This window comes from Mytilus edulis, chromosome 3 (genome assembly GCF_963676685.1).
Source record: "Mytilus edulis chromosome 3, xbMytEdul2.2, whole genome shotgun sequence".
Taxonomy (NCBI): domain Eukaryota; kingdom Metazoa; phylum Mollusca; class Bivalvia; order Mytilida; family Mytilidae; genus Mytilus; species Mytilus edulis.
In genome coordinates, this window is record NC_092346.1 from 32,335,609 (window position 1) to 32,479,787 (window position 144,179).

At 31.9% G+C, this 144,179-nt stretch overlaps 6 protein-coding genes across 6 annotated transcripts; 4 read left to right on the forward strand and 2 right to left on the reverse strand.

The window, feature by feature from the left end:
* The first annotated feature begins 9,012 nt into the window (after positions 1-9,012).
* LOC139515191 (eIF-2-alpha kinase GCN2-like) lies at positions 9,013-49,617 on the forward strand. Its single transcript, XM_071304754.1, has 14 exons — positions 9,013-9,259; positions 10,025-10,149; positions 10,679-10,781; positions 12,864-13,037; positions 16,250-16,330; positions 16,710-16,894; positions 21,373-21,500; positions 22,621-22,781; positions 24,471-24,581; positions 35,543-35,695; positions 39,447-39,511; positions 47,351-47,462; positions 48,778-48,878; positions 49,437-49,617. The coding sequence occupies exons 1-14, from the start codon at positions 9,155-9,157 to the stop codon at positions 49,615-49,617; spliced, it is 1,785 nt and encodes a 594-aa protein (XP_071160855.1). The 5' UTR covers positions 9,013-9,154.
* Positions 27,095-29,051, reverse strand: LOC139516259 (uncharacterized). Its single transcript, XM_071306257.1, has one exon. It carries the CDS (start codon positions 29,012-29,014, stop codon positions 27,326-27,328), a length of 1,689 nt encoding a protein of 562 aa, XP_071162358.1. The 5' UTR covers positions 29,015-29,051; the 3' UTR covers positions 27,095-27,325.
* LOC139516269 (homeobox protein Meis2-like) lies at positions 49,439-67,459 on the forward strand. The gene is made up of 7 exons (XM_071306267.1): positions 49,439-49,570; positions 52,043-52,124; positions 53,119-53,252; positions 53,823-54,099; positions 55,913-55,971; positions 57,538-57,612; positions 65,451-67,459. Coding segments are annotated over exons 4-7 (477 nt in total). The 5' UTR covers positions 49,439-49,570; positions 52,043-52,124; positions 53,119-53,252; positions 53,823-54,097; the 3' UTR covers positions 65,792-67,459.
* A 25,552-nt stretch (positions 67,460-93,011) lies between these two features.
* On the forward strand, positions 93,012-130,842 carry LOC139516257 (eIF-2-alpha kinase GCN2-like). Its single transcript, XM_071306254.1, has 15 exons — positions 93,012-93,248; positions 94,212-94,336; positions 95,385-95,487; positions 96,628-96,801; positions 99,542-99,622; positions 99,995-100,179; positions 104,928-105,055; positions 106,302-106,462; positions 113,293-113,403; positions 119,070-119,222; positions 121,728-121,792; positions 127,779-127,890; positions 128,478-128,578; positions 129,121-129,254; positions 130,683-130,842. Exons 1-15 carry the CDS (start codon positions 93,144-93,146, stop codon positions 130,781-130,783), a joined length of 1,839 nt encoding a protein of 612 aa, XP_071162355.1. The 5' UTR covers positions 93,012-93,143; the 3' UTR covers positions 130,784-130,842.
* Positions 116,168-118,111, reverse strand: LOC139516235 (transcription intermediary factor 1-beta-like). Its single transcript, XM_071306225.1, has one exon. It carries the CDS (start codon positions 118,086-118,088, stop codon positions 116,400-116,402), a length of 1,689 nt encoding a protein of 562 aa, XP_071162326.1. The 5' UTR covers positions 118,089-118,111; the 3' UTR covers positions 116,168-116,399.
* A 6,396-nt stretch (positions 130,843-137,238) lies between the features above and the next one.
* Positions 137,239-138,511, forward strand: LOC139516271 (uncharacterized). Its single transcript, XM_071306271.1, has 2 exons — positions 137,239-137,341; positions 137,790-138,511. Exons 1-2 carry the CDS (start codon positions 137,299-137,301, stop codon positions 138,128-138,130), a joined length of 384 nt encoding a protein of 127 aa, XP_071162372.1. The 5' UTR covers positions 137,239-137,298; the 3' UTR covers positions 138,131-138,511.
* The last annotated feature ends 5,668 nt before the right edge of the window (positions 138,512-144,179 follow it).

Sequence of the window (144,179 nt, forward strand, 5' to 3'; positions counted from 1 at the left end):
AATTTTCTTGCTTTTTAACTAATTGTTTATATAATTATTCATTTAGTTATTTTTATTAATTTATTTCACTTTCTTTAACTAATTCTTTATATATCTATTTAGAAATTTATATATTTATTTATTTATTTTCATTTTGATGTTCAGTGGTTTGGTCCTAGACATTCTTGTATCATAAATTTTTGGACGTTAGCGTTAAACAATAAATTATCTTTGTTCAATATGTTGTAACCTCCGTTTAATTTAGACATCAAAGTGTCGTCTGTTCAATGGTGTTCAATTCTTAAACGTCAACAAATCTTTTTTTCAAATCTAAACCTTTTTTAATTTGATGACGTGTATCATAAGTATTTAATTTAATCAGATAACTTGGAGTGATAAAAGAAACAAGAAAAGGACCGATTCAAATCGGAGGTTTATAAATACTACTTTGAATTTTGATATTTGGTCGGTTATAGTGTACAGTGGGTGCAGACGGGCTATAAAAATACCTAGGCGTTTATAATTAGTTATGCTGCATGGCGATGACTGAATGTGCTTAGCACCATTTTTAATTTTCAATGCAAATGACCACTTTCATAAAGAGATGTTTATCATATAACGATATGCGATAAGGTGTATCATTTTCAAAGCTTCGATTTAAAACGTTATTAACGAAAGGTTTTAATTTTCACTGCTTCGGGTCCTTTTTTTTTTAATTATTTGATCAAATCTATAATGAGTTTTTGGGAAATAAAGTTTGTATATGATTTTGATAAGGGAGATCAATCATCGACGCTTGTTTTGGTTCTTTGAGATGGGTACCGAAAGTAAAGTAAATAAACATTTGGGACTGATCTACTCAGTAATCTAAGGCCAAACGTGTGGTTTTCTTGGTTTTGCATCAGGTTTTTAATGATCTCCAAAAAGGAAAAAAAAGGAAATTGAGTAAAAGTAAAATGCAGGGTTTTTTAAGAACATATTTGAAATTTAGTGATATGTTTATGTCCTGGACTGATTTTAAAGTGCACGAAAAAGGAAAAATAACAAAAATACCGAACCTCAAGGAAATCCAAATCTGAAAGTCCCTTATCAAATGGTAAAATCCATAGCTCAAACAGTCAAACGAAATATGGAAAAAACCTCATATTCCTGACTTGATATGTAGAAACTTTTAGATTAAAACTGGTTTTATAGCTAGCTAAACCTCTCACTTCTATGACATTCGCTTAAGGTAGATCATAAGTATATACTTTTGGAGACCGATTTTTCGTATAATTATCAAAAATGAAGATTTTAATAAAGGCTTTTTTTCTCAAAAATATGATAAAAAAGAATGAGTCGCCGCGCTATTTTTCAAGCTTATGAGTCGTTGAAAATTGCCTAAATTTGGTTAGATTGTTCATGTAAAAACCCATTTATGTGCATAAAAAATTGAATGATGTCGTCAGAACTGTTCGCTATTGACGACAAAATATTACGGAATCGTCTGCAAAGTCCAGCAATGTCGGACATATATAAATAAGTTCTGTAAAACCCGTTTCTCGATCACGTCCAATTTTATTCAAATTGATTTAACATAACTCGTAAACAAAACTAAACAAAAAACTGAAGTATTTCATATAGGTAAACACGTAGACCTGGTGTCTATATCACTTTCATCCGTTTTAGTAAAGTTACTTACTAAAGAGTATATAATTTACTTATGTTAATACTCGCTGATCATTTATAGGGCTGGAAATGTACTATTAATAAAAGCAACAGTAGTATACCGCGGTTCGAAAGTCATAAATCGATTGAAAGAAAAAACAAATCCGGGTTACAAACGGCTTAAACCGAGAGAAACACATCAAATATAAGATGAAAATAACGAAACAACAGAAACACTGAAGTGCACAAAAAACAAACGATAATGCAACATACACAGAAACGAACTATAAGATAACAACTGCTCTTTTCCTTGATATAGGACATTTTAAGAAAAAAATGTTGGGTTGAACCTAGTTTTGTGGCTAGCTCGAACTTTTATGAAAACTGATCAATTTATTTAATGTTATTGATAGACATCATCAGTATAGGTCCATAGAAACAGAACAATATAGAAACAATTTCCAGTTTAACACAGATAGTTCACTGATAGAGCTGCGATGAGGTGGAAGATATACATCATGTTTTTCTTCATTGTCATTTCAATGAACAATCAGCAGAACGAAAAGATATTTTTAGAGAACTTATAAATAGAATGATAATAATAAATAATTTTGACGCAAGTTGTCCCGATACACAAAATCTAAAACTCTTAACCCGAAATAAAACCCTTCTTATAGGCTAGCTGTCTCTGATTTTATAAATCAATTATTCACGTCATTCGGACTTTGGTAGATATTTGTGTCATTGCAATTACTGTAAAATCAACCTTTTTTCGCGATTAGAAATATAACGCGCATATAAATCGTCGCGAAAATGTCAAATTGCTGCTGTAGAAAGGTCTTAACGCAAAATAAAATAAACGCGAAATAAGTTGATTTACATGTATACCACATCTCCTTATTTTTATTTATGTTCACATCTGTGTACCAAAAGTTTATTTTTTCTCATATATATCTTATAGTTTTGTTTGTTTTTTGTTTGTTTGTGTGTTTTCTTGTTTATGTTTCTATTTCGTTGTCTTCGTGTCTTTGTAGCCTTGGCCAATGTAGGGGTGAATGTAGGAGAATAAATAAATAGAATTGTTTTTCTTTTTTCTATATGTGTACATAATTATGAAGTGTAATGTATTGAATAAATAAAGAAATCTTATGTTTTAATACACAAAAAAATAGTTCTACACAATGTTGAACGGTTTGCTCTACTGTCAGTAAGTTGGGCTTAGACTATACATAGAAAAATATGAAAAAAACACTTTATAAATTTCATGCGTCCGAAGTGCCTTTTTTACATTTACCTTCAAAGCTGAATAGTTGAAAGCTCAGCTAAATAAATAAACATATATATACATGTTATAGAAATATATTATATGTATATAGAATGAATTTTAGGTTTATATTGATAATAAAGAAAAATACAATTAAATATAATATATATTTTTCATCGCGTATGTTTCATAAAAATGTTTTATTTTATAATAAAAATTGTAAGCACGTTTCTGTCATGAACTTTAAATATATTAACTGATTTTAATTCAATAGAAGACAAAGTTACCTCAGGAACAAAGGAAAGAATTTACAATTTACATTTTTGGTATTTTATATTAAAATAAATATTTTATTGGGAACATTTGTATGCTTTAATCCTCCCAACAATATCCTGTTTGTTCGGTATTATTCTGTTACAAGAAAATTTACTTTGCGAATTGTCACTCATAATTATCTTGTAACCCTTCTCTTATTTTCATTCCTATGTGCGTGTGTGTTGCATCCTATTAGATTTTTTCCTTCAGAAATTCACTTTGTATTTTGTTTCCGATCTTGTTTCATTTTAAGGAACAAAAGTGATTACAGGTCCGTGGTTGGTGTTTAAAGTAATAAGAATACATTTGTCATGGAAAAAATATGTTGACCAAAAACGGATCATCGCTATATTGATTCTTTCGAATTTTTAGGAAACGAATTACTGAGATATTTCTTCTGAATATCGTATTTTCTTGCCTTTTTTTTTTTAGCAACAACAAAAAGTAACATATGCCATGAATTTTATTCCCTAAATTTGCTAATTAAATCTTCTAGGCTATATTTATTTTCAGTAATCTGTCAAATAGGCTCAAATCACTTAGAACAATTCGCAGACGCCTTTTTGCAGTTGGATTTGAAGGAACCAAATTTTTCGGTTTGATGAAGTTTAATTATCTCTCTATATTAGAAGCTATAATTTCCCAGCTTCAGCTTGTTACCGATACAATTAAATTATATCTTTGAATGTAAAACACATCAAAACTTGACAACATACATGTGAACATTTTTACAGTCGAGTGAGCTCGCTCGGAGATGGAATATTAACTTGACATGTCCTTGTCCACGAGAACAAGACATACTTCTGCAAAATACTAGGTCCATTTTCTTCGTCTTGATTTGCAATTTTACAAATTGCTACGAAGAATAGATAAAAAATTAGCGCCCATGGTCAATATGTTAATTTTAAGCAAAAATTAAAAGACTTGTCTGATGAAATTAACGACATTCTGAGGTACATGACAGCTGTATCGTATTTTAATGCATTAAAATGTTGCGCTTTTTTTTGTTTTTTTCAGATTTTATTTATTTTTGAACATTTTATAAATTATTACTCCGTTATCGAAAATTAAATTAAATTTTTTTAAGTGTTGTCATTACCATCCCATTAAATAATTTAACTTATTGCAAACCTGTTACGAAAGTTCAAATTTGAGAATTAAAAAATGCCTGATATTCAACATAAAAGATAATTTAATTATAAAATGAGATAAAATATTTGGTCGTGGTCGCTTTTGACATGGGAGTCACCGATAATGTCCTTGTTAGAGGGATCTTTGCAGGAAATTACAGATACATCTCTGATAAGAACACGACAAAGTGTTGATAACAATTTGAAGCAAGAAATTAAAGGGTCACAAAATGTCATCCTGCCTCAGAAAATTGCCTCCGTGTAATATTTATGTTGCACTGGCTGATAGCCATGGACATTATTTCTGTTGCATTACATATTGGTCATGGACAATAGACAAAGGGAGATAACACACTTGTAATATCGTGGACGTTACTGTTGATAGATACGCTGGAGTTGTCTTTGATAGGTTTTAAAAATATCATTTCTTCTATTAAAATGATAAAAGATACTATAGCTGAAGTAGTAAGTACTTCGGCACTGACATGATTTTAACAAACCTTTCTAAAATTGTCCATTAATGCAAAATTTTGAATTTATAAGAAACTAAGGTAGATAAGTTTTGATATATTTTATAGGTCCCTCTTTGGTCATATAGCTCTTCAAATGTTTATGTTATTATATATTCATGGCTTTCAAATATTCGGCTTTCAGCATTCCTGATGAAAGTAAATCAACAAAAGCGCATGGATGTATTAGAAGCTTATATATGAATATACCATTATATGGAACATTTCAGTTTGATATTAGACAAGTGATGGTTTCCTTTAAAATAGTGTAAGATAATCTAAGGAAATAGAAGTTTCTCAGATACGGGGCTCAGATACTTCACAAAAATGAATTTAATGCATTTAGGTCCTATTTGGTTATATAATAGCTTCAACTGTTTATGCTTTATACATTCATGGCTTTCAAGTATTCGATTTTGAGCGTTCCTTGATGAAGGTAAATTCAGAAAAGCACTTTGGACGCATGCACTGTCTAACGTATTATTTAAAAAAAATAAAATGAAAAAATGTTTATAAGATCTGAGAAAACTTGCTGTAACTAAGCATGTTTTATATTTGTACATTCTATATGTGTATTTCCAAAGTTACTCTTTAAATCAGTGGTTGTATTTGTTTCTGTCTCTTTTATCTGTTTTTCGTTAACTGTTTCCATGGTTTCGGTTTCATACACGGGGCCGACGTATTTTGTTGTTGTTTGAACTATTTCGCATTCAACATATCGGTGTCTTTTATAGCTGACTTCTCAGTTTTTGCTTTTGTTGAAGGCTTGATGGTGACCTATAATTAATTAAATTCACGTCAGTTTGGACTGTTGCCGGTTATTTGTCTCAAAGGCAACCATACCGCATCTCCTTATTTTACATCAAACCCTTAGAAATTTTAAACATATAAATAAGAACAAGTGGTAGTATTGCAAATGCGACAAATTTTCGCCAGAAACCAAACTGATTGCATCGAAGTTAACAACTATATGCAACAATGAGCAAAACCCATATCGCATAGTCGACTATGAAAGGACCCGAAATGACAAATGTAAAACAATTCAAACGAAAAAATGAACGAACTGATTTATGCACTAAATAATGCACGATGCACAAATATGATAGACATCGACTGACGACAATCATTAACTCCAAACTCCTGACTTGAAACAAGCACATACAAATGTGGCGCCTATATCCCCTGACCTTGGACAGTGATGTAACTGTTCAACATATGAACAAACTATTAAAATCAGTTAAAAAGGGTTTATCTTATAAGATCGAAACAAAGCAGACATACATCTATATATTACTATGCGGAATGGGCTTTGCTCATTGTTGAAGGCCGTACTGTGACCTATAGTTGTTAATTACTCTGCCATTTGGTCTCTTGTGGAGAGTTGTCTCATTGGCAATAATAACGCATCTTCTCTTTTTTTATATATCAAAACATTTAATCCCGCTGCAAATGTTTGAACCTGTCCTAAGTCAGGAATCTGATGTACAGTAGTTGTCGTTTGTTTATGTAATTTACACGTGTTTCTCGTTTCTCGTTTTTTATATAGATTAGACCGTTGTTTTTCTCGTTTGGATGGTTTTACACTAGTAATTTTGGGGCCCTTTATAGCTTATTGTTCCGAATGTGAGCCAATGTTCCGTGTTGAAGGCAGTACATTGACCTATAATGGTTTACTGTTATAAATTGTTATTTTGGATGGAGAGTTGTCTTATTGGCACTCACACCACATCTTCCTATATCTAGTTACGCATACTGTTCCTACAATTCCTATGATTTAAAACTAAATCTTCGAAATTTCCTCCGCAAAACAAAACAAAAAAATGTTATCAAACACTAATTACTTTATAAACAAATTCAGTATATGTTTCATTTATGTTTCTATAGCCCTTGGTCGTATGCTTAGTAATATCTAATATATTTGAAGATTAAAACAACAAAGCTATGTGAAAAATACGGCTATCCAACGTTACATAATTTTTGAAAAACTGTTTTCACTCTTATGTATAGTGATCCTATTTCTTATTCTCTGATCTTCCTAACACTTGGCGGTAACAACAACGTGTGTCGGTTCTTTGTGACATTAAAGCCGTTATTTTGTCAAATTTCATTTAACTCGGTGGCTGCATGTTATTAAAAAGAAGATGTGGTATGATTGCCAATGAGACAACTATCCACAAAAGACCAAAAACATTAACAACTATAGGTCACCGTACGGCCTTCAACAATGAGCAAAGCCCATACCACATAGTCAGCTATAAAAGGCCTCGATAAGACAATATAAAACAATTCAAACGAGAAAACTAACGGCCTTATTTATGTAAAAAAAATGAACGAAAAACAAATATGTAACACATAAACAAACGACAACCACTGAATTACAGGCTCCTGACTTGGGACAGGCACATACATAAATAATGTGGCGGGGTTAAACATGGAATAACTAGTGGAATGTTAAGTTGGAATAAGAAAAATGTTCAATTACGTTTTCCGTTGACTCAACGACTAAAAGTGAACTTTTATAAGTAGATATCGTAGAAAATGTCGAACAAAAAACACAGACCGGGCGAGCAGGGACATTGGTCATCCCTCCTCCCCCCCCCCAAAAAAAAGAAACACACTAAGCACAGATCAATCTGAGTGTACCCGCAGTTACTGACCACTAGTTCAAAGCCAAACACAACTCTGACTGTTTATGACGTCTTATACTAAATCCACTGGATGTTGGATGTGTACTGATTGATAATTTTGTCTTATAATATATATATATAGATGCATGATTATTTTATAAGTTGTTAGTGGCTCTGAATTAGCTGTCAGTAACTGCGACTAAGTACTCTCAGATCTGTATTTAGTGTCTTTTTGTTGTTTGGATGTACAAGTATTCGCGGCCACGTCCACTTATATTTGTAGTATTTGTATTTTTGTCTATCTGATGAGTAAAGCCCTTTTGAACTGATTTTTATAGTTCCGTCCTTGTGTTGTACTGTTACACCACTATCCCAGGTTTAGGGAGAAAAGGGGCTAGTGTGTCCACTATAACATGTTAAACCAACGCCACATTCTGTTTGTATGTGCCTGTCCAAAATCAGGAGCCTGTAATTCAGTAGTTGTCGTCTGTTTATGTTTTACATATTTGTTTTTCGTTCATTTTTTGTACATAAATTAGGCCGCTAGTTTTCTCGTTTGAACTGTTTTATACTGTCATTCCGATGCCTTTTATAGCTAATTATACGGTATGGGCTTTGTTCATTGTTGAAGGCCGTACGGTGACCTATAGTTGTTTTAAAAATTTCTGTGTCATTTGGTCTCTTGTGGATAGAGTTGTCTCATTGGCAATCATACCACATCTTATTTTTTAAATAAAAAGTAATGCACCTAAGAATAATATGTAGATGTATGTTTTTGTATCTTTAAATGAATACATGGTTTTGTCTTCATTATGTTTATACAGTACTTAAATAAAGAAAAGTCAACGGATATTCTATGATAATATTTTTTTTTAAACTCTTTTGAACCTTGGAAAAATCGTTTTTTGAATTTTTTTTAACAATATGAATGTTGTTGTTTGAACAATATGAATGTTGTTGTTTGAACAATATGAATGTTGTTGTTTGAACAATATGAATGTTGTTGTTTGAACAATATGAATGTTGTTGTCTACTTAAAAAAGTTGGACCTTTAATGAAAAAGATGACAAAAAGTAAATGCTAATAAAATTTATTTAATTTTATACTTAAATTTCTGGATGAAGAAAAAAAGGAAACCAGATATGCACGTGAGAAATTGTCCTATGAAATCAGTTCAATATAACAGATTTTCATTTCAAAAAGATGGGTTTTTTTCATAAATAAATCTGACACCTTAGTTTTTGATAGTTTAACCTCTAAACTTTAAGTTTTGAATGTTTCTGTTGTACTTATGTACATAAATGGTGCTTGGAAATATTTTAAACCAAACTGAAAAGGTTATTTATTTGGAACAATCCAAAACGAGATGCTCAGAAAGGCACTCAGTCATAGATCATTCAGTGCAATAAGCACTTTTTGCTTGCTTAACGAGTTGATAATCATAAAGGGATAAACTAGCGTAATAAGACGCGACTTCGCAGTCTTTTTTTTTAAATGAGGTACGAGGTCGGGATTGGTTAGTAGTTTTTAGCTTCTCTCGTGGGTTTCCGGTTCCGATGGACTGATGATGAAACGTTAAAAATGTAAACAACTCATATTTTCTGTGCTATCGTATCCTGTAAGATAAAATGCCATTGAAAGCAGTAGTATGCGAGTATAATAGGAGTCCGTGCTAGTTATGAAATGGCAGACGACTCTCTTCTTCAGCGACAAGAAGAGGAATGGCAAGTTTTGCAAGCGGTTTACATGGACGATGTTGTCGATCTTAGAAAGAAGGTCGCATGGAAGGTATATAATTTGTACACGACATGGGCTATGCATTATAATTCATAAAAGTACTTACTTATTGCAATTTGAAGTAGTTTTACTTAAACACAAGCCTCTCTTGTGTCTGCCTAGGTAATATATATATATATATCTATGCCGTAAAAGTATTAAAAAACTCCAATAGAAAAATGCATATTAGTTCAAAAAATTATTATTGTAATATCTCTATGACATGATTGATAAGTATGTAACTGTGACCTGTTGGTTATTATACAAGGCAATATGTGTCCTCAAGGTATACTCTAAGGTTTATCTTAACGCACAGGCTGCTGTGAATGAAATGGCTGACCAGGGTCTGCCAGGCAAATCGTGTTGTCTTCTTTTTCCCGAAACATATACTGGGGAAGAACCATCTATAAATAGCTTACGGAATCCCCAGATAAGTGTCCAATTTCACCACATTATGCATGATTCAGGATGACCACCAAACTGATTGAGTGAATACAATGTGAAGGATGGTTCATACATGTATTTAAAAAATTCAGCCAAAATTAGCTATATAAATACCTGAAGGTTGTCATAGATCATGTAACTGCTGGTTGGGTATATGTACATTGTATGATACATGTATCTGTATGTATGACGTAAGGAATATACGAAGGGGTATTTCAGAGTGAATCATCACAAAAAGAGTAAATTTTAACCAAATCAATGTACTGTAACAGCAAGTTCACTTTTGTTGTCCAGTTTTGAATAAATATATTTATATGTTGTTCTGTATTTTAGGTTGAGAGACCTTTGCATATATGTTTGATACTGAAACAGCAGCAGTCAGAAAGTGTAGCTGGGACTACTGACAGTGATAGCATGATCCATATGGTTATAAAATGTCCAAATAAATATCCTGATTTGTAAGTTTAAAAAACAAAATGATACAGATAAATATATACATGTACATGTATGTATTAGGACTATTAATTAAAACATGCATTTATATGATACAAATGTACCAAGGGGAAGACTTTTTCAAAATAGAATGACCACACATACATGAAAACAGCTACAGATGTGACCATACCATCCTTTATACAGCAATGCAAAAAAACAAGCTAACCAATTTGTCCAGGAAGTGTTCAGTATTCAAAATCACAAAAATTAAAACAAGCGTACATTTATGATTTGATTCTGTGGGAATGCAACCCAACAAAGAAATTAAACAATACAAATTGATTTCTTAAATACGAATTAAATGACAAAAGTTAGCACAGCAGTTAAGAAAAGTCTTTAGCTCTACAGTTTTTACATTTGTAAAGGTTTGTTAATGATGTTTTTTTTTGTGTTAGAGATTTTTTCATTTCATTTGTATACAAGGGAGATAATTGTTTGATTAATAAAATATCTTCAAAGATGTAATACTGTATAAGTCTTTTCTTTTTAAAGGGTACCAGAAATAAGTCTAGAAAATTCCAAAGGACTGTCTAATGAACAAATTGCTGTGTTGAATAAAGAACTTATAGAACGTGCCAAATCAATGGTTGGAGAGGTAACTTATGTGTAATGTAGAATAACTTACATTTTGTACAATTATTAAAGCCTGGTCATGTGACTGTGGTATTATTGAAATTTTATTAACTGAAGAGATAGAATATTTTTTAGTTTATACTATACTTATATAATTAAACATACATTACAAGAAATCTACATTTAACATGATATACATTCTTTAAAAAATTGAAAACAAATATACAAATGTAGAGGAGGAGCAAATCAGTACAAAGAGGGATAACTCTGTTTCTTCTCTTTAACTTTTACTTCTTTTACTCTTGTCTTGTCTTGATTGATTTTTTATATTTAAATGCAGACTTAATACTGTACTAAAGCCTAAACTTCATTTATTATGATCCAGATATGTAGCTTTCATAAATTCATGTTTAGAATTATAATCTCAGTGAATTATAAAGACTGCACTCTTGGAAAAAATGCAGCACTTTTTTTATTAAGTCATGTAAATAGTTGTGACAAAGCCTTTCACATCTGCGTAGGAGATCAAATTTTTCTCTTGTTCTTGTCCCTTTTTTTTAAATGTCAAATTTACTCAAGGGGATATTTACATGATTTTATCTTATAGCGAAAATAAATCCCATATTAAAATATACCACTTTTTAACATAATACATGATTCTTTATTTATTTGTTTTTTATGCCCCACCTACGATAGTAGAGGGGCATTATGTTTTCTGGTCTGTGTGTCCGTCGTCCCTCCGTTCATTCGTCCGTCTGTCCCGCTTCAGGTTAAAGTTTTTGGTCGAGGTAGTTTTTGATGAAGTTGAAGTCCAATCGACTTCAAACTTGGTACACATGTTCCCTATGATATGATCTTTCTAATTTTAATGCCAAATTAGAGATTTTACCCCAATTTCACGGTCCACTGAACATAGAAAATGATAGTGCGAGTGGGGCATTCGTGTACTGAGGACACATTCTTGTTTCAAATTAGTATTGTATGACATAGAATTAATGTTAATGTCATGGTAGCTCTTTTGTATACATACATTTATTGTAGATAAACCACAGGGAAATGTTGTTAATTTTCTTATATACTGTAGCTGTTAACCATCAGTTTAAAAAGATTATATGACCAACTGCAACAAATTCAAAACATCTCTTTACAATACTTCATATACATATACAAATGTTTAAAATGTTGCAGAATTTGTTTTTTATACCTTTTTCAGGTTATGGTTCTAGAACTAGCTCAACATGTACAGACATTTCTTATTTTATACCTTTTTCAGGTTATGGTTCTAGAACTAGCTCAACATGTACAGACATTTCTTATTTTATACCTTTTTCAGGTTATGGTTTTAGAACTAGCTCAACATGTACAGACATTTGTTTTTTATACCTTTTTCAGGTTATGGTTCTAGAACTAGCTCAACATGTACAGACATTTCTTATTTTATACCTTTTTCAGGTTATGGTTCTAGAACTAGCTCAACATGTACAGACATTTCTTTTTTATACCTTTTTCAGGTTATGGTTTTAGAACTAGCTCAACATGTACAGACATTTCTTTTTTATACCTTTTTCAGGTTATGGTTCTAGAACTAGCTCAACATGTACAGACATTTGTTTTTTATACCTTTTTCAGGTTATGGTTTTAGAACTAGCTCAACATGTACAGACATTTCTTATTTTATACCTTTTTCAGGTTATGGTTCTAGAACTAGCTCAACATGTACAGACATTTCTTTTTTATACCTTTTTCAGGTTATGGTTTTAGAACTAGCTCAACATGTACAGACATTTGTTTTTTATACCTTTTTCAGCTTATGGTTCTAGAACTAGCTCAACATGTACAGACATTTCTTATTTTATACCTTTTTCAGGTTATGGTTCTAGAACTAGCTCAACATGTACAGACATTTCTTTTTTATACCTTTTTCAGGTTATGGTTTTAGAACTAGCTCAACATGTACAGACATTTGTTTTTTATACCTTTTTCAGCTTATGGTTCTAGAACTAGCTCAACATGTACAGACATTTCTTATTTTATACCTTTTTCAGGTTATGGTTCTAGAACTAGCTCAACATGTACAGACATTTCTTTTTTATACCTTTTTCAGGTTATGGTTCTAGAACTAGCTCAACATGTACAGACATTTCTTCGTGATAATTACAAAGGTCCACAGAAATCTTTTTATGAAGAAATGTTAAGTAACCAATTGAAACAACAAGAAAAACTAAAATTAGAACAACAGAAAAGACTTGATTTCCTAAAAAGAAAGGAAGAAAAAGAGGTATTCAGTGTTTTTGTTTGATTATTTCAGTGATTTGCCTTTGACCTTAAACCATATTATTTAAAACCATGAAGTTATTCTCAAATGAATTAGCACTAGGATCGTCAGTTTTCCTATCGTAGCTCAGTGGTTTTTACTGGGCACTCAGGCTTCCTTCACAAATAAAAACTGGCCGCCCTGAAATAGCCCAAAAGCAGTGCTTCAAAGTAGCGTTAAAACCCATAAAATCAAAACAAATCAAATGAATTAGCAATTGAAAAAAAGATAAAGTGACCAATTGCAACAAATTAAAACATCTATTTACTTTGTATTAAATTGTTTAAAATGATGTTACAAAATTGAGAACAACAGAAAAGACTTGATTTTCTGAAAAGAAAAAAAGAAAAAGATGTATTTGATGTTTTTGTTTGATTATAACATTGATTTACCCTTGGCCTTTGACCTTACATCATGTATTTCAAACCATGGAGTTATCCTCTTTTCAAAAGAATCAGAAATTAATAATATACCGGTATTCTGGAAAGACAGTGTTATCAAATATCACAATGGGATCATGGAAATAGTGATCTCGGGGGGGGGGGCCACTTCAAACTTTTTTTGGTAGGGGTGAGCAGCTGAGACATCAAGTACCCCACCCTTTTCATATATTTTGTTTATCAAAAATATATACCTTGTCATATATCAATTAACAAAAAACAGACCTATAGATATATTTAAATATTTTTCATCTTCTGGTACATTGTTATAGATTTTTTTCCCGCTCATCATCACGTTCTTGTTAAGAAGCAAAGTAGTCGCAATAATATCACCTTTTTTTCCAATAGATTCGTCACATCTTAAAAACCTTCTTCTTATTGCCCCTTTTATATCTTTCATTATGAAGATATTTCAATTCCAAAATACAATACATATAAAAGACGTTTGGTCTGATCATACAAACACCTTCACTGATTTAAATATTAATTAAAAACTGATAAAAAGTTTCATTGCCTTTAAAGGACGCTGTCACAATGGAATTTCTTTAAATAGTTGTTATCATGTTTTATGTATACAAACCCTTGAATGTTAATTAGGTGCAAATGTCAATTTGGTCGGATTTATTGCATCTGTCACTGGCATCAGTGGAAATACCACATCAGAATAAATAGAGTTTAATTGGTTTGACAAATAACTGATGCATTTACGACTTTGGTTTAACAGCATCAAAAATAAATACGGACATCTGATTAGTTTCAGATACTTATGATATAATCAAGCAAGTGATAATATCAACCTATTGATATATTTAATCTGAATTTCTCACCCTTTTCATATATCATAGAGCATGAAAAAGTGACCTATTCCAGCGGCTCATCCCCAGCACTAATTATATAGTAAGTGCCCCCCCCCCCCGAGATAGTGATATCACAATGGGATCATGGAAATAGTGATATTTCCCTTAAATCATAGTTGATTTTATTATTAATTTTGCTTTTAAATCTATACAGAAAACTGCATGGTACATGTATATGTACCATTTGAGTGATCTTTTAATTTCAACTATTATTATTACTTTATTTAGATAAATAAAGTATATAAAATTCAAGGGAAATAACTCTAGCACAAAACTACACTATTTGCATTGGTGAGATCTTTTCCCCACTGACAGCCTAGATAAGAGTTCCAAATGAACTAATTAATAAGTATTATCAAAACTGTAAATAATACTTACCGCTACAGCTTTAACTGTAAGGTACCCTGAAATTGTTAGTATCTATAAGAACAGGGTTTCATATAGATAAGTATTATTTTTTTTTATTTCATGTTAGAATAGTATAATTAAATACAATGTTCAATAATAATATAATACACTGATCTGAAATTAATTATACACTTTTTTTACAATTAAATTCATGTTCAATAATACTTATTAACATAGACTTAAAATCCCTTTTAGCATTTTATATTCTGCAATTTCTGCTAGACAACTGAGAATTTCATTGTGACATTCTAAGAATTTTTTCAATAACAACATTGTGCAACTCCTATAAATTTTGGATTGATTTAGTTAAATGTAGGACTTTTACATTTGTTACAACTTCTAGATCAATAAAATAGATTTTAGATATAGTTGTGAAAGATATTTGAGATTAGGGAGGGGATGGTAGTAAGTATCAATTTGCTAAAAAATAGATTTTCATGTTCTTTTATTTTGAGTTAATGTGAACATAGAAGTTGTTTACATGATGTTCAAGTATCTTCTGTTTATTGTGAGAACAAAACTTTCCAGCAGTGTTGATTAAAGCAAGTAACATTTTGTGTACCTCATAAGATAAATAACTAACAAGACTTAGAAACAAAGATAAATTAATATATTATATGGGGATTCAATTGTTAAACTATTTGATCATTTAAGGAATGACTGTAATATTTTTTCTGTCTATGAAGAAATAACATGAAAAATTTGGTGCACACTGAATAACGCGCGTAGCGAGTTATATAACAGTTTGCATCACATTTTTATGTTATTTCGAATAGACAGAAAAAAATATTACAGTCATTTCTTATAATTTAATTCTAAATTCCATTTTAAACCGTAGAAAACCATGAAAAAACGTTGATGACGTCACGGTCACATGACTAAATTATGTCTGGGCTGATAACAAAATAACGTCAGCCAATCAAAAAATGCGTTACATCCAAAATTAAATTATTGCAAAATAATTGTAAAATAATGTGTAAAATACTGAAAGTTCTATATTTAGAATAAATCAAATATCTCAATGATATGTCATATATTTATTGAAAGTAAAAGAATGGTACTGTATAAAAATAAGAAGATGTGGTATGATTGCCAATGAGATGAATATCAAACAAAGTTCAAGTGAAGTGGATGTAAGCCATTATAGGCAACTGTAAGACCTTCAACAATTAGAAAATCACTGTACAGCTGGCTATAAAAAGCTTAGAGATGAAAAAATTCAATGGAGAAAGTTAACAGCCTAATTTATTTATAAGAAAACAGTTTTATACAAAAACAAATATTATAGACATGAACTAACAACAACCAATAAAATACAAGCTCCTGGCATGGGACAGGTGCATAAAGCATGTGACAGGGTTAAAAAGGTTTGATGCACCAAATTCCATGTTCATTTTTTCTTTGAATTTAACTTCAGACACACACATAATTTTATTCATTAACTTATAATCTTGTGCTTTGCCTGTTTCAGAGACAACTTCTAGAGGATGAAATACAGAAGAGGCAACATGCTCTGAAAGAAGAAACAAAGAAAATAAAGGAGACCAAACAGGTACAATTCAAATGTTTATACTTTTCTAATATGTCTATCATAGAAGTTCAGGGGCCGTTTTATGTTTTCTAATTTATGAATCTATCTGTTTTTCCCAATATGTTATCAAAGTACAAATAATATTCACCTGACAAAATTTTCATGTTAAATATTATTGAAATGTTTGCTGTTGGACATTCAGTATAACAGCCATTTAACCATCAATGTGTTTTACACTTTATATGATTGACTGCAGAAAATGAATATCTTGTGAAATAAATAAATATAGCTACCCAATTTTATTTGCATTAATTTAAAATTATGGTACTGAAATAAATCGTTTAGTAGCACAATCTTCTTGATATGATCTATATATTTATCTATTTATTTCTATAATTAGATATCTGATGAGAAACCAACAGAGCCAGAGAAAGCTGTACCAGCTACTCCTATTACAGAAGTACCAACATGTTCCCCAATTGGTACCCCAAGTACTCCTAGAAGACCAAGAATGTCTCATTCACCCTCCCCATTAATTGTACTGCCAAGTAATGAGAATAAATATAACCAGGATAAGAGAAGAAGGTATGTGGTTGTTATGTTTTTATTTTATGTCCTTTTAAAAAAGCAGTCATGGGAGTTAATCAATAAAATTTGCACCATTTTTCTTCCTGTGTACCAGCTTTAGTATAAACCATGTAACCTCAAGTTTCCAAAATATTCTATAGAAACACCAATTAAAAAAAATTATGGTGCTTTGAAACACAGCAATTTTTTACTGAAATGTAAAATTAAAGGTAATATTTTTTTCAACCCTTTTTCGTATGCAACCTTATGTAACATACTTTGATTTGGTGGTATTACACCTACATACACATACTTGATCCTATATTATCATATTTCATTTCTTAAATTTTCATTTGTAGCTATAGACCAAACACACTTAATGGATGCAGATTCAAATATATTTGTTAAAAATATTCATATTTTTTCTATTTATGACAACTAGACTAGGAAAATATAGCTGCTTCACATACATGACGATGATGTAAGTCATGAACCTGGTGTTCAGAGGTTGTAGTTTGTTGATGTGGTTCATAAGTTTTTCTTGTTTCTCATTTTTATACGCCTGTCAAAATTTTGACGGGACGTATTATGGTATACAAATGTCCGGTGTCCGTCCGTCTGTCTGTCCGGCATAAACATGTCGCACTGTAACTTGAGAACAACTTATCCAAATTTCATGAAACTTAACATAGTTGTTTCTTATGATGGTCAAATGATCTGTATACTTTTTGGTGAAAATAAGATTTAAACTTTTTGAGTTACGGCACTTTGTAACTAAAACAGGGGTGTGTTTTTTTCACATGTTGCACCGTATCTCAAAAATGATTCTTGATTATGGCTTAAAACTTTAAACACTTCTTAGTTATATTAATCTTAATATCTGTATACTTTTTGGTGATGATTCAAAATTTTATTTTTGAGTTATTGAGTATTTTGTAAAAAAGGGGGAGGGTTTTTTTACATGTCGCACCATATCTCAAAAACGATTTATGATTATTGCTTAAAACTTTACACACTTCTTTGTTATATTAATCTAAAGATCTGTATACTTTTTGGTGATGATTCAAAACTTTATTTTGGAGTTATTGAGTATTTTGTTAAACAGGGGAGGGTTTTTATACGACCGCAAAAATTTTAATTTTTTGGTCGTATATTGCTTTCACGTTGGCGTCGTAGTCTGCGTCGTCGTCTGCGTCGTCGTCCGAATACTTTTCGTTTTCGCTCTCTAACTTTAGTAAAAATGAATAGAAATCAATGAAATTTTAACACAAGGTTTATGACCACAAAAGGAAGGTTGGGATTGATTTTGGGAGTTTTGGTCCCAACATTTTAGGAATTAGGGGCCAAAAAGGGCCCAAATAAGCATTTTCTTGGTTTTCGCACTATAACTTTAGTTTAAGTGAATAGAAATCTATGAAATTTTGACACAAGGTTTATGACCACAAAAGGAAGGTTGGGATTGATTTTGGGAGTTTTGGTTCCAACAGTTTAGGAAATAAGGGCCAAAAAAGGGCCAAAATAAGCATTATTCTTGGTTTTTGCACAATAACTTTAGTATAAGTAAATAGAAATCTATGAAATTTAAACACAAGGTTTATGACCATAAAAGGAAGGTTGGGTTTGATTTTCGGAGTTTTGGTCCTAACAGTTTAGGGATAAGGAGCCCAAAGGGTCCAAAATTGAACTTTGTGTGATTTCATCAAAAATTGATTAATTGGGGTTCTTTGATATGCCGAATCTAACTATGTATGTAGATTCTTAATTTTTGGTCCTGTTTTCAAATTGGTCTACATTAAGGTCCAAAGGGTTCAAAATTAAACTTAGTTTGATTTTAACAAAAATTGAATCCTTGGGGTTCTTTGATATGCTGAATTTAAAAATGTACTTAGATTTTTAATTATTGGCCTAGTTTTCAAGTTGGTCCAAATGGGGGTCCAAAATTAAACTTTGTTTGATTTCATCAAAAATTGAATAAATGGGTTCTTTGATATGCCAAATCTAACTGTGTATGTAGATTCTTAATTTTTGGTCCAGTTTTCAAATTGGTCTACATTAAGGTCCAAAGGGTCCAAAATTAAACTAAGTTTGATTTTAACAAAAATTAAATTCTTGGGCTTATTTGATATGCTTTATCTAAATATGTACTTTGATTTTTGATTATGGGCCCAGTTTTCAAGTTGGTCCAAATCAGGATTCCATATCAAGTATTGTGCAATAGCAAGAAATTTTCAACTGCACAGTATTGCACAAAAGCAAGAAATATCTAATTGCACAATATTGTGCAATAGCAGTTAATTTTCAATTGGAGTTATCTTTCTTTGTATAGAATAGTAGTTGATAATATATGTTGGAAATTTGCCAGACATGACTATAATGTCATTTTCTATTTTTATTTGCCAATAACTTTAAGTAAATAACTTCATTGGAAATTTGCCAATATAAAATGTTGCTGATGAAGCTTTTTTTCCTTATCTTATCTAAAATGTTTTTAGATAATGTATGTTGGACATTTGCCAGACATGACTATGATGTCATTTTCTATTTTTATTTGCCAATAACTTTGTGTAAATAACTTCATTGGAAATTTACCAATATAAAATGTTGCTGATGAAGTTTTTTTTATTGTTTTATACAATAAACAATGTATATTCACTTTTACTACCAACCAATCTTTACCATTCAGTGATAACAAGCACTTTATTTTACATTTTAATATTTTATGATGTATTTAAAAGAGTAGTTATTGTTGCAAACTCCATTAGAAATTTGAATTGATATCAGTTTTGGAAAAAGGGAAACGGGGATGTGAAAAAAAGGGGGGGGGTTTAAATTTTTCTCATTTCAGATTTCATAAATAAAAAGAAAATTTCTTCAAACATTTTTTTGAGAGGATTAATATTCAACAGCATAGTGAATTGCTCAAAGGCAAAAAAAAAACTTTTAAGTTCATTAGACCACATTCGTTCTGTGTCAGAAACCTATGCTGTGTCATGATCAACTATTTAATTTTAGATTTAAAAAGTTTGAAGAAGAAATCTTTAATTGATTTGTAAAATCTTGACATTTGTTTTGTGTAAAAAAAAACCATGTAATGTCAAAAATTTGATCACAATCCAAATTCAGAGCTGTATCACGCTTGAATGTTTTGTCCATACTTGCCCAACTGTTCAGGGTTCGACCTCTGCGGTCGTATAAAGCTGCGCCGTATCTCAAAAATAATTTATGATTATTGCTTAAAACTTTACACACTTCTTTGTTATATTAATCTGAAGATCTGTATACTTTTTGGTTTTGATTCAAAATTTTATTTTAGTGATATTTAGTTTTTTTGTAAAAAAAAAACAGGGTTGGGGGTTTCACATGTCCCGCCGTGTCTCAAAAACAATATATGGTTATTGCTTAAAACTTTCTCAGAAACTATTTATGATTATTGCATAAAACTTCCACACAAGACGTCGGGCGTATCATGCGCTCATGGCGAAGCTGTTTATTGATATAGTTTAGACTGTTGGTTTCCATTTCAATGATTTACACTAGTCATTTTTAGGGCCCTTTTTAGCCTGCTGTTCATTGTAAGCCAAGGCTCTGTGTTGAAGACTGTACTTTGACCTATAATGGTTTACTTTTACAAATTATGACTTAGATGGAGAGTTGTGTCATTGGCACTCATACCACATCTTCTTATATCTATAAAAATCAATTTTATTAAATGCTCATTGTTTCCATTTAATAAGTATTAACAATGGAAGGTACACATATTTTTGTAAGGACATTATCTGAAACTATTTGCACAAGATTTGCATTTACACATTTAATTTGCTTCATATACATGTAAATAAAAAATACCAATCTTATTTACACATATATACAATGGGAGATAACTGCTATATTTTAGAAAAGTTTTCTGTTGTACTATTTTATAAGATTATATACAGATTGCTTTTAAACTTTTTAAAAATGGTAATAAATATATGAAAAAAACCTTAAAAACAGATGGACTGATGCATGTATCACATGATAAGGTATGAAACTATTTTTAAACTTTGAGGAAGTGAAATCTTTTGGAATCACCGATATTGAACATGAAAAAAAAAATAAATGAGTCCTCAAAACCATTAGGGCTATTCCATTAAAATGTAGATGGGAGGTTAGTAAGGGACTTTTAAAATATCCCTACAACCAAGAACCATTTTGTAGATAATTTTGAATAATAGTAATAGAAGCATACTGAAAAAAGACCCATGACCCACATTCAATAATTAAACTTCCCTTCCTACCGTCCCACTAACATTTTAATGGATTAGCCCTTAATGGATATTTTATATGATATGGCCTCTAGAAATCCAAGATTTTCAACAGTTTATCATTGATCCATATGAGGAATACATGAAGTATATCCTGCTTGCACTATTTCAGTAACCATGCTTCTATCCAAGTGAGTAATTTTGGAGCCTCAAGTTTATTTTATTTTACATTTTCTATTTTGATATATTCAGGAGGACCAGTACCCCATTGAGAGATACCGATGATTCTGATCACCAATGTAAAGACCATACTGGAGGGATAGTGGTAATAGCCTTCAATACTAAATCAGAGAGAACAATACATAGAGGCACATGTTTAGGTAATGTTTTCACTTTATCCATCCCATTGTTTAGAAGTGTAAAGTGGGTAAATGCACAATTTTTCATAAACAAATGTACAGAATTTAACGAGTGTACAGAATTTGTCATCGAAATTTTTATGAGAAAATATGTTTGGATATTTATGCAGGAAATGGTCTGTATATCAGTTGGCAGAACTTGATACCTAACAGTTTGGTTTGGTTTCACTGCTTCACTAGGTTAAACATATTTATTTATAGTGGATTGGGAAACAAGTTTTGCAACTTATATTAATCCCTTTTCACTTTGCAGGTGCGAGTGCTGCCTTGTAGCGGCATTAGCTTGCTCTTTTTCGAAATCTACAAGGGTGTCTTTAAGGTGCATGAGATATGGCTCTCTCTTAACACTGGTCAGCCATTTATCATCCCCTTCCGACAGACTATCATCGTTTCCTCAAGACCATACTCGCAAATGGTGTTAAGGGAGAGCCGAAATTCAAATTTTCATCTTGGAAAGGGAATGAAACCAGAGACCTTTGTGTTAGAAGTCCGCTGCACTAACCACTACTACACAGCTTCACTGTTTTTCTGCAAAGCACAGGACAGGAAGGAGTGTTTGAAACTTCAACACTATTATTGTCTTTTGATGTTGAATGTTCATTCATCCATATTTATTTATTTTGTGTTAATGATTGGATTGTCAGTTTTCCTATCGAAGGTCAGTGGTTTTCTCTGGGCACTAGGCTTCCTCCATCAATAAGAACTGGCCACCATGAAATAGCCTAAATGCGGTGCTTAAAAGTGGCGTTAAAACACCAAAAATCAAATAAAAATCCATATTTATTTATTTTGTGTTAATGATTGGATTGATAATTGGCTCCTTGACAGTTAATATGCAAATTAATTTTAAGAGAACATATGTTTTTGTAGGTCATAGTGTCTTTGGTAGTACAGTGTATGCTGGGATAGATACAGCCAATGGAGAATTAGTAGCTTTATGCAAATGAATTTTAACAGAATATTTGTTTTTGTAGGTCATAGCGTCCATGGTAGTACAGTGTATGCTGGGATAGATACATCCAGCAGAGAATTAGTAGCTTTATGCAAATTAATTTTAACAGAATATATTTTTTTTTTTTAGGTCATAGCCTCCATGGAAGTACGGTGTATGCTGGGATAGATACAGCCAATGGAGAATTAGTAGCTATATCAGAATGGGTTTTAAAGTGGCGCCATATAAAACAGAAGAGAACTCAAAGAGTTGATTATGAAGATAAGGAGGGTGCTACTTACTTAAAACAGGTAAATGAAAAAATGCTTTCAAAACCTAATTGGTTAACGTCAAAAAATGAAATAAATAAGAATTTAAACATTCTATCAGTGTCTAAGTAGTTTGATTCATTCTAGTTTTTTCCAAGCAGCTATTTTCATGATCTTTCAAATAAAAAAACTACATTAATCTTACAATTTAGATAATCAAACCAGTGGTGTATCCAGAACTTTTTGTAAGGGGGGGGGTGCTCGCTCCAGTCACGCTTCAGTGATTCCCTATATAATCAACCAAATTTTTCCCACAGGGCCCACCTGGATCCACCTATGCAAACACTGATTATTATGAGGAAAGGTTTTGTCAATTTCTCTTTCTCAATTACTCACTGACTATACATATAGTGAAAGATCGTCATAAAAATGTGAAAATTCAAAAATTTTGCATGCAAAAATTTTTTAAGATTTACCAAAAATGTCATCGTAATTTCCAACCTCAAAATCATCTGTCCACACACTGACAGTTTTAATTAAAGTTATGTAAAGAGAAATCTTATATATAAATATACAGTATAACCTGTGTTATCCAACATAGAGGAGGGATAGGAGGGGTCATGATCCCAAAATCCCAGGCTTAAAAACACGAAATCCCGAGGTCCCGAATTTAAATAAATAAAAATCCCGGATCCCGAAATTCGAAAAAAAGAATTCCCAGGTCCCGAAGGGGTATGTCCTGAAATCCCGAGCTTAAAAACACCCGATCCTGGAGTCCCGATAAAGGTCCTATCCCCCTCAACATACTGGGGAACCAAAAAAAAGTCTGATTAAGCATGGTGTCGCAATACTGTGGTTTTTTTCTGCAAAGATAGCCCTATTTTGGGACCCGAAAAATGTTTTGGTTAAAGCAGGATGTTGGAATACTCAGGTGTCGGATTAGGCAGGTTACTCTGTATTTGAAAACAAAGAAAGTGACAATTCAGCTATAATTAACTGAGGTTGTAGTCTTCTATCAGGTACCATACTATGCACCATAGGGTGTAGTCAGTTTAATAAGCATACACATTATACATGTCTCCCTTGTGGCTAATATACATTTAAAAGCTAGAGTTATTTCCCTTTGAATATAAAATTTTCGGTTTGCAATATCTTCTTGTGTAGTTGCCATTTACTTTGTATGGATGAGATTTATACATGTGAAAAATAGAAATGTGGGTATGTGTGAATGAGACAGCAACCCAATGACATAAATAACCAAAAAACCATCTAGAGGGCAGTTTACAATCTCCCAATTAGGCAGGTGTCTTAACAACAAATAAAGCTCTTAATTGTGCTGAGGGTAAAACAGCTGTCACTTGCATCTTATTAGATAATCTTGCGTTCTTTCCCCAATGGTGGTACAAAATCTTAATAATGTTAAAGAACTATTGATTTTTAACCTACTGTGTATTTATTTAATTTCGTGGGTTCCTATTTTTGTAGATTAAGAAAAACCTACATACTGGTGGATAGTTGATTCGTGAATTTGCGAAAGTCTGCATACAAGTCTATAGAAAATTTATCATTCCTTGAACATTTAATTTTGTGGTTCATATTTACCAAAGAAGTCCACAAAAATTGGTATTCAACAATTAATAATAAATCCACAGTATAAAGAGTGTATATTTGTAATATAAAAAAAGTTCTAGGCTTATTTACATATTGAATTTCTTGCTTTTTTTATTCTAGATTACAAGCATTGAACAAGAAATACACAGCTTGATTCGATTACGACATAAAAATCTAATTCACTACTTAGCTATAAAGTATATACAGGAAGCAGGGAAATGTACAGTTTATGTAAGTTAAAATTTTTATGGACATGATTTACATATTATCAAGAGATGAGAGAAATAAAGAATTTAGCAATTTTTTGAGAAATTCATACATGTCAAAATTTGGGTTGAAAATAAATTGGGTCTACGGTAAGCATGACACGGGATTAGCTGCTTTTTGTTTACAGCGTTGCACATGAAATTCGAATGATTAAGCGTGAAAATGGGAAAATAAGTCAGGTGGGACATGGGTAATAATTACATGCGCTATTATGGCAATGAGAAGCGGGATACAGGATTCTCACTAAACAATAAACGAGATCTGGGATCAGACCGCCCAAGGAGACCTCCTTAGAGATCATCATTACTAATGTAGATAAGAAGCAGATTCAGTATTTTTATATGCGCCACAAATGCCAAACACAACACTTTTTATGCCCCATTTATGGGCATTATGTTTTCTGGTCATTACGTCTGTTCATCTGCTTGTTTGTCTGTCTGGTCGTTCGTCCATCCGTCTGTCTTGCTTCAGGTTAAAGTTTTTGGTCAAGGTAGTTTTTGATGAAGTTAAAGTCCAATCAACTTGAAACTTAGTACACATGTTCCCTATGATATGATCTTTCTAATGTTGATTCCAAATTAGAGTTTTCACGCCATTTTCATGTTCCACTGAACATAGAAAATGATAGTGCGGATGGGGCATCCGTGTACTTGGGACACATTCTTGTTTCTTTATCTGTGAAACCATTAGTACCTTAATATGTAAAATGAGTGATCATTGTTTTTTTGGAGCCTAAAGTCTGTGTGTCAGCTCATTTTTTTATGGATTTTTTTTGCCTGGAGTCCGGTCCACTGTTTCTTTATCATGTTCATATTCGTTTTTTGGAGCCTTGAGTATGGGCGTCTGTTCATTTTTCATGAATCATATTCAAAGCAAAGATTTTAAATCTCAATCTGATCACTAATGCCTACATTTTACAGTTACCTCACTTGCTCAACATGCCTATTGAAGAATACTTGTGGTAATGAATGTCTTTCTAATCAATTCATGTTTCAATGACACAATTTTTTTGTGATAGTCAATTTTAAGTTATTTTAAAGAAGATATCTACTATATGTTGTCTATATATTTATTATTGTGTATCCTGACAACAAAACTGTAGCAACCTATAGAAATAAACTGACATTTTCTCTTATTCATATTAGTATGTTTGTCTGAAATCAATCATTAGTTAACGCATCAATGTAAATATAACAGAATTTGATGAGACTGTCATCAAAGTGAGAGGGTTAGCGCTATAAAACCAGGTTTAATCCACCATTTTCTACATTTGAAAATGCCTGTACCAAGTCAGGAATATGACAGTTCTTATCCATTCGTTTTTGATGCGTTTTGCTATTCGATTTTTCCATGTGATTATGGACTTTCCGAATTGATTTTCCTCTAAGTTCAGTATTTTTGCGATTTTACTTTTGAATATTATCTGAAGACTTTAAGCATGTTGTGATTTATTATGAAAAGATGATATGTTGGTAAGACACTTTCATGCTTCCACAGTTGTTGATTTCTCTATTATACAGTAAATATTGAATGTAATATGTACATTTATGAATATAAATCTTTGATCGTTAAGGTTTTTTCTCCATCAATTTTTTCATAGCTAATTTTCATTCTGGGTGGATGAGTTGTCTAAGTTGTTCATCTGCACTAGCCTGTCTACATTAAGGTGGTGAATTTCAACTCAATAAGGCATGGTGCTTTTGACTCTGATTCTAATTAACCAGAATCTGTATGGTGAGTCTATGTTGGTACTCCTACTTACACCACCAGTACAACTGATCACTAGATAGAGCCAAACGTGAAAGTGATGTTAAACACTAATAATCAATCAATCAAACAATCAGTAATTTGACGGATCTTTGATGCCTCTGCTTCCTCCTGCTTCCTCCACCAATAAAACTGATCACTATGAAATAGACAAGAGTAAATGTGGTGTTTAATACCAACAATCAATCAATCAAACAACCATTATTTCTGTTGATACTCCTGCTTCCTCAAAAAATATGAAGATTAATCTATTGATCAATATGAACTTTCATTTCTACCTGTGATAAATGCTCAACAATTAGTCAACTTATCAATCAACAAATCAATAAATCAATTATTCACACAACATACATATCCACTGTCCAAAACCAACCAACCAATATTTAGAAAATATCCTTATATCTTGATGGATGATGGAACATCCAACAAAATGCAATCACCAACCGATCAACCAACCAAACATTTATATTAGTAAAGACAGAGACGTCCATTGACAATTATTTCGACAATTGATTTTTATTTTTTGATAGATTTAATTATAATAATTCTGGTATATTCACTTATCATTGAAGACTGTTTGTTTGTTGATGCATATATTTCTCTTGTTATATCTCTTTTTTTTGTTTTTAAGTTGCTGTCTTATTGTCAATACACTATGTCCCCCTTTTTATACATATTTGTCAGATATCAAACTAAAAATAATTTCACTATTAATTAAGGTAATTTTTATTATGATCTTTGGCTTTAGTTGGGATCCATGGTATGCTTGAAAAGTAATATTTTGAATAAAAAGGAAAATAACTGTTATACAAGATATTGGTCTAATCAGTTCTGGTAAGTTCACTAGTAAGCTGTAAGTCCAGTTGTCATATGCATATGACATGAATATTGTTTGCCTTATACTATTTCACATATTTCTTTTTCATTAAAGTTTGAATGTTTTAGAATCCTTCAATGTTTATTTCATATAGTTTTGCTTCTTGAGCTTGACTACCAGCAGGCCTAGTGCATCCTATATATAGTTGTCCAGTTGTGTTGAAGGCAAGAGAATATGGAAACTTTATTCCTATGTCATTTGTATTGAAATATGAAACTAAATAACCATTGTCATTGAGAATGTGTAAGATGTCAGTATCAAAACCCATCACAACAACATTGTCACTTGGTGTTGTCACAATGTCTACTGGTTTGAATGGTTTACTCTTATTGATGGTTGGATGACCTGTATACTGGTTTATTATATGTCCTCCTTCTCCTAAGATCACTACTTTACCTCTAGCATCATCTGAAATCCAATCCACTACATGTATATTTCCGTTACATGTAGTGGTTATATACCTTGCGTTATTAAATAAAGGTTGATTATGTTCATCATGTTCATACACAGTTTCCTTGTCTCCTTTCTTGTTCATAATGATCACAGTATCTCTTTTTAGTTTACCATTATAAGCTCCAACTATAAGTTTATTGTCACTGATAACATGGATAGCAATGGGAAGTAAAGGTGATACATCATAAACAGAATCAGTCAGTTCACCACTACTGCTGATTTGTTGTAATCTTGTTTTCCCATAAACACACAGAAGGAGTTGATTAGATGGAGTAACTGCCATTCCACACACATCAATGTTGAATTCCGACATCACCTTTAGGTTGGTTCCTTCAGGTTTTACTCTCTGTAATACTCCAAAAGAACCAGAACTTATCCAAATTGACTGGTCAAGGCATAGACTTACAAATGCTATTGACTCAAGTTCAGTCTGGTACTCATTATTGATGACTAGGGAGATGTTTATTTCTGCTGACAAGTTTCCATCATCTTGTAGCGATCCAATGTGAGATTGGTTCAAATTTCCTGGTACAAATTTTGGTGAAGAAGTATAGCTAGGCCTGGTTCGTGGTTCTTGGGTTTCAGTGAATTTCTCCATCTTCTTGACCACTTTGAAAAATTCAGAGGCATTGGAAAGGTCAATACAGTCTTGGAATTCATTGATTTTGCCCACCTTCTGTTTTGTGAATAATGATATAGCGTTCAAATCAGATTTGACTGTTGATAAAACAGTTTCATGATTATGTTCCAATTTAATTTTGAGTTCTTTAAAATATTGTTCTACTTGCTCTTTTACGGTTTCCTCATGACTTTGAATATTTCTTTTTTCCTTGTTATACTTTATATTTTCAGCTGACACTAGTTTATTAAGCTGGTCTTTCTTTGCGTTGATTTTATAATTACTCTTCTGCATTTTACTTTGTCCTTTTTTTAATATTTCTACTTTGATGTTGTATGCATCACTAATTTCGATTAAATCGTGCTTCTTATGAATTTTAGCAACACAGGTTGGACACACTAGGATTTCACATGTATTACAGTAAAGACATGAAAATTGTCCAGTGTGTTCATTACACTTAATATTGGTAAAATCCAGTTCTTCCTTATGCAGTTCAATCTCATCTCTTTTGATGATCTTATGATCAAGTGCATTTTTGAATTGAGAATGTACATTTTCCTTGCAATGGGCACACATCATAATACTGCAGTCCATGCATTTCCACTGAATTGGTCTATCTGTTTTACATAATTTACAATTAACAGGAACTTGACCTCCTCCAAACGGCTGAGAGGAAGCCATATTTGTCAGGTGTGTCCCAGGTATTTCACTTCCTTGTTTGATCTATTTTTAAGTTGTTATGATCAATAAGTTAAATACCCTTGTACTTAGTGAATATACTGAAACATGATAACAGTGAACAAATAATTTATCGTTTGTGTAAATATTGAGAAGACCATAAATATTATATTTCACATGCTTACAATAATTTACAACACATTAGGTTACCTTAACTGACTGTCCCTAAGATAATCTACTTATTTTTTAGTCTGTTTGACTGTTAGGCTTTCTGTTTATCAATGCATCCATCCATTCCAAATCAAGTTCAAAAATGATGTGAACTTTAAAACAAATTATGCTAAATAATGGTTTTCACCCATATATTTCAGATCACTGATCAGGTTAAAGTTTTGTTTAGGGTAGTTTCCAATAAAGTTGTTGTCCTGTCAACTTGAAACTTAAAAAATCAACACAAAATAAATTAGGGTTTTGAACCAGATTTCACGGTTTACTGAATATGGAAATGTGATAGTATGAGAAGGGCAATGAGACAGTCTGAACACATATTCTTGTTTAGACTACTTTCTTTTCTGTCCATTTTGGTTTGATCTGCCCTTCAGTGTTTGAATTAGGTTTTAGACTTTAAAATTGTTTGGCTTACAACAGTACTGAAGAGACTCTTTTACGAGATGCAGTCAAAATTTGAACCATTAATGCTACTATGGTTGAAGATGCTAACAGAGCATTATAATTTTAGTGATATCAACACTGTGTATCATCGCCACCGGAAATTGGGTACTAACGAAGCGGAGAGAAAAAGAGAAAAAAAGTAAACAAGTTAGGAATTCGTTCAATTTAAAGCATTTCCACTCATCTGACGAGGGTGCCGCTTAAGAAATGATTTTCTGATATACAATTCTTTAAATTATTAGACCAATAAGTACAAAATAAATACAAGATTTTGTGTAATACTCCAAAACTTGCCACTTAGTACCGGAAAATTTCGAGGTCTATCGTCCTCTGTGGCCCCATTCTCAAGATATTGAACTGTTTTTCATTATTTTTCCAGACACGATTTTAGATTATTATAGTGTGGCATCATATTTACTGAAGTTTGTTGTCAAAAAGATGCATTTTAAAGAATATAGACCATAAAAAATAAAGTCTAGGGTACGGCAACTTGCTCGTGTTGATAAATTTACTGTATGGCAACTTGTTTTCAACTGTATGGCAACTTGCTAATTTTAGAATAGTTATTTACCGCGTCCTTTCAAAGACAATAAAGTATTAAGTTCAAATATCTAAAGGGGGGGGGGGGGGGTCTTTTTATGTTAAACTGTTTTGTCCTTTTCAAGGTTTAAATTTGTTTAAAACTGTTATTTGACTGATAAATTTTAAAAACTGTTAACTGTTTTCGACCCACTGTCTGTAATTAGTTTTGTTAAAATTTGCAATGATGCTAACACAGGCACTTGTCTCAAAAACAAATTCCTGTATACCTTAATATAACACTTATATTAAGGTATACAGGAATTTGTTTTTGAGACAAGTGCCTGTGGATGCTAACTGTTCATTTGAAATTGAGATTCTTGTTATCTGTTACTTTATGCTTAAAGTGTTCACTGTTTTTGACATTATTTTCTCTGTTAACTGATCTTAACTATTATTAACAAGAATCACATTAAAATTTGTTGTCCATCTCTTACTTAACGTTGCTTCCGCAAAGTAGTAACATAAACAGCATAATTATATGTAACTGTATATGTCTTTAAAAAAATCTTCAGTTAGTATAGTAAATCCTTAATTAAATTGAGAATGCAAATGAAGAAAATGTCAAAGAAACAGAAGCCCGACCAAATAGAAGAAACAACCCAACGCAGCGAGAAAATTATGCACTAGGGTGGGTGTCAAGTCACAGATAGGAAAAAAACTAAGAATTGACACTCATAGTTTTTAAACACTCTTTTTCCTCTTTCCCTTCCTTCCTAAAAAATAAGGCTTAATATTTGAGTTATGCATGTGTATATTTATGGAAAGAGAATTGTCCATAGATGCGATTTCCAACAGTTATTATGGTGAAATATAATCTCTTTTGTTGTTGTAACTATGGCAACAATGAGCAATTATTTGATACCAAATATTGCAAAATAGGGGGTTGAACATGTCACAAAGATCTGAAAATTTGGTCCAAAGGAAAATTTCAATCAATAAGAGTGATACCTTTCCTGAAACCATAGACATATATCTATCAAGAGGTAAAAAAATCATATGCATTTCTGCTGTTTTTTTCCCATGAAATTGAATTGAAAAGATCGAGCGTCGAATCTTGGTTAAAAAAAACCATACAAAATTTTCAAAATAAATGGCGGTACGGTCAGGAACGCTTGGACGGTCAAACTGAACAATGGCTTATAAAACATGCTAAAAATAATCTAAATGTTCATATAAACCCACTAGGAAGGCTATATTATTATTCAACTATCTAAAAATCAATTCAATTGTACAAAAACGTTCATATTTAGAAAATTCACCATGGCTATAATGCGAAGCTAAACTTGTATGGTATACCTGAAGCTGTCTCCTAAGTGAGCAATATATTAACTACAAAAGGGGGTCGCAGTTCAATGTTTGTTTCTTGAAACATATAAATGAATCAAAATTTTAAAAATGAAATAAATACAAGACTTTATAGCAAAGGTTACAGACTCAAGTTGAATCATGCAGGTGCAACAAATGCGGCAGTGTTAAACATGTTTAGGGATATCTCATGCCCCTCTTTATACGTCTAACCCATGTAGTTATTTATGGCTTCTATTTGTAATGTATCCAAAACGTTAAAAGGCAAGGCCACTTCTTATCCAGCTAAAACCCTGGTCAGTCCTATGACGAAAATAATTCACGTGTATATGGAATGGTGATAAGTGATATCGACCCAGAGTACCTGGACGGAATTGTGAAAAATAAAGTACCTTTTCAATTTGCAATCCGTAAAATAACTGAACAGTGTGGCCTGGTAGAAGAGGCCGAAAAACAATAGGAATTGGTTCTCAAATTGAAATCAAATTTGCTAGTCTAAGAAATTCAGAATGAATCTAAAGATAGACCAATGCTTCTTTATATCAACTCAGATGGAGATTACACAGTGCTTCAACTTGTGACACCTTACATGTTACTTTCTGATTTATACACTGGTTTTGAGGATTTAGAATAAAAATCAGTAAACCTTCGTAATTCCTTTTAATAAAATCATGTAAGCAATGAGTCGTATGAATACCCTGACTGAGATGTAACTATAATTTATAAGAGCCCCCGCCATTAAAAAAATGTTCGCGCCCATAGTATTCACTCATTCTATCTGTTTGTTACACTTTCCTACGTCATGACGATAACCCAAGTTTTCTACGATTGATTGACACAAAACATTTTCTCAACAATATACATAACCTAAAGAAGCCTCCCTTTTGGTGTTTGAAGCATTTTCGATTATTCATGACAGTCTTTTTTCTTGGAGTCAATCACTCCGTCTGTTTTTCCATCCGTTCAATTGTCTGTCCATGTGTAATTAAAGTTGCTGTTTACTCTTATCAGCATTTAACATTTGTTGTTAACTGTTTTTGCCAAAATCGAGGTGTTGTTAACATGTTAACAGACCCCCTACCCTCCCTCATATAATTATGCATTAGATAAAATGCATTACATAGAAACAGACAAAACAATTAATTCGAAATGCAATTCACGATTTGTTTCACCTTACTTTCGATGAAAACAAAGTATTTTCTTAATTCAAAGTTTATTTTTACAAATGAGTCATTTCAGAAATTAAATAATTAAACAATTTTATGTGTCTGTCCGAATTCTCGATCCTGTGGTTCGGTGGTTGTCGTTGCTTCATCTCTATCTTATTTGTTGTTTTCATAAATTGTTTTGTTTTGAGTTAGGCCGTTCGCTTTCTTGTTGAGTCCTTTTACATTTTTCGGTCGGTGCTTTGTCAGGTAGCCGACTATAAGGGACGAGTTTTCGTTGTTGAAGGCCGTACAATAGCATATAATTGCTTACATAGAGTTTATTTTATCCTGATGGATAGTTATCTTATTTGCTATCATACCACATCTGACTGTTTTTATCTATAAAAAAAACCAACAAAAAAACTAGCACCAACAAAAGATGAATGGACGGTTTATTTTAATGAACTTACAAAATTTCACCCTAATAACAAATAAGACAACATTTACAGTCGTTAGTAGTATAACGATATATATATTAATGTATTTAGGATAATATGGTTGAAAAAAAAACTTTTTTACAAAATCAAAAAGCGGAAGGCAACGAGGCCTCCTGAACTGAATTAAAGGCATATATTTAATAATATTTCATAAGTAAGACATGTTGTATGTTAGTAAGCCTGTAAAGCTTTGATATCAACAAAATATCGTCACTTGATATTATCTAAACAGTGATCAATATCCTCTTAAAATTAAAATATATTGCAAGACGCCGTACAGACAAAAGTTGATATTTTGCAATTCGCCGTACAACGTCCTGCAATTCGCCGTACAACAAACAAACAATGTTTTTGTCCATATTCTTAAAAAAACATGTTTTAGACAACAAATTGCATTAAATATGATGCCACACTATAATAATCTAAAATCGTGTCTGGAAAAATAATGAAAAACAGTTCAATATCTTGAGAATGGGGCCACAGAGGACGATAGACCTCGAAATTTTCCGGTACTAAGTGGCAAGTTTTGGAGTATTACACAAAATTTTGTATTTATTTTGTACTTATCGGTCTAATAATTCAAAGAATTGTATATCAGAAAATCATTTCTTAAGCGGCACCCTCATCAGATGAGTGGAAATGCTCTAAATTGAACGAATTCCTAACTTGTTTACTTTTTTTTCTATTTCTCTCCGCTTCGTTAGTACCCAATTTCCGGTGGCGATGATACACAGTGATCAATGTCAAGTCATTATAAAGGACATTTACCATTTGCAACAAATATTGATATGACATGAGTCATGTGACTTACAATGGGTCTCAGTCAATATTTTGAATAGAAATATATGTTGTTGTATATGTATCAGTCATTCAGAAAAGTCATATTTACAACTAATTATATTTAAACATTACTGTTATCAATTGTGTTAAACATGAGAAATTCTTTTTTACATTTTCAATTTGATTTCTTAGCATGAAATCAGTAGCATATACCGGTATAAGACCATTATATAATTTTGTTCTATATCTTATAATTGTTTTTATACGCCCGGGACGGGACGTATTATGGTATACCGTTGTCCGTCCGTCTGTCCGTCCGTCCGTCGTCCACACTTTGGACAATAACTCAAAAACACCTTCATCAATTTCCATGAAACTTAAGTGAATTGTTAATATCTATTGACGTAAGCTCCCTTTCGTTTTTTTTTAATATCAGATTTTAAGTTTTTGATTTATGGGGCTTTATTCATAAAAAAGGGGGAATTTTCAACACTTCGGACAATAACTCAAAAAGGCTTTCACCAATGTCCATGAAACTTTGGTGAATTGTTTATATCTATTGACGTAAGCTCCCTTTCGTTTTTTTTTTAATTGCAGATTTTAAGTTTTGGATTTATGGGGCTTTATTCATAAAAAAGGGGGGATTTTCAACACTTCGGACAATAACTCAAAAAGGCTTTCACCAATGTCCATGAAACTTTGGTGAATTGTTTATATCTATTGATGTCAGCTCCCTTTCGTTTTTTTTTAATTTCAGATTTTAAGTTTTGGATTTATGGGGCTTTATACATAAATAAAGGGGGATTTTTAACACTTTGGACAATTACTCAAAAAGGCTTTCACCAATGTCCATGAAACTTTAATGAATTGTTTATATCTATTGATGTAAGCTCCCTTTCAATTTTTATAAATTTCAGATTTTAAGTTTTGGATTTATGGGGCTTTATTCATAAAAAAAAGGGTGATTTTTAACACTTAGGACAATAACCCAAAAAGGCTTTCACCAATGTCCATGAAACTTTGGTGAATTGTTTATATCTATTGATGTAAGCTCCCTTTCAATTTTTATAAATTTCAGATTTAAAGTTTTGGATTTATGGGGCTTTATTCATAAAAAAAGGGTGATTTTTAACACTTCGGACAATAACTCAAAAAGGCTTTCACCAATGTCCATGAAACTTTAGTGAATTGTTTATATCTATTAATGTAAGCTCCCTTTCAATTTTTATAAATTTCAGATTTTACATTTCCGTGTTATGAATTTTTATGCTTAAAAAAGGGGGGATTTTTCCAATTTTGGGACTATAACTAACACTTTCACAAAATTTTATGTATGGATGAAAAATTAAGAAAACAAACTTAGTTGATGTAGCCTTAATAGTGCCAATTTTTTTGTGTATTTTTATTTATTATTTGTATTTGACAGGGCTCACACTATTTCTAGTTGATCATATAAATTCATTTAAAGCATAAAAGACAAGTTAAAAGAGCAACGGGCGTATCATGCGCCTAAGCGCAGCCCTTTATTATTTATATTTTCCAAACAGATTTTAATGGACTACTCTGGAGGTGCTAGTCTCAACATACATATAACAGAATCACGTCCACTATCTTTAGATATCATCAAGGCTTACACAGAGGAAATTTTGTATGGATTAGAATATTTACACAAAAAAGATGTGGTACATAAGTACCTAAAGGTAGGTAACTGATGTTCAAATTATATTCAAAGTGTATGCTTGTTCAATTAAATATGTATAATTAGGATGAGGATTAATTATTGTCTATGTGACAGCAATCCACCAACACAATAGACAACAAAAGCAACATCTTCAACATTTGACTTGTGATTTTTGTCGAGCCTTCGACTTTAGTCGAAAAAGCGAGACATAGCAATCCTACATTCTGTCGTTGTTGTCGGCTGTGGCGGCGATGTCGGCGTCCACAAATATTCACTCTGTGGTTAAAGTTTTTATACGCCCGTCAAAGTTTTGACGGGACGTATTATGGTATACAAATGTCCAGTGTCCATCCGTCTGTCCCTCCGTCTGTCCGTCTGTCCGGCATAAACATGTAGCACCGTAACTTGAGAACGACTTATCCAAATTTCATGAAACTTAATATAGTTGTTTCTTATGATGGTCAAATGATCTGTATACTTTTTGGTGAAAATAAGATTTAAACTTTTTGAGTTACGGCACTTTATAACTAGAACAGGTGTGTGTTTTTTTCACATGTCGCACTGTATCTCAAAAACGATTCTTGATTATGACTTAAAACTTTAAACACTTCTTAGTTATATTAATCTCAATATCTGTATACTTTTTGGAGTTGATTCAAAATTTCATTTTTGAGTTATTGAGTATTTTGTAAAAAAGGGGGAGGTTTTTTTTACATGTTGTGCCGTATCTCAAAAACGATTTATGATTATTGCTTAAAACTTTACACACTTCTTTGTTCTATTAATCTAAAGATCTGTATACTTTTTGGTGATTATTCAAAATTTTATTTTTGAGTTATTGAGTATTTTGTAAAACAGGGGAGTTTTTTTTTACATGTCGCGCCGTATCTCAAAAATAAGTTATGATTATTGCTTAAAACTTTACACACTTCTTTATTATATTAATCTAAAGATCTGTATACTTTTTGGTTTTGATTCAAAATTTTATTTTGGTAATATTTAGTTTTTTGTAAAAAAAAACCAGGGTGGGGGGTTTCACATGTCCCGCCGTGTCTCTAAAACAATATATGGTTATTGCTTAAAACTTTCTCAGAAACTATTTATGATTATTGCATAAGACTTCCACATAAGACGTCGGGCATATCATGCGCTCATGGCGCAGCTGTTTATTGAAATTTTAATATTTTTCTTAAACTATCCTGGATTTCTACCAAACTGGGACAGAAGCTTGTTTATGATCATAAGATAGTATCTAGAAGTAAATTTCATAAAAATAAAATTCCTGTTATTCCTTATTTTACTTGTAAATGGAGTTAGTTTTTCTGCTGGGAAACATAACATTCACACTGTGGTTAAAGTTTTTAAAATTTTAATACCTTTCTTAAACTATCCTGGATTTGTACCAAACTTGGACAGAAGCTTGTTTATGATCATAAGAAAGTATCCAGAAGTAAATTTTTTAAAATCTGTTTTTGTCAAGCCTGCAACTTTTGTCGCAGAAAGCTCGACATAGGGATAGTGATCCGGCGGCAGCAGCGTTAGCTAACTTCTTAAAAGCTTTATATTTTAGAAAGTGGAAGACCTGGATGCTTCATACTTTGTATATAGATGCCTCATGTTCCACAATTTCCGTCAGTCACATGTCAAATGTCCTTGACCTCATTTTCATGGTTCAGTGACTACTTGAAAAAAAAGTTAAGATTTTTTGTAATGTTAAATTCTCACTTATTATAAGTAATAGGATAACTATATTTGGTATGTGCGTACCTTGCAAGGTCCTCATGCCTGTCATACAGTTTTCACATGACCTCGACCTCATTTCATGGATCAGTGAACAAGGTTAAGTTTTGGTGGTCAAGTCCATATCTCAGATACTATAAGCAATAGGTCTAGTATATTTGGTGTATGGAATGATTGTAAGTTGTATGTGTTCAACTGGCAGGTGTCATCTGACCTTGACCTCATTTTCATGGTTCAGTGGATATAGTTAAGTTTTTGTGTTTTGGTCTGTTTTTCTTATACTGTATGCAAAAGGTCTACTATATTATCACATTTTTTTGTTTAAATAAGTAGAACAACTCTGCCCCTTTGACCAGAATATAGACATCATTAATTTACAGTGTAAATATTTTTCTCCTTATTTAAGTCTTAGTAATAAACAATTAAAACAGAACTATCTTCTTTGCTGTCTTAAATTAATTTATTCAGCTTAATTTTCAATTAGCAAATAAAATTAGTTAAAAGACAGGTGTCAGCTAGATTTCCTGTGGCTGGTCTGTTCTCTTTCAATTTTATGTAACTACCTAATTTTGTATGTATTAAAATAAATATTGCTTTTGTAAATATTCCTTCTCCATCACTGCATCAGTCTTTCTGTCTTTCTTCATGTCATACAATAAAATATTGATCCAATTTCAAGATAAATGAGTGAATATTTGAATTTGTGAAGATAAAAATCCTCTGTATTCATATGGTAATGGCACCAATCATTATGCAGTTGTTTTTGTCGAGCCTGCAATTTTTGTCGCAGAAAGCTCGACATAGGGATTGTGATCCGGTGGTGGCGGCTAACTTCTTAAAACCTTTATATTTTAGAAGGTGGAAGACTTGCATGCCTCATGTTACGAAGTTTTAATCAGTCACATGTCTGATGTCCTTGACCTTATTTCATGGTTCAGTGATTACTTGAAAAAAAGATTTTTTGTAATGTTAAATTCTTTCTTTTTTTAAGTAAATGGTAAATATATTTGGTATGTACGTACCTTGCAAGGTCCTCATGCCCTTCAGACAGTTTTCACTTGACCTCCACCTCATTTCATGGATCAGTGAACAAGGTTAAGTTTTGGTGGTCAAGTCCATATCTCAGATACTATAAGCACTGGGTCTAGTATATTTGGTGTATGGAAGGACTGTAAGGTGTACATGTCCAACTGGCAGGTGTCATCTGACCTTGACCTCATTTTCATGGTTCAGTGGTCAAAGTTAAGTTTTTGAGTTTTGGTCTTTTTTTCTAATACTTTATATAATAGGTCAAATATATTTGGTGTATGGAAATATTTTATGATCTATATGTCAGTCGTGCAGGTTTTATTTGACCTCATTTTCAAGGGTCATTGATCAGTGTTAAGTTTTTATGTTTTGGTCTGTTTTTCTCAAACTATAAGCAATTGGTCAACTATAATTGTTGTATGGAAGAATTGTCTGCCTGGCATGGTTCATCTGACCTTGACCTTATTTTCATGGTTCATGGGTCAATGTTTTCTTGGTTAATGTTTCGTTTAAGTGACAGTTAACAGGCTAATATTTGAACTGGAATTATTTTTAATTTTGGAATTTGCATAATTTCTTGTGTTTAAATTTTTTGATAAATTCCATGTTTATTTGGTATTATGATCATGTGAGTGGTTAATTACACTTTCCATACAATGTATTTTGGTTAGATAGTGTTGTGGGTGGCACAGTACATTCTATTGAAAATATACTATTTTCTTTGTAATAGAAAGTGTTGTGCACAGCACAGAACATTTCAGTACAGAATAAACATGAAATTATTAAATAAACATGAAATTTATTAAAAATTTCAATAACAAGAAATCAAGCAAATTCCATTATTAAAAAAAATTCCAAGTTCAAATAATAGCCTGTTAGTTGTAATATAGCTTTATATTTAGGACTATCAACATAATATAAATGATTAGTAAAAAAGGCGAGACATTTCAGTGTGTGCACTCTTGTCTTTTAAAATTATTACGCTCATTTATATATTGCAGGCTTCCAGTATAGTTGTTGATAAGAATGGTAGAATAAGGATTGGTGATTATAGTATTGATAAGAGGTATGTATTTTATCTGATAGTAGATATACAAAATTCAGACATTGCTGCATGATTAAAGTGAGGTGTGGGTTATTACATGATATAAATAAGAAGATGTGGTATGAGTTCCAATGAGAGAACTCTCCATCCCAGTCTCAATGTTTAAAAAGTTAACAATTACAGGTAAAAGTACTGTTTTTATCTGAATAATTACATATGGCATGTTTGTATGCCCTTTTCACTTAACAGCAGGCTCTAAAGAGCCCCAAAATGACTAGTGTTAAACAATTCAAACAGGAAAAGTAAAGCTGATTTGTTATCAAAAATTACCAGTAGGGCTCGCTCTGCTTATCTGAAACTCCAAAAATGTGTGAAATGTCTCTAGAGCTATAATTGTATGATACAAATTCTGATTTGAAAATTTATGAAATAAACCTGAAGAAAAATATGTGTTTTGTACTTGTTTTATCAAGTAGGTCTGTGAAATGTTCTCAGATATATAGATATTAAACCACCGAGTTGAAGTACAAACAACAAAAGTTGTTACAAATTTAATTTGACATTTTGTTTGATTATACGTAATAAGGAGTTATTTGAGTTTTGAATGATTTTGAATTTTGGGGAATTGATGAGAAATGTATGATGGAAACTAACCAAACTAAATTTGTCAATTCAGGGACTTTTATAGCTGACTATGTGGTATAGGCTTAGTTCATTGTTGAAGACTGTATGGAACAGGGGTGGGGTAATTGAAAATGTAATGGTAATTAAGTGTAATGCATTACAATTTTCCATGTAATTGAATGTAATGTGTAATTGAGCATTTTTTGAATTACATGTAATGGTAATTTAATTAATTACATTGAAAAAGGCATGTAATGCTCAATTACTTTAAAATTACATTTCAATTACATGTACTTCTATGGTGTTGTAAAAAGATAAGGATTTGTGTTTTATAATATAAATTGTAAAATTATATTTATTTTTCAAATATTGATATCAAATACTTTCTTTTAAGGGCATACGATACAGTTTTGAACCTGTATTTACAAGTTGCTGAAAATTTGCGTATAGGCTATTTTTTACCTGATTAAATCAAATATGTAATAAAAAATATACCTTCATGTGCTACTTTTTGAGTAAAATGAGGTCGAAATTTTGTATATTTGCTCAAAATTCAGATTTGTGTCTGTATTTTCTATTTCGAAAGAAAGACGTAACTTTTTTGTTTTAAAAGATAAACACAAATTGTTTTTTGTTAAATAACCGGTTATTTCTGTATTTTATAAGTATCATCAAAAATTATGCAATTTTTATTCCGAAATAACTCTATATTGATCAAATGTTCATGAATAGAGGAAAAAACGTCATTTTTTGCTGCATGTTTATCAAAATTTAAAAAATTGCGCTATTTACAGTTTTATAAAAATTGGGTCACATAATCTCCTTGCAAAATGAAACAAATTGCTGTTTTAGAGGTTGTATAGTTTTTAAGAAAGAGACCTTTTAAGTAAATAGATTGATAAGTAATTAATCACCTTTAAACACAAACAAAACCAGGTGCTCCACAGGGTGCAGCTTTATACGACCGCAGAGGTCGAACCCTGAACAGTTGGGGCAAGTATGGACAAAACATTCAAGCGTGATACAGCTCTGAATTTGGATTGTGATCAAATTTTTGACATTACATGTTTTTTTTTTACACAAAACAAATGTCAAGATTTTACAAATCAATTAAAGATTTCTTCTTCAAACTTTTTAAATCTAAAATTAAATAGTTGACACAGCATAGGTTTCTGACACAGAATGAATGTGGTCTAATGAACTTAAAAGTTTTTGTTTGCCTTTGAGCAATTCACTATGCTGTTGAATATTAATCCTCTCAAAAAAATGTTTGAAGAATTTTCTTTTTATTTATGAAATCTGAAATGAGAAAAATTCAACCCCCCCCCTTTTTTTCACATCCCCGTTTCCCTTTTTCCAAAACTGATATCAATTCAAATTTCTAATGGAGTTTGCAACAATAACTACTCTTTTAAATACATCATAAAATATTAAAATGTAAAATAAAGTGCTTGTTATCACTGAATGGTAAAGATTGGTTGGTAGTAAAAGTGAATATACATTGTTTATTGTATAAAACAATAAAAAAAACTTCTTCAGCAACATTTTATATTGTCAAATTTCCAATGAAGTTATTTACATAAAGTTATTGGCAAATAAAAATAGAAAATGACATCATAGTCATGTCTGGCAAATGTCCAACATACATTATCTAAAAACATTTTAGATAAGATAAGGAAAAAAAGCTTCATCAGCAACATTTTATATTGGCAAATTTCCAATGAAGTTATTTACATAAAGTTATTGGCAAAAAAATAGAAAATGACATCATAGTCATGTCTGGCAAATTTCCAACATATATTATCAACTACTATTCTATACAAAGAAAGATAACTCCAATTGAAAATTAATTGCTATTGCACAATATTGTGCAATTAGATATTTCTTGCTATTGTGCAATACTGTGCAATTGAAAATTTCTTGCTATTGCACAATACTTGATATGGAATACTGATTTGGACAACTTGAAAACTGGGCCCATAATCAAAAATCAAAGTACATATTTAGATAAAGCATATCAAATTAGCCCAAGAATTTAATTTTTGTTAAAATCAAACTTAGTTTAATTTTGGACCCTTTGGACCTTAATGTAGACCAATTTGAAAACTGGACCAAAAATTAAGAATCTACATACACAGTTAGATTTGGCATATCAAAGAACCCATTTATTAAATTTTTGATGAAATCAAACAAAGTTTAATTTTGGACCCCCATTTGGACCAACTTGAAAACTAGGCCAATAATTAAAAGTCTAAGTACATTTTTAAATTCAGCATATCAAAGAACCCCAAGGATTCAATTTTTGTTAAAATCAAACTAAGCTTAATTTTGGACCCTTTGGACCTTAATGTAGACCAATTTGAAAACGGGACCAAAAATTAAGAATCTACATACATAGTTAGATTCGGCATATCAAAGAACCCCAATTATTCAATTTTTGATGAAATCACACAAAGTTCAATTTTGGACCCTTTGGGCCCCTTATTCCTAAACTGTTAGGACCAAAACTCCCAAAATCAATCCCAACCTTCCTTTTGTGGTCATAAACCTTGTGTTAAAATTTCATTGATTTCTATGTACTTATACTAAAGTTATTGTGCGAAAACCGAGAATAATGCTTATTTGGGCCCTTTTTTGGCCCTTAATTCCTAAACTGTTGGAACCAAAACTCCCAAAATCAATCCCAACCTTCCTTTTGTGGTCATAAACCTTGTGTTAAAATTTCATTGATTTCTATTCACTTTTACTAAAGTTAGAGTGCGAAAACTAAAAGTATTCGGACGACAGCGACGACGACAGCGACGCCGCCGACGACGCCAACGTGAGAGCAATATACAACCAAAAAATTTAAATTTTTGCGGTCGTATAAAAATTTGTCACTGTGAAAAATCTTTCTTAGACAGTTCTATTGTTGTTTTATTGATTTTGTCAAAGCTTTCGACAGTGTGTCACATTATGTTTTATGGCAAAAAATGTTAAAATGCGGTACATTGTATTAGTGGAAATTTACTAAATCTTATTAAATCAATGTATTCTAAGTTAAAAACTTGTGTTAAATTAGATGGTGAATTTTCAGATTTCTTTCATTGTAATTTTGGCCTAATGCAAGGCGAATCATTATCACCATTTTTATATGCAATTAATGTAAATGACGTAGAAATTGAGTTAATTAAACAAGGAATAGAACCATATGAAGTAAAATTGTTAAATCTTTATCTGTTTATGTATGCTGATGATACAGTTCTCTTCAGCGAAAGTATTTCTGAATTACAAAAAATGATAGTCACTGTATATGATAGTTCCTACAAGAATGGTCTTGACATTAATTTAAGAAAAACCAAAATAGTTGTTTTTCGTAACAAAGGTGTACTGAAAGAGAACGAAAAATGGTATTTGAATGGTAAAATGATAGAAATGTGTGATCAGTTTGTTGTCGAGCCTGCAACTTTTGTTGCAGAAAGCTCGACATAGGGATAGTGATCCGGCGGCGGCGGCGGCGGCTACGGCGGCTACGGCGGCGGTGTTAGCTCACTTCTGAAAAGCTTTATATTTTAGAAGGTGGAAGACCTGGATGCTTCATACTTTGTATATAGATGCTTCATGTTACAAAGTTTCCGTCAGTCACATGTCCAATGTCCTTGACCTCATTTTCATGGATCAGTGACCACTTGGAAAAAAAGTTCAAATTTTTTGTAATGTTGAATTCTCTCTTATTATAAGTAATAGGATAACTATAGTTGATATGTGCGTACCTTGCAAGGTCCTTATGTCTGTCAGACAGTTTTCACTTGACCTCGACCTCATTTCATGGATCAGTGAACAAGGTTAAGTTTTGGTGGTCAAGTCCATATCTCAGATACTATAAGCAATAGGGCTAGTATATTCGGTGTATGGAAGGACTGTAAGGTGTACATGTCCAACTGGCAGGTGTCATCTGACCTTGACCTCATTTTCATGGTTCAGTGGTTATAGTTAAATTTTTGTGTTTTGGTCTGTTTTTCTCATACTATATGCAATAGGTCTACTATATTTGTTGTATGGAATGATTGTAAGGTGTACATGTCTAGCGGGCAGATGTCATGTGACCTTGACCTCATTTTCATGGTTAAGTGGTCAAAGTTAAGTTTTTGAGTTTTGGTCTTTTTATCTAATACTATATGCCATAGGTCAACTATATTTGGTGTATGGAAATATTTTATGATCTTTATGTCAGTCGCCCAGGTTTTATTTGACCTTGACCTCATTTTCACGGTTCATTGCACAGTGTTAAGTTTTTGTGTTTTGGGCTATTTTTCTTAAACTATAAGTAATGGGTCAACTATATATGTTGTATAGAAGCATTGTTAGCTGTACATGTCTGCCTGGCATGGTTCATCTGACCTTGACCTCATTTTCAAGGTTCATTGGTCTTTGTTTAGTTATCTTGGTTAATGTTAAGTTTATGTGACAGTTGTAATAAAGCTTAGCCATATACTTAGGACTATCAACATAATATCAATGATTAGTATAGAAGGCGAGACATTTCAGCGTGTGCACTCTTGTATATTTTGGTTTGTTATTAAACTATAACGGTACTTTTACTGTAACACAGAAAACACTATCTGAACAGGGTAGAAAGGCTACATTTTGTTTATTGAGTAAGATTTATGATGATTGTTATAACACTGAGAGTCTGAGACTTTGATATCCTTATTTGATACATATGTAACAAGTATTGGGAATTATGGTTGTGATAAATATGTAAATGTCAGAAGTAAATATATTAAGATATATTATTATAGAAACCCATCTACTTTCAAATTAGTTCAATTACTATCTGTAAGAAATATTAAAGAATTAAATAATCTGGGTAAATACCTGTATGAGGCAGAGAAAATTTGTAACACTTGATTTTTGTTATGTACCTTTATTTCCAATGTAAATTGTATGCCAAACTCCACTATATATTAATGCTGTATATGTTTATGTAAACTGTATTAAATTTGTGTATGTATTTAATCCTATGAGCTGTATATTTGCTTACGGAATAAAGAATTCTTAGAATTTAAAATCACTGCACACAAAATCATTTTATTAAATTAGTATACACAAAAGGATTATAGAAATAAAAATTACAGTGACTTGACCGTTAGTGTTGCTATTCACCAATTGCAACTCATTCAAAATTTTGACCCAATTGCAATTTGTTTTATTAAATCAAATTGTTCAACTGGTCAAAATTTTGAACAAACTGTTCAGCCAAAATGTGAAAGTGCAAAGTGATAAAATAAATCATACTTACAATCCTATAAGTCTGTAACTCCACTGTATTGATGTAATTCCTAAATCAGTCTATCAATCTGTATAGTTATATTACAGCCATTACCATACTAAAGGTGAACTGTTTTATTTTGAATTGCTATAAAAATGTAAAAACTAAGCTTTTATAGAGTTTTTCTTTCGAAAAGTATTCTATATTTATACAAATCACACATTATGTGAATGAAAACATTTCATATTCAGTAAAATATGTATGAAATAACAATATGCTTCCTTGGGGAGATAACCTAAAATACTATTCTTTTGAATAAAGACGTTTTGAAACCAAAAAGCGATTATCTCCCTTTCCTACAAACATATTGCAATTTCAAATATTTTACTGAATATGAAATGTTTTTATTCACATAATGTGTGATTCTTATAAATATAGAATACTTTTCGAAAGAAAAACTCTATAAAAGCTTAGTTTTGACATTTTTATAGCAATTCAAAATAAAACAGTTCACCTTTAGTATGGTAATGGCTGTAATATACCTATACAGATTGATAGACTGATTTAGGAATTACATCAATACAGTGGAGTGACAGACATATAGGATTGTAAGTATGATTTATTTTATCACTTTGCACTTTCACATTTTGGCTGAACAGTTTGTTCAAAATTTTGACCAGTTGAACAATTTGATTTAATAAAACAAATTGCAATTGGGTCAAAATTTTGAATGAGTTGCAATTGGTGAATAGCAACACTAACAGTCAAGTCACTGTAACAGCTGTAAAAACAAACAGCAATTAATCAGATTAAAATGTCCAGGGGCAATGCCACTATTAAATGTATTTTATCTAATTAGCAAAATATTGCTAATATTTAGACATAATATACATTGTTTGTGCTAAAAATTATTTTTAATATTGTGACAAGCACACTTATTAATGTTTTTAAAGTAAAAAAAGATATTTTTGATTTATTTATAATTGCTTTCTTTATATTATGTTTACTTAAAATGACTTCATTTCTGAGATGTCAAAATACCCCTTGATGTATTGACAAGTTAATAGGAACCAATTCCCTCTCCTATCAATATGATGATCTTTTGATCATGGAACTTCTATGTTCTGATCAAGCAACATCTGCCACATTAGCTAGAAAGACTATTTAGAATTGCTGTCAAAGTGTTCAGACCAGAGAGATTCAGACTAAATGACAAAACATTAAAATAACTAATGATTATCAAATGCAATGCTTAAACTATGCTTACATGAATATTTTACACGTGTATGATATATATATTGTTAAAAAATATCATGATGAAATGTAATGTGTATTTAATTAAATTAATTTAATTAATTACATTTCCAAAACTGTGTAATGTGTAATTAGTGTAATTGATCATTTTTGCAATGTAATGTGTAATTTGATTAATTACATTCCAATGTAATTGACCCCAAGTCTGGTATATGGAAACATATAGTTGTTAATTTCTCTGTCATTTGGTCTCTTGTGGAGAGTTGTCTCAATTGGCAATCATAACACATCTTTTTTATATAAAGATGGTTAGTTCTGTTTATTTTCACTGATATTGCAGTATGAACTAACTTACCCCTTAGCCATGCATCCATGCATGGTTAACCCTCCTAAATTAATTTGCTTCCATCATACATTTCTTATCAATTCTCCAAAATTCAAAATTATTCCGGATTCAAATTATTCCTTGTTTTAACAGTTATTACAATTTTACAAAATTTTCCTTTGATCTTACTGACTGATAATTTCCTTTCTCAGCACAGTAGAGTTATATGAAAAATTATCTCTAGAAACTAAGGGTCTACTGCCCATTGTCAATAAATTAAACAATGGAGTCATAGGTAAAATAGCAATAAACATGTACAGATTATCGTTGGTCATCTCAACTTGATTGCTTTTCTCACTTTCGTTGAGATGATCAACGATAATCTATAGTTATAACTGATTTTCAGGTTGTCAGATCTATACTATGCTGTGGAGTCCTCCCGACCTGGTGTCCACTTTACAGGAGATAGAGAACTGATACCAGTTAGGGGAGGAAAGAAAGGAGATGTTTATCAATTGGTGAGGATCTTGATTTATAAAAAAAAAAAAAACATTACTATGATTATTGTTTTTGTATTTTGACTTGATTGCCTCTGAATTATCTGATGAAAACATAAAAATAACTTCATATGGTATGCTTGTACCAAATTACATCTGTAAAATACCTATTTATGCCAAAGCAGAAGGGGCATTAAGTTTTACCCTTGTCCATCTGTATGTATGTCCTACATACTTCCCAAAGTTGGTTTCCATTCTTTAACTTCAGTTTGTTTCAACCAAATGTTATGAAACTTATACAAAATGCTTTTTAGCTCACCTCGCCCAAAGGGCCAAGTGACTTTGCGTCCGTCGTCGTTGTCCGTCGGCGTTGTTTGTCGTTAACTTTTACAAAAATCTTCTCCTCTGAAACTACTTGGCCAAATTAAACCAAACTTGGCCAAAATCATCATTGGGGTATCTAGTTTAAAAAATGTGTGGCCTGACCTGGCCAACCAACCAAGATGGCCGCCATGGCTAAAAATAGTACATAGGGGCGAAATGTAGATTTTGGCTTATATCTCTGAAACCAAAGCATTTAGAGCAAATCTGACAGGGAATAAATTGTTTATCAGGTCAAGATCTATCTGCCCTGAAATTTTCAGACAAAACAGACAACCTGTTTTTGCGTTGCTGCCCCAGAATTAGTAATTTTAAGGAAATTCTGCAGTTTTTGGTTATAAGCTTGATTATTATAATAGATAGAGATAAACTGTAAACAGCAATAATGTTCAGCAAAGTAAGATCTACAAATAAGTCAACATGGCAAATTTTTTAGTTTACCCCTTTAGGAGTTATTGCCCTTTATAGTCATTATTTATCAATTTTCATAAATTTTTGTAAATTTTTGTAAATTTTTAGAAAATATTTTCCACTGTAATTACTGGGTCAAGTTCATTATAGATTGAGATAATTGTAGCAAGAAGAATGTCCAGTAAAGTAAGATCTACAAACACATCATGATCATCAAAACACAATTTTCTCATGAATTTATCCGTGTCCATTGTTTAATATGCACTTAGACCAAGGTGAGCGACACAGGCTCTTGAGAGCCTCTAGTTTTGTTTACCTCCCTTCCCCTTTAAAGAAACACAAGCCATTAACCAAACCAAAAAAACGAGAACAGATTTGAGTCCTATATGCATGCTGAGTGTCCTTAAACTTAAGTTAAATAATAAAGATATGAAAATGAAAGAAAAGTCTTCAAAGTCACTTTTAAGTAGAAACTAAATGGAAGATAAATTGTTAAAGCCTTTTGGTGTTATTTTATCATTCAATGTCTTGTTCTTTTTTCCAGGGTTTGATACTATTATCTGTAGCTATTGGATTGGATGCTGATCCAGACAAGCCAGAAATACCACAAAATTTTCCTCCGGTGTTTCAAGACTTCTTAACTAAGTATGATTTGTGTTGTATGACTTATATTCATTAATCTGACTTTGATTTGAGATTTAAAAAAGAACATTATTTCAGTAGGTTATTATGTTTCCCGCTTATTTCAAGATGTCTTGACTGCATAATTTGTATGAAAATGAAAGGTGAAAGATACCCTTAAAGGGATATTTAAACAGATGAGTAGAAAAAAGGACTGAACATAAGCTATGGCAAAATAAAATGGAAATGAGGAATGTGTCAAAGAGAACGAACAATTAAAGACCAGAAAACAGCCCAAGGCTACCTATGGGTCTTTTTACACATTTAGAAAATCCTGTACCTGAGGGGCGGGTTCAGCTGGTAATTTAAAAAAATGTTATACTTATGTAGGACTTATATTTAGTTGTATGAATAATTTCACTTTGCTTTTTCACTAATTGAAAATTACTAAATTGAAAGGAAATCAAGTATGCATAAGTGTAAATCTGTTTGCTACTGAAATTTAAAATGATATCATTATCATAAATAGTGTCATTTTCAATAGAAAATTTATTATATTTGAACTTTTTATAATTGTTTTAGATGTTTGATGAAAGGTGAGAGACATCGCTGGTCAGTCTATCAATTATTGGACCATAGTTTTATCAAAGAAGAATTACCACACACCATTCATTATGCTCCTCACAAACCAGCTGCAACAGAAGAAAATGAGAAAAGTATGTTGTGTATTTGTTATATAAAAAAGAAGATGTGGTATGATTGACATTGAGACAACTCTCCACAAGAGACCAAAATGACACAGAAATTAACAACCATAGGTCACTGTATGGCCTTCAACAATGAGCAAAGCCTATACCGCATAGTTAGCTATAAATGGCCCTGAAATGAGTATAGTTTAGTTGTACAATGAAGAGATAACTGTATTGTATTTAAAGCTTGGACAGCATCAATATGTGATTTGATGGTCCCAAATTAAGTTTACTGGCAACACATTAGTAAACATTCCTTTCTATCAGTTTCATTAGAATGGAGACACCAATACTGAATTTAAGCTCAGATGGCATCAATTGGTGATTTGATGGTCGCAAATTAAGTTTACTAGCAACACATTAGTAAACGTTGTTTTCTATCAGTCTCATTAGAATGGAGATAGCAATACTGTGTTTTAAGCTCAGATGGCATCAACTTGTGATTTGATGGTCCCAAATTAAGTTTTCTGGGGACGCCTTAATAAACAGGTATTTGCAACCATCAAATTACCAATAGATGCTGTCTGAGCTTAAAATACAATATTGTTATCTCCATTCTAATGAAAATGACAGAAAACAACATTTAAATTTATGATGTTATCAAATCAAAATCAATGTTACAAGCCTTGTTGCATTAGGATGCATAATGTTTCATTTGAACCTTTTCAAGGATAATAAAGATTTGGGAAATGAATTATATCTTAGTTAAATATTTTTGTGTTAAGCTAATGTGGCCTTTTCCAATATAATTATGTATATTTCCCCAATCCCAAGGGAGATTACCCAAAAGTTTTATTTTTGTCAAATTTTATCACATTCTGGAGCGTTCAATAAGATTTTAAATTGTCTGATGAAGAAGTTTGACACTGGAACAGGACATATGATATCATACTGGTATGTGCAAAGGACTTGATCAATGAGTCACAAACTTTCTATTCAACATTAATAGAATTTTAACCACTTAAGAGAAATGAATTCAACAACTTGTGAGAATTGGATATTGCTTGATATCAACTGTTGTCTTTTCATTTGAATAGTAATTATAAACTCACCTAAGATTCTGATTGTTTATAATTATTTTGAAATTAAATAGTTGTTATCAAGCAGCTTCAATACTTACAAAACCTAAAAATCATAATTTAAAAAAAAGGAAAATATCAGGATGAGTAATAGTATTTTTGTCGAGCCTGCAACTTTTGTTGCAGAAAGCTCGACATAGGGATAGTGATCCGGCGGTGGCGGCTACGGCGGCGGCGGCGGTGTTAGCTAACTTTTTAAAAGCTTTATATTTTAGAAGGTGGAAGACCTGGATGCTTCATACTTTGTATATAGATGCCTCATGTTACGAAGTTTCCGTCAGTCACATGTCCAATGTCCTTGACCTCATTTTCATGGTTCAGTGACCACTTGAAAAAAATTTTTTTGTAATGTTGAATTCTCTCTTATTATAAGTAATAGGATAACTATATTTGATATGTGCGTACCTTGCAAGGTCCTCATGTCTGTCAGACAGTTTTCACTTGACCTCGACCTCATTTCATGGATCAGTGAACAAGGTTAAGTTTTGGTGGTCAAGTCCATATCTCAGATACTATAAGCAATAGGGCTAGTATATTCAGTGTATGGAAGGACTGTAAGGTGTACATCTCCAACTGGCAGGTGTCATCTGACCTTGACCTCATTTTCATGGTTCAGTGGTTATAGTTAAATTTTTGCGTTTTGGTCTGTTTTTCTCATACTATATGCAATAGGTCTACTATATTTGTTGTATGGAACGATTGTAAGGTGTACATGTCTATCGGGCAGATGTCATGTGACCTTGACCTCATTTTCATGGTTCAGTGGTCAAAGTTAAATTTTTGTGTTTTGGTCTGTTTTTCTCATACTATATGCAATAGGTCTACTATATTTGTTGTATTGAACGATTGTAAGGTGTACATGTCTAACGGGCAGATGTCATGTGACCTTGACCTTATTTTCATGGTTCAGTGGTCAAAGTTAAGTTTTTGAGTTTTGGTCTTTTTATCTAATACTATATGCCATAGGTCAACTGTATTTGGTGTATGGAAATATTTTATGATCTTTATGTTAGTCGCACAGGTTTTATTTGACCGTGACCTCATTTTCACGGTTCATTGCACAGTGTTAAGGTTTTGTGTTTTGCCTTTTGGTCTATTTTTCTTAAACTATAAGTAATCGGTCAACTATATATGTTGTATAGAAGCATTGTTAGCTGTACATGTCTGCCTGGCATGGTTCATCTGACCTTGACCTCATTTTCAAGGTTCATTGGTCTTTGTTTAGTTATCTTGGTTAATGTTAAGTTTATGTGACAATTGTTATAAAGCTTAGCTTTATACTTAGGACTATCAACATAATATCAATGATTAGTATAGAAGGCGAGACATTTCAGCGTGTGCACTCTTGTTCTAATTATAGAACAAGACGTAAACAAAGACAATGATTCAGAAGATGATGACTTAGGTCCCTAGGGAAAGGAGGATTTGGTGATGTCATTGAGGTAATTACATCCAGAATAGGCATTGTAATGTGTCCTAGACTCCATTTTCTTGCTTAATTGAGCAGGTTTAATTAAACTCATCATAGATACCAGGGTTGAAATTTTGTATTTGCACCAGACTCACGTTTTGTCTTCAATAGACTCATCAGTAATGCTTGATTCAAAGAAGTTAAAAAAGTTGAATTAAGGGGAGGCTTAATTCTGTCAGGTCGGTGTGCCAATCTGGTCTTTAGTCTGTCTGTCTGTTGTTAGTTGGTCTTTCCTGTTTCAGTCACAATAATATTTGGTTAAAGAAAATTTACTTTAATTTGTGGTTACAACTACTATAAACTTAGCACACATGTTCATTATAATGTGAAATTTGGAAAAGATATGCCAAACAAGGGTGTTGATCCCAATTTTGTGATTTGTTGTTTTTTTGCATGAAGTCTCATGTCTAATCATCTGATGGTTCATTATTCCTCTTTGGAAATTCAGGTTTTGATGCATTCAGTACTGAAACTAGTTGTTTTGATTACCAACGAGTTTGCCATTTCAAAATCTAAAGCATTCTGGGTAATATTGTCATAGATTGATCACATGTTTTGATAGGTTAACAACATCTTAAACAATGAATATTCAACCAATGACATATATTAATATTTTTAATTGTGGTACAAACATTCAAATTACCCCTTATGTTCTTAGTGGTGAACTAAAAAAAAAGAACTTTTACATAACAGTTAAATTTCTGAAAATATAACACTGCATAAGCCAAAAACCTGTCTTAAGTGAACTCATCAATCAGAACTTTTAAGCTGATCACCTGTCTAATCCAAACTAAATCATCAGTTCCTGACAAGTTAGGTTTAACAAATTTCACTGCATGTAGATTGCATTGCACAGTTGACAATTCTGTAGTCTAATCAGTCTAAGACATCTTTGTAATATATGTATATTCAGCCATCATGATTTTATTGCCATTGTAAATAAACTTTTTTCTTCTTTTTCACAGGTTAGAAATAAACTAGATAGAAGAAAGTATGCTATTAAAAGAATACCATTGAATCCTAAAAGTAAATACTTCAACAAGAAAATCACCAGGGAGGTCAAATTACTGTCTCTTCTCAATCATGAGAATGTTGTCAGGTAACTATTTTTTTTTAACTTATTTATGTTTCTTGGGGGTCTTTTATGTAATGGGTAACAATTTTCATAGAAAGCTTACTTTTTGTGGATATTTGTATCATTGTTTGATTGATATTACAAAAAATCTTTTAGAATTTTCATAAAGAAAATTAGCTCTTTGTTGAAAAATAAAAGTTTCGTTTCTTCTGAAATCATGAAATCCAGGAAAATTGGTATCCAAAAAAAGAAAGGAATCCACAGTACATTGTTGAAGACAATAATAATGTAAGATGAATTTTTGGATGTTTGTTTACTAAATAGAGAAAAATAGTTTTGAAAATGATCTGCAATGACCTAGAAATAAATGAAAATGTAATGCACAAACTGCAATTAATAAAATATCAAACTGAAGAGTCATTTGAACTTACAGTAAAGTGTGATCTGTGCATCATGATGTGACTTTGAGATAAAGAACAGCAATTTAAGGGTTGTTCCTTGCTTTTAGATTCTTTTGGTGATTTTTCATCATGAATTACTAAACTGTATCACTTCGTTTAGATTTTCAACTACTACCATTTATTTATACGACAGGTATTATAATTCGTGGAGTGAAACTAGTGAGTATCCAGCACACAGTGACTCATCAACACCCTGCTCCACAACCACAGGTACTGGTACAACAGGTAAAACTCAATCAACCAGCGACAACAGTTCCTTAATGAAGAACAGTCTGAATTTTATTAATTAAGACTCCATTAGTTGAAATGATTATTGGACTACAAGAAGTTACAAGTGTCTCAATGGCTACCTGGTGTCCATTTTCTCCTAGTGAAGCCGTGAAGTAGCCCATTTTATCATAACTAACAATGTAAGCTTAAATGTCTAAATCTGATTTGAGTTGTGACAGAACACATTAAGAGAAATTGGTATCAAATTGGGGATCCAAGTTTACGCTAAGGATTGCCATTGCTTTTTCAGTGTTCTAAGGTGTCGTGTACCATGAATTGATTACGTTATTTGTATGACTCTATTAGATTTATATCTAAATAACAGTTTAAAATTTTCTAAAGAAACCGAAGTAGATATTTTATATACGGTGTAAAATAAACAAGATATTTAGTAGGAGGGCAATTTTTTTTTTTAAATTGGTACTCGGAAAGCTTTTACTCCTCTCAAATTATATACAGTATAAAATAAACAAGATATTTAGGAGGGCAATTTTTTTTTAAGTGAGTACTCAGAAAAGCTTTTACTCATCTCAAATATCAAATAAAGTGGAAATTCGTTAAGAAAACAAAGACCTAGAAGATTATATTGGGAGTTTGGACAAGAAAATATTTAGATTTAATCAGCTTCCTCAAATTCATTAAGGCATTCTCCTACAAGTGTTGACTCTGAATCTGATTGTGTAAACACGCAGTATTGACTTTGTTACAACCAGAAAGCAAGCAGTCTGTTTGCACAGTAAGCAACGTTTAAATTGCCCTCTATGATACAATTAATCTGGAATGCAACATGCATAAGTTCAAAAGGCAAACTTTCACTGCTATTTGAGTAATTGCTTGATTTGTTTGATGTAATATGTATGGGTTATTAAATGAAGAAGATTCAACTTGTATCTGTGTAAAAGTTTTGAAGATTTCAAATGGTTGTAGCTATTTAAGTAATTGGAGTATCTGTTTGAAGTCTTTGATATCTATCACATACAAATGAGTAGAGAATCAACTTGGGTGTGAAAAACTTCAAATCAAGTTGGAAAATTTCAAAACATTTTGTAAACATGTGAGAAAGGTTTTTCTTCATAGTTAGACAAGATAGATAAAAATTTGTTAACGGTTGGAAAAAATGAGGAAGTGAAGGGACAATTTTTTTTTTTTTTTAACAATTTTATGTTTTTGTTGAAAAAGTTTTGGAATTTTCATGTGTTTGTTGTCTATTTGTTTTGAAATTTTAAGAATTTAGCATATAAGTTTGGTGATTATTGAAAGTAGAACCATATGTGTAAATCAACCTTGCCTTATTACATATTAAAGTGACTAGTAGTGTTTGATTGTGTATACATGTTACTTAGCAGTTTGTTCCCCATGAATTCTATATTTACATCTGGGAATTGGAATAATTAGCAAAAATAAATAAAAATGAGAATAATAATATCATTAGGATTGTCTGCAGGGTGATGAGGAATTTAATGGCATAGGAATCCGAAAGGCTCATCAACTTATAACTTAATCTCATGAAAAACTTTTAATGGCTCTAAAGAAGTAATTTAGGGCAAAGATGTTTTCACCAGCCTTCTCCTCTGTTCCATTTCATTTCTCAACAAACATTTATCATGAATTAAATGCATTTTTGAATGGTTTAAAGACTTTTGTCAACAATTTGAAGATAAACTGTGAAATTTGGCTAAGTTTCGGTTGTAATTTAGAAGTAAATATCTGTTCTGAGGTTGATAGGGGAGGTCAGAGGTCACCTTAGTAATGAGAATTTGTCTAAATCTTGGCAAATGATGATCTACTCTGGTTTTTGTGTGGCGCCTCACTTGTATATCAGTCATTAATCATTCCTTAGTGACAGTTTGTCCACAATTAGGCCAAAGTCAAATTATTTTGTTGATAATTAGAAAAGGCCAGTGCAAAAATAATATTGGTTAAAAAGTTAACTTTTATTTTTTTTATTTTCAGGTTTATTAATGCAAGGCGAAGAATAGTGCAACCAATGATTGACCAATCAAATAGAGCAGGTAAGAATATGAATATTTTTGTAATATTTGCCACTGGACACTTCAGGGGACAGCAATTAGTATATATTAATTCCCTTATACAAAAAAATTGGTTTGTTTTTGCCAAAATTTTATACTAATAACCTAAAAAAAAAAAATCAAACTTGAAAAATTCATTTAAATTAAAAGATAAAACTTTCCATGTATTTTTAACTATGCAAATTTACACTCCTCCCCCTTTCTGGATTTAAACCTTCTGGTATGGAAATACATCAAGCATTTCAAATTCCATCCAAATGGCCATTTAATTGCCTAAGCTTTAAGGATTATAAATTATTGTGACTTGCAGAATGCCAACCTGACAATAGAATACGAACAAAAAAATAAACTCAAAAATTATGATTTCCTTTTCTTAAATTAAAATCTAATGTATATTGTTTAGTAGGTATAAAAATGACGGAAATGAAATGAAGACATTTGTCATTATAACCACATTACCATCGGTTTTTCTCTATAAAATTCATGACACGGTCATTTTGGCATGTTGCAAGTGAAACAATAAACCATTGTAGTCTTACATAATATTAAACCCATAAACCCATCAACTGTCAAAAATATGCAAATAAGAGAAAAGTGTTAACTAAATTTACTTCCTTCTGCATGTTCCAGTTATATTTATTTAAAAACCTTAAAGATTTTATACATAATTCATAAAGCATTTAGTGCCTTCTAGTATAGTGCAAGATGCCTTTTATTGAGGAACAAAGTTTTTTATGTCGTAATAAAAATATTAATTTTTGTCGTCTTTGTTTCTGCGGAACTTCAACAGTAGTTTGCATAATAATTAGTACATAAGTGCTTTATAAATATATGCAAACTTTTTATTTTCTTTTCTATCAATTTCTCACTTGTACGCTGATATTTTTTTTATCTACAAGGCTATTTTCGCCCTCGGTATCCTGATATTTTAAAAAGCTATTTAACACAAAATTGGCATATATCATCAGCAATTTAGTTTTCATCTGTGGGTTGTTGTTAATTAGCTCTCTGTTTGCAGTCTAAAGGTAAAACTCTGAGATGAAACTTTTATCTTTGGTGGCATGGCTCTTATGCAAATTGCATTTCTTTTAAGCTTGTTATTCTTGACAGAATCTCACATCTCCTGAGGAGCGAAAATCTTTCCAATTGAAATTCCTCTTCCCTCATAATGAGGGTCTGTAAGTGGGTACTAAATGGTTTAAATGTGATCTAGATGTACCTCTAAGTGTTCCCTATCTGTTTTCAGTTTATACAAGGCCGTTCTTTGTTTCACATGCTGTTAGGAGTAAGATATTCTCTCAAAAAAACTATGTATTTAAGCACTATTGTTCGGCAATAAAAGTGTTTTTTTGTTAATAGCACTTTAGGTTCAAAACAGTAATATTAATTTTGTCGAAATTTCAAATGTCGAAAGTATTAATACAGTCGGTGAAGTTTCTAACCACAAATATTTGATCTGAATACAAAATAATTATACTGCATGTAAAAACAGATGTTTTATAAAGATAAATACTAAGACAAACATAATCATTGTCTTAATCTTTTCAGCACCAGGAGGTCATGGATATAGTCCAGAGAGTATGGGTGGGGATAGCCAGGCCATGGCACATATGAGTCCTCACAGTAAGTAGTTTAAACACCCCTGTACATATTTTGTGTTCTGATAAATTGAAAGATCAGATTAAGATGAATCTGTTAATCCCAGATTAGGCTTAATGGTTCATCAAAGGTTGAGTCAATTTGTTTACAGATTAAGTGTAATTTGTTCACAATTTAAAAGTTAATGTGAAGCTTAAGAGCCAGTCTGCCATAAAACCATGCAAAATTTCAAATTTCGTCCAAATTGGTAGTAATAACTTTGCAACATTATATATATTTCCAAAATCTTTGGGTCTTTAGGAGTTAAGATAAAAAAAAAATTTTTGGTTAATTCACACTATTTTCCATTTAACAGCCTTATTTGCATATCTGTGAATTATAAAAAAAATAATGCAAAAAAATCACCAAAATTTAGATACTTTTTAAAGGTCTGAATAATTGATATATCTCTTAAATATAGCATTATCTTGTTATATTTTGCAATGAACATTATAAAAATAAAGAACAAATGCATTTTGACATACTTTTTACCTTTTGGCAGGTTGCCAGAGAGATTCGAGCAACAGATGTCTTAGCTAACTTGCATGTAGTACATGTACTCAGTAGGTGTTTTCTCTCAAGATCATATTTATTTTTTTAAACTTTTAGGATTTTTTTAAAGGTGCATATCAGTTCTAAGACAAGTAAAAAATTTTAGCCTGGCAAATAATGGGAAGTTAGTAAAAAATGCCCCCAAATATCTATAAAATGCACTATTGTAATAATTTTTTGCCCTTAACATTTTAACTAAAACTGATCAAAGTAGACTTATATTTCGGACAATAACTTTAGTTTAAGTGTATAGATCTTTATGATTTTTTTTCAGAAGGTTCAAAAACACAAAAGGAAGCTTTAGAACGATTTTGGGGATGATGGTCCTTACCATTTAGGAATTAAGGGCCCAAAAGGGGCCCAAAACAAGCATTTTATAATTTAAGGATAATAACTTGTGTATAAGTATTTCAATTGCTCTGATATTGTATCATAATGTTTAAAACCACAAGTACAAGGTTTGGATTCCTTTAAATGGGTCATGGAATCAAAGTTAGGAATAAAGGGCCAAAAAGGGGCCAAAACAAGCATTTTTCTTAATTCAAGACGATAACTTGTGTGTAATTGTATGGATCTCTTTCAAACTGTACCACAATACTCCATATAACAAAGGGGAGTCTGGGATTTAGTTTTGGATTAATTGCCCAAAAAATGGAGGAATAAGGGGCCAAAAAAGGGCCGAAAAGAAGCACATTTCTAGTTTCCAAACACTAACTTGGGTTTAAGTACATGTATATGGATCTCTCTGTACTACAAGGTTCTATACTAAAAAAAGGAAAGGATGGGATTGTTTTAAGGTTATTGCTGAAAGGGGGGTTTCAATAAGTTTGGGGGGGATTTGTGAAAAAAAAAATTAAGAAATCTTCAATTGCACAGTATTGTGCAATAGATTTGTTGATCTTTGGCCACATTGATTTTGTAACAAAAACCTTTTTTTTTGTCAAAAATTCAATCACAATCCAAATTCAGACAGCATCAAGCTTGAACATTGTGACCATATTTAATTTGCCCCAACTGTTCAGAGTCCAACCACTGCGGTTGTATAAAGCTGCGCCCTGCAGAGCACCTGGTTTTCACATACTTTCAATTGATGACAGTCTTTTAAAAAGCTTGTTATATGAAACAGAGTTGTGAACATACAAAAAATCTTCCTCTTTGAAACTTTTGATTGGAATGCAACCAATTATAGGGCCAATCACTCTTTGAGTGTCTTGGTAAGAAAGTTGTGTCTATTAGAGCGTATGTAAAAAAAATGTGGCCATTTTTTTTTTTATCTTCGAAAAAAGATTATGTTTGCATATAAAATGTGCCATATAAAAGTTTTTGATTTATATCTCAGATTAAATCAAGATAAAAGAAAGACATTTGAGGTAACCCTACTTCTTTAAAAATCGAAAGCTTTTCCAAAATTATGTTGAATGTTCCCTCTCCAAAGAGCATCTCTTTCGTGTTTGTTGATACTTTGAGAGTTTTAGTCCCCTAACGGCTAACGTCTAAGTGGACTTAGGTTTGCACTGCGTGTCTGTCAGTCTGTCTATCTGTCAGTTCGGCAAATCAGACTTTTTTGTGCTTGTAGATTTTGATTTGATTTATCATGACAAGTTACAGGTCAAATTCATTATTCACGCTTTAAGCTTTTCTCTTTGTTCAGTTGAAGCCCTTTCTCTAGAATTAAATTTTTGATGAAATACTTATTCATTAGAAGACTTCTGTTCAAACGGAAATAACTCATTTTTTTAAAGACGAAATGACATTTTGAATTTTTTTTCTTTTCTTTGGTATTTAGTGATTCAATTTTGTTCCAGTCTGATAACTGTGTGCAGAGTTGTTGTCTTTGGACACTGAGATAGTCAGAATTCAACAAGTTTTTACGTTTTGCTGGAAGATTTTGTCTCGATATTTTTATGTAGTTTACATTATGACAAATTATAGATCAAATTTTTGTTCCATTACAATGAATTTGTTACGGGTTGGGGACTATGTACTGCCATGATTACTCGCAGAATGCTTGTTTTTATCAAAAAATGTTCAACTCTGATGCTGCAAAATTGTTTAATATTTAGTTAAAATAGATATTGATGACTTTATTATGTGAAACTTTTTTTAGATTTATCATACTTTTACTCTTTTTTGCTAATACCTTCATCATGTTCATTCATGACTAAAAAGTTGTATTTAGACCATTTTGCACGTTTTTCTTTACGGTAGACCACAATAATATTACATGTATATGAACAGTAAAATCTTACCATTTTAAGGACAATATAAAAAAGATGATGTGGTATGATTGCCAATGAGACAACTGTCTACAATTAAGAGACCAAAATGACACAGACATTAACAACTATAGGTTACTGTACGGCCTTCAACAATGAGGAAAGCCCATACCGCATAGTCAGCTATAAAAGGCCCCGATAAGACAATGTAAAACAATTCAAATGAGAAAACTAACGGCCTTAAGTATATAAAAAATGAAGGAAAAACAAATATGTTACACATAAACAAACGACTTCCACTGAATTACAGGCTCCTGACTTGGGACAGGCACATACATAAATAATGTGGCGGGGTTAAACATGTAAGCGGGATCCAAACCCTCCCCCTAACCAGGGACAGTGGTATAACAGTAAATCATAAGAACGAACTATAAAAATCAGTTGAAAATGGCTTAACTCATCCAATGGACAAAAATACAAGTGGACGTGGTAGGGTAATTGTATGTCTGCTCTACAGTTTAACCATTTATCTGTGTATATTTGTTTTTATACAACCGCAAAAATTGAAAAAAAATTGGTCCTTTATTGGTATGACGTTGTCGTTGTCATCGTCATCCAAAGACATTTGGTTTTCGCACTATAACTTTAGCATAAGTAAATAGAAATCTATGAAATTTAAATACAAGGTTTATGACCATAAAAGAAAGGTTGGGATTGATTTTGGGAGTTTTGGTCCCAACAGTTTAGGAATAAGGGGCCAAAAAGGGTCCAAAATTAAACTGTTTGCTTTCATAAAAAAATGAATTATTGGGGTTCTTTGATATGCCAAATCTAACAGTGAATTTAGATTCTTAATTTTTGGTCCTGTTTTCCAATTGGTTTACATCAAGGTCCAAAGGGTCCAAAATTAAACTTAGTTTGATGTTAACAAAAATTTAATTCTTGGGGTTCTTTGATATGCTGAATCTAAAAATGTACTAAGATTTTTTATTATGGGCCCAGTTTTCAAGTTGGTCCAAATCGGGGTCCAAAATTACATTTTGTTTGATTTCAACAAAATTGAATATATGGGGTTCTTCAATATACTGAATCTAACCATGTATTTAGTTTTTTAATATTTGAGACCGGTTATCAAATTGGTCCAAATTGAGGTCTTAAGAGTCTAAAATTGAAAATTATTTGATTTCATCAAACAATTGAATTCTTGGGGTTCTATGATTTGCTGAATATAACCATGCATTTAGATTTTGGACCATAATAGGTAAATGTAAAATTAAATTTTTTTTAAAGTTTTTAAGTTTAAGTTCTTAGACCACACTCATTGTGTTGTGTCAACTATTTAATCCCAAACCAAATTAGAGCTATATCAAGCTTAAATGTTCTGTCCATACTTGCCCCAAATGTTCAGGGTTCAATCTCTACGGTCGTATAAAACTGCGCCCTGCGGAGTATCTGGTTATTACATGTGGTTATGAAATAAATTTTATTGCAATTTGAAATATTTGTGTTTGTCTCAGCTGGTAGTAATAGGCCAACTATATTTTACATGTCTTATTCCAAGCCTCAAATTGCTAGAGATTACATTCTAGGAGGAAACTTAACATTACTGTTATGTCCACTGTTCTCCCAAAATTGACATAGGGATATTTAACTGGTTCATGTCAACGTCACAAAATTTCAGTTGCAGTTTTATCAGGAACTTCTAGGAGTAGTCTCTTTATATTTGGCATAAAGCTGTATCATAATATAGACCAGATGCTCCGCAGGGCGCAGCTTTATACGACCGCAGAGGTTGAACCCTGAACGGTTTGGGCAAGTATGGACACAACATTCAAGCTGGATTCAGCTCTAAAGTTGGATTGTGATTAAATAGTTGACACAGCATAGGTTTCTGACACAGAATGAATGTGGTCTAATGAACTTAAAAAAAAAATGTTTGCCTTTGAGCAATTAACTATGCTGTTGAATATTAATCCTCTCAAAAAAATGTTTGAAGAAATTTTCTTTTTATTTATGAAATCTGAAATGAAAAAAATTGACCCTCCAATTTTTTTTTCACATCCCCCTTTCCCTTATTTCAAAACTGATCTCAATTCAAATTTCTAATGAAGTTTGCAACAATAACTACTCATTTAAATACATCATAAAATATTAAAATGTAAAAAAAGTGCTTGTTATCACTGAATGGTAAAGATTGTTTTAATCTATCAGTTGGTAGTAAAAGTGAATATACATTGTATATTGTATAAAACAATGATTTAAGTTGATTCAACTACTATTCTGGACAAAGAAAGATAACTCCAATTGAAATCCAATTGAAATTTCTTGCTATTGCACAATATTGTGCAATTAGATATTTCTTGCTATTGTGGAATACTGTGCGATTGAAAATATTTGCTATTGCACAATACTGTGCAATTGAAGATTTCTTGCTATTGCACAATACTGTGCAATTGAAGATTTCTTGCTATTGCTGAATACTGTGCAATTGAAAATTTCTTGCTATTGCACAATACTTAATATAATAATTTTGGATCCTGATTTGGACCAACTTGAAAACTGGGCCCATAATCAAAAATCTAAGTACATGTTTAGATTCAGCATATCACAGAGGCCGAATAATTCAATTTTTGTTAAAATCAAACTTAGTTTAATTTTGGACCCTTTGGACGTTAATGTAAACCAATTTTAAAATGGGACCAAAAATTTAGAATCTACATACACAGTTAGATTTGGCATATCAAAGAACCCCAATTATTCAATTTTTGATGAAATCAAACAAAGTTTAATTTGGGACCCCGATTTGGACCAACTTGAAAACTGGGCCAATAATAAAAAATCTTAAGTACATTTTTAGATTCAGCATATCAAAGAACCCCAAGGATTCAATTTTTGTTAAAATCAAACTAAGTTTAATTTTGGACCCTTTGGACCTTAATGTAGACCAATTTGAAAACGGGACCAAAAATTAAGAATCTACATACACAGTTAGATTCGGCATATCAAAGAACCTCAATTATTCAATTTTTGATAAAATCAAACAAAGTTTAAATCTGGACCCTTTGGGCCCTTTATTCCTAAACTGTTGGGACCAAAAACTCCCAAAATCAATACCAACCTTCCTTTCATGGTCATAAACCTTGTGTTTAAATTTCATAGATTTCTATTTACTTATACTAAAGTTATGGTGCGAAAACCAAAAAAAATGCTTATTTGGGTCCCTTTTTGGCCCCTAATTCCTAAACTGTTGGGACCTAAACTCCCAAAATCAATATCAACATTCCTTTTCTGGTCATAAACCTTATGTCAAAATTTCATAGATTTCTATTTACTTAAACTAAAGTTATAGTGCGAAAACCAAGAAAATGCTTATTTGGGCCCTTTTTGGCCCCTAATTCCTAAAATGTTGGGACTAAAACTCCCAAAATCAATCCCAACCTTCCTTTTGTAGTCATAAACCTTGTGTTAGAATTTCATAGATTTCTATTCACTTTTACTAAAGTTAGAGTGCGAAAACTAAAAGTATTCGGACGACGACGACGACGACGACGACGCCGACGACGACGACGACGCCAACGTGATAGCAATATACGACGAAAAAATTTTCAAGTTTTGCGGTCGTATAAAAATATAGCACTTTTCTAGGTAAGAGGCACAATTCTATGAAATTCACAAAACTATTAAATCTTCCTCTTTTCTGGAAATAAATTACATGAATGTACAAGGCTTTCACATTTATGATTCATTATCAAATACAACATGTTTTAAAAATTTAAGACTGAACTCAATTGTGGCCACTTTGAATTTAGACAAAAAGCGTCTAAAAACTAGACTATTATAAAATGCTAAATTTGTGAAGAACTCATGGTGATATTACCTAATGAGTGTGCATAGTTAAGTATTGTAAATAAAACAGCCCATTTTTCAGTTACTAAAGTTATTTTCTTTTGAATAGGTAAATATTTTAAACATATTGTAAAAATGCTCAGTTTAGGGGCAAAAAATGCAAAAAAGCGGTCTCCCCAGGTTTACTCCTTTAGTATATTTTCTAATTTAAACTTAGTTGAACTTGGTTTATTCAATTTATATAACCAGTTAACATTAGTTCAGTCATTATTTTTCTTATATTTTGACTATCACATACTTTTGAAAAGTTTCTATTGAAACAGATCAAAAAATCAAAAAATCGACAAAATGGCCATCACGCCTATCTTTAATTATTATTTTATCGTAATAAGGTATCATTTGCCGAGCACCATTTTCTAGCATTTTGTAGATGAATATATAAGCTTCATGAAATATTACATTTTATTGAAAATAAAACATGATCTTACAAGATTCAAGCCTTTAAAAATATACAAATTGTGCTGAATCGGCACTTTTTCAAAACCATGCAATTTCAACCTGTCAGTAGGTGTATTGAGAAATCTCACAACTTTTTGAATTATCATAATTTCCTTTCATTTCAAGTTGTTTGTTAAGATATATGTTATCATTAAGCTAAAATTTTTCTATAAAACAAAAACAAATCAGGTCAAAATACCCTAAAATAGGCTTAAAATGGCCATTTGTCAGTACAGAAATGGACAATTTTCAAATGTTCGGCATACACAAGTAATGGCTGAATATTTTTTCAAAATATTTTGCACAAATAGTTATTACATATAAGGTATCTAAAATACAAAATATCAGCCTGATTGGAATATTTTGGATTTGGACCATTTTGCATGGTTTTATCACAGATTGGCTCTTAATTGGTTCAAAGGATAAGCTCATAGAAAACAAACAATGTACAAATTGTTAAAGCACATGAAATCTTTCTGAATTAATATTGAGATTGAATGTGACGGAGATATTGGGTATATACAAATGAGACAGCTACCTAATAACATGTAGAAGAAAAAATAAGACATTTTTTGAAGTTCTGTGTCATATTGGGCTTAAATAAGCAAAGCAAAAGTATATAGCAATGCATACTTATAAAGTGACAATTTAAGTTTTGAAAGAATTAATTACATGATAAAAAATTTAATATTATTTTTTTTTTAATTTCAGTGTTCCAAGGAAGACATGGTAGTGAAATGTATGATGAAATGAAGGGATATTCTCATAGGGAAGGACAAAGATACAATATGCTTGGAGTTCAGGGTGTGTATAGTAGTGACATGTTCGGAAGTACTGCTGTCACTGGCAGTAGTTCATACTCTCAGATGTCACAGTTACGATCACCAGTTCATTCGCAAGCAATGCTAATACCAGGGCATCCGCATCATATGATGATGGGATACGGAGCCCACGGCATGAGTCCCATGTCAATGGGATCTGCTCAAAGTCCTCCATTACATGGCAGCTTGGACAGTATGGGTGCACACATTCAGGATATTCATGCTGGATAAAAATCAGGAGTAAAACATTGTGCTTTAAAACGAACAAGGACATTTGGCTTGGCCTGCGAACATAATTAAGCCAAGGAATAAAGCGTGACTTACAAGTATTTGTGGGTACGGTAGTTTAAAACTACGGCCTATTTTATTACAATCACGGTGATCTCTCAATCATTTAGCAGTCACTCATTGTGTGGAATCTAATTCCTAACGGTTGCAGGCTAGCCAAGGGAAGTAACTGGTGTGCTAGTCAATCTAACAGAGTAAGGGAGTCGACAACTGACAGCAGTTTTATAACTAGTCTTCACAACTAGTTATAATGGGATATGGGGAAAACTACGCAAAAGTATTATTAGAAAAAAACGCAGTTCATTTTGACAATGAGTTGCCAAGTATTATATATGTATTTTGTTGTCTCTGGACAAGAAACACGTCTTGGTCACATATGTGCCGCATACCTCATGATGATCAAAATAAATGTACATTTGAATGGCCATGACTTTGTAAAGCATTCCACGTCAAAGTATGTTCTGTCAAACATCAACTCTTCAGTTGAAGGAATATATTTTTGTGCCATGGAATATTTGAATTTTTTGTCACATGACATTGTTAAACCAATCAGAAGAGTTGCCCTGTAGTGGGGTGACCAATTAAATTAAAGCTTTAAGATTTACCTCATTATTATTCCTTTGTAATTATAGCCAGTTCCATTGTGTTGGAAGTGGACATTTTATTTAATGGTGCATGTTAAAAAAAGTATTTGGTGCAAATTATTTGTATAGTAAAGATGTTTGTTGAATGTATGTTTATATATGTTATTGTGTATGAAAGTGAAAAATCATTATTTGGAGAGTTTTTTCTTTGTGTGACATTTTTATACTTTCTGGCCAGGCTGTTTAGATCTACTTGCAGTTTAATTTGTAAATGTTTTGTTGTTTTTGTTGAAGTTTGTTTGAATATTTTTTTTAGATTGAACAAATTTTAAGCTTGATATTTATTCGATCTGCCAGATTTTATTTTTTTTGATAATTAACCAATTTGTTTTTGGTTTGTGATTTGTTACAGAATGATTTTTTTTTCTTTTATCTAAAAACAAGTACTAAGTTATTTCTAAGTGCTGACCATTTATTTATGATGTTTTAAAAAAATGTTAAAGTGCAGATTTTAAACTGGCATGTAATTATTACATGTGTATTTAATTGTAAAGTAATATTAATGTCAGAGACTGCTGAAATCTTTCCTTTATCTTTTTGTACTGATTTTAACTAGAGAAAGACATATTTATTTGTATATCTGTAGCAATTATTTTAGATTGTTTCAAGATGTCCGATATTACATTTCTTAACTATACTTCTTTTATGATTCCCCAATAAATATATATTTACATTTTTTATCATTTCAATGCCAGAATGAACAAAAAATAACTGAAAAAGATGTATCAAATTTTCAGAAAATCTTAGACAATCATGCACGAGGTTTACCAAAAATACACTGAAATTGATTATTGTCTGAATGTGTCTGACTATGAGGAAATGAAAGATTGCAATGATGTGTGTGGTGAAGTGTGGAGCTGAGCTTGATGCTTAGGGACTTGTGAAAAATTTTAGGGAATTTTAATACGAGATTGTCAAATATTTTGAGCAAAATTCCAGAGAAATAAAAATTGTTGTAATAAACTAATTGCTTGTGTTTTATTATATTTGTTTGTCCAATATGTACCTGTTATTAAATGAGGTGCACGATATCAAAGGGCCATCCATTCAAAACTTGTAAGTCAAAGGAAGGATTTGTATCTTACTATCAAATCCTTGGTAGAAGAAAAGCTGACAACAACATGGCAAAAAAAAAAACAACAAGAAACAACTAGCTTAAATACAAACATGTCAATAAAAAACTGGATAGAAAAATTCATTGGCCTTTAGTATCAAAATCATACTTGGTCAAAATACAAAAATGTCAACAACAAAAATTATAGAAATATACATTGGCCGTTAGTATCAAAATCATACTTTGTTAAAATCCAAAAATATCAACAAAAAACTTCATAGAAATATACATTGGCCTTTAGTATCAAAATTATACTTGATTGAAATACAAAAGTGTCAACAAAAAACTTCATAGAAAAATTCATTGGACTTTAGTATCAAAATCATACTTTATTAAAATACAAAAATTCCAACAAAAAAACTTCATAGAAAAATACATTGCCCTTTAGTATCAAAAACACTTGGTTGAAATGAAAAGGAAAAAGAATTCATATCTCAAATTTTCATTCAAAGATAAAATTTCAAATCATAAAAAAAGAAGATTTGCACTTGTTGAAACTGAAGATTGAAGATTTAAAAGATGATAAAAATGATCAGTCAAATATTTGATTTTTCCATGATTCATATGGTACCAAAACTAGTTCAGATAAAACCTTCTGATTAGATATAAGAAGATGTGTTATGAGACAAGTCTCCATCCAGGTCAAGGTCTTCAACTAGGAGCCCTGGCTCACACCAAACAGCAAGCTATAAAGAGCCCCCAAAATAAAAAGTTCCATTTGTATGACCCACCTAAGATAGTAGAGGGGCATCATGTTTTTGGTCTGTGTGTCTGCCCACCTACAATAGTAGAGGGGCATTATGTTCTGGTCTGTGTGTCTGTTCATCTGTTCGTTTGTCTGTCCTGCTTCAGGTTAAAGTTTTTGGTCAAGGTAGTTTTGGATTAAGTTGAAGTCCAATCAACTTGAAACTTTGTATAGCCTATGATACGATCTTTCTAATTTTAATGCCAAATTTGATTTTTTGACCCAAATTTCACTGTCCATTGAACATAGAAAGGATAGTGCAAGTTTCAGGTTAAAGTTTTTTTTGGTCTAGGTAGTTTTTGATTGAGTTGAGGTCCAATCAACTTGAAACTTAGTACACATGTTTCCTATGACTTGATCTTTCTAATTTTAATGCCAGATTAGATTTTCCACCCAAATTTCACAGTCCACTAAACATTGAAAATGATAATGCAAGTGGGGCATCCGTGTACTATGGACACATTCTTGTTCTTCATGTCTTTTAACATATAGATATATAAAGCAGAAAATATAAAATAAAGTGTCCAAAATTTTTCTCCTACTGATTTTCATAGTCCATTTTCAGGAATCTTTTGCCTGAAATGCATGACAAATTTATTAAGATCTATTTCTTTAACAGTCATTCATAAATAAAGTATGTAAATTTATATATTGAAATTTTTTAGAATATGTTGACATGAACTCACCTTCATTTTCATTTCAACTAAGTTAGGTTTGATTTTTTTATAATGAACAATTATACGTTGAGAAATTAAGATAGAAAAAGTACTGTGAAAGTTTTCTTATTTGTTTAGTATCAGTTTTTGTTGATTTAATTTTCCCTTCTATTAACGAAAATGAAATACATATTTTTATTGAGTCAAAAAGCGTTCATTTTACATCTACAAATTTAAAACATCACAAACCAACATTGATTACACATACCAAAAAATGTTATCAAAGAAGAAACGCCTCTACCTAGAAAGCTCCCAACAACAATTTTATATAGAAGAATATCTGAAATGCAACAAAATGAAGGAAAAAATAATATATAAATAGAAAAATAACAAAAAAAATCTTGATTGACCATTATGAACCAGCCACTTACTATCTAAGGAGGAATAATCAAGAACAAGATTGCAAATATCAAATATGAATAGAAGATCAAAAGAGCATTTCCCAAAATCAACTGACATCAAATGTAAAACTATTAAATAGGTAGTAACCTAGTGTTATCAGGTTGTCAGTATTAACTATAGTGTTGTCAGTATCCACGATATTAATATCAGAGTTGTCAGTATCCACTGTAATGTTATCAGAGTTGTCATTATCCACTGTAATGATATCAGAGTTGTCAGTTTCCACTGTAATGTTATCAGAGTTGTCAGTTTCCACTCTAATGTTATCAGAGTTGTCAGTATCCACTCTAATGTTATCAGAGTTGTCAGTATCCACTCTAATGTTATCAGAGTTGTCAGTATCCACTGTAATGTTATCAGAGTTGTCAGTATACACTGTAATGTATCAGAGTTATCAATATCCATGGTAGTGGTCTCAGAGTTTTGAGTATCTACTTTTGTGTTATCATGGTTGTCAGTATCCACTATAGAGTTATCAGATTTGTCGGTATCAACTATAGTGTTATCAGAAATGTAAGTATCAACTTTCGTGTAATCAAAGTTGTCAGTATCCAGTAATATGTTATCAAAGTTGTCAGAATCCACTGTAGTGTTATCAAAGTTGTCAGAATCCACTCTAGTGTTATCAAAGTGGTCAGAATCCACTGTAGTGTTATCAAAGTTGTCAGAATCCACTAGTGTTATCATAGTTGTCAGCATCCACTGTTGTGTTATAAGAGGTATCAGTATCTACTGCAGTATTAACAGAGTTGTCAATATCCACGGTAATGTTATCAAAGATGTTCGTATCTACTGTAGTGTTATCAGAGTTGTCAGTATCTAACGTCAGTTATCAAAGTTGTCCGTATCTACTGTAGTGTTATCAGAGTCGTTAGTATCTAACGTCATGATATCAAAGCTGTCCGTATTTACGGTACACAAAGTGTTATCAGAGTTGTTTGTATCTACTGTAGTGTTATCAGAGTCGTCAGTATCTATTGTAGTGTTATCAGAGTTGTTAGTATCTAACGTCATGATATCAAAGTTGTCCGTATCTACTGTAGTGTTATCAGAGTTGTTAGTATCTAACGTCATGATATCAAAGTTGTCCGTATCTACTGTAGTGTTATCAGAGTCGTTAGTATCTAACGTGATGATATCAAAGTTGTCCGTATCTACTGTACACAAAGCGTTATCAGAGTTGTTAGTATCTACTGTAGTGTTATCAAAGTCGTCAGTATCTACTGTAGTGTTATCATAGTTGTTAGTATCTAACGTCATGATATCAAAGTTATCAGTATCTACTGTAGTGTTATCAGAGCCGTTAGTATCTAACATCATGATATCAAAGTTGTCCGTATCTACTGTAGTGTTATCAGAGTCGTTAGTATCTAACGTGATGATATCAAAGTTGTCTGTATCTACTGTACACAAAGCGTTATCAGAGTTGTTAGTATCTACTGTAGTGTTATCAAAGTCGTCAGTATCTACTGTAGTATTATCATAGTTGTTAGTATCTAACGTCATGATATCAAAGTTATCCGTATCTACTGTAGTGTTATCAGAGTTGTTAGTATCTAACGTCATGATATCAAAGTTGTCCGTATCTACTGTAGTGTTATCAGAGTCGTTAGTATCTAACGTGATGATATCAAAGTTGTCCGTATCTACTGTACACAAATCGTTATCAGAGTTGTTAGTATCTACTGTAGTGTAATCAAAGTCGTCAGTATCTACTGTAGTGTTATCATAGTTGTTAGTATCTAACGTCATGATATCAAAGTTTTCCGTATCTACTGTAGTGTTATCAGAGTTGTTAGTATCTAACGTCATGATATCAAAGTTATCCGTATCTACTGTAGTGTTATCATAGTTGTTAGTATCTAACGTCATGATATCAAAGTTATCCGTATCTACTGTAGTGTTATCAGAGCCGTTAGTATCTAACGTCATGATACCAAAGTTGTCCGTATCTACTGAACACAAAGTGTTATCAGAGTTGTAAGTATCTACTGTAGTGTTATCAGAGTCGTTAGTATCTAATGTCATGCCAAGAGAGTTGTCAGTATCTACAGTATTCACTGTATTGTAATAAGAGTTGTCAGTACCCACTGTAGTGTTACAAGAGTTGTCAGTATCCACTGTAGCGTTATCTTAGTTATCACTATATACTGTAGTGTTTTCAAGGTTGTCAGTATCTATTGAAGTGTTAACATAGTTGTCAGTATCCACTGTAGTGTTATCAGAGTTGTCAGTATCCACTGTAATGTTATCAGAGTTGTCAGTTTCCACTCTAATGTTATCAGAGTTGTCAGTATACACTGTAATGTATCAGAGTTGTCAGTATCCATGGTAGTGGTCTTAGAGTTTTGAGGATCTTCTGTAGTGTTATCATGGTTGTCAGTATCAACTACAGTGTTATCAGAAATGTAAGTATCAACTGTCGTATAATCAAAGTTGTCAGTATCCAGTAATATGTTATCAAAGTTATCAGAATCCACTGTGGTGTTATCAGAGTTGTCAGAATCCACTGTAGTGTTATCAAAGTTATCAGTGTCCACTGACTGTCGTATTATCAGAGTTGTCAGTTGTCTCTTAATTGGTATCAGAGTTGTGTCCAGTCATATTATCAGATTTGTCACACGTTTAACCAACTTTTAAGTCTGAACGACTTTCTAATATGTATATATTTATATATCAAATATGAATAGCTACAAATAAACTCAAAGTGATAACCATAGAAAATAATAAATGTATCCACAGATAATATTCGTAGATAATAGTGTTCTTTTCTTTTATATTCAGCATTGTTTATTTTGTTATCACAATGAAATAAATCTTATATCTTTAATTATTGTATTGCTGTAATATTACATATTTGTAGGTATTAATTTTTGTCATACTAGTATCTTTATTTCGTCTTTTGTGTTATTTTCAGAAATAAAGTCGGTTGTATTTACTTTGTTAGCCAGATCTGTAATGAGTCAACCAGTTTTTGGTCAGATGTTTTGTTATCGTGTTATTGGGTTATTGTTATTACCTTGATATTTTGTTGAGTAAATGTTAAATCTTCCAAATCAGTGTTATTGGCATATTTATCGCTTTTCATCATGATTCGTCACAGTGCTATTATCAGATATCTCGTTCGTCAAAACGTTATTGTTAAAATCATGATTAGTCGGTTTATAATTGTTAGAATCAATGTGTTACTGACAAAAGTATGTTTGATTTTAAGTCATTGTTATAATCTTAATAACAATAATTTTAATAACAATAATGTGTTAAATATTAGTCAATGTGTTATTGTTAGAATCATGATATTAGTCAATGTGTTATTGTTAGAATCATGATATTAGTCAATGTGTTATTGTTTTAATCATAATATTAGTCAATGGGTTATTATTAGAATCATGATATTAGTCAATGTGTTATTGTTTTAATCATAATATTAGTCAATGTGTTATTGTTAGAATCATAATATTAGTCAATGTGTTATTATTAGAATCATAATATTAGTCAATGTGTTATTGTTAGAATCATAATATTAGTCAATGTGTTATTGTTAGAATCATAATATTAGTCAATGTGTTATTGTTACAATCATGATATTAGTTAATGTGTGATTGTTTTAATCATAATATTAGTCAATGTGTTATTGTTAGAATCATAATATTAGTCAATGTGTTATTGTTTTAATCATAATATTAGTCAATGTGTAATTGCTAGAATCATAATATTAGTCAATTTGTTACTGTTACAATCATGATATTAGTTAATGTGTTATTGTTTTAATCATAATATTAGTCAATGTGTTATTGTTAGAATCATGATATTAGTCAATGTGTTGTTGTTATAACCATGATTCTAGTCAATGTGTTATTGTTACAATCATAATATTAGTCAATGTGTTATTGTTACAATCATGATATTAGTCAATGTGTTATTGTTAGAATCATAATATTAGTTAATGTGTTATTGTTTTAATCATAATATTAGTCAATGTGTTATTGTTAGAATCATGATATTAGTCAATGTGTTGTTGTTATAACCATGATTCTAGTCAATGTGTTATTGTTACAATCATAATATTAGTCAATGTGTTATTGTTACAATCATGATGTTAGTCAATGTGTTATTGTTACAATCATAATATTAGTCAATGTGTTATTGTTACAATCATAATATTAGTCAATGTGTTATTGTTACAATCATAATATTAGTCAATGTGTTATTGTTAGAATCATAATATTAGTCAATGTGTTATTGTTTTAATCATAATATTAGTCAAATGTGTTATTGTTAGAATCATAATATTAGTCAATGTGTTATTGTTTTAATCATAATATTAGTCAATGTGTTATTGTTAGAATCATGATATTAGTCAATGTGTTATTGTTAGAATCATAATATTAGTCAATGTGTTATTGTTACAATCATAATATAAGTCAATGGGTTATTGTTACAATCATGATATTAGTCAATGTGTTATTGTTACAACCATGATATTAGTTTTTATCATATATTTAGTAGTAAATACAGTAGTTTTGAATATATGATAAATAGCCTGCTATTTAATCCATATCGCGCAACATTAATACGCACCCTTTATCGCATGGCTATCCTTTATCGCACCCCTACTCGGATTTACAATAAGTCAATGTGTTATTGTTAAATCATGATATTATTAGTCAATATGTTATTGTTAGAACCATGATATTAGTCAATGTGTTATTGTTTTAATCATGATATTAGTCAAATGTTATTGAAAGATATGTTGTTCGCCATGATATTATTGTTAGACTCATTATTAGTTCATGTGTAATCGTTAAAAATCATTATTAGTAAATGTTTCATCGTTTTATTGTTAGATTTGTTGTTAAGTAATATATTATTTGTTATAACCATGATTCTAGTCAATGTGTTATTGTTAGAATCATAATATTAGTCAATGTATTATTGTTTTAATCTTAATATTAGTCAATGTGTTATTGTTAGAATCATAATATTACTCAATGTGTTATTGTTTTAATCATAATATTAGTCAATGTGTTATTGTTAGAATCATAATATTAGTCAATGTGTTATTGTTACAATCATAATATTAGTCAATGTGTTATTGTTAAAGTCATGATATTAGTCAATGTGTTATTGTTAGATTCATAATATAAGTCAATGTATTATTGTTTTAATCATAATATTAGTCAATTTGTTGTTGTTAGAATCATAATATAAGTCAATGTATTGTTGTTAGAATCATAATATTAGTCAATGTGTTATTGTTAGAATCATAATATTAGTCAATGTGTTATTGTTTTAATCATAATATTAGTCAATGTGTTATTGTTAGAATCATAATATTAGTCAATGTGTTATTGTTTTAATCATAATATTAGTCAATGTGTTATTGTTAGAATCATTATATTAGTCAATGTGTTATTGTTAGAATCATAATATTAGTCAATGTGTTATTGTTACAATCATAATATTAGTCAATGTGTTATTGTTAAAGTCATGATATTAGTCAATGTGTTATTGTTAGAATCATAATATAAGTCAATGTGTTATTGTTACAATCATAATATTAGTCAATGTGTTGTTGTTAGAATCATAATATTAGTCAATGTGTTATTGTTAGAATCATAATATTAGTCAATGTGTTATTGTTAGAATCATAATATTAGTCAATGTGTTATTGTTAAAGTCATGATATTAGTCAATGTGTTGTTGTTAGAATCATAATATTAGTCAATGTGTTATTGTTAGAATCATAATATTAGTCAATGTGTTATTGTTAGAATCATAATATAAGTCAATGTGTTATTGTTAGAATCATAATATTAGTCAATGTGTTGTTGTTAGAATCATAATATTAGTCAATGTGTTATTGTTAGAATCATAATATTAGTCAATGTGTTATTATTAGAATCATAATATTAGTCAATGTGTTATTGTTTTAATCATAATATTAGTCAATGTGTTATTGTTACAATCATAATATTAGTCAATGTGTTGTTGTTAGAATCATAATATTAGTCAATGTGTTATTGTTAGAATCATAATATTAGTCAATGTGTTATTGTTAAAGTCATGATATTAGTCAATGTGTTATTGTTTGAATCATGATATCATTGACAGATATATTGTTCGACATCATATTATTGTTATACTCGTTATTGATCCACGTGTTATTAGTTACAGCGGATTCAATTGAGTGTGTAGCGAAAGGTAATATCTTTGGTTAGCTTGCTTGTTAGCTGAACTGTGAAGTCATATTAGGTCAGGTATACTACCCTCCTTTCGAAGTAGCATAGTCCAACAGACAGATCGATTGGTTTTCTGTCGGACTAGTCTATTCTTCAAGTATGGTAGTTTACCTAACCTATCAATGAATTCACGGTTCAGCTAACAAGCAAGCTAACCAAAGATATTATCTTTGGCTACACACTCAATGGAATCCGCAGTAGTGTGTTATGGTTGAAATCATGATTAGTAATAGTTGTATCGTGTTATTGTCATATGTGTCATTAGTCATTATGTTATTGTTAAAATCGTGATATTAGTCGATGTGTTATTGATAGAATGATGATGTTCTTCATAACGTTTTTGTTAAAATCATGATAAGTCATTATGTTAGTATTTGAATCAAGATAAGGTTGTCATTTTGTCCCTGTCATAGTTATTGCTTCTCGATGTGCTTTCGTTAAAGTATTTGTTGTGTTACTTTATATATTATGAATTCGTATTCCATGTATCATTTGTCATTTTTTGTTGTTGTTCATAGTATTTCATTTCATAACATTATGTACTATGAATTAATATGATTATCAAATTTCAATTATTGGTAAACATTTTGTTCAAGTTAGTATCAGTGGTTATCGGATTTATCATTAGTCATTGGGTAACTGGAAGACAAAAAGATGGTTGTCGCGTTTTTGTGAGTATTCTGTTGTTGTTAGTATATCGATTGTCATTACACTTTGTTGTTCGTACAAACATTGTCATTACATGTTGTTGTTAAATTGGTCATTTTGTTATTGTCAAATTAGTCGTTTTGTTATTGTCAAATTCGTCGTTTTGTTATTGTCAGATTTGTATCGCGCGGCAAAATGCAAGATGACTCGTTATAATATTCATGTTCTTATTAATGCCCGCGTCACACTGTCCCGATTTTTACGCCGATGGCAACACGATTATGAAAATTGTCAAAATCGGGACTGATTATATCCAGATCGGGCTATTCGTAGTGCCATCTTTAACCATCGTAGAACCATCGGCCACTTTTTCTAGCCTTCGGGGACAACTTCGGGAAGGGTTCTAAATTTTTTAACATGTTAAAAAATCCCCGAAGGTGCGTCCGATGTTGAGGGTTCGTATTGAATTCGTATCACCATCTTCACCATCGTAATGTCACCGGGAATGCATCTTTGAACATCGTATTGCATTCGTGTTTCCATCGTTTCCATCAGGCAGTTTTGACATTACGATGTCTACACGAATGAATCACGAAGCTACCCGAAGGTCTTACGATGGCAACACGACTTCATGAAGACCTCGTAATCCCGTCGTGTTGCCATCGAATAAAAGTACGAAGGCGACAAGATGGAACTACGACGGCAATAAATCCAGCTAAATGTAAGTTAATTTTCGCACTAAAATACATTTAAAGTGCCATGCCCGATATGCACTGGTCAGTCTAATATGACAGTTAAGAAAGACGTTCACAAAACATGGAGCTCATATCATATGATTCTACGAGAACAAAAAAGGCGACAGCGTTGTTTCTATTAATTGAAATGGAACAAGAAGAGCAGCTATAACAGGCTCAGGATTTACTTTTACAAGTAAAATAATTTTTTTTTGTCAATTTTGCATATCAAGTAACATAATGAAAATCATAAACGCGCCTCGTATACCAACACTGCAGGTACACGTATATAGGGAAACCAACTTTTTCTTCATTATTCTGATTTTTTATGTATCGTCTGAGTTGTTGTCACACCAATGTTTTCTCCAAAGCCATTTTGTTTTCTATATGTCATATTTTGCGCATTTGTTGCTTTCCCCACATCCTTCCTTTTGTCTATATTATTATGATATTCTCCTGGAAAGAGCTCTTTTTGAATAAAAGGGATCAACGAACCCATTACCTTACCTTTAAGATAGATCAGTAAACATGGGCATAAATATGGGTGATTATTCGGACTAGTGCACACATTTTACAGTTAAAAAAAAGCAATGCCGAGCGTGGCATCCCCTCGTATGTAACATTTTGGGGACAAATATGGACACTATACTTGTATATGACACATGCAGAAAATGATAAATTGAATATGCATATTTGATACATAAACTATTTTTTTAGAAATCAACCAAAACATTCAGTAACTGGAAATACCTTTAATATTGTCTTTAGAACCAGCAGGTAAAAATGAGCAACCAATTTCCTGTGTATTATGCTATTTCATGGAGAAAAAACAAGTCTATCTGCATGACCTTGACCTTTGGCCTTGAATGTAAAAAATGTCAGATCATTACAAGGAGGAACAATATACCAAATGTGGTCAAAACCTTTTGAAGCATATTGGTTTTAGAGTGTCCACTAGGGTGATATTACCTTGTATTACAAGTGCCACTGTGACCTTAACCTTTGAACTTTAAAGTCAATAGCGCTTAAGATATTCTTAACGAGTAACACCATACCAAGTTTTGAGCATTTTGGTTCTAGAGTGTCCATAACAATTTTATCTACACGCAACTTACATGTAGTAGGCGAGGGGATAATAAACTGTACACGACATCGTACGGCCATCGCGCCATCATCGTAATACATCGTGTAGCCTTCGTAATCCATCGTGTAACCTTCGTGATCCATCGTGTAGGCTTCGACTGAGATATGAAGCTTAAATACCCGTCTTCGGTTAACCTTCGTATGTCCATCTATTGCTATCGTATATAATTTCGGCACCATCGTATAGACTTCGTTATTCATCGTACTTGCTTCGGTCACTTTTTTGGTATTTTAACGAGATCGGGATCAACTTCGTACGAACTTACAATTTTCGCATTCGGGTGTCCATCGTATATAAAAATCGGGACAGTGTGACGCGGGCATAACAAATGTATATTGGTATAACCATATCATCGACCATTAAGTTGTTGTTAGATTATCGCCAGCCACTTTATATATCTATCAATTATTACACATTCAACACACTGGTCATAGCGTTATTGTAAAGTTATTAAAAAATTAGTTGACCATTATAGATGAGGAAAGATACATCGATCATTGTCAGACTTGCTATTGATACTTATATATCAGATTTAGAATTAACGATGTGTGAACTACGGTAATTACAATGGTATTTTCATATTTTCGAATTTGTTATTGTTGTGTTTTGTAACGTTATAATCATTATCGGCTAGGTTAAGATGTTACTGTTAGATCTATCGTTGGCCATTCTGTTATTGTCATATTTATAACTGATTATAGCCCAAATGTCAGATTTGTAACTGATTATCGGCCCTTTTGTCAGATTTGTAACTGATTATCGTCCCTTTTGTCAGATTTGTAACTGGTTATCGTCTTATTGTCAGATTTATAAATTATCGTTGGTTAGTGTAATACTGTCAGGTATGTCGTTCGTCAATATACTAGTAAAATTGTCAGAATAATAACTGCTCATTGTGCGTTTGTCCAATTTATAGTCCCTCACTTTGTAAAGTTTACTCCGGTATGTCATTTCTTTTTGGTCATTGTGTTGTTGTCAGATATATCGCTGGCAAATATGTGCTATTGCCACCTTGGTAGCAGGTTATTGTACTTTTATAAGAATTATATCCACTGTTTATACTAATTGATTACTAGTATATATTCCTTTGTATTTTGATACGTCCTTTGTCAGTCGTGGGTTCGTACTTTTATTAAATATATCCAGATCATTGGCTATTTTAAAGTAGATCTAATATCAGTCATTATCGCATTGACATATTTAAGTTAGTCATTGTGTTAATGTCAGCTTTACGTTAGTCATTGTGTGAATTCTCTAGGTTTTTCATTGTGTTAATGTCAGAATTAAGTTGGTCATTGTGTTAATGTCAGATTTGAAATGATAATTGTATTAATGTTTTGAGGTGATCATGGCGGTATGGCAGCTTTAAGTTGTTCATTGTGTTAATGTTTTAAGTTTGTCTGATAAACTTTGCTGATTGACATATAGTTGCATTTTGTTTTTGGCTGCTTCCATTTACAACTGCACCATTGTGCTGTTTGCAACTGTTCAATTGCCCGTTGTTTAATAGCAGCTTTAATGTTGCTCATTGTGTTGTTTGAAGCTGTGTCAGTGCCCATTTTCTGTTTGCTGCATTATCATTGAACATTATATTGTCTGCAGCTTACTATTGCCAGCTGTGTAATGGCATCAATTGCATTCCTCGTTGTGTTGTTTGAAGCTGTGTCAATTGTTCATTTTATGTTTGCCGCATTATCATTGCTTATTGTGTTGTTTGCAGCTGTACCATTGCTCACTATGTGTCGGCAGATTGAATATTGCTCATGTTTTGTTTGTAGCTGTTCCATTGTTCATTATAAACATGAAGTTTTATCGTTCCTCATTGTGTTATGGACAGATCTACAATTGCTCATTATGTGTCGGCAGATTGATCATTGCTGAATATGTTGTTTGCAGCAGTTCAATTTGTTGTTCATTGTGTTGTTTGCAGCTGTACTATCGACTGTTGTTTAATGGCAGCTTTTACATTGCTCATTGTTTTTTGTAGCTATACCATTGTTCATGTTACGTTGAAAGAATTCTCATTGCTTTTTTTGTGCTTTGCAGCTGTGCCATTGCTCTTTATATGTTGGCAGATTTATTATTGCTTAAATGCAGTTTTTCCGTTGTAAATTTTGTGTTCACAGGTTCATCATTATTCTTTGTTTTAAGTGGAGCAGTGTCATTGCTCGTTTTGTATAGGCCGTTGTTACATTGTTCGTTTCGTGTTCGCAGATGTATCGTTGCTCTTTATGTAATTGCATCTTTATTATTGCTCATTTTATTGGTTGTTGCTATACCATTTTCTTCTTTGCTGGTGGTCTATATTATTGGTGATCGTACATTGTGTTGTTTGCAGCTGTATCATTGCTCATTTTGAATTGGCAGTTTTGTCATAGCTGATTGTGTTTTTGCGGCTTTACCATTGCTCATGGTGTTTGTACTTTTTTTTTTATTGTTCGTTGTGTTGTATGCAGTTGTACAATTGCTCATTAAGTAATGGCAGATTAATCATTGCTCGTTGTATTGTGCCTAATCTTCCATCGGTCATTTTATGTTGGCAGTCTTATTATTGTGCAATGTGTTGTATGCAGCTGTGTCAATAATGTTTATGTAATGGCAGCTTTATGATTACTCAATGTGTTGTTTGCAGTTGTCAGCTGTTTCAAATCTCATCTTGTTGAGACATCAATATAATTGTGTTGTTGGTAACTACAACAATGTTAATTGCTTTATAGCTGATTATTGGTTCGTTTATCTGCTATAATATTGTTCGTTGTGCTTTTTTGCAATTTTTCATTGCAAATGATAAATAAAGGCAACAGTAGTATAACGCTGTTAAATAGTCATAAATCGATTGAGAGAAAACAAATCCGGGTTACAAACTAAACCAGAGGGAAACACATCAACTAAAAGAGGAAAACAACGAAACAACAGAAACATTGAAATGCAACAACAAACAAACGCCAATGCAAAACACACAGAAACGAACTATAAGATAACAAATGTCATTTTCCTGACTTGGTAAAGGACATTTTTATAACAAAATGGTGAGTTTAAACCTCGTTTTGTTGCTAGCCAAACCTGGCGCTTTTATGGCAATGTTAAATACACCACTAAAATGAAAGCAATACATGACAGGATTACAGTACAAATAAATGCAAAAACAATCAGGACAGAATCATACAAAAATAAACAATATAATAGAACATTTCGACATGGTCCACAGAATAATAACGAATACGTAAAACAACCTAGGACAGCACACAAAAAACGGAACCATGAACTGTCCGTCACACATCTGTATCAACACCACAAAAGTGACGTTATGCGATATTTAAAAAAAGGATATAAATCAAGATTAGGTTTGTAATTATGTTATTTGATGTATTTTATACCAAAAATTGCAATGTACAAGAATATTTAATATAGAATTGTATTAGTAATAAGTTAATTAACTGTATTAAATAGCTATGTTGGTATTTCTTCTAAATCAAACTGTAAAACAAATAACACCTTTATCATATATACAAGGCTCGTTGTTTTACTTTTGTTAGTAGTTCTATGATTGGTCGTTGTGTTGAGTTTGCTGCATCATTGAAGTGTTATTACTGCTTACAATTTCTTTTGCGTGTTGTTCTATCCTTCTAGGTCGTTGAGTGTTGTAGGTGCAACATTTCGTAATAAAGTGTTGTCAGTTTTGTATTCACTGAAATCCTGCATTGTATATTCGGTTTTTATGGTACGGTGCATCTTTGGACGTTACTCGTCTGATATACAGATCTACTCCTTCTGTTTAAGAAGGTTAGTTATCATTCATCTTTTATTTTTCGACGTATCTTTGCTTATTGTATTGTTAGCAAATTTGTCTTTGTTCGTTTGATATTTTGGCAGATTCTGGTTTGTTCGCTGAGTAATTAGCAGATTTATCTTTCTTCAGTAAGTTGTTAGCAGATTAATTGCTGCTTAAATGATATTGGCAGAACTATGTGAGTTCATTGTTCATTGTGTTGCTTGTATGTTCACACATTAACCGTTGTTTTAAGGAGTTATCTATATAAAGATAGGAAGATGTTGTATGATAGTCCATATGACAACTATCCATTTGGACCATACAGTCGCTCTGAAAGAGAACAACACCACGCACTAACAGCCATTTTGACACAACTATGCACCATTTTGTTCCTTTCTTGCCGATTATTTGTTTTACGAAATAATGAAATGAATAAAAGGAAAATGTGTTTGTTAAAGGGCCAGTTGAAGGCGCGGCATTTTCTCATTGGTGTCCTTCTGTCCTTGTGTTCTGTTCTTTGGTCGGGTTGTTGTCTCTTTTATACATTCCCTGTTTCCGTCCTATTTTTCATTGGACTGCAAATAAAATCGTATATTATATTAGAAGATTCGATAACTGTTTTGTTTTTGTTTTTGTAAAACCATTGTTTTCACGTTGCCATTAAAACATAATCTAAGCTTACGGATCCCGAGCAAATTTGCCATTTCTTCTGTTGCTATGCATATAGATCCGTTTTCTTTACATTTTTCCTCTTGTCATAGGCGGAGTGTATTTCATTGCTTTCAAATAGCTGAAATGATTTTAGTTTGATTAAGTTATTTATACAATCATAAAAATTACTTTTATTTGAGGAATGGACGTAACTTGAAGCAAAACCTCTGTTATCCAGGGTTTTTGACAGCGTGCTGATCGTCATTGAATATTTTTGTAGACTTCAATGATTCAGATATTTATCAACCAAAGTATACGGCATTGGAAGACTAGAATTCCTCAAACTAAATCAACAAATAAGACAAGAAATGCAAAAGCAAAATAATAAATAATGAACAGAAAGATTTCGAAATAAAAACCTCAGGCTCTTGTGAGACAGACTTCGCTTACTGAGACCAATGCGTCCACCTTATTATAACTTCCCTATCAAACTAAGAACTTTGTAATGGCAATTAATTGAAATTTATTATTGGTTATTTTGATTTTTCTATATTATTTAAGCGGCTTTGACTTGTTCTTTCGCATTTGCTGTTGTCCGCAGCTTTTCTGTAGCACTATATGTTGCTAGGTAGAGCTAATATGTATACTCAAAGTTTGTTTTAACGGGCCAATTGTCCAACTGGGAGCTCTATATCTTGCTATCGGATTAAATCTTGAGATACGCGCTTCCTTGTTCGTCTTTACCTAAGCTTTGGTTGATATGAGGTCAGACTTGTGCCTCGGTCTAAAATGAGGTCGTCTACTAGAATTGGTTTAGTTTTTTATGGACCAACGTTTTCAGCTATAGTCAGTGATACCAGTGATGTTGCTTTGCATCACACACAAGTCAGCTCCTTCTGTTCTGAAATTCAAGTTTTTAACATAAGAAATAGATACATTTTGTGACCTGTTTTATTTATCTATTTAAGAAAATATTTATCTAATAAATTATTTATTTATTTATTGTCTTTTTTTTCATTCTTGTTTTTCTTCTACTTTTTTTCAATTTTCTTGCTTTTTAACTAATTGTTTATATAATTATTCATTTAGTTATTTTTATTCATTTATTTCACTTTCTTTAACTAATTCTTTATATATCTATTTAGAAATTTATATATTTATTTATTTATTTTCATTTTGATGTTCAGTGGTTTGGTCCTAGACATTCTTGTATCATTAATTTTTGGACGTTAGCGTTAAACAATAAATTATCTTTGTTCAATATGTTGTAACCTCCGTTTAATTTAGACATCAAAGTGTCGTCTGTTCAATGGTGTTCAATTCTTAAACGTCAACAAATCTTTTTTTCAAATCTAAAACTTTTTTAATTTGATGACGTGTATCATAAGTATTTAATTTAATCAGATAACTTGGAGTGATAAAAGAAACAAGAAAAGGACCGATTCAAATCGGAAGTTTATAAATACTACTTAGAATTTTGATATTTAGTCGGTTATAGTGTACAGTGGGTGCAGACGGGCTATAAAAATACCTAGGCGTTTATAATTAGTTATGCTGCATGGCGATGACTGAATGTGCTTAGCACCATTTTTAATTTTCAATGCAAATGACCACTTTCATAAAGAGATGTTTATCATATAACGATATGCGATAAGGTGTATCATTTTCAAAGCTTCGATTTAAAAACGTTATTAACGAAAGGTTTTAATTTTCACTGCTTCGGGTCCTATTTTTTTTAATTATTTGATCAAATCTATAATGAGTTTTTGGGAAATAAAGTTTGTATATGATTTTGATAAGGGAGATCAATCATCGACGCTTGTTTTGGTTCTTTGAGATGGGTACCGAAAGTAAAGTAAATAAACATTCGGGACAGATCTACTCAGTAATCTAAGGCCAAACGTGTGGTTTTCTTTGTTGATCTACTCAGTAATCTAAGGCCAAACGTGTGGTTTTCTTTGTTTTGCATCAGGCTTTTAATGATCTCCAAAAAGGAAAAAAATTAAATTGAGTAAAAGTAAAATGCAGGGTTTTTTAAGAACATATTTGAAATATAGTGATATGTTTATGTCCTGGACTGATTTTAAAGTGCACGAAAAAGGAAAAATAACAAAAATACCGAACCTCAAGGAAATCCAAATCTGAAAGTCCCTTATCAAATGGTAAAATCCATAGCTCAAACAGTCAAACGAAATATGGAAAAAACCTCATATTCCTGACTTGATATGTAGAAACTTTTAGATTAAAACTCACTTCTATGACATTCGCTTAAGGTAGATCATAAGTATATACTTTTGGAGACCGATTTTTCTTATAATTATCAAAAATGAAGATTTTAAAACAGGCTTTTTTTTCTCAAAAATATGATAAAAAAGAATGAGTCGCCGCACTATTTTTCAAGCTATGAGTCGTTGAAAATTGCCTAAATTTGGTTAGATTGTTCATGTAAAAACCCATTTATGTGCATAAGAAAATTGAATGATGTCGTCAGAACTGTTCGCTATTGACGACAAAATATTACGGAATCGTCTGCAAAGTCCAGCAATGTCGGACATATATAAATAAGTTCTGTAAAACCCGTTTCTCGATCACGTCCAATTTTATTCAAATTGATTTAACATAACTCGTAAACAAAACTAAAAAAAAAAATGAAGTATTTCATATAGGTAAACACGTAGACCTGGTGTCTATATCACTTTCATCCGTTTTAGTAAAGTTACTTACTAAAGAGTATTATAATTTACTTATGTTAATACTCGCTGATCATTTATAGGGCTGGAAATGTACTATTAATAAAAGCAACAGTAGTATACCGCGGTTCGAAAGTCATAAATCGATTGAAAGAAAAAACAAATCCGGGTTACAAACGGCTTAAACCGAGAGAAACACATCAAATATAAGATGAAAATAACGAAACAACAGAAACACTGAAGTGTACAAAACACAAACGACAATGCAACATACACAGAAACGAACTATAAGATAACAACTGCTCTTTTCCTTGATATAGGACATTTTAAGAAAAAAATGTTGGGTTGAACCTAGTTTTGTGGCTAGCTCGCACTTTTATGAAAACTGGTCAATTTATTTAATGTTATTGATAGACATCATCAGTATAGGTCCATGGAAACAGAACAATATAGAAACAATTTCCAGTTTAACACAGATAGTTCACTGATAGAGCTGCGATGAGGTGGAAGATATACATCATGTTTTTCTTCATTGTCATTTCAATGAACAATCAGCAGAACGAAAAGATATTTTTAGAGAACTTATAAATAGAATGATAATAATAAATAATAATTTTGACGCAAGTTGTCCCGATACACAAAATCTAAAACTCTTAACCCGAAATAAAACCCTTCTTATAGGCTAGCTGTCTCTGATTTTATAAATCAATTATTCACGTCATTCGGACTTTGGTAGATATTTGTGTCATTGCAATTACTGTAAAATCAACCTTTTTTCGCGATTAGAAATATAACACGCATATAAATCGTCGCGAAAATGTCAAATTGCTGCTATAGAAAGGTCTTAACGCAAAATAAAGTAAACGCGAAAATAAGTTGGTTTACATGTATACCACATCTCCTTATTTTTATTTATGTTTACATCTGTGTACCAAAAGTTAATTTTTTCTCATATATATCTTATAGTTTTGTTTGTTTTTTGTTTGTTTGTGTGTTTTCTTGTTATGTTACTATTTCGTTGTCTTCGTGTCTTTGTAGCCTAGGCCAATGTAGGAGTGAATGTAGGAGAATAAATAAATAGAATTGTTTTTCTTTTTTTCTATATGCGTACATGATTATGAAGTGTAATGAATTGAATAAATAAAGAAATCTTATGTTTTAATACACATAAAAATAGTTCTACACAATGTTGAACGGTTTGCTCTACTGTCAGTAAGTTGGGCTTAGACTATACATAGAAAAATATGAAAAAAAAACACTTTATAAATTTCATACGTCCGAAGTGCCTTTTTTACATTTACCTTCAAAGCTGAATAGTTGAAAGCTCAGCTAAATAAATAAACATATATATATACATGTAATAGAAAAATATTATATGTATTTAGAATGAATTTTAGGTTTATATTGATAATAAAAAAAATACAATTAAATATAATATATATTTTTCATCGCGTATGTTTCATAAAAATGTTATAATTTATAATAAAAATTGTAAGCACGTTTCTGTAATGAACTGTAAATATATTAACTGATTTTAATTCAATAGAAGACAAAGTTACCTCAGGAACAAAGGAAAGAATTTACAATTTACATTTTTGGTATTTTATATTAAAATAAATATTTTATTGGGAACATTTGTATGCTTTAATCCTCCCAACAATATCCTGTTTGTTCGGTATTATTCTGTTACAAGAAAATTTACTTTGCGAATTGTCACTCATAATTATCTTCTAACCCTTCTCTTATTTTCATTCCTATGTGCGTGTGTGTTGCATCCTATTAGATTTTTTCCTTCAAAAATTCACTTTGTATTTTGTTTCCGATCTTGTTTCATTTTAAGGAAGAAAAGTAATTACAGGTCCGTGGTTGGTGTTTAAAGTAATAAGAATACATTTGTCATGGAAAAAATATGTTGACCCGACAAAAATGGATCATCGCTATATTGATTCTTTCGATTTTTTTAGAAACGAATTTCTGGGATACTTCTTCTGAATATCGTATTTTCTTGCCTTTTTTTTTTTTAGCAACAACAAAAAGTAACATATGCCATGAATTTTATTCCCCAAATTTGCTAATTAAATCTTCTAGGCTATATTTATTTTCAGTAATCTGTCAAATAGGCTCAAATCACTTAGAACAATTCGCAGACGCCTTTTTGCAGTTGGATTTGAAGGAACCAAATTTTTCGGTTTGATGAAGTTTAATTATCTCTCTATATTAGAAGCTATAATTTCCCAGCTTCAGCTTGTTACCGATACAATTAAATTATATCTTTGAATGTAAAACACATCAAAACTTGACAACATACATGTGAAAATTTTTACAGTCGAGTGAGCTCACTCGGAGATGGAATATTAACTTGACATGTCCTTGTCCAAGAGAACAAGACATACTTCTGCAAAATACTAGGTCCATTTTCTTCGTCTTAATTTGCAATTTTACAAATTGCTACGAAGAATAGATAAAAAATTAGCGCCGATGGTCAATATGTTAATTTTTTACAAAAATTATAAGACTTGTCTGATGAAATTAACGACATTTTGAGGTACATGACAGCTGTATCGTCTTCAAATTTTCAATGCATTAAAATGTTGCGCTTTTTTGTATTTTACAGATTTTTATTTATTTTTGAACATTTATAAATTATTACTCCGTTATCAAAAATTGAATTAAAATTTTTTAAGTGTTGTCATTACCATCCCATTAAATAATTTAACTTATTGCAAACCTGTTACCAAAGTTCAAATCTGAGAATTAAAAAATGCCTGATATTCAACATAAAAGATAATTTAATTATAAAATGAGATAAAATATTTGGTCGCGGTCGCTTTTGACATGGGAGTCACCGATAATGTCCTCGTTAGAGGGATCTTTGCAGGAAATTACAGATATATCTCTGATAAGAACACGACAAAGTGTTGATAAGAATTTGAAGCAAGAAATTAAAGGGTCACAAAATGTCACCCTGCCTCAGAAAATTGCCTCCGTGTAATATTTATGTTGCACTGGCTGATAGTCATGGACATTATTTCTGTTGCATTACATATTGGTCATGGACAATATACAAAGGGAGATAACACACTTGTAATATCGTGGACGTTACTGTTGATAGATACGCTGGAGTTGTCTCTAATAGGCTTTAAAAATATAATTTAATTTGTAAATAATAGACGATACTATAGAAAACAGAAATAACTTAATAGTCATTACTTCGGTACTGATATTATGTTTAACAACCCTTTTTTCAAAATTGTCCGTTTATAAATTTTGAATTTAGAAGAAACTAAGGTAGATAAATTTGGCTGTAAATCCAGGTTCAGTCAACCATTTTCTACATTTGAAAATGGCTGTACCAAGTCAGGAATATGACAGTTGTTGTCCATTCGTTTGATGTGTTTTATCCTTTGATTTTGCCATTTGATTAGGGACTTTCCGTTTTTAATTTTCCTCGGAGTTCAGTATTTTTGTGATTTTACTTTTTTCTAGGTCCCTTTTTGGTCATATAGCTAGCTCTTCGCTTTCAAATATTCGGGCTTTGAGCATTCCTGATGAAAGTAAATCCAGAAAAGTGCCTGAACGCTCTTAATTTATAGGGAATACATGTTAATTAAATGAGAAAATACCATCGTAATGGATAATTTTAGTTTGATATTAGACATGGGCTGGTTTGCTTTGAAACAGTGTTAGAAATAATCTATAAGGAAATAGAAGTTTCTAAGTTATGGGGTTCATATGCTTCACAAACTTGCCAACATACACTTTTAGCTAATTTTAAAGAAAAGCCCAACACCCTTTCCCTTATCTTATCGATCGTTGTTAGAAAGCTTTGAAATAATAACCCCGAACTTTATGAAAATACACGTAATCGAATTGTGTCGCAAAAACTATAATCAGTTCAGGTAGATTAGTACTATTATATTGAATTCAAAGACAAAACCTCAAGCCAAACCATGGTTTGAGTCATTTATAGGTAGACAACACTTACTAATGACAACATGACTTTCGAAATTTAAAGAAGATGTGGGTAAACATCAACGAGACAGCAACCAAACAAAACAATGACAAAAAGGCATCTCGATGACAAGTCAGTCTTCAACAATATACCCACGCTGTCTGTATAATACCACGTCTAAATCGCCATCATCAAAGATATGGAATTCGCACATCCATGCGGACAGTTGTATTCATTCACATGCACTATGGATTTTACAAGTGAAGCAGGAACTGCATGACTCTTCTGCAGCACACGCCTTCACTTCACCTCCACCCCCGCAAGTTTTCGCAAAAGCCACACCGCATATTCAGCTATAGGTCCCGAAATTACAAATGTAAAACGAGAAAACGAACAACCTGATTATGAACAAAACACTGAACGAAAAGAGATATATGATATACAGCAGCAAACAACAACCACTACATTACAGGCTTCTCAGTTGGGACCGACACATATATATAATGTGATGGGGTTAACATGTTTAAAGGCACCAAGGTACAACTATCTCCCTGAAGTGGACAGTGGAGTTATAGTACAGCATAAGAACTGAGACGGTCAGTATAAAAATTAGTTGAAAAGGACTCAACTCCTTAGATCGATTCAATGCAGAAACACACACACACACACACAAAAGCGCGAAGACCGGACGTGGTATAGCGTATTTTTACATTTCTAAAATAAAAGACACAACGTAGAGATCAGAGGCCGGGTATATTTTCGTTAACTGTTTCGTTTTCATGGCCGACGGGTTTTGTTGTTGTTAGAATTGTGTCGCATTTTAACAAATCGGGGTCTTTATCTCCTTCTCCTTCTCCTTCCTTGCTAAGGACTTAATTCTTTAAGGGAATGAAGTCCACTAGGCGGAGAATGAGACAGCAATTCTCCTGTAACTATTTATAAATAAAACGTTCCGAATATATACAATTTAAAACTATGTACACTTGGCTGTTGTCTATGGTGTTGGTTTCTGATGTGCACTATTGTTGGTTAGTGCACTCTGGAACCTCTCTATTGTCAGAGCTTCAGTTGTAGCTGTTGGAAGGTGGTTCCACTCTTGCATAGTCCGTGGAAAGTATGAGTACTTATATACTCTCTGGTTTGCCAGTGGTTGATATAGGATTTAGATGGAACTGGCATCAATGTTCACTAGCTCATGCTGGATCTTGTAAAGCATGACGAGTCGATGGTTACTTCGTCTGTTAGCTAGTGGTTCCCATCTGCGTGTCTTAACCATACTTGTAACACATCCAGGTGTTTTATCAGTGTAGTTGTTTGTTACAAACCTGGCGGCCCTCCTTTGCATTTGTTCTAAGCGGTTTACGTCCTCAGTTGTATGAGGGTCCCATGCCGCACGAGGATATTCTAGTGTTTGTCTGACCAGAGACATATAGGCTGCATTTCGTACATTCTTGTTGCATTCTCAAAGGTTACGCCTAAGGAATCTGATGGCTTTTTTGGCAGTGACGTCAACATGATGTTTCCATTGTAGGTCCTTACTGAAATTTACTCCTAGACATTGCTGGTTGGTACAGTTTCGAGAGTGTGGCCATGTAATTTATAGTAAGTCTCTTTTTTGGATTTACTGTTGGTGCTAATGCGGATGACGGTGCATTATTTTCCAGTCTTCTAGTGCTGAAAGGTCCTGTTGTAGTTTGGCTTCGTCCTGGAAATTCTTGATATGGTGGAATAGGAGGCAGTCGTCAGTGAATAGTTTGACAGTTGAATGTTAAACTGTTTCTGGTATATAAGTCGTTAATAAATACTAAGAAGAGTAAGGGTCCTAACACAGTCCCTTGTGGGACCCTTGAAAGTACGTCTCCTAGTGTTGACTTACAGCCCCCAACTACCACTTGTTGTTTCTTGTTTTCTAAGATCCATTTCAGGTTTTCGTCTCTAATGCCATAGTGGTTAAGTTTGTTGAGTAATCTGCAGTGTGGGACTTTGTCAAAAGCCTTTGCAAAGTCGAGTAAAATTACGTCCACTTGATCTTTCCCTGATTTCAGTTGTTTGGAAATTCCTTCTGTCGTTGAAATTAGTTGTATCTCACAGGATCTACGAGCTCTTAATCCATGCTGACTGTCTGTCAAGATGTGATGTTTTTCCAAAAATGTGATGACTGAGATCTGCGTATGGTGTGATCGAGAACTTTGCATGAAATAGAAGTTAGTGAAACTGGTCGATAATTTACTACAATATATTTTTCTTCTTTTTTGAATAGTGGGACTATTGTTGCTTCTTTCCAGTCGTTTGGTATTTCACCGTTGCCAATTGAGGTTTGGTGAAGTTTGGAACGCTTTTAAAGCTGACTATATATATATTATTATATGATATAGATTTTGCTTTTTGTTGAAGGCTTTATGGTGATCTTTAATTAGTTAAATCCACGTCATTTTGGACTGTTGGTAAGTTGTCTCATTGTCATTCATACAACATCTCTTTATTTATATCAAACCCATATAAAATGTATATGATGAATAAGAAGATGTGGCATAATTGCCCATGCGACAACTCTTCACCAGAAACCACATTACATGGAAGTTAACACTAGTACATGTCTCAGTACGGCTTTCAACAATGAACAAAACCCAATGTCATATTGCATAGTCAGCTATAAAAGGTCCCAAAAAATAACAAATGCAAAACAATTCAAACAGTGAAAAAACTATGTGAATTAAGTTTTTTTTTATCCTTCATTGAACTTTTGATGTCGTGGTGTAACAGTACAACATAAGAACGCACTTTAAAAATAAGTTGAAAATGACTTACAAATGTACCTCATCAGATCGAAACAAAGGAGTCATACATTTATAACTGACTATGCGATATGGGCTTTGCTCATTGTTGAAGACAGTACGGTGACAAATAGTTGCAAATTGCTATGTCATTTGGTCACTTGTCGAGAGTTGTCTCATTGGCAATTATTACGCATCTTTTTTTTAATATATATATCCAACAGTCCGGGCGTGTCAGGGTACTTATTCATTAAAACAACATAAAAGACACCAAATACTGATCAATTTGAGAGTACACGCAGTTACTGGCAGCTAGTTCAAAGCCAAAAACAACTAATACAAAAGCAGAGACATATATACAAAAAAAAAATAAATTAAAACTTGAAAAATATCAACATTTTTGAACAATATAAAAAAAGTAAAATCACAAAAATACTGAACTTCGAGAAAAATTCAAAACAAAAAGTCCCTAATCAAATGGCAAAATAAACCCAAACACATCAAACGAATGAATAACACCTGTCATATTCCTGACTTGGTACAGGCATTGTCTTTTGATTGGATTGAACAGCCTGGTTTTATAGCTAGCTAAACCTCTCACGTGTATGACAATACTAAAAAAGTTTGATCTATAATAAAAAAAGATTACTTCAATATAATTAACAGACTTAAATTTCAAAAGGATGGTTTTTTTTGTCTTAAAATAAATCATGCACCTTAGTTTTTGATAGTTTAACCTCTTAATGATGCTTGGTAAATATCTTTAAACAAACCGAAAAGGTAATCGATCATTCAGTGCAATAAGCTTTGTTGTTTGCTTAAATTTTGACAAAAGGATAGCCTAACGTAATAAGACGCGACTTCACTGTGTTTTTTTTTAATGAGGTACGAGGTCGGGATTGGTTGGTAGTTTTAGCTTCTCGCGTGGGTTTCCGGTTCCGACGAACTGATGATGAAACGTTAAAAATGTAAACAACTCATATTTTCAGTGCTATCGTATCCTGAAGATAAAATGCCGTTGAAAGCAGTATTATGCGAGGATAATAGGAGTTTGTGCTATTTATGAAATGGCCGACGACTCTCTTCTTCAGCGTCAAGAAGAGGAATGGCAAGTTTTGCAAGCGGTTTACATGGATGATGTTGTCGATCTAAGAAAGAAGGTCGCATGGAAGGTATATTGTACACGACATGGGCTATGCATTATAATTCATACACGTATTTACTTATTGCAATTTAAAGTAGTTTTACTTACACAAATTTCTCCTGTGTCTGTCTAGGTCCTATGTTGTAAGAGTATGTACATTGTATGTATTAGTAAGTTCCTCTGTTATCCGAAGAACCTCTCAAGAGCTGCAAGGGTACAGTCGAATCCATGTACACTCCCTATCAGGATTAATGGAGATATGTCACTAATGTATTTACAATGTTCAATATTTAAAAGGACAATCCCCAAACCCATAACCAGGGAGTGTTAGGAGTCTAGGACACCAGACACTGGCCGAATCTTTTAATATGGTGGAGGAAGAAGTACTCTGAGAGAACCACTTGACTGCTCAGTGGAAACAGACAAACCGAAGAGATATCGGCAGATTGATCTCTAGGTCAAAGTAGGGAGCAAATTCGACCAAGTTGGCAACTAAGGCCCCATAGTACCCATTCTAGTTTTAACTCTGGTCTGGGTACCAGAGATGTGTGTGAAAGGGTCAAAAACACCCTTCTGATTGATGTACTGATATTTTAAGCATCCCGAGAGAAAATCGAACTCTAGACCTTCAGCATTGTAGCCATAGGTCTTAGACACTAGACCACAAACTCACACAAGTATTAAAAAACCAAAAGCAAAAATGCACAGTTAAAAAATTATGCAAATTGAAATAGATATAAGAAGATGTGGTATAAGTGCCAATGAGAAAATTCTCCATCCAAGTCACAATTTATGAAAGTAAACCATTAAAGGTCAAAGTAGGTTTATCGTATTTCACTATGAATCACCATATTCAAAGTGAAAAATCACTACAAAATTGAAAAAGAAGAAATTTTGAGCAAAACAATGTACTAAAAGTTCCCTTTCATCGTCCAGTAATGTATACATATATTGTACATGTATATTAATCTGTGTTTCTGTGTTTTTTAAGGTTGAGAGACCTTTGCATATATGTTTGATACTGAAACAGCAGCAGTCAGAAAGTGTAGCAGGGACGACAGACAGTGATAGTATGATTCACATGGTTATTAAATGTCCAAATAAATATCCTGATTTGTAAGTTTAAGAAAAAAGTATTATAGATAAATTTGTATGTGTACGGACTGATTTAAATGTAAATGTACACGATGCCCAGGGAAGACACTTGGAAAATAGAGAAACAACACATACATTTGTGTACAAGCAATTTAAGAGACTTTCATACATTTGATGGTGTTAAGGTAGCACAATTCAAATATTTTTCATCCCCAATCAGACATCTTTAAACTGATGTAATTCCACTCATCTTTCTTTAAATTTTATAAATGAGGTATCAAAAGAAAAAAGAAGGATCAATCTTTCAAATTGTAATAATTTCATTATGAAATAATTATTACATCATTGATTGTTATGTAATTAGTTGCCATATTGTGATGTCTATACTTGAATGAATTTAGCTTCTTTGTTCTTCATAGCATCCCAAAATATTTTATATATTCTTGTACAACACAGCTTGACCTCCAAAACTGTGTCTCAGTTCTTTTGGTACCTCATTTATAAAATATAAAGAAGGATGATCTGAATTACATCAGTTTAAAGTTGTCTGATTGGGAGTGACAAAATCTTTGTATTGTGCTACCTTAAACATAATAATTCACACCCATTTATTTTGGTAAATTGCAGTTTACTTTCATGAAAACAGCTGCAGATGTTGCCGTACCAGCAATGCAACAAAAGTAAGGGAACCAATTTGTGCAGAAAGTGTTCAGTATTCAAAATCACAAAATTTAAAACAAGTGTACATGTATGACATGAGTCCGAAGGAATGCAACCTAACAAAGAAATTAAACAAAACAAAACATTGCCATGTACAAATGTACAGACTTCTGTGAGCACAACTTTGTCCTTAATATTTAGTTGATATAATTGCTAGGAGAATTAAATGACAAAAGTTAGCACAGCAGTTAAAACAAAATAATAGCTCTACAATTTTTACACTTCTAAAGATTTGTTAACTATAGGTATTTTCATTACATGTGTATACAAGGGAGATAATTTTTTGATAAATAACATACATGACATATCTTCAAAGATGTAATACTGTTTAAGACTTTTCTTTTTAAAGGGTACCAGAAATAAGTCTAGAAAATGCCAAAGGACTGTCTAATGAACAAATTGCTGTGTTGAATACAGAACTTATAGAGCGTGCCAAATCAATGGTTGGAGAGGTAACTTATGTGCAACATAAAATAACCTACATTTTGTACAATAGCCTGGTCATGTGACTACAATTATTTATTTAGATTGACATTTTTTTTAAACTAAAGAGACATAATACATTTTAGTTCATGCAATACCCAAACATTTACATCCCATGCACTCTAACATATATCCTGAACCAATTTAGAAATGTTACATATGAGGAGGAGGAGAGAACCTGTACAAAGAGGGATAACTCTGTTTCTTCACTTTAACTTTTATTTCTCTTTCTCTTGTCTTGTCTGGATTTTTTTTTTTATTTAGATGCAGACTAAATACTGTACTAAAGTCTAAATCTTCATTTATCATGATCCAGATAAGAATTTTTATAAATTAATATTTGCCAGATTTGAAAAAATATTGACATTAGTTTTCTTAGATTCTAGTTTAAGTGAATTGTAAAAAGGACATGCTTGCAAAAAATGCAGTACTTTTCCTATTAACTTTTGTGAATAGTTTTTACAGAGCATTTCACATCTGCATAGGAGATAAAGTTTTCCTGAAATTATTTTTTTCTTGTTCCTGTTCCTTTTTTTTAAGGGTCAAATTTACTCAATGTCTGTCACAGGGCATATTTTCATGAGTTTGTCTATTAGCGAAAATAAATTCCACATGAAAAATTTACCAATTTTTTACATGTTAATTCCATGTTAGACCTTTATAAATGATAGATTAACCCCATGGAAATATTGTACATTTTCATTTAAATTGTTTATCATCAGTATTAAAAGATTATGTGACCAACTGAAACAAATTTAAAACATCTCATTACTTAATATAATAGGCTATTATTTCAACTTGGAATAATTTTTAATTATTGAATTTGCATAATTTCTTGTGCTTGAATTTTTAATAATTTCCATGTTTATTCTGTATTTTAATGTTCTATATGGCGCACAACATGTGCAACATTATCTATACAAAATACATTGTATGGAAGTGTTATGCAATGCTTAAAGACAATATAATGCAAAATAAGTTGAAATACTAGCCTGTTATATACAAATATTTAAAATGTTGCAGAATTTGTTTTTTTATACCTTTTTCAGGTTATGGTTCTAGAACTAGCTCAACATGTACAGACATTTCTTATTTTATACCTTTTTCAGGTTATGGTTCTAGAACTAGCTCAACATGTACAGACATTTCTTCGTGATAACTACAAAGGTCCACAGAAATCTTTTTATGAAGAAATGTTAAGTAACCAATTGAAACAACAGGAAAAACAAAAATTAGAACAACAGAAAAGACTTGATTTTCTGAAAAGAAAGGAAGAAAAAGAGGTATTCAGTGTTTGTGTTTGATTATACCAGTGATTTGCCTTTGACCTAAAACCATATTATTTAAAACCATGAAGTTATTCTCAAATGAATTAGCACCAGGATTGTCAGTTTTCCTATCAAAAGTTGGTGTTTTAATCTGGGCACTCCAGCTTCCTCTACCAATAAAACTGGCTGCCATGAAATAGCCCAAAAGCAGTTCTTAAAAGTTGGGTTCAAACACATAAAATCAAATGAAATCAATTAGCAATTGAAAAAAAGATAATGTGACTAATTGCAACAAATTAAAACATCTCTCTACTTCATATCAAATTGTTTGAAATGACGTAACAAAATTGAGAACAACAGAAAACATTTGATTTTCTGAAAAGAAAACAAGAAACAGAGATATTTGATGTTTTTGTTTGATTATTATTTTTAGTATAACTAATCGCCGTATTTGAATATCAAAAATAAGACAACGCGTGACCGAACGACGCATGGATTAAACGAGTGCGCAGCACAAGTTTAATCCATAGCGGCATTCGGTCACAAGTTGTCTTATTTTTGATATTCAAATACAGCGATTAATTATTCTTTTTATTACATTGGCAAATGGCTTTTTTTTTATGAAATTAATGTAGAAAATGTAAGAAACTATATCTTTTTCCTACGCATTGACAATTTGTTTTGATCCGACGTTATCGATGTCTTGACAACGCCTATTGTTGTATGACGTCAGAGAGTGAAATAACTACGTTTATTTCACATGCGAAATTATCGGTTTTTATTTAACTGGGAAATCAATGTAATTCATTGCAACCAATGTAATAAAGTGATTTACCCTTGAACTTTGACTTTATATCATGTAGCTCAATACCATGGAGTTATCCTCTTTTAAAAAAAAATTAAAAATTAATGATATACCGGTATTCTGGAAAGACAGTGTTATCAAATATCACAATGGGACCATGGAAATAGTGATATTTTCCTTAAATCATAGTCAACATTTTATAATTAATTTTGCTTTTAAATCTATACAGAAAACTGCATTTTACATGTATATGTACCATTTGAGTGATCTTTTAATTTCAACTATTATTATTAAAATATTTATATAAAATTCAAGGGAAATAACTCTAGCACAAAACTACAATATTTGCATTGGTGAGATCTTTTCCCCACTGACAGCCTAGATAAGAGTTCCAAATAAACTAATTAATAAGTATTATCAAAACTGTAAATAATACTTACCGCTACAGCTTTAACTGTATTAGGTACCCTGAAATTGTAAGTATCTATAAGAACAGGGTTTCATATAGATAAGTATTATTTTCTTTTATTTCATGTTAGAATAGTATAATTGAATACAATGTTCAATAATAATATTATACACTGATCTGAAATTAATTATATAATTTTTTTTACAATTAAATACAATGTTCAATAATACTTATTAACATAGACTTAAAATCCCTTTTAGCATTTTATATTCTGCAATTTCTGCTAGACAACTGAGAATTTCATTGTGACATTCTAAGAATTTTTTCAATAACAACATTGTGCAACTCCTATAAATTTTGGATTGATTTAGTTAAATGTAGGACTTTTACATTTGTTACAACTTCTAGATCAATAAAATAGATTTTAGATATAGTTGTGAAAGATATTTGAGATTAGGGAGGGGATGGTAGTAAGTATCAATTTGCTAAAAAATAGATTTTCATGTTCTTTTATTTTGAGTTAATGTGAACATAGAAGTTGTTTACATGATGTTCAAGTATCTTCTGTTTATTGTGAAAACAAAACTTTCCAGCAGTGTTGATTAAAGCAAGTTTGTAACATTTTGTGTACCTCATAAGATAAATAACTAACAAGACTTAGAAACAAAGATGAATTAATATATTATATGGGGATTCAATTGTTAAACTATTTGATCATTTAAGGAATGACTGTAATATTTTTTCTGTCTATGAAGAAATAACATGAAAAATTTGGTGCACACTGAATAACGCGTGTAGCGGGTTATTCAACAGTGTGCATCACATTTTTATGTTATTTCGAATAGACAGAAAAAATATTACAGTCATTTCTTATAATTTAATTCTAAATTCCATTTTAAACCGTAGAAAACCATGAAAAAACGTTGATGACGTCACGGTCACATGACTAAATTATGTCTATGGGCTGATAGCAAAATAACGTCAGCCAATCAAAAAACGCGTTACATCCAAAATTAAATTATTGCAAAATAATTGTAAAATAATGTGTAAAATACTGAAAGTTCTATATTTAGAATAAATCAAATATCTCAATGATATGTCATATATTTATTGAATGTAAAAGAATGGTACTGTATAAAAATAAGAAGATGTGGTATGATTGCCAATGAGATAAATATCAAACAGAGTTCAAGTGAAGTGGATGTAAGCCATTATAGGCAACTGTAAGACCTTCAACAATTAGAAAATCATACTGTACAGCTGGCTATAAAAAGCTTAGAGATGAAAAAATTCAATGGAGAAAGTTAACAGCCTAATTTATTTATAAGAAAACAGTTTACAAAAACAAATATTACAGACATGAACTAACAACAACCACTAAAATACAAGCTCCTGGCATTGGACAGGTGCATAAAGCATGTGACAGGGTTAAAAAGGTTTGATGCACCAAATTCAATGTTCATTTTTTCTTTGAATTTAACTTCAGACACACACATGAATTTTATTCATTAACTTATAATCTTGTGCTTTGCCTGTTTCAGAGACAACTTCTAGAGGATGAAATACAGAAGAGACAACATGCTCTGAAAGAAGAAACAAAGAAAATAAAGGAGACCAAACAGGTACAATTCAAATGTTTATACTTTTCTAATATGTCTATCATAGAACTTCAGGGGCCGTTTTATGTTTTCTGGTTTATGAATCTATCTGTTCTTCTCAATGTTATCAAAGTACAAATAATATTCACCTGATAAATTTTTCACATTAAATATTATTGAAATGTTTGCTGTTGGACATACAGTAGAACAGTCATTTAACCATCTATGTGTTTTACACTTTATATGCTTGACTGCAGAAAATAGATATCTTAAATGAATATAGCTACCCAATTTTATTTGCATAAATTAAAAAAAGTATGGCACTGAAACAAATCTTTTCGTAGCATGATCTTCCTAATATGATCTATATATTAATCTGTTTATTTCTATAATTAGATATCTGATGAGAAACCAACAGAGCCAGAGAAAGCTGTACCAGCTACTCCTATTACTGAAGTACCAACATGTTCCCCAATAGGTACCCCAAGTACTCCTAGAAGACCAAGAATGTCTCATTCACCCTCCCCCTTAATTATGCTCCCAATTAATGAGAATAAATATAACCAGGATAAAAAAAGAAGGTATGTAATTGTTATGTTTTTATTTTATGTCCACTAAAAAAAGCAATCAAAATGAAATTTTATTAAGAAAAAGTTTTTTTTAATGATAGTACATGTATAACATGTATAACTAATTGAAGAATTTAAATTCAGTTAGATTTAAAATGGTTAAAGATGAAAGTTCAAGTAGATATATGTCCATCAGATTGGGAACTTCACTTTGCTTTACAGGTGTAATACCACCATCGATCTTCCCCTTTTAGTCTTTGTTAAATTTGCACTTTTCAACAATTTGGCAGAATTATATTTCTCTTTTAAATAAAGAAATACTTTGCATAAGTAAATTTTTATCCTGTCCAGTATTATAGACAAAATTAAAATAATGTTTCAGTGCATATAAGAAAATAACCACAACTGGAAGTTAACCAATCAAATTTTCACGCTTTTTCTTCCTGTATACAAATTTTAGTGACCATATAACCTCAAGTTTCCAAAATGATCTATAGAAACCCCAAATAAAAAATAATTTTGCTTTAAAACACACAAGATATAATGTCGATGACACAGAAAATTGTTTACTGCAATCTAATGTAGTATAAATTTCCTACAACTGTCAAATTCAAGGGAATATTTGTTTTTCAACCCTTTTTGTATGCAACCGGATGTGACATGCATATGTGCTATGTTTTGGCGGTATTAAATCTACATACATATACTTGAACCCAAGTTGACATATTTTTTTTTCTTCGAATTTTCATTTGGCAAACTAAACACACGTAATGGCTGCAGATTCAAAATACACATGTTAAAATATTCATATTTTTTCTATTTATGACAACTAGACTAAGAAAATATAGCTGCTTCAAATACATGTAAGTCAAGAACCTGATGTTCAGTGGATATCGTTTGTTGATGTGGTTCATAAGTGTTTCTCGTTTCTAGTTTTTTATATAGTTTAGACTGTTGGTTTTTCCATTTGAATAATTTACACTAGTTACTTTTTGAGGCCCTTTATAGCTTGCTGTTTGATGTGAGCCAAGGCTCTGTGTTGAAGACCGTTCTTTGACCTATAATGATTTACTTTTACAAATTGTGACTTGGATGGAGAGTTCTCTCATTGGCACTCATACAACATCTTCTTATATCTATAAAAAGTAATTTTATCAATTGCACATTGTTTCCTTTCAATAAGTACTAGCAATGGAATTTGCAAAGATTTTATAAGGACAATCTCTCTGAAACTATCAGTGGTGGATCCAGAGGGGGTGGGGGGGGGGGGGGTGTTCTGGGGGTTGACCCCCTTTTTTGGACGATCAATGCATTGGAATAGGGAAACATAGTTGGATTCTAATTTTTTTAAACAAGGAATCACAGCAGAAATTAACTCACTGCATAATCATTATCCTTATAAAAGGTCTAAATCGATATTTGGAAATCATTTCTATCAAGTTGGAAATGTGTAAAATCCTTTTTGGAACTATTATAATGACTGAAAGGAGGTTGTCAACAAATCAACAATAGATCACGTTTACTACTTTTGGTTTTAAAATGAAACGATAACGGGAAGTGACACGTGGATAATAAATTCAAAAAGAGTCCGGATTCATCAGGAAATTATCATTTTTCGATTTAAATTCCTTTAGTAAGAGATATATATTTGTTTCTCTCGTTTAATTGATTCTAAATGATTTCGTATTTTACGTTTTTAATGTCTTTCAATAGTCAAAGGAATACTTTCACGCATGCGTAGAACACAATACAGGAAGCACCTGTTTAACTCGTGAAAGTTTTGAATAAACACATTAAAGTTCTTTATTTTAAATGGAAATTGTCGAAAGTTTTTGATTTAAATCAAATATGATGAAAATGCCTTCAAATGACAAATCTACGACAAACGAACTTCAGATTGTGATCGTTTCAGAAATATTGAAATTCAAATGCGAACTGTCCGGGGTGTTTCAATTTTGATTAAATGACGAAACTATACTCCTGGTTGTTGAAATGCCGACTGACTGATTTTCCTGGGGAGATAATTATGATGGTCATTCAATTATGGGGTTTATTAATAATTAACAGATTAGTGACCCATCCGATGACGATAAGCGGATTAGTTGTAATCACAACTTGTAACACCTGTTGAAAACTTGTCAAAAACATGAAGACAGGTAGATTTATAGTTTTTATTGCAAAATTTTGTTTACACTTTCAAAATTAAAGTGACGAAATTGATTTGAAATACTTTTGGCAATGAGAAAACCCTTTCGTAAAATACGAAAGTGATGAGCGCTAGCAAAATAACTGAGTTATCATGTATTTTAGAAAAACTTTCTAATGTACTATTTTATCATATTATGCACAGATTGCTTTTAAACTTTTATAAAGATGATAATAAATGCAGGGTTTCCCCTGGGTCAATTATTTTTTTCGCCACCTCTTTCGCCAAAACAATATATTTTTCGCCACTTTATTATTTTTTTCGCCAAGTAACATAACTATATTTTTCGTTTAAAATTTACCTTTTTTTCTAACCCCCCCCCCCCCCCCCGCTCCCTTAAATAAGATGATTTTACCCCATTGTGTCTATGATTATGCTCTCAAACTTATTTTAGAGTTAACATTTTAATGAATAAACACTAAACATTATCTTTAAAATCACAGATTTTTTTTTAACTTAAAAGGGAAAAATATTCTTTGTATTTTAAACAACTTTTCTAAATGATTTGGCCACTATACTTTTAATAATAAAGAAGATATAAGTCCTGGAATATAACAAAATTAATGGACATGTTTTGATTATATAATACCAGTATAGTTCGTAGGGAAAGTTTCTTAAAAGAAAAATACTCATGTTCCCTTTTGTATTAAGAAGTGCAGGTTTTTACAACAAAACAAAAGCTTTTATCACATGAAATTGATCCCTCGTGTCATGTGTAGTCATTACATTGAAGAGCTACTCCCATTCGAGGGCTTGTTCTCAACCTTTTGGATGGATTTCTTCATAACGACAGTTTTCTTTTCTTGACCATCGTAAATAAAAAAGTTGAGACGTAAAACTATGCTTGAAACAAGTGTGTCACTCAAACGACTTTAAACTAGTCTCCCTAATCAATTACCGATATTAAAGTCAAAGGATAATTAAAGTTTTAAATCGGAGATTTTTCTTGCTTTTGAACATTTTTCGTCACAACAATAGCTTTCTTTTCTAAACTATCTTTAAAAGGAGAGGAGACGTCAAAAGTTTGCTTCAAACACGTGCGTCGCAAAGTGGTAAATCAATTCCGTATGTGACATTTAGCGAAAGCCATTTAACCATATCATTTTGTCAAACAATTCAATCAACTGATCAGGGTTTTCAGGAACAACATGCAAATATTTCAGAATCTCCTAAATTAATTTTTTTCCAGAGTGTCTACAAAATTAATGAACGGGCAGGTTATGTTGATGCTTTAAAAAATAGATCAGATCGATCATCATTATGTAAATTAAGAGTTAGTGCTCATAACCTTGCCATTGAAAGAGGAAGATATTTAAAAATGCCCAGAGATCAAAGAATTTGTGAAATTTGTAAAAGTGGCGAAATTGAAAATGAACAGCACATGTTGCTACACTGTAGCGGTTACTCCAGTATTAGAGAGTCTTTTGTATTAAAAATGTTTAATATTACAGGAAAAAGTGTAACCACATTGTGTGATAAAAATATAATAAATCTTATACTTAATAATACATCTTATAAGGCACTAAAATTATCTTCCTCTTTCGTAACAAATTGTTTTAATGCAAGAAGTAATCTATTGTAATAGATTTTCATTATACCTTTAATCGTTTATTTACATATATATATATATAATTGTTTGTATTGTACTACCATGTATAGCAAATTGTTTATCCATTCGGTCATTACCATTTATTGTAAATGCGTTTGTGCCAATAAAATATTGTCTATTGTCTTGTCTATCAACACCTTTATTAATTAGTCCTTTGTTGTCGATAGCTATAAAATGCAATCAGCTGATTATTGATTTTCTGTCCAAACCTTAATGAGGTCAAGAGGAATTCCGAGTATTGTCTGATCCGGTAAAGTCCGAGAAACTCGAAAAAAGTAAATAAACAAGATGGAGGAAAACAAATCATTCTATATAATTCTTTCGCCAAATTCTTTCGCAAATGACGAATTTTTATCGCCACGATTATTATTTTTTCGCAAATTGCGAAAATGGCGACTGCCAGCGGAAACCCTGATAAATGTATGAAAAAATAAATAACATACAGATGGACTGATCTGTCACATGATACGAGATCTGAAACTATTTTTTACTTTGAGGAAGTGAAAACTTTTGAAATCACTGGCTTTAAACATGAAAAAAATATAAATGAGTACTCAAAATAATCAGGACTATTCATTTAAAATGTATGTGGGAGGTTAGGAAGGGACTTTCAAAAAATCCCTACAACCAAGAACCATTTTTAAGATAAATTTGCACAACAGTAATAGAAGCATACTGAAAAAAAGACCCTTGACTCACAGTCAATAATTAAAAATCCCTACCTACCCTCCAACACACATTGTAATGGAATAGCACTTAATAGATATTCTATATGATATGACCTCTACTAATCAAAGATTGTCAACAGTTTATTATTGATCCATATAAAAAGCACATGTAGTATGTCCTGCTTGCAGTTTTTCAGTAACCATGCTTCTATCCAAGTGTGTGATTTTTGAGCCTCAAATTTATTTTATTTTACATTTTCCATTGTGATATATTCAGGAGGACCAGTACCCCATTGAGAGATACCGATGATTCTGATCACCAATGTAAAGACCATACTGGAGGGATAGTGGTTATAGCCTTCAATACTAAATCAGAGAGAACAATACATAGAGGCACATGTTTAGGTAATGTTTTATAATACATCCCCAATGTAAAGATCATACTGGAGGGATAGTGGTTATAGCCTTCAATACTAAATCAGAGAGAACAATACATAGAGGCACATGTTTAGGTAATGTTTTCACTTTGTGCATCTCATTGTTTAGAAGTGTAAAATGGGTAAATGCACAATTTTTCATAAACAAATGTACAGAATTTGTCCTTGAAATTTTTATGGGAAAATATAGTATATTTCTTTTCTCAAAAGTATGATTGGATATTTATGCAGGAAAGGGTCTGTATATCAGTTGGCAGAATTGATACCTAATAGAAGCCTTTGGTTTCACTGCTTTACTAGTTTAAACATATTTATTTATAGTGGATTGGGAAACAAGTGTTGCAACTTATATTAATCCCTTTCCACTTTGCGGGTGCGAGTGCTGCCTTGTAGGAGCATTAGCCTGCTCTTTTTCGAAATCTACAAGGGTGTCTTTAACATGCAAGAGATATGTCTCTCTCTTAACACGGGTCACACATTATTTTATCATCCCCTTCTGACGGACTATCGTCGTTTCCTCGAGACCATACTCGCAAATGGTGTTAAGGGAGAGCCGAAATTCAGTCCCTGAAATTTTCATCTTGGAAAGGGAATGGAACCAGGGACCTTTGTGTTAGAAGTCCGCTGCACTAACCACTACTCCACGGCTTCACTGTTTTTCTGCAAAGCACAGGACAGTAAGGAGTGTTTGAAACTTCAACACTATTATTGTCTTTTGATGTTGAATGTCCATTCATCCATATTTATTTATTTTGTGTTAATGATCGGATTGTCAGTTTTCCTATCGAAGGTCAGTTGTTTTCTCTGGGCACTAGGCTTCCTCCACCAATAAGAACTGGCCACCATGAAATAGCCTAAATGTGGTGCTTAAAAGGGGTGTTAAAACACCGAAAATCAAATAAAAATCCATATTTATTTATTTTGTGTTAATGATTGGATTTATAATTGGCTCCTTGACAGTTAATATGCAAATGGATTTTAAGAAAACATATGTTTTTGTAGGTCATAGTGTCCTTGGTAGTACAGTGTATGCTGGGATAGATACAGCCAATGGAGAATTAGTAGCTTTATGCAAATGAATTTTAACAGAATATTTGTTTTTGTAGGTCATAGCGTCCATGGTAGTACAGTGTATGCTGGAATAGATACATCCAGCAGAGAATTAGTAGCTTTATGCAAATTAATTTTAACAGAATATATTTGGTTTTTTTTAGGTCATAGCGTCCATGGAAGTACGGTGTATGCTGGGATAGATACAGCCAATGGAGAATTAGTAGCTATATCAGAATGGGTTTTAAAGTGGCGCCATATAAAACAGAAGAGAACTCAAAGAGTTGATTATGAAGATAAGGAGGGTGCTACTTACTTAAAACAGGTAAATGAAAAAAATGCGTTCAAAACCTAATTGGTTAACGTCAAAAAATGAAATAAATAACAATTTAAACATTCTATCAGTGTCTAAGTAGTTTGATTCATTCTAGTTTTTTCCAAGCAGCTATTTTCATCAGGGTTGGCAAAAACCCAGGTTTTATGAGTATTGCCCAGCCCAGTGGGAAATACTGGGAAAACCCGGGTTTTACTGGGTTTTACTGGGTAATGCTGGGTAATATAAGATACTGGACTGAATTTTAAAAAGGATTCAGTAATCAAACACAAATACAATACATTTAAGACATATATTTATACTTATTTTTAGCTCACCTGTCCGAAAGGCCAAGTGAGCTTTTCTCATCACTTGGCGTCCGGCGTCCGGCGTCGTCGTCGTCCGTCGTCGTCCTGCGTTAACTTTTACAAAAATCTTCTCCTCTGAAACTACTGGGCCAAATTTAACCAAACTTGGCCACAATCATCATTGGGGTATCTAGTTAAAAAAATGTGTCCGGTAACTCGACCAACAAACCAAGATGGCTGCCATGGCTAAAAATAGAACATGGGGGTAAAATGCAGTTTTTGGCTTATAACTCAAAACCCAAAGCATTTAGAGCAAATCTGACAAGGAGTAAAATTGTTCATCAGGTCAAGATCTATCTGCCCTGATATTTTCAGATGAATCGGACATTTCATTGTTGGGTTGCTGCCCCTGAAATGGTAATTTAAAGGAAATTTTGCTGTTTTTTGTTATTATCTTGAATATTATTATAGATAGAGATAAACTGTAAACAGCAATAATGTTCAGCAAAGTAAGATCTACAAATAAGTCAACATGACCAAAATGGTCAGTTGACTACTTTAGGAGTTATTGCCCTTTATAGTCAATTTTTAACCATTTTTAGCTCACCTGACCTGAAAGGTCAAGTGAGCTTTTCTCATCACTTGGCGTCCGTCGTCCGTCGTCCTGCGTCCGTCGTCCATCGTCCGTAAACTTTTACAAAAATCTTCTCCTCTGAAACTACTTGGCCAAATTCTACCAAACTTGGCCACAATCATCCTTGGGGTATCTAGTTTTAAAATTGTGTGGCGTGACCCGTCAAACCTACCAAGATGGCCGCCATGGCTAAAAATAGAACATAGGGGTAAAATGCAGTTTTTGGCTTATAACTCAAAAACCAAAGCATTTAGAGCAAATCTGACAGGGGTAAAATTGTTGATCAGGTCAACATCTATCTGCCCTGAAATTTTCAGACGAATCGGACAACCTGTTGTTGGGTTGCTGCCTGTGAAATGGCTATTTTAAGGAAATTTTGCAGTTTTTATACGACCGCAAAATTTGAAAAATTTTTCGTCGTATATTGCTATCACGTTGGCGTCGTCGTCGTCGTCGTCGTCGTCCGAATACTTTTAGTTTTCGCACTCTAACTTTAGTAAAAGTGAATGGAAATCTATGAAATTTTAACACAAGGTTTATGACCACAAAAGGAAGGTTGGTATTGATTTTGGGAGTTTTGGTCCCAACATTTTAGGAATTAGGGGCCAAAAAGGGCCCAAATAAGCATTTTCTTGGTTTTCGCACTATAACTTTAGTTTAAGTTAATAGAAATCTATGAAATTTTGACACAAGGTTTATGACCACAAAAGAACGGTTGGGATTGATTTTGGGAGTTTTGGTTTCAACAGTTAAGGAATTAGGGGCCAAAAAAGGGCCCAAATAAGCATTATTCTTGGTTTTCGCACAATAACTTTAGTTTAAGTAAATAGAAATCAATGAAATTTAAACACAATGTTAATGACTACAAAAGGAAGGTTGGTATTGATTTTGGGAGTTTAGGTCCCAACAGTTTAGGAATTAGGGGCCAAAAAGGGACCCAAATAAGCATTTTTCTTGGTTTTCGCACCATAACGTTAGTATAAGTAAATAGAAATCTATGAAATTTAAACACAAGGTTTATGACCATAAAAGGAAGGTTGGTATTGATTTTGGGAGTTTTGGTCCCAACATAATAAGGGGCCCAAAGGGTCCAAAATTAAACTTTGTTTGATTTCATCAAAATTGAATAATTGGGGTTCTTTGATATGCCGAATCTAACTGTCATAACTGTGTATGTAGATTCTTAACTTTTGGTCCCGTTTTCAAATTGGTCTACATTAAGGTCCAAAGGGTCCAAAATTAAACTTAGTTTGATTTTGACAAAAAATGAATCAGTTAGGTTCTTTGATATGCTGAATCTAAAAATGTACTTAGATTCTTGATTATTGGCCCAGTTTTCAAGTTGGTCCAAATCGGGGTCCAAAATTAAACTTTGTTTGATTTCATCAAAAATTGAATAAATGGGGTTCTTTGATATACCAAATCTAACTGTGTATGTAGATTCTTCATTTTTGGTCCTGTTTTCAAATTGGTCTACACTAAAGTCCAAAGGGTCCAAAATTAAACTTAGTCTGATTTTAACAAAAATTGAAATCTTGGGGTTCTTTGATATGCTGAATCCAAAAATATACTTAGATTTTTTATTATGGGCCCAGTTTTCAAGTTGGTCCAAATCAGGATCTAAAATTATTATATTAAGTATTGTGCAATAGCAAGTCTTTTCAATTGCACAGTATTGCGCAATGGCAAGAAATATCTCATTGCACAATATTGTGAAATAGCAATTTTTTTTTAATTAGAGTTATCTTTCTTTGTCCAGAATAGTAAGCAAGAAATATCTAATTGCAAAATATTGTGCAATAGCAAGATTTTTTTTAATTGGAGTTATCTTTCTTTGTCCAGAATCAACTTAAATCTTTGTTATATACAATATACAATGTATATTCACTTTTGACTACCAACTGATAAATTAAAATAATCTTTACCATTCAGTGATAACAAGCAGTTTTTTTACATCTTAATATTTTATGATGTATTTAAATGAGTAGTTATTGTTGCAAACTCCATTAGAAATTTTAATTGAGATTAGTTTTGGAATAAGGGAAAGGGGGATGTGATGAAAAAAATTGGGTTCAATTTTTCTCATTTGAAATTTCATAAATAAAAAACAAAATTTCTTCAGACATTATTTTGAGAGGATTAATATTGAACAGCATAGTGAATTGCTCTAAGAGAAAACAAAAATTTTAAGTTCATTAGAACACATTCATTCTGTGTCAGAAACCTATGCTGTGTCAACTATTTAATCACAATCCAAATTTAGAGCTGAATCCAGCTTGAATGTTGTGTCCATACTTGCCCCAACCGTTCAGGGTTCAACCTCTGCGGTCGTATAAAGCTACGCCCTGCGGAGCATCTGGTTGGTTATTATCTTGAATACTATTATAGATAGAGATAAACTGTAAACAGCAATAATGTTCAGCAAAGTAAGACCTACAAATAAGTCAACATGACCAAAATGGTCAGTCGACCCCTTAAGGAGTTATTGCCCTTTATAGTCAATTTTTAACAACTTTTCGTCATTTTTTGTTACTTTTCTAAAAATCTTCTTCTCTGAAACTACTTTGCCAAATTTAACCAAACTTGGCCACAATTATCATTGTGGTTTATAGTTTATAAAATGTGTCCGATGACCCAGCCTACCAAACAAAATGGCCGACATGGCTAAAATTAGAACATAGTGGTAAAATGCAGTTTTTGCTTTATATCTTTGAAACTAAGACATTTAGGGCAAATCTTTCAAGATTTTAATGTCCATCAGAATAAGATATATCCCCTCACAAATTTTCAATTGAATCGGACAACCTGTTGCTGGGTTGCTGCCCCAAAATTGGTGATTTTAAGGAAATTTTGCAGTTTTTGGTTATTATCTTGAATACTATTATAGATAGAGATAAACTGTAAACAGCAATAATGTTCAGGAAAGTAAGATCTACAAATAAGTCAACATGACCAAAATGGTCAGTTGACCACTTTAGGAGTTATTGCCCTTTATAGTCAATTTTTAACCATTTTTCATAAATCTTAGTAATCTTTTAGAAAAATCTTCTCCTCTGAAACTACTGGGCCAAATTTAACCAAACTTAGCCATAATCATCATTGGCGTATCTTGTTAAAAAAATATGTCCGGTAACTCGACCAACAAACCAAGATGGCTGCCATGGCTAAAAATAGAACATGGGGGTAAAATGCAGTTTTTGGCTTATAACTCAAAACCCAAAGCATTTAGAGCAAATCTGACAAGGAGTAAAATTGTTCATCAGCTCAAGATCTATCTGCCCTGATATTTTCAGATGAATCGGACATTTCATTGTTGGGTTGCTGCCCCTGAAATGGTAATTTTAAGGAAATTTTGCTGTTTTTTGTTATTATCTTGAATATTATTATAGATAGAGATAAACTGTAAACAGCAATAATGTTCAGGAAAGTAAGATCTACAAATAAGTCAACATGACCAAAATGGTCAGTTGACCACTTTAGGAGTTATTGCCTTTTATAGTCAATTTTTAACCATTTTTCGTAAATCTTAGTAATCTTTTAGAAAAATCTTCTCCTCTGAAACTACTGGGACAAATTTAACCAAACTTGGCCATAATCATCATTGGGGTATCTAGTTAAAAAAATATGTCCGGTAACTCGACCAACAAACCAAGATGGCTGCCATGGCTAAAAATAGAACATGGGGGTAAAATGCAGTTTTTGGCTTATAACTCAAAACCCAAAGCATTTAGAGCAAATCTGACAAGGTGTAAAATTGTTGATCAGGTCTCGATCTACAATGTATCTGCCCTGGAATTTTCAGATAAATCGGATAATCGGTTGTTAGGTTGCTGCCCCTGAATATGTAATTTTGAGGAAATTTTGCTGTTTTTTGTTATTATCTTGAATATTATTATAGATAGAGATGAACTGTAAACAGCAATAATGTACAGCAAAGTAAGAACTAAAAATAAGTCAGTATGACCAAAATAGTCAATTGACCCCCTAAGGAGTTATTGCCCTTCATAGTCAATTTTTAACAATTTTCTTAAAATTTGAAGATTTTCAATAGCATTTTCCACAGAAAGTACTGTTATAGATAGAGATAATTGTAAGCAGCAAGGATGTTTAGTAAAGTAAGATCTACAAACACATCACCATCACCAACACACAATTTTGTCATGAATCCATCTGTGTCCATTGTTTAATATTCACAAGGACCAAGGTGAGCGACACAGGCTTCTCTAGTTAATTATGAATAAGTTTACTTGTTTGAGTCTTATGATACATGCATGTACAAATGTATACATTTGAGAAAGAATTATTCTAACAACTATATAATCAACCAAATTTTTCCCACAGGGCCCACCGGGATCCACCTATGCAAACACTGATTATTATGAGGAAAGGTTTTGTCGATTTCTCTTTCTCAATTACTCACTGACTATAAATATAGTGAAAGATCGTCATAAAAAATGTGAAAATTCAAAAATTTTGCATGCAAAAAAACATTTAAGATTTACCAAAAATGTCATCATAATTTACAACCTCAAAATCATCTGTCCACACACTGACAGTTTTATTTAAAGTTATGTAAAAAGAAATCTTATATATAAATATACAGTGTAACCTGTGTTATCCAACATAGAGGGGGGATAGGAGGGGTCATGATCCCAAAATCCCAGGCTTAAAAACACGAAATCCCGAGGTCCCAAATTTAAATAAATAAAAATCCCGGATCCCGAAATTCGAAAAAAAGAATTCCTGGATCCCGAAGGGGTATGTCCTGAAATTCCGAGCTTAAAAACACCCGATCCCGGAGTCCCGATAAAGGTCCTATCCCCCCTCAACATACTGGGGGACCCAAAAAAAGTCTTATTAAGCATGGTGTCGCAATACTGTGTTTTTTTTCTGCAAAGATAGCCCTATTTTGGAACCCGAAAAATGTTTTGGTTAAAGCAGGATGTTGGAATACTCAGGTGACGGATTAGGCAGCTTACTCTGTATTTGCAAACAAGGAAAGTGACAATGTCAGCTATAATTAACTGATGTTGTAGTCTTCTATGGTCGGGTTGTTGTCTCTTTGGCACATTCCCCATTTCCATTCTCAATTTTATATTCTATCAGGTACCATACTATGTAGGTTGTAGTCAGTTTAATGAGCATACACATTATACATGTCTCCCTTGTTGCTAATATACATTTAAAAGCTAGAGTTATTTCCCTTTGAATATAAAATTTTCGGTTTGCATATCTTCTTGTGTAGTTGTCATTTACTTTGTATGGATGAGATTTATACATGTGAAACATAAACAAATGTGGGTATGTGTAAATGAGACAGCAACCCAATGACATAAATAACCAAAAACCATCTAGAGGTCAGTTAAAAATCTTCCACAAGTATGCAGGTGTTTATACAACAAATAAAGCTCTAAATTGTGATGAGGGTAAAAAAGCTGACAATATAATAAACAAAAACCATCATAGATCTGCCAGTTACACCTAATTCTAATATGATACACAGTTTTCAGTTGACTGTTCAGACCAATTTACAGTATTTGTACTTGTATCTTATAAGTAGATGATCTTACTTTTGTTCCCCAATGTTGGTATAAAATCTTAAGTTAATAATGTGAAAGAACTATTTATTTTTTAACCTACTGTGTATTCATTTAATTTTGTGGGTACCTAAAAACGTACATGTTGGTGGAAAGTTGATTTTGTGAATTTGCAAAAGTCTGCATACAAGCCTATAGAAAATTTATCATTTGTTGAACATGGTTCATCTTTACCAAAGAAGTCCACAAAAATTGGTATTTAACAATTAATAATGAATCCACAGTATTAAGAGTGTATATTTGTAATATAAAAAAAGGTCTAGGCTTATTTACATATTGAATTTCTTGCTTTCTTTATTCTAGATTACAAGCATTGAACAAGAAATACACAGCTTGATTCGATTACGACATAAAAATCTAATTCACTACTTAGCTATAAAGTATATACAGGAAGCTGGGAAATGTACAGTTTATGTAAGTTAATATTTTTATGAAATTGTCTCATATTATCAAGGGAGGAGAAATAAAGATTTTAGCATTTTTTGAGAAAAATTCATACATGTCAGAATTTTGGTTGAAAATAAATTGTAACAGAACAATGTTAAAGATGGGACTCATTGAGGTCTAAGCGTGATGTGGGATTGGCTGATTTTTTTTAAGCGTGACACATGAAAGTTGAATGATTAAGTGTGAAAACGGGGAAACAAAGACAGGCGGTACATGGTTAATTACATGTGCTCTTATGGCAACGAGAAGTGGGAAATAGAGTTCTCACTAAACAATATGCGGGATCTGGGATTGGACCCCACAAGGAGACCTCCTTAGAGATCCTTGTTACCAGTGTAGATAAGAAGCAGATTCAGTATTTTCATATGTGCCACAGGAAATCCTGATCTACATTATTAGAATTGCTGCATGTTAATCTCAACTATACTGCTAATACGTATTTAGATGAACCTGTTATTAAATTGTAAAATCTGTTCAGCAGAATATGGAAAATATATAAGTGGAATGTACATAATTATGATACCCTTGAAATGCACTGTTCCTGTCAAATGTCAAACACAACAATTTTTATGCCCCATTTTTATGCCCCATTTACTATTCCCCGATTTATATGGGCATTATGTTTTCTGATCTGTGGGTCTGTTTGTCTGTCCGTTTGTCTGTCCATTAGTTAGTTTGTCCTGCTTCAGGTTAAAGTTTTTGGCCTCAAGTCTGTGCGTCAGCTCATTTTTGTTGGAATTTTGGCGCCTGGAGTCTAGGCCTCTGTCTCATATTCATTTTTTGGAGCCTTGAGTCTGGGTGTCAGATCATTTCAAAGCAAAGCTTTTTGAAATTGTCCAGTACAATACATCTCAATCTGATCACGTATACCTACATTTTACAGTTGCTTCAGTCGTTCAATGTAACATGCTCAAACAAACTACTTGAGACCATGAATATTATTTCATGTATCACAAACTCATTTTATTTTTGATTGTCAAATTTTTAGAAACATTCAGGATGAGACCCATTATATTTTGTATATTTGTTATTGTGTAGCCTGACATCAAATCTAGTAACCTATAGAAATGAACTGACATTTTCTCTGTTTGTTTGATATCTATCAGTTATACAGTATATATACGAAGACTCTAAGCATGTTATTTATTATGAATAAATGATATACTGGTAAGACACTTTCATGCTCCCACACTTGTCGATCTAAATTTAGAATGTAATGTTTACATTAATCAATGTAATTTTTTGTCAGTTAACTGTTTCCTTCAGCAATTTTTTATAGCTAGTTTTCAGTCTCAGTGGATGAGTAGTTCATCTACGTACACTAGCCTGCCAACATTGAGGTTTTGAGTTTCAACTCAATTTGGCAAGGTGCTTTAATTTTGACTCAGATTTTAATTGACTAGAATTAGGTTTGCCTGCCTTAGGTTGGTGAGTCTATGTTGGTACTCCTGCATCCACCACCAATAAAACTGATTATTGTAATAAAGCCAAGTGTTCGAAAAGTGGTGTTAGACACTAACAATCAATCAAATAAACAACCAGTAATTGGGCATATTTTTCAGTGATATCTGTTGATACTCCTGCTTCCTCCACAAATAAAATCAATCAATTGATCAATATGAACTTTCATTTCTACCTGTGATGACTGCTTAAGGGGTTTGCGGGTATAAACCTTTTTTTTTCTAATATAGGATTTCCCTATATTTTTCTATAAATGAACTTCATCTTATACTTAATAATAGAAATATAGAATAAAAACATGGGGTCACCGTTCATTTAATCTTACAATCTGCCTTCGAGAGAAGCATACATTTTTGTAAAATTACTTTTTTCTGTTGAACTAATAGAAGAAATAAAGATAATATCGAAATAAAAAAAAAAACGCAATTACAGAAATCACCCAAATTTTACAATAGAGTAGTTTAAGTACAGCTTATTTAAAAAAAAATAATAAAAAAATATAGGTCACCGTTGAGTTAAAAAAGATATTTCAATTGTAACGCAAAAAAAATGCATGTTTGCACCAAAGGGAGATAATTTGGAGCTTTTTCGATGATATATACATTTTGAAAGTCATCTGGGGTCAAAACGAATTGACTTTTTGGAATAATTTTTGCTGTTAAATAAAGTAACAACTAATAAAGTAAAAAAAAATTGTAATGAAAACAAAAAAAACCCCAAAAAATTCTGAAATCTTTATAACCACGAGCCTCCTTAACGAATAATTAACTCATCAATCAACAAATCAATCAATCAATTGATCAATATGAACTTTCATTTCTACCTGTGATAATTGCTTAACGATTAATCCACTTATCAATCAACAAATCAATCAATCAATTGATCAATATAAACTTTCATTTCTAACTTTGATAACTGGGTAACGATAAACCAACCAACCAATATTTAGAAAATATCTTCAGATCTTGTTGGATGTTGGAACAACCAACAAAAATCAATCACCAACGGACCAACCAACCAATAATTTATGTTAGTAAAGGGGAGATGTCCATTGACAATTATTTCGACAATTGATTTAATTTTTTGATAGGGTTAATAATTTTAAATAATTCTGGTATATTCACATATCATTGAAGACTGTTTGTTGATGCATATATTTCTCTTGTTTAGATCTCTTTTTTTTGTTTTTAAGTTGCTGTCTTGTTGTCAATACACTATGTCCCCCTTTTATACGTATTTGTCAGATATCAAACTAAAAATAATTTCACTATCAATTAAGGTAATTTTTATTATGATCTTTGGCTTTAGTTGGGATCCATGGTATGCTTGAAAAGTAACATTTTGAATAAAAAGGGAAATAACTGTTATACAAGATATTGGTCTAATCAGTTCTGGTAAGTTCACTCGTAAGCTGTAAGTCCAGTTGTCATATGCATATGACATGAATATTGTTTGCCTTATACTATGCCACATATTTCTGTTCCTTAAAAAGTTTGAATGTTTTAGAATCCTTCAATATTTATTTCATACAGATTTGCATCCTTAGCTTCTTCACCTACAGCCCTAGTACACCCAATATAAAGTTGTCCAGTTGTGTTGAAGGCAAGAGAATTTGGAAACTCTATTCCTATATCCTTGGTATTGAAATATGAAATCAAATGTCCATTGTCATTGAGGATGTGTAAGATGTCAGTATCCAGATCCATCACAACAACATTGTCACTTGGTGTTGTCACAATGTTTATTGGTTTGAATGGTTCACTCTTATTGATAGTTGGATGACCTGTATACTGGTTTATTATATGTCCTTCTTGTCCTAAGACCATTACTTTACCACACCAATTATCTGAAATAGTATCCACTACATATATATTTCCATTACATGTAGTGGTTATATACCTAGGGCTATTAAATAAAGGTTGATTATGTTGATCATGTTCATACACAGTCTCCTTGTCTCCTTTCTTGTTCATGATAATCACAGCACTTTTTTTTAGTTCACTATTATAAGCTCCAACAATGAGTTTATTGTCACTGATAACATGGATATCATTGGGAAGTAAAGGTGATACATCATAAACAGAATCAGTCAGTTCACCACTACTGCTAATGTGTTGTAACCTTGTTTTACCTTTAGCACACAGAAGGAGTTGATTAGATGGAGTAACTGCCATTCCACACACAGTAATGTTAAATTTAGACAGCACCTGTAGGTTGGTTCCTTCAGGTTTTACTCTCTGTAACACTTTATAAACACCTGAATTTATCCAAAATGACTGATCAAGGCATAGACTTACTGATGCTATTGACTCAAGTTCAGTCTGGTACTCACTATTGATGACTAGGGAGATGTTTATTTCTGCTGACAAGTTTCCATCATCTTGTAGTGATCCAATGTGAGATTGGTTCAAATTTCCTGGAACAAATTTTGGTGAAGAAGTATAGCTAGGCCTGGTTCGTGGTTCTTGAGTTTCAGTGAATTTCTCCATCTTCTTGACCTCTTTGAAAAAGTCAGAGGCATTGGAAAGGTCAATACAGTCCTGGACTTCTGTGATTTTGTCATCCATCTGGTTTGTGAATAATGATATAGCGTTCAAATCAGATTTGACTGTTGATAAAACAGTTTCATGATTATGTTCCAATTTAATTTTGAGTTCTTTAAAATATTGTTCTACTTGCTCTTTTACGGTTTCCTCATGACTTTGAATATTTCTTTTTTCCTTGTTATACTTTATATTTTCAGCTGACACTAGTTTATTGAGCTGGTCTTTCTTTGCGTTGATTTTATAATTACTCTTCTGCATTTTACTTTGTCCTTTTTTTAATATTTCTACTTTGATGTTGTATGCATCACTAATTTCGATTAAATCGTGCTTCTTATGAACTTTGGCAACACAGGTTGGACACACTAGGATTTCACATGTATTACAGTAAAGACATGATGATTGTCCAGCATGTTTATCACATTTAATATTGGTAAAATCCAGTTCTTCAGTATGCAATCCAATTTCTTCTCTACAGATGATCTTATGATCAAGTGCATTTTTGAATTGAGAATGTACATTGTCCTTGCAATAACCACACATCAAAATTCTGCAGTCCATGCATTTCCACTGTATTGGTCTATCTGTTTTACATAATTTACAATTAACAGGAACTTGACCTCCTCCAAACGGCTGAGAGGAAGCCATATTTGTCAGGTGTGTCCCAGGTATTTAACTTCCTTGTTTGGTCTATTTTTTAGTTGTTATGATCAATAAGTTAAATACACTTGTACTTAGTAAATATACTGAAACATGATAACAGTGAACAAATAATTTATCGTTTGTGTAAATTTAAATACCATGATTGAGAAGACCATAAAATATTATATTTCGCATGCCTACAATAACTTACAACTAATTAGGTTACCTTAACTGACTGTCCCTAAGATAATCTACTTATTTTTTAGTCTGTTTGACTGTTAGTCTTTCTGTTTATCAATGCATCCATCCATTTCAAATCAAGTTCAAAAATGATGTGAACTTTAAAAAAATTTATGCTATAAAATAATGATTTTCACCCATATATTACAGATCACTGATCAGGTTAAAGTTTTGTTTAGGGTAGTTTCCAGTAAAGTTGTAATAATATCAACTTAAAACTTTAGTTCACATGTTCATTTAATTGTGAACTCATAAAAAATAAATGCCAAATAAATTAGGGTTTTGACCCAGATTACACGGTTCACTGAATATGAAAATGTGGTAGTATGATCAGGGCATGGAGACAGATAGACACATATTCTTGTTAAGACTACTTTCTTTTTTTGGTCCTTTTTGGTTTTATCTGTCCTTCAATGTTTAATTTGTGTATTTGGTTTTAGACTTTCATTTTTTTTTTGGCCTTTAGCATCACTGAAGTGAATAGATATAAAGTGCCAATCTTTGTAGGAATCAAGCAATTCAGAAGAATTTCAAAACATGGCTGAAAAAAAAAACAGATCAGGAAAAGAAACAAATGTTATATTCTTTCAACAAAATACATTTTAAACTAAAATCAATTCAAACTGCAGCAGATTTTGTACATTTTTAAATTTGATTTCTTAGCATAAAATCAGTAGCATATATAAGACCGTTATACAATTTTCTTTCAATATCTTATAATTATTTTTTATTTCTGTTTTAAAATAGATTTTAATGGATTATTCTGGAGGTGCTAGTCTCAACATACATATAACAGAATCACGTCCATTGTCAGTAGATATCATTAAAGCTTACACAGAGGAGATTTTGTATGGATTAGAGTATTTACACAAAAAAGATGTGGTACATAAGTACCTAAGGGTAGGTAACTGATGTTCAAATTCTATTTAAAGTGTATGCTTGTTCAATTAAAGATGAATAATATGGGGGAGGGAGGTATTATTGTCTATGCGACAGCAATCCACCAACACAATAGACAACATAAGCAATATCTTTAACATTTGACTAGTGATTTTTAGGTTGAAGCAATTTTTTTTTATTTGGATCGATAAATAATTAAATCATACCGAGACAAACATACAGTTTAAATCATTTTAGAGGCAATACAAAATGAATTAATGCTGTATGTAACAAACAATGCTTGCTTATTCTTCAAGCAAGCTCAAAGTAAACTATCAGCTGATAAAGAGCGTGTACCTTCTTCATACCTCTGCAATTGCATGAAAAACATAATCTTGTGCAATACCTTAAATTCATATCAGAATCAAACTGATAGAATTAAAATAAAATTGATACTTTAAAAAAAAAAGACACAGGGATTTCACAGCAATCTTATATATAGTGTTGGATAATCGGTTGAAATTACCAACCGATTATCTATTACAATCGTTTGACAGCAACCAACCGACTATCGGTTATAATCGCATCAGGATACTATGCCCTTTTTTAAAATGAAATCATGCATTTTAGTCTCATTGTACATGTCTAATGTGTATATTCCATTTCATTGCAGAGTGTTATATGTTAATATTTGATCTTCTGTTTCCTTTTCAAATTTTATTTTATTTAGCAATTATAAAAATGAATTAATTAGAATCCAGATTCAGATTGAACATATTTTATCTCATAATTACAACATTAATTACCAAGAGTGACACTAACTTTTCTAAATTTCAATGGTGTAACTCGCATTATAATTTCAATAACTTAGCAGTATAAACATTTGAATGTTTCACATTAAGAAAAGATATATATAAAGTGTTTTACTTTAAGGAATTTAAGATTAACAGAAAAAAATAAAACAATGCATTTGCATTGAAATATATACAGTAAACAAAGAGGATCCAGCCAATGTCTGTTAATTCGTGTAGAATCTTTTTTTCACTTTTATGATCATCATTTTTCTGTCAATTGTGTCATTCGAGCGTCTGAACTTATAATTGCAAGAATGCGGAATTATTACATAGTTGAACCGTATCCGATCCGTGATTCTAATGTATTTCAATGGCAGACAAATTTCAGAAAATTTACAAAAATAAACGATGTTTGACAAGCAATTTGGGAAGGAATATGACGCTTTTGACGCTACTATTAAATGGATAAAACATTAATAAAAGGCAATTTGCGACACGCTCTAATGAAGTAAAGAAATTATTTTGTCTAAAATCTGAATGATTTCATGTACGCTCTCAAGTAACAAGTATCCGTATTGAGAGAGTATTTCATACAAAGTTATTTATTTTAAAGATCAATCTGTATATATATAGTCAATGCTTTTGTCATGTTTTAAAGGGGAAAAAAATGGTTTTGTTTTTAATTATAGGATGTTTGACATTGTTATTATCATCCGACTGATACTTTTCGTTACAATTTGTTTGACTGAGCAAATAATTGCAAACCGCAAACGGACCGGAAGTTGATACGCAAAAAGGTCTGAAACAAAATCCCAATCGATTATCGACATCGTGAGGCCATACCAACTGATTTCCGACTTATTCCGATCATCGGAACAACACTGCTTATATATATAAATAATATTACTTGAGATAGATAAGTGATGAGCTAGAAAAAAGCACAGAGACAATCTTGGTAAATTAAATTTCTTCCAGGAAATTACCGTAATCAATTTTTATGATATATCCTGAAACCTGAATTGCTATGGTGAAAGTTAGGTAAATCTACAATTCAGTAACAAGTTTTATCTTCGAAACATTGTATTCAGTACATAAAGGAAGTCTTCATCTAAAGATTAATTATAAGAAAAGTGTCAACTAGATTTCTTGCAACTTTTCAGTTCAATTTCAATTTTAGATAGAACTCAAAAATTTGTATGTATTAAAAACAGGCTATTATTTAAAATTGGAATTATTTTTAATTATGGAATTTCTTGTGATTGAAATTATAAATAAATTCCAGGTTTATCATGTTTATTCTGCACTTCAATGTTCTGTGCTGCGCAGAAACACTTTCTATTACAATGAAGATAGTACATTTACAATAGAATGTACTGTGCCACGCACAACACTATCTATACAAAATACATTGTATGGAAAGTGTTATGAACTACTCAAAACATTATAATACTAAATAAACATAGAATTTATTAAAAATTTCAAGCTCAAGAAATTATGCAAATTCCATAATTAAAAATATTGGTGAAATATTCCTTCTCTCCATCACTGCATTAGTCAATCTGTCTTTCTTCATGTTGTACAATAACTAGATAAAACCTTGATCAAATTTCAAAATATTTGAGTGAATATTTGAATTTGTAGAGAAAAAAATTTGTCTGTAATCATGGTAATGGCACCCGTCATTATTCTGAAGTATTCTTTTAAAATTATTACTCTCATTCATCTTTTACAGGCTTCCAGTATAGTTGTTGATAAGAATGGTAGAATAAGGATTGGTGATTATAGTATAGATAAGAGGTAAGTATTTTATCTGATAACAGATATATGTAATTCAGACATTGCTGCATGATTAAGGAAGTTCACTTGTCATGTTTTGGAATTTTTGTCAGATTTTCAAAATCCTCTGGTTTTATCTACTTGAATTTCTAAAAAAGATTTGCCCATTGACCCCCATTTTTCTTTTTACGTATCTTTTACATGCATAATTATAAGCAATCTGTAAAAGTCTTATAAAATTTAAATAAGTTTTGAGAACTTTAACATGTCAATGATAACTTGATTAGGCTATGAAAAATCAAGAGAGAATATTTTCCTGCCAAAATTTCAATGGCTTATGTCTTGAAAAAAGCACATTGACCTATATTTTATGTTTAGCTCACCTGGCCCAAAGGGCCAAGTGAGCTTTTCTCATCACTTGGCATCCATCGTCCAGCGTCCGTCATCGTTGTCGTCGTTTACTTTTCAAAAATCTTCTCCTCTAAAATTTGGCCACAATCATCATTTGGGTATCTAGTTTAAAAAATGTGTTCAGTGATCCGGCCAACCAACCAAGATGGCCACCATGGCTAAAAATAGAACATAGGGGAATATGTTGATTTTGGGTTATAACTCTGAAACCAAACAATTTAGAGCAAATCTTTGGGGGGTTAAATTGTTCATCAGGTCAAAATTTATCTGCCCTCAAATTTTCAGATGAATCGGACAACCCGTTGTTGGGTTGCTGCCCATGAATTGGAAATTTTAAGGAAATTTTGCTGTTTTTGGTTATTATCTTGAATACTATTATAGATAGAGATAAACTGTAAACAGCAATAATGTTCAGCAAAGTAAGATCTACAAATAAGTCAATATGACCAAAATGATCAGTTGACCCCTTAAAGAGTTATTGCCTTTTATAGTCATTTTTAGCTCACCTGGCCAGGGCCAAGTGAGCTTTTCTCATCACTTGGCGTCTGGCGTCCGTCGTCGTCGTCGTCGTCCTGTGTTAACTTTTACAAAAATCATCTCTGAAACTACTAGGCCAAATTTAACCAAACTTGGCCACAATCATCATTGGGGTATCTTGTTTAAAAAATGTGTCCGGTGACCCAGCCAAACAACCAAGATGGCCGCCATGGCTAAAAATAGATCATAGGGGTAAAATGCAGGCTTATAACTCAAAAACCAAAGCATTTAGAGCAAATCTGATTGGGGTAAAATTGTTGATCAGGTCAAAATCTAACTGCCCTGAAATTTTCAGATGAATCAGACATTTCGTTGTTGGGTTGCTGCCCCTGAAATGGTAATTTTAAGGAAATTTTGCTGTTTTTGGTTATTATCTTGAATATTATTATAGATAGAGATAAACTGTAACAGCAATAATGTTCAGCAAAGTAAGATCTACAAATAAGTCAACATGACCAACATGGTCAGTTGACCACTTTAGGAGTTATTGCCCTTTATAGTCAATTTTTAACCATTTTTCGTAAATCTTAGTAATCGTTCAGAAAAATCTTCTCCTCTGAAACTACTAGGCCAAATTTAACCAAACTTGGCCATAATCATCATTGGGGTATCTAGTTAAAAAAATGTGTCCGGTGACCCGGCCAACCAACCAAGATGGCCGCCATGGCTAAAAATAAAACATAGGGGTAAAATGCAGTTTTTGACTTATAACTCAAAAACCAAAGCATTTAGAGCAAATCTGACAGGTAAAATTGTTCATCAGGTCAAAATCTAACTGTCCTGAAATTTTCAGATGAATCGGACATTTCATTGTTGGGTTGCTGCCCCTGAAATGGTAATTTTAAGGAAATTTTGCTGTTTTTGGTTATTATCTTGAATATTATTATAGATAGAGATAAACTGTAAACAGCAATAATGAGCAGCAAAGTATGATCTACAAATAAGTCAACATGACCAAAATGGTCAGTTGACCACTTTAGGACTAATTGCCCTTTATAGTCAATTTTTAACCATTTTTCGTAAATCTTAGTAATCTTTTAGAAAAATCTTTTCCTCTGAAACTACTGGGCCAAATTTAACCAAACTTGGCCATAATCATCATTGGGGTATCTAGTAAAAAAATGTGTCCGGTAACTCGGCCAACAAACCAAGATGGCCGCCATGGCTAAAAATAGAACATGGGGGTAAAATGCAGTTTTTGGCTTATAACTCAAAAATCAAAGCATTAAGAGCAAATTTGACAGGAAGTAAAATCGTTGATCAGTTCACGATCTATCTGCCCTGGAATTTTCAGATGAATCGGATAATCAGTTGTTAGGTTGCTGCCCCTGAATTGGTAATTTTGAGGAAATTTTGCTGTTTTTTTGTTATTATCTTGAATATTATTATAGATAGAGATAAACTGTAAACAGCAATAATGTACAGCAAAGTAAGAACTAAAAATAAGTCAGTATGACCAAAATAGTCAATTGACCCCCTAAGGAGTTATTGCCCTTCATAGTCAATTTTTAACAATTTTCTTAAAATTTGAAGATTTTCAATAACATTTTCCACAGAAAGTACTGTTATAGATAGAGATAATTGTAAGCAGCAAGAATGTTTAGTAAAGTAAGATCTACAAACACATCACGATCACCAAAACACAATTTTGTCATGAATCCATCTGTGTCCATTGTTTGATATTCACATAGACCAAGGTGAGCCTCTAGTTTACCAATTTTTCGTAAATTTTTGTAATTTTTACAAAATCGTCTCCTCTGACACTACTGACACTACTGGGCAAAATTTTACCAAACTTAGCCACAATCATCATTGGAGTATCTAGTTTTAAAAATGTGTCAGGTGACCCGGCCAACCAACCAAGATGGCTGTTTTGGCTAAAAATAGAACATAAGGGTAAAATGTAGATTTTGCCTTTATAGTCAATTTTTAACAATTTTCATTAATTTGGTAAATTTTTGTAAATTCTTACAAAATTTGTCCTCTGTGTAAGTAAAGGGTCAAGTTTATTATAGATAGAGAAAATTGTAAGTAGCAAGAATGATCAGTAAAGTAATATCTACAAACACATCATCAGCATTAAAGCACGTGTTCCCCAGGGCTCAATTTTAGGCCCTGTATTATTTTTATTATTCATAAACGATATTGTATGTGACATATCATGCAACATCAGACTTTTTGCTGACGATACATCATTATATATAGTTGTTGAGGACAAGTATGCTACAGCTGAATTATTGAACTCTGATATAGAAAAAATTCACTTATGGTCTCAACAATGGCTTGTTAATTTTAATCCAAGAAAAACTGAAACCATGACTATATCTAGAAAAAGAGCAAAACCCCATAATCCACCAATATATATGAATGATACACTGATACAAGAGGTTGAAGAACATAAACATTTAGGGTTAACTTTTCAAGAAAACGATTGTTGGGAAAGTCATGTAAACTATATTATTGATAAAGCTACGCCATGCTTTAATCTTATGAGGAGTTTAAAGTTTAAGCTGTCACGTAATAATCTACAAGTTATATATATCAGCTTCATCATGCCTCTTCTCGAATATGCGGTTACTGTGTGGGATAACATACCAATTCATTTAAAGGACAAACTAGAGAGCATTCAAATAGAAGCGGCTCGTGTAGTCACAGGTGCCACTAAGTTCTAAATCTAATCTTTATACTGATACTGGTTAGGTATCTCTGAGTGAAAGAAGATCCAGACACAAAATTATTAAATTTCACGAAATGTTTCATGATCAAGCTCCTAATTATCTTTGTAGTTTCGTACCTCAACAACTATATCAAGTCTATAACTATAATACTAGAAGTGCATTTAATGTTCAAAATATGAACTGTAGAACTACCTTTTATTAAAATTCTTTCCTACCATCTGTTATTCATGATTGAAACAGGCTTCCACAAGATGTTAGATCTATGTAATCCTTTAAAATTTACACTTAAAAATTATATAAATCGAGATACTAAGAAAGTCCCCATATATATTTATAATGCTGGTTGTAGAAAAGGCCAAATACTTCACGCCAGACGCTGGTTGAACTGCAGTGGCTTAAATGAACACCTTTTCCAGAAAAATATTGTTCTTTCCAGCCTCTGTATATGTGGGCAAGTTGAGAGCAGCAAACACTATTTGCTAGAATGTCATAATTATAGACTCATCAGAACAGAAACCATTTCTACACTACCAATATATAATATACAAACATTATTATCAGGTAGTGAACTAATCAGTGATGAGGAAAACGAAAATATTTTTAAAGTTGTACAAAGATTTATTTTAGAAACAGGGAGATTTGGTCCGTAACAATTATTTTTATGTCGATGTCGATTAAGATGTTAAAACTTTATTTGATGTAATCTTATTTTCGAAACATTTACATTCCTTTCACGGATTTGGCTATACTTTTTGGACCTTTTGGATTATAGCTCTTCATCTTTTATATAAGCTTTGGATTTCAAATATTTCGGCCACAAGCATCACTGAAGAGACATGTATTGTCGAAATGCGCATCTGGTGCAAGAAAATTGGTACTGTTAATTTTATTACATATTTCTCAGCTACATGCACTATAATTATGAAAATACGAGCTGATCACATTTTTCGATCAAACTGACTTCTGAGTAACGGGCAAACCACAGAATAAACAAGTTAAATAAGAATTGAAAATTATATTATACGAGTTTCTTATACTATATTCCTAGTTTTGTCATTTTTTAAAGGGAGATGGATTTATATAAGTTTTTCTTGTTTCCGAATCCCTTTATTTATATTGTATAATTATATTTTGTTCACTTTTTTCAAATATTGTTTAAAAACTAAACACATCACCATCATCAAAACACAATTTTGTCATGAATCCATCTGTGTCCTTTGTTTAATACATGTATGCACATAGAGACCAAGGTAAGCCTCTAGTTGCTCTTTTTGTTCCTTTATTAATCTCCTTTCAATATAAACTAGTGTTATAAAAAACTTGTTATTTGAAACTGAGTTACTAACTTCCTTAAAGTAGGGTGTGGGTTATTACTTGATATAGATAAGAATATGTGGTATGAGACAACTATCTAACTAATCTAACTAATTGTATTAAAAGTTAACAGTTAATAGTCAAAGTACAGCCTTCAACACAGAGCCTTGGTTCATACTGAACAGTAAGGCTTGGAGCTATAAAGGGTCCCAAAATCACAAGTGTAAAACAATTCAAACAGGAAAATTTAAGCTGATTTATTATAAAAAATAGCCAAAAGTGCTCTGCTTATCTGAAACTTCAAAAATGTGTTTAGCAAAGGTAAATTTCTCTAGAGCTATAATTGTATATAAAAACGAATTTCTGATTTTAAATTTTATTGGAAAAAAAATTATGAAATAAACCTAAAGAAAAAGATTTGTTGTGTACTTGTTTATAAAGTAGTTCTGTGCAGTGTTCTCAGTGATAGACATTAAAACCCCCTAAGTTGAAGGACATACCAAAAAAGTTGTTACAAATTTAGTTTGACATTTTGTTTAATTAAAACAAGGAACTATTTGAATTTTAAATGATTTTGAATTTTGGGAAATTGATTGAAAGAAATTGATAAGAAATGTATGATGGAAACAAACCAAGCTAAAGAATGTTAGCCATGCACACAAGACTAAGGTTCTGTTTATTTTCACTGATATTGAAGTATGAACTAACTAACCCCCTTAGCCATACATGCATAGTTAACCCTACTAAATTGAGTTATTTTCCATCGTACATTTCTTATCAATTCCCAGAAATTTCAAAATTATTCTTTATTCAAATAGTTCCATGTTTTAACAGTTATAAACATAAAAATTGAGAATGGAAATGGGGAATGTGTCAAAGAGACAACCACCTGACAAAAGAGCAGAGAAAATCCTAAGGCGTATTCAGCTGGCCCCAAACAAAATATGCAATAGCTGAGTGATACTGCATGTCATACTAAAAGAAAGTAAAATTAAAAATCATTTAAGACTAACAAAGGTCAGAGGCTCCTGACTTGGGACAAGCACAAAAGTATAACTGTTTTTCAGGCTGTCTGATCTATATTATGCTGTGGAGTCCTCAAGACCTGGTGTCCATTTTACAGGAGATAGAGAATTGATACCAGTCAGGGGAGGAAAGAAAGGAGATGTTTATCAATTGGTGAGGATCTTGATTTAAAAAGATAAAAGGACCATTACTGTGATTTATTTTTTTATTTAGACTTGATTACCTCTGAATTATCTGATGAAAACATAAATAATTGATATGGCATGCTTGTATGACCTTTTGGTTTGTACTTTGTAACCCTATTACATCTTTAAATACCTATGTATGCCCCTGTCGTAGCGGAGGGGGCATTAAGTTTTCCCTTGGTTGTCTGTATGTACGTCTGTACATACATCCCAAAGTTGGTTTCCATTCTCTAACTTCAGTTTGCTACAAACAAATGAAACTTGTACAAAATGCTTATTATTTTATTTTTAAGGGGCCTCCCTCCACCTTAAATAAACAAAAACCCTAAACCAAACCAAAAAACATCAACCTAGAAAAAAAGAGTATAGATAAAGTAAAGTCCTACATACATGTTGAGTGTCCTTAAACTTATACTTAATAATAAAGATATGAAAATGAAGGAAAAACTCTATGATGTCTCTTTTTAAGTAGAAAATGAAGAATTAACTTAAATGAAGATAAATTGTTAAAGCATTTTGATGTCATTTAAGCATTAAATGTCTTGTTTTTTCCAGGGTTTGATTCTGTTATCTGTAGCTATTGGATTGGATGCCGATCCAGACAAGCCAGAAATACCTCAAAATTTCCCTCCTGTGTTTCAAGACTTCTTAACTAAGTATGATTAGTGTTGTATAACTTATATTCATTAATCTGACTTTGATCTGAGATTTAAAAAAGAACATTATTTCAGTAGGTTATTATGTTTCCCCCTTATTTCAAGATTTCTTGACTATGTATAATTTGTATGAAAATGAGAGGTGGAAGATACCCTTAAAGGGATATTTAAACTCATGAGTAGAAAAAAAGAACTGAACATGTATGCTATGGCAAAATAAAATGGAAAATGAAAATGAGAAATGTGCCAAAGAGAAAAACCAATTAAATAAGAGAAAACAGCTCAAGGTCACCAATGGGTCTTCATCACATTGAGAAAATCCTGCACCCGTGATTAGGGTTTAGCTGGTCCCTAAACAAAAGTGTGTACTAGTTCAGCGAAAATGTCATACTTAAGTATGACTTATATTTAGTTGTATGAATGATTTTACTTTGCCTTTTCACTAATTAAAAATTATTAGTTTAAAAAGAATTCAAGTAAGTTTAATATCATTTTCAAAGATGGAAAATTTATTATATTTTATTTTTTTTAAATTGTTTTAGATGTTTGATGAAAGATGAGAGACATCGTTGGTCAGTCTATCAATTATTGGACCATAGTTTTATCAAGGAAGAATTACCACACACTATTCATTATGCTCCTCACAAACCGGCTGCTTCAGAAGAAAATGAGAAAAGTATGCCATGTATTTGTTGAATAAAAAAGAAAATGTGGTATGATTGCCAGTCAGACAACACTCCACATGAGACCAAAATGATACAGAAGTTAACAACTATAGGTCACTGTATGGCCTTCAACAATGAGCAAAGCCCAAACCGCATAGTCAACTATAAAAGGCCCTGAAATGAGTATAGTTTAGTTGTACAATGAAGAGATAACTGTATTGTATTTAAAGCTTGGACAGCATCAATTGGTGATTTGATGGTCACAAATTAAGTTTATTGGCAACACTTTAGTTAATGTTGTTTTCTATCAGTCTCATTAGAATGGAGATAACAGTACTGTATTTTAAGCTCAGACAGCATCAATTAGTGATTTGATGGTCACAAATTAAATTTACTGGCTACACGTTAGTTAACATTGTTTTCTATCAGTCTCATTAGAATGGAGATAACAATACTATATTTTAAGCTCAGACGGCATCAATTGGTGATTTGATGGTCGCAAATTAAGTTTCCTGGGGATGCGTTAGTAAATGTGTATTTGCAATCATCAAATTACCCATTGATGTTGTCTGAGCTTAAAATACATATTGTTATCTCCATTCTAATGAAACTTATAGAAAACAACATTAAAACATGCACTTAGTTTAATTTCGTTTTTAAGTGCTTGTGGCCCAAAGGTATGTTTAGTTATGTTTTAATTGTTCAAAAACAAAATCAATTATACAGATTAAAACAATATTTTAAAGATTTCACTACTGTTTTAATTGATAACCATAAGTGTATTCAAAGGATCAATTAGATGAGTGTATATGGATTATATATAACTTTATTGGCTTTATAAACAATATCACCATAAAAGCCAACTATGACAAGCCTTTGAGCCAGCAATGGAATTTACATCAAAAAGAAAAATTAAAACATCAAATTAGGATTTAACTATGCATTTTTAAAAATCAATTATTTTTCAGACAAACGTCTTTCCAATATATGTACATTTCCCCAATGGCAAGCGAGATTACCCCAAAGTTTTATTTTTGACAAATTTTATCACATTCTGGAGCGTTCAATAAGATTTTAAATTGTCTGATGAAGAAGCTTGACACTGGAACAGGACATATGATATCATACTGGTATGTGCAAAAGACTTGATCAATGAGTCACAAACTTTCTATTCAACATTAATAGAATTTTAACCACTTAAGAGAAATGAATTCAACAACTTGTGAGAATTGGATATTGCTTGATATCAACTCAAGATTGTCTTTTCATTTGAATAGTAATAATAAACTCACCTAAGATTCTGATTGTTTATAATTATTTTGAAATTAAATAGTTGTTATCAAGCAGCTTCAAAATCTCAATACTTACGAAACCTAAAAATCATAATTTAAAAAAAAGGAAAAATAACAGGATGAGTAATAGTATTTTTCTAATTATAGAACAAGACGTAAACAAAGACAATGATTCAGAAGATGATGACTTAGCAGATTTACCCTTCATCACAGCCTTGGAGGTCAGTGCAGTGGACAATCTCGTCTAACTAATGAATTTGAAGTCCTTAGGTCTCTAGGGAAAGGAGGATTTGGTGATGTCATTGAGGTAATTACATCCAGAATAGGCATTGTCATGTGACCTAGACTCCATTTTCTTGCTTAATTGAGCAGGTTTAATTAAACTCATCATAGATACCAGGATTGAAATTTTGTATTTGCACCAGACTCACATTTCATCTTCAAAAGACTCATCAGTAATGCTTGATTCAAAGAAGTTAAAAAAGCTGAATTAAGGGGAGGCTTATTTCTGTCAGGTCGGTGTGCCAATCTGGTCTTTAGTCTGTCTGTCTGTTGTTAGTTGGTCTTTCCTGTTTCAGTCACAATAATATTTGGTTAAAGAAAATTTACTTTAATTTGTGGTTACAACTACTATAAACTTAGCACACATGTTCATTATAATGTGAAATTTGGAAAAGATATGCCAAATAAGGGTGTTGATCCCAATTTTGTGATTTGTTGTTTTTTTGCATGAAGTCTGGTGTCTAATCATCTGATGGTTCATTATTCCTTTTTGAAATTCAGGTTTTGATGCATTCAGTACTGAAACTAGTTGTTTTGATTACCAACGAGTTTGCAATTTCAAAATCTAAAGCATTCTGGGTAATATTGTCATAGATTTTCACCACATGTTTTGATAGGTTAACAACATCTTAAACAATGAATATTCAACCAATGACATATATTAATATTTTTAATTGCTGTACAAACATTGAAATTACCCCTTATGTTCTTAGTGGTGAACTAAAAAAAAAAGGACTTTTACAGAACAGTTAAATTTCTGAAAATATAACACTGCATAAGCCAAAAACCTGTCTTAAGTGAACTCATCAATCAGAACTTTAAGCTGATCACCTGTCTAATCCAAACAAAATCATCAGTTCCTGACAAGTTAGGTTTGACAAATTTCACTGCATTTAGATTGCATTGCACAATTGACAATTCTGTAGTCTAATCAGTCTATGACATCTTTGTAATATATGTATATTTAGCCATCATGATTTTATTAACACTGTAAACACACTTTTTTCTTTTTTTTCACAGGTTAGAAATAAACTAGATAGAAGAAAATATGCTATAAGAGAATACCATTGAATCCTAAAAGTAAATATTTCAACAAGAAAATTACCAGGGAGGTCAAATTACTGTCTCGTCTCAATCATGAAAATGTTGTCAGGTAACTATTTATGCCCTTTTTTTAGACTTGTGTTTTATTTATTTTCATGTGGAACAACTTTCATGGATTGATATAAACTTGCAGTTTCGTGGTTTGCTTGATATTACATTCATTCCTAATAGGAATTTTCTTTACAAAGTTTGCAATTTGTTGAACATTTTAATTTGTGGTTACCCTGAAATCAAGAATCCAGTAAAATCCATTGTTGAAAAAAATAATCATATTTCAAGATGAATTTTTCAATATTTGTATACAGAATAAAGAATAGTTGATTTAAAATTGTAATGACCTTAAATATATATAGATGTTGTCTGCAGTATGGCATAGATATCATATGATAAAACATTAAACTGAAGACTCATTTAAATTTGCAGTGGGGTGTGATCTTCACTTCATGTAGAAGGTTTCACTGTAACTTTGAGAAGGATAACAGCAGTAAAATGACTTTTGTTTTTAATATCAAGTGTGTGTAGGAGTTTTGTTTAATGAATTAATAAAACATTTTAGTTTCAAACACTACCACTTTTTTGTCGAGCCTGCAACTTTTGTTGCAGAAAGCTCGACATAGGGATAGTGATCCGGCGGCGGCGGCTACGGCGGCGGCGGCTACGGCGGCGGCGGCGGCGGCGGCGGTGTTAGCTCACTTCTTAAAAGCTTTATATTTCAGAAGGTGGAAGACCTGGATGCTTCATACTTTGTATATAGATGTTTCATGTTACGAAGTTTCCGTCAGTCACATGTCCAATGTCCTTGACCTCATTTTCATGGTTCAGTGACCACTTGAAAAAAAAGTTCAAATTTTTTGTAATGTTGAATTCTCTCTTATTATAAGTAATAGGATAACTATATTTGGTATGTGCGTACCTTGCAAGGTCCTCATGTCTGTCAGACAGTTTTCACTTGACCTCGACCTCATTTCATGGATCAGTGATCAAGGTTAAGTTTTGGTGGTCAAGTCCATATCTCAGATACTATAAGCAATAGGGCTAGTATATTCGGTGTATGGAAGGACTGTAAGGTGTACATGTCCAACTGGCAGGTGTCATCTGACCTTGACCTCATTTTCATGGTTCAGTGGTTATAGTTAAATTTTTGTGTTTTTGTCTGTTTTCTCATACTATATGCAATAGGTCTACTATATTTGTTGTATGGAATGATGGTAAGGTGTACATGTCTAGCGGGCAGATGTCATGTGACCTTGACCTCATTTTCATGGTTCAGTGGTCAAAGTTAAGTTTTTGAGTTTTGGTCTGTTTATCTAATACTGTATGCCATAGGTCAACTATATTTGGTGTATGGAAATATTTTATGATCTTTATGTCAGTCACGCTCATTTTCACGGTTCATTGCACAGTGTTAAGTTTTTGTGTTTGGTCTATTTTTCTTAAACTATAAGTAATGGGTCAACTATATATGTTGTATAGAAGCATTGTTAGCTGTACATGTCTGCCTGGCATGGTTCATCTGACCTTGACCTCATTTTCAAGGTTCATTGGTCTTTGTTTAGTTATCTTGGTTAATGTTAAGTTTATGAGACAGTTGTAATAAAACTAAGCTTTATACTTAGGACTATCAACATAATATCAATGATTAGTATAGAAGGCGAGACATTTCAGCGTGTGCACTCTTGTTTTACGATAGGTATTATAATTCCTGGATTGAGACCAGTGAGGATCCAGCGCACAGTGACTGATCAACATCCTGCTCCAAGACCACAAGTACTGGTACAACAGGTAAAACTCAATCAACCAGCAACAGCAGTTCCTTAATGAAGAACAGTCTGAATTTTGAAATGATTATTGGAATACAAGAAGTTACAAGTGTCTCAATGGCTAGCTGGTGTCCATTTTCTCCTAGTGAAGCCGTGAAGTAGCCCATTTTATCATAACTAACAATGTAAGCTTAAATGTCTAAATCTGATTTGAGTTCTGACAGAACACATTAAGAGAAATTGGTATCAAATTGGGGATCCAAGTTTACGCTAAGGATTGCCATTGCTTTTTCAGTGTTCTAAGGTGTCATGTACCATGAATTAATTACATTATGCGTATGACTCTATTAAATTTATATCTAAATTACAGTTTAAATTTTTCTAAAGAAACCGAAGTAGATATTTTATATAAGGTATTAAATAAACAAGATATTTAGTAGGAGGGCATTTTTTTTTTTTAATCGGTACTCGGAAAGCTTTTATTCTTCTCAAATTATGTACAGTATAAAATAAACAAGATATTAAGGAGGGCAATTTTTTTTAAGTCAGTACTCAGAAAGCTTTTACTCATCTCAAATATCAAATAAAGTGGAAATTCGTTAAGAAAACAAAGACCTAGAAGATTATATTGGGAGTTTGGACAAATATTGGGAGTTTGGACAAGATAATATTTAGATTTAATCAGCTTCCTCAAATTCATTAAGGCATTCTCCTACAAGTGTTGACTCTGAATCTGATTGTGTAAACATACAGTATTGACTTTGTTACAACCAGAAAGCAAGCAGTCTGTTTGCACATTAAGCAACGTTTAAATTGCCCTCTATGATACAATTAATCTGGAATGCAACATGCATAAGTTCAAAAGGCAAACTTTCACTGCTATTTGAGTAATTGCTTGATTTGTTTGATGTTATATGTATGGGTTATTAAATGAAGAAGATTCAACTTGTATCTGTGTTAAAGTTTTGAAGATTTCAAATAGTTGTAGCTATTTAAGTAATTGGAATATCTGTTTGAAGTCTTTGATATCTATCACATACAAATGAGCAGAGAATCAACTTGGGTGTGAAAAACTTCTAATCAACTTGGAAAATTTCAAAACATTTTGAAAACATGTGAGAAAGGTTTTTCTTCATAGTTAGACAAGATAGATAAAAATTTGTTAGCGGTTGGAAAAAATGAGGAAGTGTAGGGACAATTTTTTTTTTTAACAATTTTCATGTGTTTGTTGTCTATTTGTATTGAAATTTTAAGAATTTAGCATAAAAGTTTAATGATTATTGAAAGTAGAACCATATGTGTAAATCAACCTTGCCTTATTACATATTAAAGTGACTAGTAGTGTTTTCTTTTGTATACAACATGTTACTTAGCAGTTTGTTCCCCATGAATTCTATATTTACATCTGGGAATTGGAATAATTAGCAAAAATAAATAAAAATGAGAAGAATAATATCATTAGGGTTGTCTGCAGGGTGATGAGGAATTTAATGGCATAGGAATCCGAAAGGCTCATCAACTTGTAACTTAATCTCATGAAAAACTTTTAATGGCTCTAAAGAAGTAATTTAGGGCAAAAGATGTTTTCACCAGCCTTCTCCTCTGATCCATTTCATTTCTCAACAAACATTTATCATGAATTAAATGCATTTTTGAATGGTTTAAAGACTTTTGTCAACAATTTGAAGATAAACTGTGAAATTTGGCTAAGTTGCGGTTGTAATTTAGAAGTAAATATCTGTACTGAGGTTGATAGGGGAGGTCAGAGGTCACCTTAGTAATGAAAATTTGTCTAAATCTTGGCAAATGATGATCTAGACTCTGGTTTTTGTGTGGCGCCTCACTTGTATATCAGTCATTAATCATTCCTTAGTGACAGTTTGTCCACAATTAGGCCAAAGTCAAATTATTTTGTTGATAATTAGACAAGGCCAGTGCAAAAATAATATTGGTTAAAAAGTTAATTTTTATTTTTTTTCATTTTCAGGTTTATTAATGCAAGGCGAAGAATTGTGCAACCAATGATTGACCAATCAAATAGAGCAGTTAAGAATATGAATATGTTTGTAATATTTGCCACTGGACACTTCAGGGTATACAAAATATTGGTTTGTTTTTGCCAAAATTTTATACTAATAACCTAAAAACAAATCAAACTTGAAAAAATTATTTAAATTAAAACATAAAACTTTCCATGTATTTTTAACTATGCAAATTTACACTCCTCCCCCTTTCTGGATTTAAACCTTCTGGTATGGAAATACATCAAGCATTTCAATTTCCATCCAAATGGCCATTTAATTGCCTAAGCTTTAAGGATTATAAATTATTGTGACTTGCAGAATGCCAACTTGACAAAAGAATATGCAAAAAAAAAATAAACACGAAAATTATGATTTCCTTTTCTTAATTAAAATCTAATGTATATTGTTTAGTAGGTATAAAAATAACGGAAATGAAATGAAGACATTTGTCATTATAACCACATTACCATTGGTTTTTCTCTATAAAATTCATGACACGGTCATTTTGGCATGTTGCAAGTGAAACAGTAAACCATTGTAGTCTTACATAATATCAAACCTATAAACCCATCAACTGTCAAAAATATGCAAATAAGAGAAAAGTATTAACTAAATTTACTTCCTTCTGCATGTTCCAGTTATATTTATTTAAAAACCTTAAAGATTTTATACATAATTCATAAAGCATTTAGTGCCTTCTAGTATAGTGCAAGTTGATGCCTTTTATTGAGGAACAAAGTTTTTTTATGTCGTAATAAAAATATTAATTTTTGTCGTCTTTGTTTCTGTGGAACTTCAACAATAAATTGCATAATAATTAGTAGCTGAGTGTTTTATAAATATATGCAAACTTGCTTTTTATCACTTGTACGCTGATATTTTTTTTTATCTACCAGGCTATTTTCGCCCTTGGTATCCTGATATTTTAAAAAGCTATTTAACACAAAATTGGCATATATCATCAGCAATTTAGTTTTCATCTGTGGGTTGTTGTTAATTAGCTCTCTGTAAGCAGTCTAAAGGTAAAACTCTGAGATGAATTTTTTATCTTTGGTGGCATGGCTCTTATGCAAATTGCATTTCTTTTAAGCTTGTTATTCTTGACAGAATCTCACATCTCCTGAGGAGCGAAAATCTTTCCAATTGAAATTCCTCTTCCCTCATAACGAGGGTCTGTAAGTGGGTACTAAATGGTTTAAATGTGATCTAGATGTACCTCTAAGTGTTCCCTATCTGTTTTCAGTTTATACAAGGCCGTTCTTTGTTTCACATGCTGTTAGTAGTAAGATATCTTCTCAAAAAAATTATGTATATAAGCACTATTGTTCGGCAATAAAACTGTTTTTTTGTTAATAGCACTTTCGGTTCAAAACAATAATATTTATTTTGTTGAAATTTCTGAAATTATAAATTTCGAAAGAATTACTACGATCTGTGAAGTTTCTGACCACAAATATGTCATATAATGAATTTTTAAGTAAATTCTGCATGTAAAACAGCTGTTTTATAAAGATAAATACATGTAGAAAGAAAATCTTAATCATTGTCTTAATCTTTTCAGCACCAGGAGGTCATGGATATAGTCCAGAGAGTATGGGTTGGGATAGCCAGGCCATGGCACATATGAGTCCTCACAGTAAGTAGTTCTAAGATTCCTACACATATATTGCATACTCTGATAAATTGAAAGATCGGATTAAGATGAATTTGTTAATCCCAGATTAGGCTTAATGGTTCATCAAAGGTTAAGTGGATTTGTTCACAGCTTCAGTGTACTTTGTTCACAGTTTATAATTTATTGTAAAGCTTTTAATTGGTTCAAAGGATAAGCTCATAGAAAACAAACAATGTACAAATTGATAAAAGCACATGAAATCTTTCTGGATTAGTAATGAGATTAAATTTGAAGGAGATGTTGGGTATACATCAATGAGAACATTTTTCGAAGTTCTGTTTAATATTTTACTCATTAACAAAGATTTTTTTTTAGAGTAATGAAAACATATATAGTGGTTATTTTAGATTTTAAAGAATGAATTACAAGATTTAAAATATTAATATTATTTTCAATTTTTTAATTCCAGTGTTTCAAGGAAGACATGGTAGTGAAATGTACGATCAAATGAAGGGATATTCTCATATGGAAGGACAAAGATATGATATGCTTGGAGTTCAGGGTATGCATAGTAGTGACATGTTCGGAAGTACTGCTGTCACTGGCAGTAGTTCATACTCTCAGATGTCACAGTTACGACCACCAGTTCATTCGCAAGCAATGCTAATACCAGGGCATCCGCATCATATGATGATGGGACACGGAGCCCACGGCATGAGTCCCATGTCGATGGGATCTGCTCAAAGTCCTCCATTACATGGCAGCTTGGACAGTATGGGTGCACACATTCAGGATATTCATGCTGGATAAAAATCAGGAGTAAAACATTGTGCTTTAAAAAGAACAAGGACATTTGGCTTGGCCTGCGAACATAATTAAGCCAAGGAATAAAGCGTGACTTACAAGTATTTGTGGGTACGGTAGTTTAAAACTACGGCCTATTTTATTACAATCACGGTGATCTCTCAATCATTTAGCAGTCACTCATTGTGTGGAATCTAATTCCTAACGGTTGCAGGCTAGCCAAGGGAAGTAACTGGTGTGCTAGTCAATCTAACAGAGTAAGGGAGTCGACAACTGACTGCAGTTTTAAAACTAGTCTTCACAACTTGTTATAATGGGATATGGGGAAAACTACGCAAAAGTATTATTAAAAAAAAAACGCAGTTCATGTTGACAATGAGTTGCCAAGTATTATATATGTATTTTGTTGTCTCTGGACAAGAAACACGTCTTGGTCACATATGTGCCGCATACCTCATGATGATCAAAATAAATGTACATTTGAATGGCCATGACTTTGTAAAGCATTCCACGTCAAAGTATGTTCTGTCAAACATCAACTCTTCAGTTGAAGGAATATGTTTTTGTGCCATGGAATATTTGAATTTTTTGTCACATGACATTGTTAAACCAATCAGAAGAGTTGCCCTGTAGTGGGGTGACCAATTAAATTAAAGCTTTAAGATTTACCTCATTATTATTCCTTTGTAATTATAGCCAGTTCCATTGTGTTGGAAGTGGACATTTTATTTAATGGTGCATGTTAAAAAAAGTATTTGGTGCAAATTATTTGTATAGTAAAGATGTTTGTTGAATGTATGTTTATATATGTTATTGTGTATGAAAGTGAAAAATCATTATTTGGAGAGTTTTTTCTTTGTGTGACATTTTTATACTTTCTGGCCAGGCTGTTTAGATCTACTTGCAGTTTAATTTGTAAATGTTTTGTTGTTTTTGTTGAAGTTTGTTTGAATATTTTTTTTAGATTGAACAAATTTTAAGCTTGATATTTATTCGATCTGCCAGATTTTATTTTTTTGATAATTAACCAATTTGTTTTTGGTTTGTGATTTGTTACAGAATGATTTTTTTTGTTTTTTTCTTTTATCTAAAAACAAGTACTAAGTTATTTCTAAGTGCTGACCATTTATTTATGATGTTTTTAAAAAATGTTAAAGTGCAGATTTTAAACTGGCATGTAATTACTACAAAAATTGTAAAGTAATATTAATGTCAGAGACTGCTGAAATCTTTCCTTTATCTTTTTGTACTGATTTTAACTAGAGAAAGACATATTTATATGTATATCTGTAGCAATTATTTTAGATTGTTTCAAGATGTCCGATATTACATTTCTTAACTATACTTCTTTTATGATTCCCCAATAAATATATATTTACATTTTTTATCATTTCAATGCCAGAATGAACAAAAAATAACTGAAAAAGATGTATCAAATTTTCAGAAAATCTTAGACAATCATGCACGAGGTTTACCAAAAATACACTGAAATTGATTATTGTCTGAATGTGTCTGACTATGAGGAAATGAAAGATTGCAATGATGTGTGTGGTGAAGTGTGGAGCTGAGCTTGATGCTTAGGGACTTGTGAAAATTTTTAGGGAATTTTAATACGAGATTGTCAAATATTTTGAGCAAAATTCCAGAGAAATAAAAATTGTTGTAATAAACTAATTGCTTGTGTTTTATTATATTTGTTTGTCCAATATGTACCTGTTATTAAATGAGGCTGACGATATCAAAGGGCCATTCATTCAAAACTTGTAAGTCAAAGGAAGGATTTGTATCTTACTATCAAATCCTTGGTAGAAGAAAAGCTGACAACACCATGGCAAAAAAAACCAACAAGAAACAACTAGCTTAAATACAAACATGTCAATAAAAAACTGGAAAGAAAAATTCATTGGCCTTTAGTTTCAAAATCATACTTGGTCAAAATACAAAAATGTCAACAAAAAAAATCATAGAAATATACATTGGCCTTTAGTATCAAAATCATAGGTTTGTTAAAATACAAAAATGTCAACAAAAAACTTCATAGAAATATACATTGGCCTTTAGTATCAAAATCATACTTGATTGAAATACAAAAGTGTCAACAAAAAACTTCATTGAAATATACATTGCCCTTTAGTATCAAAATCATACTTGATTGAAATACAAAAGTGTCAACAAAAAACTTCGTTGAAATATACATTGCCCTTTAGTATCAAAAACACTTGGTTGAAATGAAAAGGAAAAAGAATTCAAAGATAAAATTTTAAATCATAAAAAAAAGAAGATTTGCACTTGTTGAAACTGAAGATTGAAGATTTAAAAGATGATAAAAATGATCAGTCAAATATTTGATTTTTCCATGATTCATATGGTACCAAAACTAGTTCAGATAAAACCTTCTGATTAGATATAAGAAGATGTGTTATGAGACAAGTCTCCATCCAAGTCAAGGTCTTCAACAAGGAGCCCTGGCTCACACCAAACAGCAAGCTATAAAGAGCTCCCAAAATAAAAAGTTTCATTTTTATGCCCCACCTAAGATAGTAGAGGGGCATCATGTTTTTTGGTCTGTGTGTCTGCCCACCTACAATAGTAGAGGGCATTATGTTCTGGTCTGTGTGTCTGTTCGTCTGTTCGTTTGTCTGTCCTGCTTCAGGTTAAAGATTTTGGTCAAGGTAGTTTTGGATTAAGTTGAAGTCTAATCAACTTGACACTTCGTATACCCTTTATACAATCTTTCTAATTTTAATGCCAAATTTGATTTTTTGACCCAAATTTCACTGTCCATTGAACATAGAAAATGATAGTGCAAGTTTCAGGTTAAAGTTTTTGGTCAAGGTAGTTTTTGATTAAATTGAAGTCCAATCAACTTGAAACTTAGTACACATGTTTCCTATGACTTGATCTTTCTAATTTTAATTCCAGATTAGATTTTTCACCCAAATTTCACAGTCCACTAAACATAGAAAATGATAATGCAAGTGTGGCATCGGTGCACTATGGACACATTCTTGTTCTTCATGTCTTTTATCATATAGATACATAAAGTACAACAATTGAGGGAAAGAAAATATGAAATAAAGTCTCAAAATTTTTTTCCCTACTGATTTTCATAGTCCATTTTCAGGAATCTTTTGCCTGAAATGCATGACAAATTTATTAAGATCAATTTATATTTGTTTATTTCTTTAACAGTCATTCATAAATAAAGTATGTAAATTTATATGCCGGTATTCAATTTTTTAGAATATGTTGACATGAATTCACCTTCATTTTTATTTTAACTAAGTTAGGTTTGATTTTTTTATAATGAACAATTATACGTTGAGAAACTAAGATAGAACAAGTACTGTGAAGGATTTTTTACTTGATTGGTATCAGTTTTTGTTGATTTAATTTTCCCTTCTATCAACGAAAAATGAAATACATATTTTTATTGAGTCAAAAAGTGTTCATTTTACATCTACAAATTTAAAACATCACAAACCAACATTGATTACACATACCAAAAAATGTTACCAAAGAAGAAAAGCCTCTACCTAGAAAGCTCCCAACAACCATATGTTAAGTATATAACCTTTTATATAGGAGAATATCTGAAATACAACAAAATGAAGGAAAAAATAATATATAAATAGAAAAATAACAAAAAATCTTGATTGACCATTATAAACCAGACACTTACTATCTAAGGAGGAATAATCAAGAACAAGATTGCAAATATCAAATATGAATAGAAGATCAAAAGAGCATTTCCCAAAAACCAACTGACATCAAATGTAAAACTATTAAATAGGTAGAAACCTAGTGTTATCAGGTTGTCAGTATTAACTATAGTGTTGTCAGTATCCACGATAATAATATCCGAGTTGTCAGTATCCAGTGTAGTGTTATCAGCGTTGTCAGTATACACTGTAGTGTTATCAGAGTTGTCATTATCCACTGTAATGTTATCAGAGTTGTCAGTATCCACTCTAATGTTATCAGAGTTGTCAGTATCCAGTCTAATGTTATCAGAGTTGTCAGTATCCATGGTAGTGGTCTCAGAGATGTCAGTATTCACTGTAGTGTTATCAGAGTTGTCAGTATACACTGTAATGTTATCAGAGTTGTCAGTATCCATGGTAGTGGTCTCAGAGTTTTGAGTATCTACTTTAGTGTTATCAGAGTTGTCTGTATCCACTATAGAGTTATCAGATTTGTCAGTATCAACTAAAGTGTTATCAGAAATGTTAGTATCAACTGTCATGTAATCAAAGTTGTCAGTATCCAGTAATATGTTATCAAAGTTGTCAGAATCCACTGTAGTGTTATCAAAGTTGTCAGAATCCCCTGTAGTGTTATCAGAGTTGTCAGAATCCACTGTAGTGTTATCAAAGTTGTCAGAATCCCCTGTAGTGTTATCAAAGTTGTCAGAATCCACTGTAGTGTTATCAGAGTTATCAGTATTTACTGTAGTATTAACGGAGTTGTCAGTGTCCAGTAATATGTTATCAAAGTTGTCAGAATCCACTGTATTGTTATCAAAGTTGTCAGAATCCCCTGTAGTGTTATCAAAGTTGTCAGAATCAACTGTAGTGTTATCAAAGTTGTCAGAATCCACTAGTGATATCATAGTTGTTAGCATCCACTGTTGTGTTATAATAGTTATCAGTATCTACTGTAGTATTAACGGAGTTGTCAGTATCCACGGTAATGTTATCAAAGTTGTCCGTATCTACTGTAGTGTTATCAGAGTTGTCAGTATCTAACGTCTTGATATCAAAGTTGTCCGTATCTACTGTAGTGTTATCAGAGTTGTTAGTATCTAATGTCATGATATCAAAGTTGTCCGTATCTACTGTTCACAAAGTGTTATCAGAGTTGTTACTATCTACTGTAGTGTTATCAGAGTCGCCAGTATCTACTGTAGTGTTATCAGAGCTGTCAGTATCTAACGTCATGATATCAAAGTTGTACGTATCTACTGTAGTGTTATCAGAGTCGTTAGTATCTAATGTCATGCCATGAGAGTTGTCAGTATCTACTGTATTGTTATCAGAGTCGTCAGTATCTACTGTAATGTTATCAGAGTTGTCAGTATCCATTGCAATGTTATCAGAGTTGTCAGTATCCACTGTAATGTTATCGGAGTTGTCAGTATCCACTCTACTGTTATCAGAGTTGTCAGTATCCACTCTAATGTTATCAGAGTTGTCAGTATCCACTCTAATGTTATCAGAGTTGGCAGTTTCCACTCTAATGTTATCAGAGTTGTCAATATCCACTGTAATGTTATCAGAGTTGTTAGTTTCCACTGTAATGTAATCAGAGTTGTCAGTTTCCACTATTGTGTTATCAGAGTTTTTAGTATCCACTGTAATGTTATCAGAGTTTTCAGTATCCACTCTAATGTTATCAGAGTTGTCAGTTTCCACTCTAATGTTATCAGAGTTGTTAGTTTTCACTCTAATGTTATCAGAGTTGTCAGTTTCCACTATAATATTATCAGAGGGGTCAGTATCTTCTGTTAGGTTATCAAAGTTGTCAGTATTTACTGTAGGGTTATGAAAACTGTAGATATCTAGTATAAATATCAGAGTTGTCTGTACCTGTTGTAGTGTTTCAGTGTAGTTAATATCTACTATAGTGTTTCCAGAGCTATCAGCATCCACTTATTGTTTTCAGAATTGTAAGTCTCAACTGCAGTTCAATAGGAGTTGTAAGAATCTATTGTAGTGAAGTGTTATCAGAGTTGTCAGTATCTACTGTAGTGTTTTCAGAGTTGTCTGTATCGACTTTAGTGTAATGTCCACTGTAGTGTAATCAGAGTCGTCAGTCTCGACTGTAGTGTTCTCCGAGTTGTTAGTATCGACTGTAGTGTTATCAGAGTTGTCAGTATCTACTATAGTGGTACATAGTTGTCAGTATCGACCGTAGTGTTATCAGAGTTGTAAGTATCTACTGTAGTTTTATTATAGTTGTCACTATCTACTTGGTGTTTTCAAAGTTGTCAGTATCCACTGTAGTGTTTCCAGAGCTGTCAGTATCCACTTAGTGTTTTCAGAGTTGTCAGTCT

Coding starts and splice junctions, on each gene's coding strand:
- LOC139515191 (XM_071304754.1), top strand. CDS start 9,155: ATGGCAGACGACTCTCTTCTTCAGCGACAAGAAGAGGAATGGCAAGTT. Junction 24,582..35,542: donor CAGGGAAATGTACAGTTTAT/GTAAGTTAAAAT, acceptor TTTTCCAAACAG/ATTTTAATGGACTACTCTGG. Junction 39,512..47,350: donor GATTATAGTATTGATAAGAG/GTATGTATTTTA, acceptor ACTGATTTTCAG/GTTGTCAGATCTATACTATG.
- LOC139516259 (XM_071306257.1), bottom strand. CDS start 29,014: ATGGCTTCCTCTCAGCCGTTTGGAGGAGGTCAAGTTCCTGTTAATTGT.
- LOC139516269 (XM_071306267.1), top strand. Junction 55,972..57,537: donor TGACCAATCAAATAGAGCAG/GTAAGAATATGA, acceptor TAATCTTTTCAG/CACCAGGAGGTCATGGATAT. Junction 57,613..65,450: donor GGCACATATGAGTCCTCACA/GTAAGTAGTTTA, acceptor TTTTAATTTCAG/TGTTCCAAGGAAGACATGGT.
- LOC139516257 (XM_071306254.1), top strand. CDS start 93,144: ATGGCCGACGACTCTCTTCTTCAGCGTCAAGAAGAGGAATGGCAAGTT. Junction 93,249..94,211: donor GAAAGAAGGTCGCATGGAAG/GTATATTGTACA, acceptor GTGTTTTTTAAG/GTTGAGAGACCTTTGCATAT. Junction 127,891..128,477: donor AAGGAGATGTTTATCAATTG/GTGAGGATCTTG, acceptor TGTTTTTTCCAG/GGTTTGATTCTGTTATCTGT.
- LOC139516235 (XM_071306225.1), bottom strand. CDS start 118,088: ATGGCTTCCTCTCAGCCGTTTGGAGGAGGTCAAGTTCCTGTTAATTGT.
- LOC139516271 (XM_071306271.1), top strand. CDS start 137,299: ATGGGTTGGGATAGCCAGGCCATGGCACATATGAGTCCTCACA. Junction 137,342..137,789: donor GGCACATATGAGTCCTCACA/GTAAGTAGTTCT, acceptor TTTTAATTCCAG/TGTTTCAAGGAAGACATGGT.